General features: G+C 35.7%; 3 protein-coding genes and 1 pseudogene across 3 annotated transcripts; all 4 read left to right on the top strand.

Annotated features, from left to right (window-relative positions):
* Window positions 1-24,481: 24,481 nt before the first annotated feature.
* On the top strand, window positions 24,482-31,391 carry gprin3b (GPRIN family member 3b). The gene is made up of 2 exons (XM_019120519.2): window positions 24,482-24,660; window positions 28,071-31,391. The coding sequence occupies exon 2, from the start codon at window positions 28,157-28,159 to the stop codon at window positions 30,158-30,160; it is 2,004 nt and encodes a 667-aa protein (XP_018976064.2). The 5' UTR covers window positions 24,482-24,660; window positions 28,071-28,156; the 3' UTR covers window positions 30,161-31,391.
* Window positions 31,392-37,534: 6,143 nt separating this feature from the next.
* zgc:154142 (uncharacterized protein LOC555481 homolog) lies at window positions 37,535-57,666 on the top strand. Its single transcript, XM_042762039.1, is given in 23 exon segments — window positions 37,535-37,704; window positions 38,661-38,782; window positions 41,094-41,229; window positions 41,404-41,431; window positions 41,523-41,584; window positions 41,587-41,642; window positions 42,411-42,538; window positions 42,618-42,720; window positions 42,774-42,894; window positions 43,575-43,796; window positions 46,607-46,744; window positions 48,639-48,870; window positions 49,075-49,137; window positions 49,139-49,260; window positions 51,459-51,568; window positions 51,946-52,046; window positions 52,171-52,448; window positions 53,914-54,077; window positions 54,632-54,815; window positions 54,915-55,133; window positions 55,257-55,394; window positions 56,361-56,585; window positions 56,681-57,666. Coding segments are annotated over 23 exon segments (3,228 nt in total). The 5' UTR covers window positions 37,535-37,577; the 3' UTR covers window positions 56,830-57,666.
* Window positions 57,667-62,118: 4,452 nt separating this feature from the next.
* LOC109109251 lies at window positions 62,119-70,178 on the top strand (annotated as a pseudogene).
* Window positions 70,179-70,654: 476 nt separating this feature from the next.
* On the top strand, window positions 70,655-99,882 carry fam13a (family with sequence similarity 13 member A). The gene is given in 21 exon segments (XM_042761965.1): window positions 70,655-70,730; window positions 73,504-73,566; window positions 75,210-75,302; window positions 76,829-77,052; window positions 83,588-83,629; window positions 83,783-83,950; window positions 84,618-84,777; window positions 86,249-86,281; window positions 86,882-86,943; window positions 87,317-87,356; window positions 89,914-90,016; window positions 95,056-95,272; window positions 95,353-95,491; window positions 95,691-95,772; window positions 96,016-96,221; window positions 96,319-96,402; window positions 96,516-96,611; window positions 98,227-98,310; window positions 98,738-98,934; window positions 99,495-99,596; window positions 99,753-99,882. Coding segments are annotated over 21 exon segments (2,325 nt in total). The 5' UTR covers window positions 70,655-70,724; the 3' UTR covers window positions 99,877-99,882.
* Window positions 99,883-112,500: the final 12,618 nt, after the last annotated feature.

The following is a 112,500-nucleotide window of genomic DNA, read 5'->3' as shown; positions in this document are numbered from 1 at the left end:
TTGATTTAATTACTTTGAGAGGATGAGTGCTCAAGCACACTAACTTAAGAGCCGCGCTCACTGGCAAATGAGTGGAGAGGAGGAAACAACAGAAAAAGATGCTATGGATCTGGATTATTAATTATGTGTCCTATATCAGGGGTTTTCAGAATGGGGTCCAAAGATAATAAAACTGAAAAAAAAACTGAACAATTAACTAAAACCATAACTCAATCACCATCCCAAACACCTTTTCAAAAAACATGTCAAAAATAAATAAATATATATATAATTGTTGAATGATGGATGGACAGATGGATGGATGGATGGATAGATCGAATGAACAAACGAAATTGCAGATAGATAGAACTGCAGATAGAATATGGAAGTATGCATGACAGAATTGTGGATAGAAAGAATTATGAGTTAAATTAATAAATGAATAAACAAATGAATGGATGGATGTAAGGAAGGAACCGTAAAAAAAAAAAATAATTATATACATATACATGGATAGAAATAATAAAAAACAACATTGTAGATAAAATGGTGGATGGATTGATGAAATTGTGGATAGAAATAAGGAGGGATGGATGGAACTGTATACAGAGAGAATTATGGATGCAGTAGATAGAATAATGGACTGACTAATGAATAAATCAAAATAATAAATAAAAATGCATATAATTATAATATGGAAGTATGGATGGATAGAAAGAATTTAGAATTGTATTTAGAAAAATGAATGAATGAAATTGTAGATAGGTAAAATATGATATGGATGGATAGATAGATTATGACATTGAATTCAGGATGGATTTTATCCAAAATGACTTACAGTGCATTTTAGGCTAACATTTTTTTTTTTTTTTTACCTAACATGTGATCCCTGAATTGTAGATACAATTATTTTGCACTGCTATGCAATGCTCTAGACTGATAGAACAGGATGCATGGATAGGTGGATGGAAGGATGTTGAACAAATGAATGAATGAATGAATGGATGGAATGAATGGATGGAAGGAAGGAAGGAAGGAAGGATGGAAGGAAGGAATGGATGGATGGATGGGTAGAATGATATATACAATGGTTGGATGGAACTGTATATAGAATTATGAATGGAATATTGTAGATAAAATGGTGGATGGATGGATGGAAATATGGAAAGATAAAAGAATGGATGGATGGATGGATAGAATTTTAGAATGTATATAAAATATATATATTGAAAGAAGGGGATGGATGGATGAATAAATAGAATAATAGATGGATGAAAAAATAGAATATAAGATGACTGGATAAACAGAGTGGTCGATGGATGGAATTGTAGATAGATGTAATTATGGATGCATGGATAGGTGGACGGAAGTTGGAGATCAAAGTGTGATGGAACTGTAGAGAGACAGAATGGTGTATGGATAGATTTGAAGATATATAGGACTATGGAAGGCTACAAATGGATTAATGAAAAAATTGAAGATATATAGGACTATGGAAGGCTACAGATGGATGGATGGATACATGGATACATGGATAGATAGACAGATACTTGCATTACTGCATCATTGAACTATGTTGCAAGATTCAACAACAGCATTAAAACATCACAACAAATGAAGGCTTCAATAACGGAGCACTTTAATCTTCTGAGGCAGGAGAAACACACACACACACACACACACACACACACACACACACACACACACACACACACACACACACACACACACACACACACACACACAATGACAAACCCAGCCTGAGCTCCCTCTGTCTCTGCTCAGTAGGTTATAGACCGAACAGAGCGGCATAACAGATCCTCATAATCTCATGACAAAAGCTAAAAGGTGTCCTCCTGTTCAGTGTATGATACGCGCAGCCTCCCGCAGCTCTGGCTCTCTGTATCAGAGCTCTCAAAGACACTGGACGGGAGCGGCGGGGGACAGGGAGCTCTCAACTCTGTCTTCCTCACTTCCCTGAAAGAGCTTGAAGCTTCAGATATCGCCGAGCAACTCACGAGGGAGTCCTCGTGTCTGAGGGGCTCCAATCTGCTTTCATTTTCAGAGCCAAAGCTTATAAAACACACTTGTGGATCTATTTGTGAGTGTGTAATGTCACTGCCTTTCATGTGAAGTACGTTATTTCAGAGGGGGAAAAAAAAAAAAGACGCTTTTCGCACTCTTTTTCTGATCTAAGATGGAGATTGTGGAGATGAAAACGTTGTGGTTCATATCCCGGTGTTGTCACGGTAAATAGCTTACTGTGACACTAGTTACACTATAATATATATTTGCATATTTTACAAAATATAATATAATATAATATAATATAATATAATATAATATACTGATCACAAGCGTGTTTGTCATTATTGGCCATTTTACAACAACTTTGAGTCTGACTCATCCAATCAGAATTTAGAGACTACTTGTTTTAATAATATTACTGTTTATTTAATATATATATCAGGGTTATTATCTTTCAACTAAACAAAGTAAAACTTTAAAAATATAAATAGAATAAATAAATATTTATAAAATAATATAAAATAAAATAAAATAAAATAAAATAAAATATGTATTTTATTTCAGCTAGCTGCCAGGGCAACATTTCTCATTAAAATAAAAAATATATTAAAAAAAAAAAAAAAAAAAAAAAAGATATTAACAACATATTTAAAAAAGATTAACAAAAAATACAATAGTATATAAATCCTACTAAAATGTGTCCCTGGACCACAGAACGAGTCTTGAGCTACACGGGGATATTTGTAGCAATAGCCAAAAATACATTGTGAGTCAAAATTATAGATTTTTCTTTTAATGCTAAAATCATTACAGTATTAAGTAAAGATCATGTTCCATGAAGATATTTAGTAAATTTCCTACCGTAAATATATTAAAACTTGATTTTTGTTTATTAATATGCATTGGAAGAACTTTATTTGAACAACTTTAAAGGGTGATTTTCTCAATATTTAGATTTTTCTGCACCCTCAGATTCCAGATTTTCAAATAGTTGTATCTCAGAAAAATATTGTGCCATCCTAACAAACCAACTTTTTTATTCAGCTTTCAGATGATGTATGAATCTCAATTTTGAAAAATTTAACCTTCTGTTTGGTTTTGTGGTCCAGGGTCACAAATAATATTGTCATAGTAACATATAGAGGAGAATATAGGAAAGAGTAAATTAAAAGCTAAAGGGTCAACTCTTCAGCAGTAACTAATATTATTTTTGAAAAACTGAAGCTGACATTACAGAAAAGAAGAGAAGCTGACTTGACAGATGAGTGTCAAACTATTAACCTTTCACAAGAACCAGCACTTACACCCTATGTTATATTTGGCTTCGAGCTGATGCACACTTGGCTTTAAAAGGATAGTTCACCCAAGAATTAACACTTCTCATCATTTTCTCACCCTGGAGTTCTTTCTTCTATTGAACATATTGGTGCAGAACATTCTGGCTGAACTATTCCATACTGAAATCAACTAGGGACTGAACAAGCCTCTCAGAGAAATTTCTCTCACAAAGTTATCATACAGCACACAAGTCATATAGACTACTTCTATTATGGCACTTTATTTGAAACTTAGGAGGTTTGGTAGCACCAGTCTCCACTTACTCTCATGGGAAAGAGAATTGGCCTAATTTGTATTCTATGAAAGAAAGACAGTCATATGGTTTGGAACAACATAAGGAGGGTAGATTTATAAAACCACTAAAAATCCTGATAAAACTCACTAACGTTTGTCCAATTGGACTTCCCTTTCCACGCTCACGCGTCGACTCCAAAAAGAGCAACATTTCACATCTAATTACCCAAAGCTTCTTCTTAACATGTTCTTAATCTCTAGAGAGAGAGAATTTTATACAAACAACAATAAAAGGATCTGCGCTTCTCCGCAGACGTTGCATGACAAGCCTTTTCTCGCCCGCTAAAAAGACAAACCCTGACCAGCACCAGATGTTACTGGACCGAGCCACATTGAGCGCAGTCAAAAGCGGCCGAGAAGCGAGGGAGGAGGGAGTGAATAAATTAATCACTGGCTTTTCTCTCTCTTTGATGGAATTAAGCTCACTCGCTTCTCAGCGATCAGCCTTGCTGTGTGAATGTCCGTGCGTTTAACATTTTTTTCGCTCTCTTTTTACTGGCACCCCCTCCACACTCGCTCTCTCACTCTGTCTCCATTCCTGATGAGAAGCATGAGGCCACCCAGAGGAGATGAAGAACAGAAAGAGAGAGAGAGAGAGAGGTAATCCCTCCGTTGTGTAGGGGTGCAGGCCCCTGTCCTTTACCCCCACATTATCCTCTAAAAAATCCTCTCTTCACCCCCCCCCTCCCTCTCTCTCCTAGTGTGTCTGCATTTACATACAGCAACAATGTTAGCATCACCAAACTAAAAACTTTTATGGAAACAATTATTTCTTAAGTGTGTGTGTGTGTGTGTGTGTGTGTGTGTGTATATGTGTGTGTGTGTGTGTGTTTGTTAGCATTGGGAATCGAAAACTGGTTCTGGAACTAATGATTTCTGTGACATTCAGTTATTTTTGTAACCAAATGATTTCGATTCCCATTGACTTCCATAGTAAGGACAAAAAAGTACTATGGAAGTCAATGAGGACTGCAGCTGTTTGGTTACCATCATTCTTCAAAATATCTTCAGCCAATGAAAGAAAGTCAGTCATTCTGGTTTGGAATGACACGAGGGTGAATAAATGATAACAGAATTTTCTTTTTTGGGTAAGCTGTCCTTTATTGGTTTCTTGAGTCATTTTGAGTTGTGGGTCTGCTGAATCTACAGCAAAGCATATGCTGTGAGTCTGAAGGTGTATTCACTCTGACAGCAGTCTAGAGCAATCAGAAGTCACGTTTATGCAAATGAGCAGTAATAGCCTAAAAAAACAACAACAACAAAACAGTAGCATTGAATTTGAAGAGCAAATCACGAACGAAAGAAAATTAACTCATTAACTGCATCAGTCGGAGTGGTTCTCAACTAATTCACAGCTATTTCTTTTGTCATCTCTTACTTGAAAATGAACCAGAAATGTTACTGTAATGTGATTAATTAGTGTAGATAGTATAAATTTTGTTAAATGTACTTAAGCACTCACTTGTTAAAAGTTTGGGGTTTGAAAGATTATTATTATTTTTTTTAATCTCTTATGTTCACCAAGGCTGCATTTATTAGATAAAAAATTTAGAAAAAAAACAGTAATACTGAGAAATATTATTTCCATTTAAAATAACTGTTTTCTGTTTGAACATATTGTAAAATTTTATTTATTTCTGCGAACAAAATTACATTTTCAGCATCATTACTCCAGTCTTCAGTGTCACATGATCCTTCAGAGATCTTTCTAATATGCTGATTTGCTCAATGTTAAAAACAGTTGTTTCTCTATATATTTTTGTAAAAAACAATACACATTTTTTCCCACCCGTCCTTCATTTATTTAAATAAAGTTCAAAAGAACCACATTTAATTTGAAATAGGAATCTTTTGTAACATTATACATGTCTTTACTATTAATTTTTATTCAATTTAATGCTTAATTGCTGAACAAAAGGATTATTATTTTCTTTAAAACAAACAGTACTGTTTACAAGGTTCAGTTCCAAAAGTGCAAAAAAGAATAATTAAAGGAACTGAAATATTTAATATTAAAAAAAAGAAAAGATGTTTAAATATATTAGGTAAGTTAATGTGTGTGTGTGTGTGTGTGTGTGTGAGTGTAATTATGGGTAATGTGACACTGCACTAATTGTTGAGGTGGAGTCTAAATCTGACACACACACACACACACACACACACACACACACACACACACACTTACTTACACTTTACTTAATGAATTAATCTCATACTAAAAAGGCATCTTAAGCTAAGACCATTAACTACAGTTGACTCAGGGGTGTAGGGAATCTCCAGAGACCCATGTGGACATTTTGCTCTGCTAAATCCTATCTGGTTGTAGCAGGATGAGAACATCTCTCTGGGACTACCAATTAAATAGATTCATGTACTGTCATTTCAAATCCAATCCATTAAAAAAAGTACAAAAAATCCTTGTTTTGCTCTTAACAAACACCATTTTCTCAGTCCCATCAGGACATTCACATGTCAATCAGCATCCCATCTGAGTGGACGTCCCTCAAAACACAAAACAAACACAACAGCCACTAAAGAAAACAAGAGCGCTGAAGTTTGAAGAGCGGCGCGGTCTGTCTTTATCAGGCGGCAGGTAAGAGCGTCTGCGCCGGTTCACATGTGAATGGGCCTCTAATTAGTTGCATATCTAACACTGAGAGCTCTGTGGACTAAATGACGCTCCATTTAGGACAGAGCCTTTGGCTAAGACTTCAGTTTTTTCAGCATATCCTGAGTGTTTGTTTATCTGATACTGAGGTGGGAGGGAGAAGAAGGGAATGTGGAACAGAAGAAACACTTATGAAAGTTAGTAGAGCTATTGGAAGTAATAGTGTTGAGGAAGATATTTTGAACCTATAGTTTGCCAAGCTATTCATTATCAAGCTATAATCAGAGAAGATATAGAATATTGAAGCTATTTAGGGAGTCAACAGCTTTTAAAATACATTAAAAATAAAAATACATCTCATTTATTTTTATAATCAGAACAGTAGATTATTTATCGTTCATAAAAATAACAATGAGTACATTAGCATCCTATTAAAACTAGAAAATGTTCTAATTTATTAGTCAAAAACCATAATCAACACTGTAAATGCAGAGTCTACAGTGATTCAAATCAGTGAATCAATTTTGAATGAATGAATCATTCAAACAAAAAGATTCACAAAAACAATTAGATTTCTCAACACTACTGAAAACTTTACTGTTACTTTATATACCATGGTACTGAATGCTTACAATATTCATTTACTATGGTTTTTACATGGCTTTCCAAGATGGTTAAAAATACTGTAGTATTACCATGGTACATATCCAAAACATTATACTAATTAGACAATTTTTCTAGTTTTAGGATGCTTCTTTTTTTTTTTTGCACAAGATAAATAGGCAACTGTTCTTGTAAAAAAAATAAAAAAATAAAAAAATAAACAAACAAACAAAAAAAAAAACATTATTGAAGTAAATGTCCAAAACAACATGGGTTTACAACAATAACACGTTACAAAAACAGTGAAACCATGGTACGTTTTGTTGTAAGAATAAGAAGCAACAGTAAATTATGTCACTTATAAACTGATACAAAATATTAATTTGAACTGAAATGATTAAATAAGAAGCAAGAAACTATGGAGTAATATGTGAGGCATGAAACTACCATCAAAACATGATTTTATTGAGGTAAATGTCCAAAACAACATGGCTTCACCACAATAACGTAAAACAACAACAAAAAAAAAAACATAGTAATACCACTTTACTTCTTGTTGTAAGAATAAAAAGCAGCAGTACAAACAAAGATAAAAATTAAGGGGTTTATGTTTGAATAACGACGTACTTTATCTCACTTATATAAATGTAATATGAAATATTTAAATGAAACAAAGGAACTGTGGAGTGATAAGAGAGGCACAAAACAAGCACATTTATATAATTTCGTGTCACTTTAGAAAAACATGCCTAGACTGACCAATCAGAATTGAGTATTCCATTGAGGCGTGTAATAAATATACACATTTTATCAAGCTAATTTAGTATGTTATAGTGCCCTTCATCTCATCTCAACTCATTTGGCAGATCAGATGAACGGTAAATCAAAATCAGCATACTTCGATCACATGTGTCGGTTCAGCTTCACCTTGACTGTGACCAGAAAAAACACACATACACCCAACTAATGAATGCATGCCCCCACCCATCCCTTCAGATCAGGACCCTGAAACACACCTCCCTCCCCCTGCGCTCTGACCACCTGCCCCTGCCTTCTTTATCTCCAGATTTCCAGACAATGCCCAAGGGATCCTGATGCCTAATCCTCTCCATCCCTCATCCCTCCCCCCATCTCTTTTCCCAGCACCCCCCATTTACCCAGACTCCCCCTCGTTTTGAAGGCAATGTTTGGGCATGTGATGCCAAGGATTGACTAAAATGGGATAACAACAATAATTATGATGAAGATGCAGGAGAGGCAATGAAGTATCATAAGGCTTGAAATGTTATCACTCTGGAGTGTGAGTTTGTTATTGTTGGGAATTAATGTCTCCATTACTACTGGGATTAATGATTTATGATAATCATCTCTTAAAAATTAAAAAAAAATTATAAAAAAAAAATACAAAAAAACAGAAAAATACAAAAAACACTCTCAAAATAAACAAAAATTTTCCTAAAAACTCCAAAACTCTCATTAAAGTTAATAAGTTAGTAATTGCTGACTGATTGTTCGTATGATAATGTTTAATTAAAGATAAACAATTTGTTGTAGTAAATGATACTTTTATTAAAAAAAAGTTGGTATTCCTGTCATTATATATTTATTATATATATTTATTATATATATATATATAGATTATATATATATATATATATATATATATATATATATATATATATATATAGATATAAAAATTAGGACAGCATGGTGCTTCCACAAAAATAATAAACTCTATAAACTACTGTTCAACTACTGTTCAAAAGTTTAGGGTCAGTAAGATTTTTAAATGTAAAAAAAAAATAATTAAAGCTGAATTTATTTGATTTAAAATACAGTAAAAACAGTAATATTTTGAAATACCGATATTTTTAATTAATCGCTGTTTTTTTATAAAAAAAAAATCATATTGACAACAAACTTCTGAATATAAGTGTTTCAAATAAAATTATTTATTTTATCATCTGAACTGTATTTATCTGGCAAAAAATATATAATAATGAATATTTATAATATATAAAATTTATAATATGTATAACTTATTTAAAAACTTAATAACCACATTTAGATATTTCACAAAAAAAAAAAAAAAAAAAAAAACATAACCAAAGAGATTGAATTTGGAAGAAAACCGAATCATTCCAGAATCAGAACCAGAATCATTACAGAAACCAAAGCATACAGTTTGTTTTCAAATCTTAAGAAACACAAGAATTCTTTTTTCTATAATTCCTGCTTAAAGCATCCTTCTTTCTGTTCCTCTAGAGTTTCATAGTTAAGACCAGATCTTTTCTATGCTAATAAAGCTCAGACCAGAGAACCCACCTCCCCTTCACACCCATCCAAACTCAAACTCAAACACAGACTACAGACTAAGACTAAACTAGACCTGCAGAGGCCTGTGAGGGATTCCTCACGAGTATCCCTTTCCCAGTGCGCTCCTCCTTTCCATACCGTCGGAGGATTTGGACTTGAAACTCTTAGTATGTCTAACTCTTGAAAGATTATAGCAGTTATACCATTTGAGTTGTTTAAGAACGCCATTCTTGCATGGACCGGGTCAAAAAGACCACAGTGCTGATTACAAGCTGAAGTCCAGTGTAAAGCTTGGCAGAGAAACATTAATGAATGGTAAGCTTCTTTGGCCGTGTGCTCCCTTAAGAAGCATACACATAATACACTAAACACAGTACTCAGAGTTCAAAGCCAACAAAGCCAATGCATTTCCCGCTCACTCCCGCTCACGTAGAGGGGCTTAACTCCAGACGGACTAACAATGTGACATCATTTACATCGCAGGCCGCTCAGGGTTCAGAAAAGACTCCAAGAGCAACTAACAGAGCTTTTAGAATCAGAATCAGAATCAGAATGAGCTTTATTGCCAGGTATGTTTACACATACGAGGAATTTGTTTTCGTGACAGAAGCTCCGCAGTGCAACAGAATGACAGCGACAGAACAAAAAACACATAATAAAAGAATAAAAAATACAAAAATACAAATCAATAGGTAAGGAATGACAATATACAAATTGCCAATTGTATGGCAGATATATTACGAGCAGTTATGTATGTACAGGTATATTATGTGCAAAAAAATAATAATTTAAGTGTACACTAGGTATGTGTGTTAGATAATAAGTGTATGTGTCTGTAAATATAAAATTAGTGTAATGTGTTCCACAGTTATTATCAAGTGTTCATTAGATGGATTGCCTGAGGGAAGAAACTGTTCCTGTGTCTGGCCGTTCTGGTGCTCAGTGCTCTGTAGCGTCGACCAGATGGCAACAGTTCAAACAGGGAGTGTGCTGGATGTGAGGGGTCCAGAGTGATTTTGCCAGCCCTTTTGCTCACTCTGGATACAGTTCTTGAATAGACGGGAGGGTTGTACCAATGATTCACTCAGCAGTCCGGACTACCCTCTGTAGTCTTCTGAGGTCAGATTTAGAAGCTGAGCTGAACCAGACAGTTACTGAAGTGCAGAGGACGGATTCAATGATGGCGGAGTAGAACTGTTTCAGCAGCTCCTGTGGCATGTTAAACTTCCTCAGCTGGCGAAGGAAGTACAACATCTGCTGGGCCTTTTTTAACAATGGACTCAATGGGATTGTCCAACTTCAGGTCCTGAGAGATAGTGGTGCCCAGGAACCTGAAAAATGACCTCCACTGCAGTCACAGTGCTGTTCATGATGGTGAGTGGGGGGAGAGCAGGGGGTGTTTCTCCTGAAGTCCACGATCATCTCCACTGTTTTGAGCGTGTTAAGCTCCAGGTTGTTGAGAGTACACCAGACAGCCAGCTCTTTAACCTCCTGTCTGTAAGCAGACTCGTCACCGTCCTGAATGAGACCGATGAGTGTGGTGTCGTCTGCAAACTTCAGGAGCTTGACAGAGGGGTCCTTAGATGTGCAATCATTAGTGTACAGGGAGAAGAGCATTGGGGAGAGAACACAGCCCTGGGGAGCTCCAGTGCTGATTGTACGGGTGCTGGATGTGTATTTTCCCAGCCTCACTAGCTGCTGCCTGTCTGTCAGGAAGCTGTTGATCCACTGACAGACGGAGGTGGGCACGGACAGCTGAGTTAGTTTGGGCAGGAGGAGGTTTGGGATGATCGTGTTAAAGGCCGAGCTGAAGTCCACAAACAGGATTCTCACATAAGTCCTGGTCTGTCTAGGTGTTGCAGAACATAATGCAGTCCAATGTTTACCGCATCGTCCACAGACCTGTTTGCTCTGTAGGCAAACTGAAGAGGATCCCAGTAAAGGTCCAGTAATGTCCTTCAGGTGGGCCAGCACCAGTTTTTTTTCAAATGACTTCATGACCACAGACGTTAAAGCCACAGGCCTGTAGTCATTTAGTCCTGTAATTTTGGATTTCTTTGGGATGGGGATGATGGTGGAGCGTTTGAAGCATGAAGGGACTTCACACAGCTCCAGTGATCTGTTGAAGATCTGTGTGAAGATGGGGGCCAGCTGGTCAGCACAGGATTTCAGACAAGCTGGTGTTACACAGTCTGGGCCTGGTGCTTTTTTCCTTTTCTGCTTCCGGAAGACCTGGCGCACCGCATCCTCGCTTATCTGTATTGCAGGTGTGGGGGAGAGGGGGGATGCAGGAGGTGTGAATGGTGAGGGCCGTTGTTTGGAGAGGTGTTCAGGACAGGTTGCAAGAGTTGTGAATGGTGAGAACGGTTGTTTGGAGAGGCATTCAAGGTGGGTAGCAGGAGTTGTGAATGGTGTGAACGGTTGTTTTGGAGAGGCATTCAAGGTGGGTAGCAGGAGTTGTGAATGGTGAGAACGGTTGTTTTGGAGAGGCATTCAAGGTGGGTAGCAGGAGTTGTGAATGGTGTGAACGGTTTGTGTGGAGAGGCGTTCAGGGCAGGTGATGGGGGTTTTTCTTTCAAACCTGCAGTAAAACTCGTTCAGATCGTCTGCCAGTCGTTGATTCTCCACAGTGCTGGGGGGGGGTGTCTTGTAATTGGTGATCTCTTTCAGACTTTTCCACACTTTTAGTGTTCAATTAAAACAGCAAATACCGTCCTTGTCCTGTTTTGGAAGCTTTTCTGAAGATATGCAATATTTATGTACAAAGATCTGCTGATTTATTCCCAAACGTCTATCTGAAGTGAAAGTTTTTAACACTTTTGTTCTTAACAATATCCAGATTAAACACTGGAAACCAAATGGACATCAGATGGAAACCCAACACTGTACCAATATGTTAATCACATAAATAATTATAACGTCAAAATTTGGTTTCCAAATTTTAATGATTTTATACTCTTGGTATAGTCATTAATCGACAAACCATGCAAATTGTTATCTTAAAGGGACAGTTCACCCCCCCCCCCCCCCCAAAAAAAAAAAAAAATCTGTCATAATTTACTCACCCTCATTTCATTCTTTATAATTCGGAAAATGTCTGCACATAAACAAAACCAGTTTTTCAATTGGACTTTTCCCCCTCTCAATTCTGAGAATTTCTCAAGAGGAATTTTGTAGGATATAAACTTAGAATGTCAAGATGTAAAATTGCAGTTTTGTGAAAAAAAGTCAAAATTGCAAGATATAAACAAAAACATGCAATTTTGAGGAAACTCGCAACTGCAAGGGAAAAAAAGCTAAAATTATGATGTAAAAAGTCGCATTTAAATTTTTAAATTTGTGGTGGAAACAGAATTGTGACGTAAGCTCAGAATTAAGAAAAGTCAGTATTGCGAGTTTTAAACAATGAGTTTATATCTTGCAATTCTGAGTTTACAATTCAAAGTCCAATATAAACCTATGGAAATAAAAAAGTCATGAGAAAAATTGAGATAAAAATGTCTTCTATTATCCTGTGGCTGAAACAAGCTTCTATATTGGAATGACATGAAGGTGAGAAGACATCATTTCATTTTTGGATAGACCATACCTTTAACTAAACACAATTATATATAGTTAGTTGAACAAATATATTCTTTCCAGGCCATGTCTGAAAATGATTCATTCTGTCATTCCAGTGTGTAAAAATCACGTTCATCCAGATGACTGTCAACCGGTTAATGTAATTAATGAGCAGGGTTAATTAGCACCTATGTATCAGTATAAACATCAGTCAACTGAGTAATTACCAGCTTTGTTGTTAATGAAAGAGTCATGTTGGGACACAATCACCACACCTACTTCTACTCACGCTGACATATCCAAATCCCAGAAGAATCCACAACGTGAAGACAAGACAGGAAATAGAATAGTTAAAAATCACTAAAAGATCTAGAAGGTTTTTACTCTATCCAGAGGGTTCAAGCTATTTTTTATCCAGCATGCAGGACTTTTTGAGACACGGATACTAAAAATTATATCTCCCAAACAACTTGTTAAGGCTTTTCATGTCCCCAGCATGCACGGCAGCAAGCTATAAATTATATTTTACTGTTACTGGAATTAGCAGTTTCCATATATTCATTAAATGATGTTTTCTGATTGCTATTGAGCATGTGTGTTCTGTGTGTTCATATACAACTACACTATTAAAAATAAAGTTCTTCATTGGAATGAATGGTTCTATAAAGAACCTTGAACATCCATGGAACCTTTCAAATGCAGAAAAGGTTCTTTAAAGTCGAAAAAGGTTTTTAACATTTTTAAAATGTTCTTCAAAATGGTTCTTTTAGAAACTGTTCACTGAAAGGTTATTTTGGGAACCAAAAAAGGTTCTTAAGAGTGTATTGCGCATAATATATTTTCTTGCAAAACTTCATATCATGAGCCAAATAAAACTATATGCAAGAATAAAATGTTAACTGATCATTTTTTTGAACAAGAAACCTGTAAATAATTTAGCACTTTTTTGTGAGTGTCAAATCAGTTCAAACTAGAAAAAAGTATTAACTGGGAACAATTAGGGAAATCTAAACGCATTCTGTTGCCTTGCTTTTTCTTTTAACTTCTCGATTATTTTTGCAAAGAAAACTGTGAAAGCAACACAAACAGCTCAGTGTCTCATGCACTAACATCACCGGCCAGCCGCGAGGACGTGTCCTTTTGCCATTAATGGGACACAATAATAAAAAAAGCACTTAATCAGGGTTATTCAGTGCGCTTGATGAGGTCTTTAAAATGTGTCATTTCAAGCCAAGTCGTTAACAATCACCAATCACCAATCAACAATCAGCCAGTTAACACGTGATAACAAGGCTTGTGGATTCACACCTGTGAAAGAAGACAATAAACAAAAGAAACAGACATGGACAAGTCAAGGAAAAGACCAAACATTTGTCTGCTGGCCAAAACAAATTAACAAAATTAAGAGGACGTGTCATAGGTTTACTCAAATACACGAAAGCTGCATTTGTGCTACAGATGGAGAGAAAAAAAAGTTTAAATATTAGAATTTTTTTTAAACTGATAAAAAAATAAGATAATAAAAATAATAAATAAATAAAATTCAATAAAAGCAATTTCATACACTTTCACAGGAATGTTACAGTAAAAGTGTCTCATATTTTAATGTTAAAATATAAATAATACATGTTAAAAAGTATAAGTTAAAATGTCTAAAAATATGTAAAATATCTGCAAAAAAATGCATGAAAAGAAAGTGCCTGGCTTTTAAAAAAATAAACAAAACAAAAATCCACTTTTTAAGCACCAGGGGAAGAAAACAACTAAAAGAAAAAAATTTTTTAAGCAAAATTAGGCAAGTCGCCACCACCCTCAAGTAGGAATGTGTGTCCACCTGAAATGTGCTGTTAATTCTCTTAGAGAGACAATTATCCACCCCCTCTCCCTGCTAACAGTCCCAACACAGATAACTAATTAGCTACATTACAGTCATTTCCATTTTAATGCTTTGTTTGCTTCCATTGTTTAGGAACACAATGGGGAGAATTGCAAATGGGAGAGAACTGGTGAAACTCAGCTAATGAAACTGGCCATACACTGCCCTACCCTCAGGACAAAGACACACAGAGAGAGGGGCCTGACTTATAAATGGGACCATTGAGAGTCATTTAATTGACAGATATCTCTATTAATGAACTAGGCCTTAGAAGCGAGTATACACTGAAGTCTTCATGTTTTCACAATCAAGTTTGAAAATGTAATAATAAGCCACTAATAAGCATGTGTTAACATGAATTCATTCAGCAGATAACAAATGAGAACAACTAAGCAATCTGTCATGTGAAATAATGTAAAGGTAAACACTATGTTTAAACTGCAGATGACACCAGGATAATAACATGATACACAACAAAACACAAAAAAAAAAATAATAACATCAAAAAATGCCAACAAGAACATGTCTGGGTCATGTTTCACCAAAACTTCAGAAGAAAGAAGAAAACAAGACTCAAATTCTTTTTGCATGGTGACATTCTTTTTTATGACAATTAGGCACATTTTATATTTCAAAATCTCAATATTGTATTTCTTAAAAATAAATAAACTACAGATTGAAAAAAATTGTAGTATGTTTATAGACCACAGCATTTGTTGTACATTCTTACTGTCTTTAATTGAACAATTAATTCAATCATTGTATTATAGTTTTATGCATCATGAGGCCTCAAGATTTATCACAGATTGTAAATTCTTTACACATCACTATACATTATATAATAGAGGTGACTGGTCTTCTCTTGCGTTGGTACTTCTTGATTTACAAAGCAATTTTTTGTTTTTGCCACCTTATCTCTATTGTTTGATTCAACCAAAAATAGTTGGTAACTGTTAAAAATAAATAATACTCTTAAAAATAAAGGTGCTTCATGATGGCATAGAAGAATCTTTTTGTCTATATGGTTCCATAAAGAACCTTTAACATCTGAAGAACCTTTCTGTTTCACAAAAGGTTCTTTGTGGCCAAAGAAGGTTCTTCAGATTATACAAAGGTTAGAAAGAGATGGTTCTTTAAAGAAACTTTGCCTGAATCGTTCTTCTTGGGACCAACAAAAACCTTTTTAGCACCTTTATTTTTAAGAGTGATTTTACATATGCTGCACCTTCAGACTGGAACTCTCTACAAATGAAATTGAAGCTAAATCATTTGGTGTTTTTCAGTAATTTTAAAACACACATGCATGCAATAGAAAATTATTTAGTGATTTTTGCTTTTAATGCTGTGCTTTTATTGTTGTTTGTTATATGTGTATTCATATAATATGGGCTGCCTATATTGGCCAGGACACTCCTCAGAGATTTTTAATCTAAGTGAGGTTAAATAAAAGCTAAAAAATAGTTTTGTAAGGACTGAATTATAACAAACACATTATGTAAATTCTAATGGGGTTATACATCATGGCATTTGTTTTGCCATCTTACTGTCTTTAATCTAACAATTAATTCAATCATTGTATCATAGTTATTTTTCACTGTATTATTGTAACATATACAATTTAAATAAATTAATTAATAAAATATTTAAATTGTAATGCATTTACATTACACTTTCTTCCTTAATTAAACAATTATTTTATTTTCACTGTATTATAGTATTTTTAGTGTATTATTGTGATGATTGGAATTTGAACAATGTATGAATAAATAAATACTAATGCATTAATACATCATGACATTTGTTGCACTTTCTTATTGTCTTTAAACAATTAATTCAATATAGTAATTGTATACTGTTTTATTGTAATGAAACTAAAGAGAATCACTATCAAGAATGATCAGGATTACAATAAAAGTAAATAAATAAATAAAAGTAAAATGTCCAGATGCATTGAGGTAACGAAAAAGTTATATTTTTAAATTAATGTTAACTTTATAAAGAAATGGATTTAACTGTCATAAATTGCAAATTGCATAAATAAATACAATTATTTTTTGTATATATAGTATATTGGGCTGAAATATGATCTGGACTTTTTGAGATTCACCCATAAATCTATGAAGTGCATTGTTTTGCTTTTATATAATTGACACGTCTTATTCAGATCAGATGTTCAAAAATCATAAAATAAAAAGGTATTCAAGGTGTTGGTAAAACACAAAACATATAAAAAAAAGGGATAAATAAAAAGACAGGTATGTGAGGAATGCTGGTGACGGCACTAATCTCTAATCCCCCTCTGAGTGCCCCGGGTCACTTACTCTGACTGCCATCTATGTGTGCGTGTGTGACTGTGAAAGAGAGACAGAGAGCAAAGTGAACAGAGCTTGCCTTGGTTTACCTGCTTCCTGTATCTCTCGCTTCTGCTGACCAATCAGCTTTATGCACTCACTTTTCTCCGTTCCCACACACACTGCGTGTCTATATTTAATTTTTACATGAATGGAAACAAGGGAGTGCAGATAGACATATGATGTTCAGTGGGACGTTGTGCAATATCTAAAATTCTTAAAAACCTTCTTCGCATTTTAAATGAAATACAGCAGCTATTTTGACTAGGTCTATTGCATGCTTAAAAATAAAGCTGAGGTAACCCAGTTTACCGTAGCGCTGGTCAGTGGGGGGTTTTAATCGCAGACACACTAACAAGAGCCCTTTAATTTCTTGGTAAGTGTTGTAAGATTTGGCTTTGAGTTTTGACATGGCTTGTGGTCCCCTAAAGACTTTGAGGATTACGAGGGCCACCCAAGAGCAGCGAGGGCCGGGAGATGAACGGAATACATGAATTAGCAGAAACCACTCTGGAAAAATCTAAGATACAGATGGAGGCCGAGAATATGCCACCTAACGAGAGGTCAAAGGTCAAACGAAACATGCAGCATATGACTGCAAGAGATTGTCTCAATTAGTCTCGCGCTTTTAAACTTTAACACAGAACAGTACAGTTATGAGCTAAAGCATACGAATCAATCAATCTGTGCTAGTGCACATCAGTCTCACAATCATATGAATGAGATTTTTGTTGCTGGAGAGTGAAATCACATTATTAGCATTAGCTGACAGCTTCTGCCCCCTATTGGCACCCAAAATACATAGACTGTGAAACTTAAGTTTGAATGTCTTTACATTAGATTATGAAATAGCGCAAGAAAGTGGCACTAATTTAAAAGAAAGCAAAAATAAGTTACTCTAAAAAAAAGTCTGTATGAATCTGTAAAAATATGTTCCAATGTTTAACATAAAGGAATATTATATTGAGTTTTTTGAGTTTTTGTATTAAGTGGCAACCGGAAATTGTTATCTCAAAAGAGCTATTTTCACCTGATTTAAGCCATAAAAATTAAATTTGCTGGTATTAATGAATGCATTTAGGTTGATGTCAAATAATATTTTAGACATGAATAAAAGACGATTTATATGTTATGATTTTTAGGTTGCAATTTTTTCAGTTCTAAGTTTTAAACATATTTTGGACTGCACATAGGATTGCGTAAACTATTATTATTTAATTATTTATTATTATTTAATTACTAATTATTTTCAACAGTAGAAATACTGTTGAAAATACTATTTGGACATTTTCTAGTTAGTCGAACGGTAAAACTTTATTTTAAAGTGACCTATTAGAATCAAAATAAATTATGCATAATTACATGCAACTAACCCTAAACAGAACCCTTAACATTAACATTATTCAGTACTCATATGTATATTATTATATAATTACACTGTGACAAGGACGCCATAAAATAAAGTGTAACCCCCAAAAAATTATTTTTAGGGATTCAACTTGAGAATGGATCACTTATTCAATGCCAAAAAAAGATCAAACTTTACCAGAAAAATATAATTAAAAATGTGCAAACAAATTCACAGTAACAAAGTCAATTTACTATTAATATATGAGTAATACGTGTTCGTTTTGTGGCACATGTGCTGTGTATGCTTGCTTGCTGGCCGATTCAAGCTCATCATCAGAGTGTCTATGGTTCAGCGGGCCGATAGCCTTTATCCCCACCAATCAAATTACATCCATAAATCCATTCCTGTTACTGAGGCTTCACTCTTCAAAATCCAATACAGCCACTTCACTCTCATCTCTGTCCCTCTCTTCCTCTTTGGGTGCTGATGAATATAAACAGCTTAGATTGGAGGAGAGCAAGTGTTAGCTGTGGTTTTAGTGTTTAGTGCTCTGAGGGGTTTAAACAGTAAGTTGCACTGGCATAAAGACGAGGAGACAGATCACAGCACTAAATATGGTGGCTGTAAGAAAGAAAGAGTCTTCAATCAGACTCTCTGTTAAAAGAGTTAATTGCATTTTTGATACAGAAGAATATATATATGTATAAATTTATTGATTTGCTTGTTTTTCAGAAAATGAGATGTCAGTAAGATATCTTTGAAGAAAATAATACTTTTATTCAGCATGTGTGCAATGAATTGATTCAAAGTGTAATCAGTTTTAATAAAATGCTGTTCTTTTGAACTTTTTATTGATCAAAAAAATCCAGTTTATCTAAATTATCATGGTTTTCCCTAAAATATAAAGCAGCACAACTGTTTACAACATTGATAATAATAAGAAATGTTTCTTAAATCAGTATATTAAAATGTATATATATATAAATTATTGTTAATATGTATAATATTATTGTCCAAGATGAATCACGACATAATCTCAAAGAAAAACATTTAGAAAAAAGACAAAAGTAAAATATAAGTCAAAAATGAATTCATAAATGAATCAAATTTGTGAATGACATAAATTAATGAAAAACAAACAACTGGCTTACAGTCAAAAAAAAAGATCAATTTACGGCATTTACAACTCTTTATGAAACTAGACAGCCATTGCCGAACTTATTAAATGTTATTTATGCTTCAAGGATAACAGCTTTTCCCAATGTTACTTAAAAATTTGGCTATTAAATATGATTTTCAACTTGTTTTGGCCTAGTTTAACATCTGTTATAAATTTAGGCATATGAAAAATTAGTTTTCAAAGAGCATGACTTACTAGATAAGTCTATTCTAGCAAATTACAATTCATAATGGCACATAAAGGACCTAAAGTAAAACTCATGTTGCAAAAGTAGCGGCAGGTGCAACCCAAACCAGGTTTCAGTTCAGAGGCGAGCAGTGCACGAGCGCTTCTAATTAAAAAGTGTTAATGGTTTAAGTCACGAGTAGAAATGCAATCTGTGGAGCGGAGGGGAGGAGCCGGAGTTAATCCGGGGCCCGGGGCCTCTCTCTCTCTCGCAGATCCTTGGACTCAAGAGGTGTATTGATCCTTGGGGTGAGATACAGAGAGAGGCCTGGGTCAGACCATCCCCACAAAGCCAGAGGGCCACACACACCTGTGAGCCAGTGTGTGTGTGTGTGTGTGTGTGTGTGTGTGTGTGCAGCAGCGCTAAGCCTAGATTAAGCTAAAGTTACCCATCTCTCTCCCCTCTTGCCATGTCATTCAAACCCTCGATAGTTCTGCAGCCACACGGCACAAACAAAGCCCCTTTCTGGGCCGTCCTCAGCAGCGCCATCAGCTCTCAAACATCAAACACAGGGGATTATGGGATTGCGAGAAGTCCCAAGGGCGGAAAAAGAGACAAAATGGAGTTTTCCGAGGGAACCCCCTTGGCCCGAGCATCTTCTCTCAGGAGATTACTCTACAATTTGTTTCCTTTTATTCCGCCATTTTGTCAGACCTTAACTGCGCTAGCGCGGCCGTACTGTAATCCCTGCGCTATGACAGATTACACACAGCTTTGTCAACATGTCTAATAGCAGACTGTGAGGGAATTGTGAGGTCTTAAAGCACTTAACTCTTTAAGAAGGTTCACCAACACCTGATGCATGAGCACAATCATGCAGCCAGATCCATGAAGTGAATCACGTTTGCATTGTGATTAAATACTAATGAATCAGCAGAGAGCCCAGATGGAATACGTTGACTTTTTGGGCATTTTCTGGGGTAAATTTATAATGGTTAACATGGTTAAATTTAGTAAGTGGAGGAAACCTTTTTCAGAAATCTTCCTGCTTTCTGCACAAGATTGATTCAAACGGGCCTCGTCATATGCAAATACTATTCATTTATGGATCATGGAATGAGCTGATGTCGTTGCATGTTTGTCCTTGGGACAGTCTGACCTCTGTGTGAAAGTGCCTCCTGAGAAGAACATGACATGAGACATTCACTTAATTGTCCTTGATGTCAAATAAAGAGGAGAGCAATGACAGATCTGTTGGAAGGATAACCACTAAAGAAGCACAGCCTTACATAAAAAAACAAAACAAACAAACAAACAAACAAAAACATTCCTGGCTCATATTTTAGCACTAAGATCAAAAGAAAGAAACATGAATGCCACACTATTATTTAAATTGTTAAGTATTTAAATGATATGATGATTTGTTTTACTGCCTTTAATACTGATTTAACATTTTTTTTTAGTAATGTTTACTGTATCAGAGTAAATGACAGAATGAGAATAACCATGGAGATGAATAAAAACTACAAATGTAAAATGTAAGAAGGGAAAATTGGGGAAAATAAATAACTGTAAATAAATAATTGTTAAAACTGTGATAATGAAATTAAATAAATAACCCTTATTTTCTTTATGTAAAATATTACTTCTTATTTACATTATTATTTACTATTTTATTAATTTTAAATGTACAGAAAATAAAAAATAAAAAATGTCAGAATGTATTACAGTAATGAGAACTTTATGTAGAAATGTGATTAACTGTCATTAAAAAATGTGGAAAGAAAGAAAGAAAGAAAGAAAGAAAGAAAGAAAGAAAGAAAGAAAGAAAGAAAGATCTTTTGAAAAAAAAAAAAAAAAAAGAATTTGGGGTGAGATGTAACCAGTATGTATGACTGTAGAGTAATATTATGGCAGTTCAAGATAAAGATTGTCATCAAAAGTTTTGTAAAACCGACATTAACTAAAATAAATCATACGTTTTAGCATATCAGAGTCTACCATAACAAAAGAGCGTATGCTATCATTTACTGAATCTCATCCAACGGAGGGATGACCTTAGTTTGAATAAAGTCAGAGCGGATTAAGAGGAGGATGTGGGGAGGGGGTGTCTCCATGGCAACAGCAGGTCCAGTCTGGGAGGAAGGTTCAAAGAGTAACAGATGCTGTCTTTGTGGGACATGCGTGGAGGGTGGAGACCTTCTCCACTTTAGGGGCCAATGATCATGTGTATGCTTGAAGAAAGTGTAACATATCGTCTCATCAGAAAGCCAGAGAAAACTAGGCCCCTAAGCATCATTTTGAGAGCTCAAATATGATCAATAAACATAAACTTACTGTTGTATTCATCCTATAGCAGGTTTTCTAATTACAAAATATTCTTAAAACACAAGTCACTGTAGACTCAAACACTAGAGTGCTTAGGCCAAATAACATGTTTGATCAGAACTAGAGGACATAGTTTTTTTTTATTGGCTAATAGGGAATCCAATGGCAATATATATCTACACACACACACACACACACACACACAACCCACCTATATATATATATACACACACACAACATCCTATACATAACACAAACTGACTGCATTATGCAGCCTATGCCCCATATGGTTTTTTGTCTTACATTTATATAATATGATATAGAAAAAAAACACAACAAAAAAAACATTTCAACCCCAAACCAAATCATGACAGCAAAAAAACAAATAAAAAAAAATAATAAAATATAAAAAATGTTTCAGTTTTAGACACAGTCTTGTCAGTATTGTCTGTTTTGCTCAATTTCGCAAAAGAAAATAACGTCTACGCAACTCAGCAGTGTTTCATTACTGAATGAATCGGTTTTTAAAGAATTGAGTGGGCCGGTGACTTAATGATCTTGCTTCAATTTGGACTGAACCAGCCATTTGAACGAATCAGTTGTATGAACAGCTGAATTACTCATTCACTAGTAATGAGAACCTACATCAAAATGACAGTTTTGATGATTTAAATTGCTGAGCAGAGGCACATCTGTGTGTTTTCAATACTTTCAATGGTAAAGGAAAAAGTACTGAAAAAATATGAAAGCATTTTAGTTATGTGAGGCACAACACAAAAATCAAAACAGAATATAATATAAAGAAATAAAATAAAACACTAACAAAATAACAAAATAAAAAAATCCGTTTACAAAACAACGACTGGACTAAATCATAATAGTGACGCCTAGCGGTGAACATGCGATATGACATTAAGCAAAATAAACTGACATAACGCAAACAGAATGAAGTTGTGTGTCTAATATGCCATTAATGCAGACGGATTTTGCATGAGTCTGTCCATACCTCAGAACAGTACAAACTGTGGGAGTGGAGTCCTTCGTGATGGTCTTGAGGAAGATGGCGTTGGCACAGCAAGTCATTTTATTTATCAACGAACTACTAATGATTAAGTTTCAGTAGATGATTTTGACATAAGCCGATGCCTTTAATTTGCACGACGGACTTAAAGTTTACTTCACAGCTTACCGTCGGTTCAAAAAGTTTATCAAATTCAAAGGACTGGTGAAGGTTTCACACACGGGAATATAGATGATAATCGCAGTAAATGCTTAAAAAAAACTAAGAAATACTTCAAATCACAAAAAGGACTGACTTAAATCAAAAAAAAAAAAAAATAAATAAAATAAAATAAACTTCATAAAAAATACACAAAGATTTCAACACGTGTTAATTATATATGTGACCCTGGACTACAAAATGAGTCACAAGGGTCGATTTTAATAATGAATAAATAAGCTTTCCATTGATAAAAATAATAATAATAATAAAATAAAAAATCCAAAATATTGAGAAAATCGCCTTTAAAGTTGTCCAAATGAAGCAAAAAAAAAAAAAAAAAAAGTTGTCCAAATGAAGTTCTTAGGAATGCATATTACTAATCAAAAATTAAGTTTTGATATATTTATAGTAGGAAATTTACAAAATATCTTCATGGAACAAGAAAAATCGATCATTTTGACGATAATATTTTTGGCTATTGCTACAAATATACCGTGCTACTTAGGACTGGTTTTGTGGTCCAGGGTCATATATATACATGGCTATATATACATATATATATATATACTATATATAATAGAAGTTAATTCCATATATATACATGAGAAAATATGCTCTTGTCAAGCTAGGGCACGTTGTTAGTTATAACTCATTTATTTGCACAATAAAAATTAAGTTAGACATAGCTAGAGTAAGTGAAGCTTGAGAATGAGAGTTGAAGTTAATTTCTGAACTAATTTTATTTTTAATTAATTTCTGAACTTATGCTTGTATTGTTATTTTTCGTCATCAAAATTGTCACGAAGGACTTTACACAAAAATTATTAAACCTACCAATTACAACAATATTCCCAAACGTGTGTGTGTTGTCTGAAATAGTTTGTTCATTAACAAAACAAAGAAAAAACACCTAGAATATTAACTAATGAATTTTTTATTATTTAAATAAATAAAAAAATCATTACGTAATATTCCAAGTGTTTCTACTTTTAAAACCAAACCAAAGTAGTGAAGAATTTTTTTTTTTATTAAAAAAAATAACAAAAAATTATTTCTAATCTTGAGGAAAAAAAATAACTCAATTTTTTGTGATGTTGTGGAAAGAAAATAACTCAATATGATTTCCATTCTTAAGAGAGAGAAAAAAGCGAGCTTTAGGACATAAATGAATTTCCTTCGCAGAGATCAAGTATTTTTCTTATTTTCACTCGAGTATTTAAGGAGCATTGGCGTCATCTAGCGGTGCTAGAGAGAAGCGCACGCCTCCTGCTGCCACCCGCCACAGAAAGATTGAATCTGAGATTCGGATGCGCTTGGAAGGCGTGGTTTTATCTCACTGACACGCGCCTAACATTCTTTCATTGATAATCCGTCGAGTGCGCCAGCTAGTGCACGAGCAGCGCATCAATAGAGCACTAATCACACGGAAAATGATATGAGACGGACGCGCACGTACCAGGTAGGTTTTTTATGCTCGTGCATTCATATCTGCAGCTCCTACATCAAGCCAAGGAATTGCATATAAATGGGTGGGTTCAGCATTTTTGGAAAAAAAATTAAAAGCAAGGATTTTTAGGCTGTATGAATGGGTGGGTTCAGCATTTTTTTGGGGGGGTTAAAACGTTTTTCAAATATTTTTTCTTTGTGCAAAGCATTCTCTTTTTTTAAATGGTTTTCTTCAAAAAGATTGGTATAATTCTCTATATAATACTCACATTTAAGAGATTTAAACCAATTAATATAAGCTTAATTAATTGATCATACTAATGCATGGTGCTATTTGGACTTTGTCTGGCTTTTGTCCTACTGCGTGTGTGTGTAGGTCAGGTTCTGCCTGTATTACGGGGATCAAATGCACCCACCAAGATATCAAAACCTGAAATCAGCTATGTTGTGACCAGTGAAACGAAATATTATTATTATTATTATTTTTACATTATACATTAAAATGTAGAATGCAAAAGGTAGGGAACTGAATATCATTAGTACACTTTGTGTGTGTGTGTGTGTGTGTGTGTGTGTGTGCACGCACTTGTAACCCAATTTAAAGATGAATCAACAAGCATGACTTCATCCTGTTAAAACGTCTCTTTGTAAATTACTGCATGCTTTGCAATCTGTTGTCGTATTTACAGCCACAATCAATATGCATGACTTCATCCTGTTAAAATTGATTATTTTAGGGTCATTTGTGTAGTCTTTTGTTAATCAGCTCCTTGCAGAGATACTTTTGAAGATGCATTTCCATGCCTGAAGTCTGGATGCATTTATGTTCTTGTGAAATATCTGCTGGATATAGAAATGAACAACTAAAAATTTAATACAGAACTCAACACCCCAAACCTCCTTCACAAACCACATCCCACTACATCAGACATTGTCCTCCGAATGGCTCTCATCAATGACAGGTCACCATTTGAGACTTGGCGTAATTGACTTTCATGCTTTTGTCAGGCAATCAGAGTGAATGTTTCTGCAGTGGCCAGTGAATCGCACTGGCTCAGTGTTTTATTTTTTATTTATTTTGTGTGAGTGCGTGTGTGTGTGTGTGTGTGTGTGTTATGGCGCACAGAAAGGAAGGAAAGAAAATAAGTGTAAAATACCATACCCACCATACCATAATTATACAAACTACACCAAAAGCACTTTCTTCAGCTGACAGAACTGCTTTGTTCATATGCATATTAGTCTAGATATGGTAAAATATTAGTATTTGCATGGAAAAACATAGTGAGTTTGTCATTGGCTAATGGCTGTACACTGTAAAAAAAACTAAAAATGTTTTTTGTAGTTTAAATGAAACAGATCATTGGAGTATGTTTTACAAGAAAATACAATTTCAGTTCTACACTGAAAAAGAAATTGGTGATAAAACAACTTTCACAGAAATTGCTAGTACATTATACAAATAATTACAAAGAAACAGTGAGTAACATGTTGAATTAAACATGAAATATTGAAATAGAAAATAATTTTCTGTAAAACATACTCCGGTGATCTTAAATTAAAACTTTGAAAAAGCAGTGATTTCAAACTTTCATCTAAAATTCCATGTTTTACTGTTTCTTCGTAATTATTAGGGCAATTTGTGAAATTTACTAGAATTTTCTAAGTCTATCCTATTTTCTAAGTAAATCCTACACCATTTATTTATGTGTTTATTTAGTGTACCAGAAGCAGGGTGTCCAATGGTCAAAATAATTGCCGATATGTACATAAAAGTAGGGGTGCACGATAAATATCGGCCAATAATTAATGCGCATCACATCAGTAAAGCCGCTTCTCTAATCAGCGGTAAATTCCATCAGGTGCGTGATGGAATTTATCGCTGATTAGAGAACCGCCTTTACTGACGTGATGCTTATTAATTATCGGCCGATATTTATCGTGCACCCCTACATAAAAGGTGTTGATTGATTTTGTAACTGTTATGCACACTAAATATTCGTTTTGTTAATCAGCCAAGTAGACATAATTACTAGCTGATATTGATAATCTCAAAATGGCATAATATTTGCAGATTAATCTATCTTTTGGTCTTATATTTGTCTATAAACAAAGCATTCTTAGTGATATAGTATGATAATGATGATTGTTGTGATAGTAAAAAGTAGCTGTTGTTTTATGATGCTTAATGATACTTCTGCATGCTCCGAATACTATAAAATGTGTTTGTATTGTATGCTTTTGCATTGAGTCTATGGCTTCATTGGTGAAACTAACATTGTTCAGTGTTTCTTAGGGTGATCTTTACCGTGAATCAGCTGTGGTTTGAGTTTGACTGTCAGATTTACATTTTTAAGGCTCCTCTGGGCTATTTGATTTGAATAATTACTCACCAGCTCCTCAGAACAGAGAATGATACAGAATATGTAGTGAAAAATCAAAAACTCACAAAAAAAATACTAGTGAAATTATCATAAAATATATTGCCAATTATCACGGTATATTGCTTTGATAGTGTAATTGCTTAATTTCTTAAATAAAATAAACTTGATAATAGCTTTCATGTCTTAGTATACTGAGAAAATGTGTTGTTGTTATCAGTTATGCTGACTGCAGTGTGTCCAATATATTTAATAATAAATTAATACAACAAACTAGAAACAAAAACCAACCAAAATAACATTTATATTTTGAATATTCCCAATGTTCTGAATTTTAAATTAATTCAGCAGACTAGATACATAATCTGTCCTCCTGAATATTTAATATTTACTGCATATATGTCATAAAACTGTCTATTTTATATTATAATGTTCAAATATTTTTTTTTTTACCAATCTTATTTACAGTTAATTAAATTGTATATAATTTATTAGGATAAACTATAATATATATATATCTATTATCATTTGTGTTGGTAGGTTTTTTTACATTATATGTAAAATTAACAAACAAAAAAAAAAACATATAACCCAATAATTTACAAACCAACTTAATGTGCATGTGACAGACAAAAAATTAAGCATTTTTCTGAATAATTTATAAGCCTGTGTTGAGTAACTGATGTCACAAAAACTGTTTTTCTATTGATGTAATGCTTGACTGAACAAGTAAAATATGACACTGCTACGAGTAATGGCTTATAATGGATTAGTTGTACTTTTTGTTTCATTTTAGTGGGACTTCCTATTGAGCTGTTCCATACAGTTATAAATAACCTCAAACGTTTACACTAAAATCACTGCAATACTTTACCATTTTTCATTCCTATTATATATTTTCTTGTGTTCCCTCATAACTCTGTATATGATTTGCAGATGAATGGCAGATCCCAACACAGTTTGTTCATAATGATCATAAGAAGACAGCAGTAGGTGTATCTCCTCTTGCGTATCTAAAACTATTTTTATCTATCTGCTCTAGGGAAGCCTTGGAGGGGACAATATCAGGCTTTCAGGAGGGAACCAAATATTTTGACTTTGAATTTTCATCACAAAAAGGGATTCAATATGGAAAATGTACCAAACCCCAAAAGGACTGTCACTGTCCAGATGATGCCGCAGCTCACTAATATAGATGTGCTGGGAAATAAAGAGTTAAATGCTAACTGGGACATTGAGCCAAAGTTAACCTTAAATCAGGATTGCTCCTCTGGCAAAAAAACTAAACCAGATCAGGATAATATGCACCTCAAGTCCTCCATCAAAGATTCCCACACCACTCTTCTTGGAGGGACTGTCCTTGAAGACAAAAACATCTCATCCAATGGCAGTGAAGATCACAGGCAACCTCAAAATAGTCACACAAACATGAAGACGTCAGGTCAGTGTGCCAGGAATGCTGAAGGTAGAAGAACTGAACGTGACACGAATTTGAATTTGAAAACTGTCCTTTCAACATCCAGCCCATCATCTACAGCTACAAATAACAAGGAGAAAAATGTCAATAGCACAACAAAGTCACTTGAAAATGAACAACATAAGCCCAAAACACAGAGCAAAGCATCAGTAGCTGAAGAAGCTAGTGCAATCAAAGAGACCCGTCACAATCAAATGCCAAGCCAGGCTCAGGCTTCCCTTCAGAAGGATTCATCTGACAGCGCCAACAACACAATTAAAGACATGCCACTTTTATCCCAAACAAAAGATGCAGGTTGCACCACCAGCAGTAGCCCGTCTGAACTGGTATCCACCACCAATGCTCCTAAAACAAATCACTCTCAAGTTGCAACAACCGAAACATCTCAACCAGCACCTGGGACAAGTATTAAGACCCCACAACTACACGAGATCCATCATACACCCACTAAAGAGGACAAATGTATCAGTGATTTCAAGGATTTTAAACCAACAGGAACCTCTCAAGACATTTCTTCCAAACACCAAAAGCATCCACCAACCAACACAACAATCCAAATCCAAACAAAAGATAAAGATGAACAAACCCAAACACCATCCCCTGAAGAGCAGAAGCCGGTCCACTGCAAACTATATCGAGAGGCATCTACCATGACTTCAGCCGTCGAGTTAGGCAACCAACCCAGCATGCAAAGGCATGACGCGGAGGTGCAGGCGGTGGCTACAGTCTGCAGTCAATCTACAGCCACTAGCCCTAGTCTTCTATCTCTACAACCCCTTCAGAGATCAGTTGGCCTGCTACCTGAGGAGACTGACAGTATAGCAGTGGTCGTTGAGGTGAAAACCACCTCAGAGATTTATTGCAACACACCATCTGTTGTTTCATCCAGTACAAAACCCCCACAGTCTGGCACAGTGATGGTGCATGTAGATGCTGACCTTCAGGAAGAGTCCAAGCTTGGGGCCAAGCCTAAAGGTCCTCTACACAACAGCCAAAAAGGATTTTCACCTCTTCAACCGGTTTATCAGATCAATGTCGAGACCTGCAGCCAAACCAAACAATCAAACGAGACTACCTGTCACCTTCAGAGCCAAGGTTCACCTGCATCTGGTCCTCATAATGTGGCCTGTGTGCAGGAACCCATCGCTGCATCTAATCAGGCCTGCAAGGATCTGCAAGAAAAATCGGCCAAACCTCCTGCATCTAAATCCGAGATGCCTAAGGAGGCAGGATCTGCAAAACCTCCAAAGGACATCACAACGGCTACTCCTCCAACATTAAGCTCCACACCTCAGAGCAAAAAGACAGACCGGCAACAACAGGGAGCATCCAAGCTGGAGCCTGAGAAAGACGACCAAGAAGCCAAGCAATCAAAGAACAGCGTGCATGACGTCGTGTGGGACGAGCAAGGTATGACATGGGAGGTATATGGAGCATCGGTAGATCTTGAGTCGCTGGGGTTTGCCATTCAAAGTCACCTGCAGTGCAAAATCAAGGAGCACGAGAAGATCTTCACCCAGACATCTCTCAGAAAAACCTTGACTTCGCCTCCCGGCAAGAAGAACAAAAGAAGGCAGGTTAACATCAACTTCAGGTCCATGTTTCAAAATGTTCGCCGACCCAACTGTTGCTCACGGCAATCAGTGCTAGAATGAAAGACGTTTGGTTGTCATTGATGTGATCTTCCATGAGACTGCGCAAAGCATGTTGGGAGATTTCTCTCATTTGATTTTTTGAGGAGTCTGTTAAAAATAGAAACTAATGGTGATTTGAGTGTTAAGTGGAGAACAGTAATCTTAAAAAAAATATTTTTAGAAAAAGATGAAATTATTTATGGTGATAGTAAAGCTATAATGATGTTTAGAGTGCAATGGCAATAATTATAATTAATATAATAACGGTAATTATAATATGTAGTAATCTGCATGTGTATTAGTTCACAATGGCAGTCTTTTAACTACCCAAGATTATGCACTGTACTGACGAGCAGATGTATGCATATAACCTTTTTAAACAGACTTTGTTTAGTTGAATATCTTTGTAAACTTTCCAAGTAGTAGATATTTCTTTTGCATAATTTTATTTGTAACGTAATGTTGATTTGTTGTGAATGTTTCAACTTTTTTATTTAATTAAGAAAAATAGGCAAGAGTTTCCCGATGCTTGTTGCCATAATTGATGTAAGCAGCCCATTTCTGTTCAAGAATCCAACATTGATGTTACCATGATTTTATATTAAAATAAAAAAAAAAAAAACAGTTACTGTTTACAGCAATCAGTGCGGTTCATGAGTGTTGGTTAGCTAGCATTTCACAACAGTGTCTTATTCCATCAAAATTAGCATACTGTATATTATATCGCTCACATTAATGTGGAAATAATGATGCTAATGAGACACTTAAAGATACATCAGGGATTATTTGGGGGGTTTAAACATCTGTTACATGAGTTAGATCTCATGTGTATGTCAGTTGTAAATGTTGTATAATAAAAACAGATCTACATCATTCCAATTTACATAATTTAAGAAATGGCCTTCACTTGGCTATGCACAACATTACAACACAAATATACAGATAAATATAAAGAAATGCACAAACCTTCGCTTTTATTCATACCATAATTAAGACTGCTAATAGATTCCCTCTGGTTCTCAGATTTGAACTCGGTGTCACCCTGCTGGAGTTCTGGCTGGTTATTAGTGCATTGCTGTATGGTTGCTATATGGTTTTTATGGGTGGTTGCTTGCTAGGCCAAATCAAAACATACCACACCGGTTCTCTGTGGTCTTCTGGTTTCCAGATATGATTTGGTTCTTTCTTTTAAAGTGGATATATGGTATTATGTTCACTGGTTTTATCATCTGCAAGATTAAAATCCAAAACTTGCTTTCTTAAAATCCCAAAATTCAAACAAATTAAACCTAATTATAAAATGCAAAAACAAATTATAAAAATTATTAACTAAACACAAAAAACTAGTAATTAATATATAACCCCTTAGTATGAGAAACAGTATTGATTATGTGCTCATATTAAGAGTTAAATTTGGAATTATGTATTTTGTGCTGATGTTCAAAAGAATCTTTAACAAAATAAAAATACAAATTTTTTGTAATCATTGTCCTGTGCATGACTGAATGTTTTGTATTAACATGATGTGTGTACAAAATATATGTATAAAATCATTCAAAACCATACATTCATTAGGTCATCTGGAATCAACATGATTTCAGGTTGTACTGTCTGCAACCAAACGCAATGCCTCATTTACTGCAGTTCCGGTAACTGCAAAGCCAGCAAGTTCTCATGCATTTACAGTACATATTGTAGTCTATTCCCTGCATCACTGTATAAAGCTCTCTTCGGGGCCAGCAGCAGCAGCAGGAGATTACATCAGAGCTTCTCCCCAGTTGTCTGATCAGTTTTTTATCAGCTGCCGTCTCCATCACAGCTCCCTTTTGTTTACCTGCTGCTGCTGCTGCATTAAATAATTGGAAGAGCTCCAGTGCTTCCTCTCATGGCGGTGCTCCCCGTGGAATATTTGCCCTACATATGTTCGTGCAACACAAACACACACACACGCACACATTCACTCACACACACACGCACACACTCACTCACACACACACACACACACACACACACACACACACACACACACACACACACACACACACACACACACACACACACACACACAGGTTTACCCTTACTGTCCTTCTACTGTACCTCTCTCTCTCGTTTGGTCTATACTGAATGTATACAGCACTTTGCATGAACACAGTACAACTTGATGTCACATACTTTTATTATAAAGTATCATAGGCACAGCACAGAAGCCATGTTTTTGTCTAACATAAAATTAACATAGCATGAACAATAGCTAATTACATAAAATGTCTGAAACCCTTGGAGCTTATTTTCATAATTGCACAAAACAAAAGTTCTGTAAGCTTCATTAAGAATGTTAATAATATATGAAAACAATAATATTGTATATATATATATATATAATTTATATATTCTATATATAATACTACTTATTGGGATATTCAAAAGTCTGGGACTACTAGAAATTGTGTGTGTGTGTGTTATATACAATAAATATCTATTACTGAATTTATTACTTAAATAATAGTTATATACAATAAATATCTATTACTGAATTTATTACTGAAATAATTAATTTTTATTATTTATTTATTATATATATATACTATAAATAGACGTGGGATAATAACAATTTATTGCATGGATGTTTTCAATGTGAGAGTAAATCTGTCAAATTTTTGAGATTTGACGTTAAATGTCACTAATCTTTACAGCATTCTTGATTAACCTCATCTCATGCGATGATCCTGCCTGTTATTTACTAAACCACAATATTAAAAACAAGCTGCATTAAAAATATTACTGAAATATTGAAGTCCAGATAAAGAAGTTACAGTCTTTATTTGAGATACATGGGCATTCTGGTTATTTGGTGACAGCCCTGTCACTTCCTATTAGCCACAATTTGTCACAATTACTTAGAGAAAATTCAGACAACATACAATCTCATAATAAACTCATAAAAAATGTTAAATAAAAAAACTCAAATAGCTGCAGGGTGACAGACCAACAACCACTACACTAAACTCACCTGATCTCACGCTAAGATGAGACTCATCCTCACCCTCACCCTCGTCCTAATCTTAATTAAAACATGACAATATGGCGCTCTTCACTCACAGCTTCGGCTCCCAGCTAACAGTGACGTACAAATCAGGTGTCAGTAACTCTACACTGTACCCCACACATGTCTCTTTGGCAGGTGATATTGACTTAATATTACATATAATACATAAGTGATCAGCCACAATATTAAAACCACTGAATAATGATTATATTGTTACAATGGCACCTATCAAAGGGTGGGATATATTATGCAGCAAGTGAACAGTCAGTTCTTGGATTTCGTGTGTTGGAACCAGGAAAAATGGTTAGATGACTGAAAGCATCACCAAAATGGCAAGTCCATTTCCCAGTTTGCAGTGGTTATATCTACCAAAATTGGTGCAAGGAAGGACAACCAGTGAACCAGCGTCAAGGTTATGGGGCCCAAGGTCACATAGAAGAGCTACTGTAGTTCAAATTGCTAAAAAATGTACAAAGCAAGAAGGTAGAACAGTGTCAGAACACACAGTGCATTGCAGTTTGCCAGAGCTGTGTAGCTGCAGACCTACAATGGGCATGTGAGCGTCAGAACTAGACCACAGAGCAAAGCAAGAAGGTTGCCTTTGTTTACCCAGGCAATTTTCTTTTAGATCAGGTGGATGGAAGGGTGCATGTGCATTGTTTACCCGGGGAAGTGATCGCAGCAGGATGCACTATGCATGTGAAGAAGGCAGTCCGGCTGAAGCAGTGTTTTGCTCTGGGCAATGTTCTGCTGAAAACCCTTGGGTTTTAGAATTCATATGGATGTTACTTTGACACATACCACCTACCTAAAGATTATTGCAGACCATGTACTCCTACGGTGGTCCATTAGTGCACAACACAACAAAATATCCACAACACAATGGAAACAAGCAGCAACACAACAAAATTAGCACAAAACAAAGGAAACAAGCTGCAACATAATGAAATTAGCAAAGCACAACATAAACAAGTCGCAACACAATGGAAACAAGCCAAAACAAGCCACAACACAACAAAATTAGCACAACAGAACAGAAACAAGTCGCAACACAGTGGAAACAAGTTGCAACACAGCAGAAACTAGCCAAAACAAGCCACAAGACAACAAAATTAGCATAACAGAACAGAATCAAGTCGTAACAAAATGGAAACAAGCAACAACACAATGAAATTAGCACAACAAAACAGAAACAAGCCGCAACAAAATGGAAACAAGTTGCAACACAACGAAATTAGCACAACATAACAGAAACAAGCCATAACAGCAAAATTAGCACAACACAACTGAAACAAGTCGCAACACAACGAAATTAGCACAACACAACAGAAACAAGTCGCAACACAGCACAGAAACAAGCAAAAAAACACACAAAACAAAAAAACAACAAAAACAAAACAAAAAAAAACACAAACAAATTAGCACAGAGCCACAACACAACAAAATTAGCACAACCCAACTGAAACAAGTCGCAACACAACGAAATCGAGTTGCAACAGAATGAAATTATAACAACACAACAGAAACAAGCCGCAACACAACAAAATTAGCACAACACAACAGAAACAAGCCGCAACACAAAATTAGCACAACACAACAGAAACAAGCCGCAACAAAGAAATTAGCACAACACAACGGAAACAAGTCGCAATACAACGAAATTGGCACAACACAACAGAAACAAGCCATGACAGCAAAATTACCACAACACAACAGAAACAATCCGCAACACAACAAAATTATCACAACACAACAGAAACAAGCCATGACAGCAAAATTAGCACAACACAACAGAAACAAGCCATGACAGCAAAATTAGCATAACACAACAGAAACATGCCATGACAGCAAAATTAGCACAACACAACAGAAACAAGCCACAACACAACAAAATTAGCACAACACAACAGAAACATAATTAGCACAACACAACGGAAACTAGCCACAACACAACAAAATTAGCACAACACAACGGAAACAAAACAAAACAAAAATAAAACAACAAAATTAGCACAACACAATGGAAACAGGCCACGAAATTAGCACAACACGCAAAGCACAACACAACGGAAAACAAGCCACAACAGCAAAATTAGAACACAACAGAAACAAACCCCAGCACAACAAAATTAGCACAACAGAACAGAAACAAGCCGCGACACAATGGAAACAAATCACAACACAACGAAATTAGCACAACACAAAGGAAACAACACAAAACAAAAAAGAAACAAAACACAAAGGAAACAAGCCACAACACAGCAACAGAAACAGCCAAACAGCAAAATTAGCACAACACAACGGAAACAAGCCACAAACAAAATTAGCACAACACAACAGAAACAAGCCATGACAGCAAAATTAGCACAACAAACAGAAACAAGCCGCAACACAATGGAAACAAGTTGCAACACAACAAAATTATAACACAACGGAAACAAGCCGCAACACAAAGAAATTAACACAACAGAAACAAGCCGCAACACAAAGAAATTAGCACAACACAACAGAAACAAGCCATGACAGCAAAATTAGCACAACACAACAGAAACAAGCCACAACACAATGGAAACAAGTTGCAACACAACAAAATGATAACACAACGGAAACAAGTCGCAATACAACGAAATTGGCACAACACAACAGAAACAAGCCGCAACAAAGAAATTAGCACAACACAACAGAAACAAGCCACAACAGCAAAATGAGCACAACACAATGTGAGTAAATAATGAGAGAATTTTTGAGTGGCGCAATGTCCCTTTAAGAGGACAATTTTCATTATCACAACTAAGTCACCGTATACACCTCTTTATGGCCGCGGTGTTCCCTGATGGCAGTGTTCTCCTTCAGCAGGAAAATGCACCTTGCCACACTTCAAATATTGTTCAGGAAGGGTTTGAGGAACGTGACGAAGAGTTAAAGGTGTTTCCTTGGCCTCCAAATTCCCCAAAACTCAATCCGATTGAGCATCTATGCCAGTGTTTCCCAGTCCTGGTCCTGGAGAACCCCAACACTGCATGTTTTTGATACTTCTCTTATCTGACACACGCATTTGAGGTTTTAGAGTATTTATAACAGTATTTATATTGAATCAGTATCTTTGATTAGGGAGATATCTAAAGTCTGCTGTGTTTAGGTCTCTCCAGGACCAGGATTGGGAAACACTGATCTATGGGATGTGCTGAACCAGCAAAATGGACACTTGGAGAAAAATCAAAAATTATCAATCAAAAATAGCTCAGAGAGATAAAATCTCTCCCATGATGAGAACGTTACAGTGTTATCATTTGGATAACAGGTAATTCCTGCTATTTATGAGAGCAACACACAGTTCCTCATTATCTTCACGAGATAATGAATTGCCACTAAGTGCAGAACTTATTTTCTCTCCAGATTTCCAGAAAGAACCTCAACGACACTCTTCGAAGAGCAAGCCTGCTTTCCAAACGCTCCTTCAGAACAAACCTCTGGTTGAGCGACTGAGCATATATGGGCCGCTTCAATGAAAGGGGCTCTTTAAAAAGACCCTCTTTCATTCGCCCCATTCAATACCTGAGCATACAGGCCTTGACAGTATGTGCGGCACAGCAAACTGTTCTTTTTCATTCTCTGTTGATTTTTTCTTCCCAAACACAAAGTGTTCAGTCAATTGCTGGCCCTTAGAATGTATATTTTTAGACCCAACAGATCCAGGTTTTTGTATGAACTCAGAAGCATTGTGTCCAGACATGTGGGAAAGCCTTAAAGGGATAGTTTTAGTCAAAAATGAACATTCGGTCATCATTTACTCACCTTCATGTCATTCCAAAATGATGCACAAAAGAAGCTATTTTGAAGAACTACTTAATACAGTGACAGTCAACTGAGTCCAAAACAACACTGGACCACATAGTTGAATGGACAAAACAACATTGAGAAATTTCATTTTTGGATGAAATATCTCATTAAATGACTTAGTATAAAGTGAGAGTGCTAATACATTAAAGATTAAGTATATAACTAATTATTTAATCTTCAATAGTATTACTAGACAAAGTCTACAAGTGGTTTACAAGCAAGATACTTCTTATGTAGCTAATCATTTGAGACTGTAATCGTTGCTTTAACTTAACAGATAAGACTTCCTAGATAAAACCAGTATGATTTCCTAAATTTACAACCTGACCTGTCACACATGCAGTAAAATGCATTAAGGAGATACTTGCAGAAATTGCTTTTGTGGAGATATACAGCAAACCCAGAGTAAAGAGTAAAGTACAGCCCTACAAAGGTCAACACTAACGTTATAAATATTAGACCATCTGCGAGGAGAACGTTACTCAGTCAGCTTCGGCTGAAGTCCTCATTTATCTGTTTCTCGCTGAAGAACATTGAGGAACATCAGAACAGATGACGCCCAAGAAATGTCTGACAACATTAGAGAAGAGCTTGATCTTCCTATTTGTAGCCCTGACTGCAGTCACTATTGGAATAGTTGTTGTGTTTGTCATTGAGAGGAACAACTCAAGTCCAAAAGGTGAGTTATTGTTGCTCCAAATCCAGATATAATTCAAGATAATTAGTTTTGCACACTTACTCAGCTCTGACTTCCACTCAGATATAAATGTAGATAAAGCATGTCAGTGGTACTAAATAAAACAAAAGAAAATGTGCAATTATTTATGATTCTATGGCCCTATAATGTCAAATCAATAGACTTGATCAATGCCACAAAGTTGTTTACTTGGCAAACAACTAGTCTAAAATGAATCTCTGCAAAACCCAAATAACTAAAAAAATATCTTCTTAAACTCTACATATTAAAACCAAAAACCAAAAAATTAACTTTAAACAATCTAGAACTTTAAATTACTGCTCATTGCAAAAATAAAATATAAAGATTAATTAACGTAACTGAAATAATACTACTATAAATTAAAATGCATTCAAAGAATAAAATGAAAAAACATTATGTTGAATCAGCTTCACTGGAACAACACTATTGTGAAATCTGTGTCATACAGTGCATACAATGCAGCACTTTTTCTCTTCAGAAAGCACTGGAAAGCAGCATATACATATAAATTACGTAGTTATGCTGTATAATACTCTCAAAAATAGCTCTTAGAAACTTCCTGTAATCACTTTCTACTTCCAGAATTAACAATACACAAAAATCCACAAAAAAGAAAAATTACACAAACGAGTAAAATAACACCCAAACTTTCACTTTAAACTACACATAATCGTTAAGCTTCAGAATATTTTTGAGTCTCAAATGATGAATGCGGTGCATTATATATACACACACATTTTGGTACACCCTCATTATATTTTCCTTTCAAATTCAGTTACCAGACTAAAACTACATTATGCTCCACGAGGCTGAATCCATGAAATAGCTTCACCTGCAGGGTGCTGCTGAGGAAATGTAATCAATCTGTTTACACAGGCGATGTCAAATTCTATTCCTCGCTCTGTCTCTGTCCGCAGAGGATGAGATCGATACGGGATGTGGGAGTCTGCAGGAGCTGACAGCTTCCTCAGGGGAATTCTCCAGTGGGAATTACCCCAGCAGCTATGACAATGGCATGAGCTGCAGCTGGCACATCACAGTACTGTAGAACCCAATAAGGTACCGGATGACACTTATCTCAGCTCATTAGCTGTTAGCTGCTCATTAGGGTTTATAAACTTTTAAATCACAAACCACCTTCCACAAAAACACCTTCAAAAAATAACTCAAAAAATAAAAAATCAAACACTTTAAAACAATATCATATTATTCTTTTTTCAAGTGTTAGTACATGGTGCTTAACTGGCAGGAAATGTTATATGTGCTGTCTGATTTTGCATTAGATTTTCAAGGTATGAGAAACCTTATTAAAAGTTTTAATTGTGCCTTTAATCCATTACAAAGTAATGTAACACCATTCGTACCTTATTTGTGGAAAGTGGCAAACAGCAAAATGAGTTCTCTTGGTTACTACTTGTGAGTCTTGTGCAGTGGCTGGTCGTCATTTTGGCAAAACCATCGTGTGAGGCAGACTTCGTGTGAGGCACTATTCTGAGTCTTGTGATGTGGCTAGTCATCATTTGGCTGGTCATCATTTTGGCAAAACCATTTCTCTTCCCTGCAGAGAGTCAGGGGAAAAAATCAATCCGAAAGTGTGAGAGCGCAGACTTTGCATCTTCAGGGTGCATGAGCAATTAACTTCTTACAGGCAGAAGCCTTGTGATGTGGCTGGTCATCATTTTGGCAAAACCATTTCTCTTCCCTGCAGAGAGTCAGGGGAAAAAATCACTGTAAGTTAATTATCATGAGCGCAGAAGCGATCTGCCTGCATTTATTCTTGAGGGCATGAGGCAATTAACTTCTTACAGACTGACTGAATGTTACCGGTCACCATTTTTTGGCTGTTGAGCCATTGCTTATGCAGAGCATGTCCTGACAAATTTTCAGTTTGAATGAGTATATGTATATGTTGATTGGATTGCAAGTACAGTCAAACTGTAGCATGTCAATTTCATATTGATCCATGAAAATGAGAAAATATAAGAAAAACTTTTTTGTTGATTTAATGCAATCAAAACAGAAAAATACAAAAAAATAAACTAATGCAATCAAATCAAATACAACAAAAAAAAACATATGAGAAAATATAATAAAAACACCAAAATATAAACTATACAACCTATATTAATTTCTTATGAGAAAAAGAACAAAGTATAAGAAAAACTTTATTGTATATGGTCATATTACATTTTTATATGTCATATTTATGAAAAAATCATTTACAAAGGTTTTATGCTGTTTAATTACAAATCAAGGAGCAAATCAGTTATCAATGTCAAATTTGGAACACAACGACTTCTTTAGACTTAAGGCTTTTCATTTGACATGAAACAACACATATTTTATTTTAATTTTTTTAAATAAAATATAAATAAATGGCAATTTAATTTTTTTATTACATGGACCTATAACTTTTTTTGTTTTAAATTTTATTTTCAGTTTCACATGAACAGAAACTTCCAAGTGTGTTTTTAAAAACGAGCCCAAAATTAGGTTCATACTCCAAACCGTTCCAGAATTATGGAATCTGGGACACCCAAAAAAAATAAAAAAAAAAAAAAAAAACTTTTTTTTTAATGCAAAAGCCTTTTTTAAACAAAAATAGATTCAAAATAGAAACATATGAGAAAATATAAGAAAAACTTTTTTGTTGATGGCAAAGGCTGTGTTTAATCAAAATCAGTTTTTCAAATTCAGTCACTTGATAAAAGCTGAAGGCAACATGGACAGGAATTTTTCAGTTGAGAATCTGTCATTTTTATGGTTTATGGTGTAATATTAATAAATTACAATTACACAGTGTTTGATTTTAAGAACATTTAGGTTACACTTTATTTTATAGAGTTCTTGTCATGGTATAATTCTACATTTAAGTACTGAGTAATATTAATTATCCTGTACTTGGTTTAGGGTTATTGCATGTAATTATGCATAATTGACTGTTATTACTGGTAAGCATGCAACAAGGACACTGTAAAATAAAGTGTTACTAACATTTGTTTGTTATATATATATATATATATATCGATATATATATATATATATATATATATATAATATATATATGTATATATATAGATAGATAGATAGACAGATAGATAGATAGACAGACAGACAGACAGAAAGCTAGATAGATAGATAGATAGATAGATAGATAGATAGATAGATACTTTATATCATATATATACTTTAATATTGTAATTATTATTTTTATTCTGATTACGGTGAGGACATTTTTGTGGGAATATATAAATTTCATTACAAAATGTATAAATAAATGTCAAAATAATGCAAAATAATCATAGTGGTCCTACAATAAGCATCACATTTGATTCTTCTGTATTGTGAAGTATTGTGGCTATTCTGTGCCCAAACCAGTAGTGTCCTTAGGAAACAGCATTTTTGTGTATTTTGACACCAAAGACAGGTACACAGAGAAGGGATTCAAAGCCCTATACCACGCTGTGGCCCCTGAGACAACGTCAGGTAAAGACAATGAGAAATACATAATGAATTAATTACATAACAGTATAATTAACACAGTGAAAGAACATTTGAGATTTAACAAAACACGTCTGCTGCGCCTTTCATATCATCATTTGGTGACTGTATTTTTACTCTGCCAGATACTGAGAGGCTGTTATATGTGTCTCGCTGCAGCTGACCTAGAAAGAGACACAGCACGTCAGTGTGTGTGTGTGTGTGTGTGTGTGCATAGCTGGGGTGTATTAGGAGGGGGGGGGGCTGTCAGAATACCCTTTTGCTGTCTCTCTTTGCAGCCAAATCTCTCTCATTCCCATGCTTCTAGAAATAGTTAGGGCTGGTGGCGTTCTTCAAGGTGACCCCTGTTGACCCTTGGCTTTCCCTCACAAAACTATGAGAACGGCGCGCTCTACCAGGTGCTTCAAATGATCAATATGACCTCTACACCTGCTCTTGATTTATCACAATCTGTTATTTTCCAGTTTGTTCTCTGGAGTCTGTGTCTTTGTCTGTTTCCACCTACGATCCAATCTCTCTGAACACTGTGTTCAATATCTGCTGCCTTACTCATGCATAACCTTCACCATCAAAATGGATAACATGAAGATATTTGACTCTTGCATAAAAGGAAATCCCTTCATTTTTAAAACACTAATTACAAGCATCAGTATTAAGATTGCTGATACTTACAGTTAGTGATCATTTGTGCTGCGGACATGAAAGCTTAAAAAATATATAGTTCCATCATATTTTTCGACAAATTGTTTATGACTTCAAGAATGACTCCAGTGACACTCAGACTGCACATACACAGGAAACTGTGGAGTTTGTGAGGAGGATTTGATGATCAGTTTTGACATGAGGGGCTTTGATTGTGAAAGTCAGATTGCTGGAAGCTTCCTCACAGCGTGGCTCCATCTGGCAAGATATTTACCCACATCAGCTAATCTACAGCCAGGCTTCCAGCCATGACTTGAAACTAACTAAAGATGCATGAGAAAGCACAATTTCAATCACCAGCCCTGTCAGGATACCAAAATTGCATTTGGATCAGTCTATGCATTGTGCATGTGCAAAATCAAAATGCTAAAAATAGCAATTTAAATGCAACAAATTCCAGATAATCAAAAGTTACGACTAACAATAAAATAAATAAAACTTTTCAAATTGCATGGGTCACCTAGTGGATTATACATGTACCTGATGGGGAAAAGGTCCAGTTAACATTCACAGCATTTAACCTTGTCCCAGAATCATGTGGTGATTTTTTGGATGTTTATGATGGTGCTTCAGATGGTGCCGCCCAACTGAATGATTGAATCCAAAAGCTTGCCTTTGATCCAAGCCAAACATCTGTGCACTCATTTTTATCTGCCAAAAAATATAAATCTCAATTTCTGTGGAAACAGTCTTCCGGCTCCGGTGTTGTCTAGTGGCAGTAGTATGGTGGTTAGTTTCAAGTCTAATTCGAGCAGGACTGCCAAAGGCTTCAGTGCCACTACACTGTGCCCCACCAGTTACAACCACTCCAAGCAGGACTGCCAAAGGCTTCAGTGCCACTACACTGTGCCCCACCAGTTACAACCACTCCAACAAGCACCACTAAGACCACGACCACTGGACCAACAATTGCCACACCAGTTCAGACCCAAACACCTGCTCCAGAAGGTAAGTACAGTCACACTGAATAAATGCACCACATACCTGGTCATATTAAAGTACAAGGCTATTGTTCACTGAACCTCCTGAAATCTAATGATTACCCACTGAGAGGAATAAAAAATATTTTAAACACATAAATATGCAAATATAACCACAAAACCAAAACTCATTAAAAAAACTAAAGAAAAATTTAAAAAAATATGGACAAATATAAAAAGAAAAATCCGAGCACAAATAAAAACCTCATACATCTAATTAAATACTTTTATATACTGGCAAATGTGAGCACAGTTTGAGACATTGTTAAGGATCTACTGGGGTATTTTTCCCCAGGAGAAATATTTGCGAAGCTGGAGACTTAAGCATAAGTCTCTATTTACTCATAATTGAATTAAATTTTTGTCTAGGAGAAGCAATTGAGGGATTTAAAGAACTCTTTTGTGTGTTTTTTCTTTTCTGTGTGAATTGGGGTGTTGAAGGAAATTCCGTGGAGAATATAATTTAGTGCAACACTTGAATAAAATCAATTAAATCTACTTTGTTAACAAGCACATTCTGCAGTGCCATCATTGTGGATGACATACTTTCTACCCTAAGTGAAGCCAGATGATATTTAAGCACTGCAAGGTCTGATGAATTTCTTTTGTGCATTATTGTTTCGACAATAACGCTCACTCTCTGTTCAGACTCTGGCTGTGGGTCCCCTGGGAAGCAGTCCGGACGTAAAGGTCAAATAAACTCCAAAAACTATCCTCAGGCTTATCCTGCAAGCTTGATGTGCTCTTGGGACATCACAGTGGATGAGGGCTTTCTTGTCAAACTGCACATCACAGATCTGGCCATCGTGGGTGAAGCAGTCCAATGAGGCAAAGAGAAACTCACCGTCACTGATAGTCAGCAGTCACTGGGTAAGACATGACTCTGAAAGACAAAGGTACAGAGGTTACTATGAGATTACCGCAAAATACTATTTCAATCTTTCTACTTCAATTTAGTAATTTTACTTGCCATTTTTGGTGAAATTCTGAGTTAAAATGGTTTCAAAGTAAACTTTTATTCATTGTATTTCTTTATGTATAATAAATGGTGCTTGCAAACTTGCAAACACAAGGCCCAAGCCTCAAATCAGCAAGTTTTCAAGGGTATTTCTCTCAGAAAATGTAATCTAGTCTGTAATCTATAGTATGTAATCTATAGTCTGTTCTAAACTTTGTTGTGTTTAAATCCAAAAATCATCTCATTTTGCAATTGACCGAAACTGAATCATTAAAACTGGGCTTAAAACTTTGACTTGTTCTATTTATATGTGACACATCTTCCAGTAATTTAATTAGATGAAATGTGTCAAGCCAGCATAGCACTGTGTCAGAACGTGGCCTATCAGAGACGACCTTCGACTCGGTTTTGGGGCCCATAACTAACACTAAATGGCACCGCTGGCGCAAGAGTAGCTGGCGTTTTCATCGCTCTCTCTTATCCCTCACACAAAGGGGCTGTAAAAACTGATTATCATCAGTCTAGGAGAGGCATGAGCCAGCAGGCGAGCGTACTATAAATTACGGCTCCTTATTACTGAACATCAAACGGTGCTGTGAGCAGTAGATACGCTTATCTGCAGCAGCTTTTCAAGGACTGCACGACAGATACTGTCAATAAGTCCCAGTGCAGGTTGAGGAAGAATGGTAGAAAAACAGTTTGGGATGTTTGAACTACAAGGAAGGACAAAAAGGACAAGTGTTTCGCTGGCTGTTTGCAGAGCACTGAACATGTAGAGGAATAGTGCTCTCAAACAAAGTCACCTCATGTCATTTCAAAGTCATCTGACTTACATTCTTCCATGGGACAAAAAAGGTTAATCACTCTTGTCCTTGTAATTTCAATGAAATGTTAAAAGAAACTAAAAAATAAAAAAGTATAATCAAACTATATTTAGAGTCATCTGAAGTTATAAAACCAGGTTTATGCCGAAAAACAGATGGGAATTTAAGACATAAATGCATGAAAAAGTACATTCTTTAAAAAAAATTCCATGCAAGAGAAGTCAATGGATCAACATTTCCATGAAACCACTGAAATGCAATATACAGGTAACGGCACACAAGGGCTTTGAAATTAATTTAATTAATAAAAACAAATTTAGTTTTGGTCCATGCAGTCATGGATTTTACGGCTCATTCGTCTCGACACTGTGCCCTCACTTGCCTTACAAGTGTGCATGTGTGTGAGTTCTTCACATCACTTTCTTTATCCTGGCTGTCAAGACGAAGCAGTGTGTTAGTGTTAGTTCTGCTGACAGTCTGTGTTACCCTGAAGAGAGGAATAGTACAAACTGTTGGAACTGAAATGCATAAAACAATGTTAACCTCAGCTATACAGTGAATTCACATCTTAATATTACTAATATTACATCTTTAAGTATGAAAAGCCCTCTAGAAGTGTTTATTTGAAGTACAAAAGTAATTTGTCAGTTTCAGGTGTTTAACTTAATAATAAACACATTTTTCTTCGCAGACAAAATGATGTGATGCATTTCCATTGTGTGAGTGAATCATTTAAACTGAATCATGAACCGATTCGAACAGTTTGGTTAACTGACCCAGTGAAAATAACTGACTCAGAATAGTCATTTATTTAAAGCCAAAAGAAAACTCAAGACACATGACATAATGCAGAAATATTCACAGATTGTTTTTCTTTTTTTTCACGTTGGTAAATAATTTCTAGTCAGACAAGGATTTAACAGAATTTTTTTTTACTGGAGTTGGACATGATCGTTCTAAATTGATATTGTCTTGTCTTACAAGAGATGACATAAAATGTCATAATTATGACATGAAAAGTCAAAATTATGAGATACCAAGTCATCATTATTTCTAACATCGGAATTATAGGGTAAAAAGTCATAATAATGAAATTAAAAAGTTATATTCATGATATTAAAAGTATTATGAGATATAAAATCATAGTTATAGGATAAAAAGACAAAAGGTTGAATTATGAGATTTTAAAAAAGTCATAATTGTGACTAAAAAAGTCAATTATGACATGACGAATTTGTCATAATTACTTGTCTAAATTATGACTTTTTTTATAATTTCGACTTGTGTCATAATTTTGATTTTTAATGATTTATGTCATAATAAGGGCATAAAATCAGTTATATTTATGACATTGAAAGTATTATGACAAAAAAAAACAATTATGAATTAAAAAGACAAAAGGTTGACAAAGAAAATTGTGACAAAAAAATCTATTATAACATGACAAAATTGTCATAACTGCCTGTCTAAAAGACTTTTTCTAATTTCAACTTGTGTCATAATTTAGACTTTTTAATCTCATAAAAATGATGTATGTCATCATTTTGACTTTTTTAGTCATAATTATTGCTTAGTATCTCATAATTTCCACCTGTTATCTCTAAATTATAATTTACAAAAGCATCTTTTTCTTATGTTTTACAAATGGACTTCCATAAAAGACCCTTTTAATGTACAGGACCACATTTTCTATTTCTAAGTGCTAGGAGGGGAGTGTCTCTTGTAAAACTAAATTACAACTATTGATGTCTTGTTGATGCAAGAAACAAACTTTTTTTGACTAATATTGTACTGTAGGTGGCCTTGAGTACAAATGATGCAAAACCAGCAATGTTCTGACTCTGGGCCAGGAGATGGAGAGTGGTGCAGAAACTTTCTCTTTTATCTCTTTCTCTCAGGCACACACTGCAGGTTTGTTCTTCCCCTGGTACTTATCGTCAGCAACAACATGTCACTAAGTTTCCAGTCAGACGCTCGGCTAGCCGACCGCAGCTTCTCTGCCACATGGGAAGCTGTGTATCCAGAGGACCTTTCTGGTAAAACACCATATATCTACTCACACCTACACACACATACAGTACACACACCTCGGATGAATCCTGCTGATTCGGCTGTGAGCCAACAGCCATCAGCAACCATGTGTGTCATGCGAGATTTTCAATGCATGTGTCCCCTATGGATATTTTGAAGTCGATATAATGAGGGTAGAATAGCAATGCAAAATAACATTAGGAAACGCACAGTCAACATCATTTTACCATCCCATTTTAACAGTATTTCAATAATATTTTAGAAATTTAATTCTAAATCTGTTGCACATCCAAAAGCTGGAATAGTGCCACATCACTCAAATAAATGTCCTGGCTGACACAGTGGTAGTTGAAAGAGCTTTATTTTACAGTAAATATACAGATTCTTGGATTTATGAAAACTTTTCCCTCTTCACCAGATGATACACCCCTAAAAAAGGAGAGGAAACCATCTGTAGTCATGCTGATTGACGCCTGCATTAACATGCATTGCAAGCGCTCACAGTTAAAGCTCGTCTCTGTGACATATTCTCCTTAGACTCACAGTACATTCTGCCTGCAGTTTCCTTCTGCCTGTGCAGCCAACCAAAAATGAACAAAAAAAGAAGGCCTTAAAGAACATTTTATACCATATTTCTTTGCATTTGAATAACCTTTCATGCTTGTTCTATAATACAAAAATGCTAATAAGCCACAAAAATATGATGAACAAAATAAATCCTCACATTTTCTGTGATTGTCTAATCTTGCACATGATTTTAGACTATGATTACTGTGCATTATGTATAAAAGATTTGTTCATACAGCCAAAGATATCAGTCTATAGTGCATATTTACATAAAACATTATTGCTTCCTATTGAAAAAACTACGGAAGCCCATAAAAATGAATAAAAAGCCTTTAATAATTTTAAATAATTACAAATAATTTTAATTTCATTTATTTTCTATAATAAAAATGCTATTTTTTTCTCTAAGAATTTTATATAATTACAAATAATATTATTTTCATATTTTTGTCCACATTAAAATTGTATTCTTTCTCTAATAATTTTAAATAATTACAAATAATTTTAATTTAATTTATTTTCTATAATAAAAATGCTATTCTTTCTCTAAGAATTTTAAATAATTACAAATAATTAAATTTTCATATGTTTGTCCACATTAAAATTGTATTATTTCTCTAATAATTTTAAATAATTACAAATAATTTTAATTTAATTTATTTTCTATAATAAAAATGCTATTCTTTCTCTAAGAATTTTAAATAATTACAAATAATTTTATTTTCATATTTTTTCCCACATTAAAATGTTATTCTTTCTCTATTAATTTTAAATAATTACAAATAATTTTATTTTCATAAAACAAAAACACGAGGGAAAAAAATTAATCTTAACATTGCTTGTGATTAGTGATCTTCCGATATTGATATTGTGATATTGATTTTGCAAGCAGGCCAATGACATGTATAAAATACTGTAGAAAGAATGGCACTAATTGTCTCTACAGTCTTTTTAAGTTGCAGACACATTTGCCACATATACACATAGACAAAATGATGATGGTTTTGGAAAAAGCAGTGCGCTCGCTGTTTGTCAGAAATATGCAAGGAAAAACATCTACATTGCAATTACAACAAAAATATAGCGTATATTACTATTAAAACATCTGCCATTGGCAAGTATACCAAAAAGTTAATTTTGGACCCTGGTGACATGTTGCTTGCCCAGGCCCTGGGGCTAAAACCTGAGATGCCATGTACCGGCTGACTTCTGCTATAATGGTAAGACACAATTTTGTGACATTTTGCTTGGTTGGAACAATTATACCTTTAACTGTCACATTCTATAGTCGTTACTCTGTCCAAAGGCACCAAACCTTATGATGTCCTGCAGATATCCAGGGATGTGGAGGTTTCTCACAGAAGGAGACAGGCATCATCAAATCTCAAAACTGGCCCACGAACTATCCAGCTAACAGCATGTGTCTGTGGACCATACACATTCCCAAGGGGAAGACCATTAAATTGATGTTCACTCATTTTGACGTGGAAGAGGCCGGCATCCTTTTCGGCCAGTGCAATGACAACGTGGTAGTCTACGACGGAACACAACCTGGAGCAAAAAACACGGTGAGCAAAGATGTTATTGAATGCGTTTACAAGGGCGTCTGTTTATGATGCCCTTTAAATCAGATAAAACTGTGACATATTTATAACCTTCATTCATTCAAACCAGACATATGTTTATAATATACTGTCCACTAAAATGGTAAGACTTCCATGCTTTTAAGGTCTATAGAAGGCAATACAATCAAATAAATTTACTTTCTCACAGGCCCCTTTTGCAGCTCCAAAATACCAGCTGTCATCGAAAGCACAACAAATGAACTTCTTTTTCTATGCCGAAATTTTAATTGAGGCCAAAGGTTTTCATGCACACTGGACTACTGATTCCACCTTACCGACCCCCACTGAGCCTCCGGTGCCACCCAACCCTTGGGATGACATCAAGATAGGTATGAACGAATACATTCAATGTCATTTCACATTTAACATCAGTTACAGCTAATTTATATAAATCAAGCGCTAATAATCCTAACCAGACATTACAGAGTCATCAAATTCTACCAAACTGTTCACTAAGCTTACAATTAAATGTCATATTTGAAATCACCAATTAAATCTGACAACAAATGTGTAATAAATGTTGTTTCTGTTGTTCAGATAGCGTTATATAAAGCTTATTTTTCAAGCTAGATCAGCCAGTGCGCATGCGCAGTCCTAAACGCACATCTCAGAATGCTGAATGTTTCTATAGCAACCGGGACTTCTAACAGCAGCTTCAGTGATGCGCTGACTTTACCGATTAGCAATTGGCTCTTTCATTTAGAAGGTCGGGGCTTCCTGCGATATAGCAGCCATATTAAGAGTTGCATATTTCCCCATTCAAAACTGACACATCTGAGTGACTCGTCTTGGGTATTCTATAGTCTTTGATACAGATAAAGTTGAATAAAATATATAGACAACTATATATATTGAGCTGTGCAAGCAAGGATACATTTTAAATTTTGTGACGCATCATGTGTTTGCAATTTGCTGTACAATATATATTGCTTTGCCCTGTTGAAAAAAAACGCATATGCTGGTTATGTATGTTTTGACGCTGGGATGCTGGTTCATGCTGGTCCTTTGCTGGTATAAGCTGGTCATTTGCCAGCACATGACCAGCATAAACCAGCAAAGGACCAGCATAAACCAGCAAAGGACCAGCTCAAACCAGCAAAGGACCAGCATAAACCAGCAAAGGACCAGCATAAACCAGCAAAGGACCAGCATAAACCAGCAAAAAACAGCAAAGGACCAGTATAAACCAGCAAAGGACCAGCATAAACCAGCAAAGGACCAGCATAAACCAGCAAAGGACCGGCATAAACCAACAAAGGACCAGCATAAACCAGCAAAGGACCAGCATAAATCAACAAAGGACCTGCATAAACCAACAAAGGACCAGCATAAACCAGCAAAGGACCAGCTCAAACCAGCAAAGGACCAGCTCAAAACCAGCAAAGGACCAGCTCAAAACCAGCAAAGGACCAGCATAAACCAGCAAAGGACCAGCTCAAATCAGCAAAGGACCAGCATAAACCAGCAAAGGACCAGCATAAACCAACAAAGGACCAGCATAAACCAGCAAAGGACCAGCATAAACCAGCAAAGGACCAGCATAAACCAGCAAAGGACCAGCATAAACCAGCAAAGGACCAGCATAAACCAGCAAACGGTTTTTTTCAACATGGAAAAGGACCAGCATAAACCAGCAAAGGACCAGCATAAACCAGCAAAAGGACCAGCATAAACCAGCAAAGGAACAGCTCAAACAGCAAACAGCAGCATTACCAGCACATGACCAGCATAAACCAGCAAAGGACCAGCTCAAACCAGCAAAGGACCTACCAGCAAAGGTCCAGCATAAACCAGCAAAGGACCAGCATAAACCAGCAAAGGACCAGCATAAACCAGCATCCCAGCGTCAAAACATACCTAACCAGCATATGCTGTTTTTTTTTCAGCAGGGTCCAATTTTAAAAATTATGTTTTTTTTTTTTTTCATTGATGGACCATTTCTGGTTCCCCAAAGAATCTTTCAGTGATCTGTGAACCATTTTTGTTCTTAGTGTGAAGAACATCTGAATGATTTATAGAACCTTAGTCCACTTCAAAGAACCTTTCGTGGAATGGAATGATTCCATGGATAGATCATCATGGAACCACAGATGTCACTAAAGAACCTTAATCTTAACTGTTTATATACTATGTATACTGTACGTATGCAGGTAAAATATGGAGCTGTGCAGTAATAATTTTACAAAGTGTGTTGTATTGTCACGTTGTTGAACATGTCACATATCAGAACAACTTAGTACTCACTACAACTGCATAGCAATACTCAAAACCTCCCAGGACACCCTAGCAACAACCTGAAAACCACCTACAAAGGTTGCTAGGAGCAAAAACCCTGGCATCATGGTCATAATTTTGCAAGCACCGCTCACATTTTCCAGTGCAGTACCAAAATATCCTTTGAAAACTAGTCTATTTTTTTTCTGGTTCATTTAGAGCGAGGGTAATTCACAGCTGAAATCATTCAGCATTTTAGAGGTCTCTGCAGATAAAAGCCTTCACCTGAATGCTGAGCCCTCTCCTTTCACAGACTGGCCTGAGAGCTGCTGGAAGCCCACGATCCCTCCGGATGTCAACACTCTCATAGTGAACAGAGAACCTGCCAAAGCTCACTCCTGGCCGTGGCAAGTATCCATGCAGGTACAGTTAAGCCTTCATCTAATCTCATACTTTCCCCAAAGAGATTTCAGCTCTTCTCATATTACAGGAAAGTTAATGATAGTCATTTTATCTTATTAAAGATACAATTATATTTGTCCAAAGCTAATGATATGTGAAAATAAAAACTATATAACAACAGTAAGATTACTATAGGTCATTTATAAGGGAACCATAAATATAATATAATATATATATAAAAAAAGTGAATAAAACAAACAACCAACAGGACTAGGGATTTGAACAAACCTCTAACCCTAACTATTAAATGTTATATATATATATATAATGCATAACTCATGTTGCATTAAAAAAATGCAGAAATATAGGCCTAATTTTTATTCTCATTTTTGTTAAAGGTTTGGCGTGATTCAGAGCCTTCACCCAAATTCGGTCATACATGTGGAGGAACTCTCATCCATAAAAACTGGGTCCTGACAGCTGCGCACTGCTTCATCAGGTTAATATACATACGCCTTAATTTATCTCTAATGGAGTATTTTTGTGTCTGGGTCTCGAACATCCTGGGATCACACTGTGTACTTGTGTACGTGTGCGTGTGTGTGTGTGTGAACTTTTATCAGGTATGCTGATGAGCTGCATCGCTGGAAGATGTGTCTGGGGAAACACAACCTGACCTTCTCTGAGCTGACTGAGCAGTGTTTTAACGTGCTTGGCATCTATCGTCACGAGGGCTTCCAGTACCCAACTGTGCCAACTGTGGAGTTCGACATCACCCTGGTGCGACTGGATGGAGAGGTGACACCCAACGACTACATTGATTTCGCCTGTCTGCCTTCATCTGAGGAGGTCCTGCCCGAAGGAAAAAAATGCTATGCCACCGGCTGGGGAGATGAAACAGGTTAGATTACGGTTCGGTGTTGTCCAGCCACTGAATTATAGTGATAGAAATTATAACAGTTTTGCAATACTGCTGTAAGTATGCAGTAAACATATATAAATAGATGAAAGAAACTGCGAAAACTTGTTAGCCAATCAAAAAACATGCAGGCTCTTTTGCCAGTCATGTTAATTTCTGGAAGGACTTCCTCTTTATGGGTAGCTGACATCAGGAGGTCACGAAAAAAAAAAAAAAAAATCTTTTGATGGTCATTAAAAGTAGCTGTCTGTTAAAAAGTCTTTATGATATATAAAAAACTATATTTTTAGATAATAATAATAAACCTAAAAGTATCAAAATTGTTTTTGTTAATTGAAATAAAGCTGAAATCTGTGTATTTTTGGTTTGTTTATATACTATTATACAATTTATTAGTATTTTGAATGCATTTTTATTTTAATTTTAAAATTTTAATAACTGTGCTATGTGCTTTTTATAAGCTCTGTTAGTTTTTGTTTTTATTTAATGCATTTTTGTCTTGTTTATTTAATTCAAAGAAAAGTAGTAAAAATGTCAAACACATAACAAAATTACTAAAACTAAAATAAAAAAGGAACTGAAAATATCAAAATAAAAGCTAATGAAAATATTAGTGCTGTCAAACGATTAATCGCATCCAAAATAAAAGTTTTTGTTTACATTTATATATGTATAACTGTGCATATTTATTATGTTTATATAAACACACACACACATAGTATATATTTTGAAAATATTTACGTTTATACATTTATATATTCATAATCTTATATTTTATATTATATATAAATATATTTAATATATAAACATTACATATTTTTCTTAAATGTATGAATGCATGTGTTTGTATTTATTTATACATAATAAATATAGACAGTATACATATATTATGTAAACAAAAACTTTTATTTTGGATGCGATTAATCGTTTGACAGCACTAAAAAACATTTATAAACACTATAATAGCATATACTAAATTGCAAAATGTTAATAGCTAATATTTCATTGCATTATATTATAAATAAATGTTTTGTCAGTGATGGATTTGTGGTGGTATCTTAACAGTGTGTCTCTTTGCTGCAATTTTTTTTTAGGCACTTTTACTACTCAGACAAGTGGCTCAAAAATCATGCTTTTACTTTTTCAGCAGCCCCATCTGATTTAATTTATAAACATGTCTGCCCTGATGTATAAAACCAGGCACTGAAAATATACATATCCTATATATATACAATATTTACTCACTGACCCACATACTTGACAGTTCTGATGGTCCCCAAAGACTCTGGAGCGATTGCGCCCTCTGCTGTGCAGTTATGATAATGCATTCTGAAATGAACAATCATACTAGGTTAGATTAGAATCCATATTTACCTTTCAGCTGCCTTTACCTCTGAGAGACAATATTCAAAATAACTACTAATACATGAAGTCATCTTGCCCACAGGTAACTCCACTGCTCCCAAAGTCGCTGAGGCATTGAACCAGGTGGCTCTGCCGGTAGTGGCGTATGACACCTGTAAACGCATGGACTATTGGTGGTTCCAGGTCAAGACCTCCATGATCTGCTGTGGCTACACTTTACCTGATGAGCTCAAGTCTGTATGCCAGGTATGGAGTGATTCTGAGATACTACTGTATTCAGTATGATTTGCATATGCACTTGGATGCCTGAAAAAATGCCTGGATTTTTTGTTTTTTGCAGCAACTTTAGGGTGTTTGCAGATGTAATTTCAGCAGATTGCCTTACGTACAAATCAGCTCTTTCCCCACCGGGTTAGGAATGGATTCAGAACAATGATCAAAACATAGATTGAGTAGATTGCTTCCATCAACACCCACAAAGATTGCACAGTCCTATGCCACTTCCTGGATCGACATTTTATTTGGTAGCGTTAGGCAGTTTTGATCTATATGCTGTTTAATGATTGCATTATTTTATATACGCATCTGCTTATGCAGTCGCTTGTTTCTGCCTCCTCTTTGCCTGTAATTTCCCAGGGATTCAATACTCTTTTAGAAGATGTGCAATAGCGCCTCTTACTGTATAACAGTGCACACACAGAAAGCCAGAAAATTCCATCAATGGCAGGGAAAGAGTTCAGGCAAAGCACTCTCTACTGTACAAAAATGTTTGTTGCTCATAGCATTCATTTCATGTATAGGGTGACTCAGGTGGACCCCTGGTATGCCAAGACGGCCCCTCGGCTGCCTGGGAGGTTCACGGCATCACTAGTTTTGGTCCAATCGGCTGTGTCTTTGATAAGAAGCCCAGCGTCTTCACACGTTCCTCTGCTTACCTGCCTTGGATTGAAAACATCATTCGCAAAGACATCTATGACTTCACCAGTACGTCCGCTCAGCATTGCTGGACTGGAGAATATTTTTCTTTCGGAAACAACTAAAGATTTTAGAGTGGAGTATAAAAAGTGTTCTCTTTTTCTCAGGGTTCTGGTTGTGGTGGACTAAAGGATCTGGTTGGAACGGAAGGCATGCTGGAATCTATGGATCATCCAGAGAGTTACAGTAACAGAGCTTCCTGCAAGTGGAATATCCGTGTGCCCACTGGGAAAAACGTCTACCTTCACTTTAGCAACTTCTCCCTGGAGGAGACCACGCTGTGCCTTAATGACAAAGTCACTCTCAGCGATAGCATCGGCACTCTGGGTATATAGACATATCCCATGTGGCTTGTCCATATATACTAATGTGCTCTCAGGTGTGCCGCCGTGGTGTTTAGGGAATGTGGATGAGATATAATACACTGTGTACTCTGCCTCTTTTTCTCAGGTACCTACTGCACATCTCCTCCGAGAGATCTAGTCGCGGCTGGAGACACACTGACTGTCAGTTTCTCCTCCAATGACAAAATCGTGGACACCGGGTTCAGTGCCATTTGGAAAGCAGCGAATCCTGCTGACATAGAGGGTGAGTGAAAAAACTAGGGCCTTATGATTTCCGGACATGGATGGAATCACAGTATAATGCAGAATGCCATGTAATTTATCAAATTTGGGATGAATAAATGAAAAGTAGGTCAGTTCACCTACATCAAAACGTGAAATAGACTAGTGTCAGTGAATATTAAGCCCCAAAAACACTATTTAAATATGAATCCTGCATTTTCTGTGTGTCTCTTTGTGAGTGAATGGCGCAGATGCGCAGTTTTGTTTACTACACACACTGAAGGTCGAGTGACGCTCATGTTGTTTTATGCCTCTGCCACCTCAATATGAGTACATGAACATTTATTTTGAATAAAACTATTGTCATATCATATACAAACAGAAGGTCTTCACAGCATCCCGTCAAAATAAAAGTTCGGTTTAACTTGAAGAAACGGTGACAGGAATAGTTCTTAATGTAATGATAGTACTACTACTACTAATACAATTTTTATAAAACATTATTTTTAAAGAAATATTTACCAGAATTTTTTTAGCAAAAAAAAAAAAAAATGAGAAAAAAAAAAGATTGAAATACACAAAACTAAATAATAAATAAATAAAAATAATAATAATAAATTAGTATTTTCCCCCTTGCTTTTGATGATTTTGATTATAATATTATAATATTACAATTTAGATGAATAGATCAATTTCGATGACTAAAATTGCAACCATTAAAATAGAGCCTACCTTAAAAAAATGAAAATGAAAAAAAATAAAACGGATTTTTAGGGCCCTAAAAAACCACCAGTGCCATTTGCTAAGGCAAGCATTATAACAACTATTATGGCCAGTGCCATTTGCTAAGGCAAGCATTATAACAACTATTTATCATGCTTTAATTTTATTTGGACAAACCCAAACACTATAAGGATATAACCAACTAACATCACATCTTTTCTTTTTCATACTTTGGACTACTTTTTTCTTTTCTTTTCCTCTCCAGCTGCTGTTGGTTGCGGTGGGCACTTTACTAGTCAGCAGGGGGAGCTCCGATCACCCAGCTGGCCCAATGAGTACCCGAGCCAAACAGTGTGCACCTGGACTATCTCCGTTCCCTCAGCCACTGGAATTTATATCACCTTCACTCACTTTGAACTGCAGGCTGTTAATTTGCTGGGGCAGTGCGTGGATTACGTGGAGATCTTTGATGCTGCTGGGTCATCAAAAGGTTTGATTATGCTCCATAGCATAGTTAATGATGAAAAATGTAATTGGTTTCAGCCGCATTTTCCCATTGTCATACTGTATTTTCCCTTTATTTAGGAAAATTCTGTGGCTCTAACTCACCATCTTTAACTGTCAATGGGGACAAGGCCACCATCCGCTTCCTCAGTAATGATGCTAACCAGAAAAAGGGTTTCCAAGGACACTGGACCACCGATCCTGGTGTTTTCCCAGAAGAACACTTCTAATCAGAAAGAGCTTGTGTGCGATTGACTGTACAAATAGATTCAACAAGAAATCAGAGCTATCTTTTTATAGACTGTCAAAAGCTACCAAATCAAATAGACTGCTGTAAATCCATAGAAAAAAACTGGAATCCAGACACCAAAATGTGGATTTGCCATTGACATTTTGTCACGTTTGTTGAATTTTGGGGTAAATCAATATCGTAGGTTGTATATTGGATTGACAACTCACCAATTAAATCTTTACCATTTAATATCCTGTGTACCTTTAAACTATTTGTCAGTGTTTTTAGCAGCACCCTGGAGACTACACCTGCATAGTAATGACCTACAGTGACAACCACTCAGAAGCCATAGCATCAGCATAGCAACACTCTGGCAGCCTCCCAGAACATCCCATTAACCATCAATCTCCCTGCTGCGATTGGCCAATGTGGTTACCATGACACCCGAGATCAGTCGGGTTTGCCTTCCCAAACCCTTGTCTATCATGCCTGCCGGAGATGTCTGTTATGTAACAGGCTGGGCAGTGAGAGAGGTCAGACGAACAAAGACCTGTTCATCTGAGTTGATTGATTTAGTTAAGCACCTTTTGTCATTTGTTCCAGTTGCTATTCATTAATTAGTAAGTATCAGCAGATATTAATGGTGTGTTTATTGCAACGATAGAATGTAAGGCCTGAGGCCATTCTAACAGAATGCAAGAATGTTAGAAGAGAATGTAAGGCCATACTGTGCAACAGACCTTAAAGAAAACCCATTTGAAATTTCAAGCAGTACATGGACAAGTTGACACTCAAGCACATGCATGAAAACAATAAACGGCCTAATCAAGCTATAGTATGACCCAGCTATTTGAAATGCCCTTCAAGTGTGCTAACGCTTAACTGGAAATGTCATTTAAATATATTGCACTTACGTCCTTCTAGTGCCTTCAGCTCCTTATTTCACACTCGAAACAATCTCTTCTTTCACCACCTCATTCACCATTATACCCACCCTCATTGACTGCTTGTGTGTAAGCCATGAGGAAGGGAATCATGGGAGGTTCATGGTGTAGTGAGTTTTGGTCCCATGAGAAGAGAACCTTATTGTTTTAATATGTTTATATGTAGAAGAAGACAACAGCAAGTAAGAAACTATTATGGGAGAGAAAAATGACAAAAAGTAACTTTTTGTAAACGAATGCACCCGTAGTCAAGGTTTGTTGTTTATATATTTTAATATAGGCTACTATAGTGGCTGCCATGTAGCTTCTAAATCTCATTCATTTATGAAATATATTTTATGGATACAACTTGTTAGGATTTCAGAATCCTCTGTAATAATGAAGCCCAGGCCACATTTTGAAGTGATAATAATACAAAAAAAATTACTCAATCTTAACCTAAAAATAATAAAACCTAAATTCATATAACTAAATCAATAAAAGACAGTTGGACTGAATTTGTTTCTAAAAATCTTTTAATCTAAAGGCATATACATAAATTATTGAAATTAGTGTTGTAGACAAATAGGAATTTATTCACAAAACCTCTTGTTAAACATTTTTTTTTCCTCCCTGAAAATGAAATAGATGAGAATTAGACTGGTTAGTGAAAGAAAAACAGCCAAAAAGTGTCCAGCATACATGTAAACTCCTGTAGTTTGAAAGCACCTCATGAAGTTGCTTAAGAGAATAACAAGGTTCTAAACTGAAATCTAGACAAATGGTAAAGACTATTTAGAAGCTCAAATATAAGATTTCCTTTGATATATTTATTAATGCAAGTTTAGATTTGTTTAACAATTTTTGGCCACTGCAAAATTCCAACATGTCTGTTAGTGAAGCTTTGGAGAACTAGTGCTCTTTGTACTTGTTGTGAACAACAACGTTTTATTCAGTACAAAAGCCTGTGCATACAAATTAACATGCAGCTTAAGTTGGTCTTGATTTTCTCAATCAAGTTGCAAAGGAGATTCTAAAATATCAAATCATAAAAACATAAAAAAAAAAAAAATGCCGGAAAAGTTTAATTTTCTTCTTCAAGTTGATTCTTTAAAATGTATAAAGAGCAACAAAGGCCCCTTACATCAACTCTGAAAAGTTGTGAATTGGTAATTGATGTAACTTCCTCTCATTTGCCCCATGTGGAGAGACTCTCAAAGGCTTGGGCCAGCTGGTCATGTGACTTACAACACCAGCCAATTAGAGTGCAGGGCTCAGATTTCATTTGGTGAGGAGTCACTAAGCTCCACTGAGCTTTAGGAAAGGGAGACTGACTCCTCTGCTTAGCCTCTGAAGTTTTCGGATACGTTTAGCCCATCCAAAGATGGACTAAACAACACATTATGACCCGGTGACTTTGTTATGGGACGTTAAGGAGGCCACACTAAGAAAGGAGAAGGAATTTGGGGAATTCATCACTCTACAGTCTCTTCAAGAAAAAAGATATGGGCGCTGGAGCAATCAATAAAAATATGTGTAAAAAAAAAAAACACTCTCCAACCACCTACAAATAAGGCAAACAAATCAAGCCCGTTTGAGTTTACACATGATTATTGTGGAGTTTCTGCATGCATCCATGTGCAAGAGTGCTGGCTGGGATCCTGGAAAAAAACTTAAAAAAAGCCACAATAATGACATCACTTCTCACCATCTTACAACAACTCCTATTTTATTACACCGCCTGGAACTGACACTCTCGTGTCAGCTTCACTTACTGAAACATTATAAATAAATAAACATTCTTTTTTTAATAGGACAGTAACCTCAAATGGACAACTTTGTGTCTTATTTACCCTTAAAAGGTTCATATTTTAAGTATACACACTACTCTAGGGTACTACTGATACTGTATGCAGCTTTTAGGGTTAAATAAGTTATAAAGTTGTCCCTTATCAGAACTGCCCCATGCAGTGACAAACTGTTGTATCCCTAAAGATACAATTTTGGCAAAATTTTCATAGTGTTAGTGTTGTAAACTATGTGCTTGTGTTTGTATAATAGCAGAGATGATCTGCAGCTGTTGCTAGCATGTGCTGCTATACAACAAGTTGCTGTCAGGACCACACACAGCATGTGTGTGCCCACGCATGCGTGAGATATGAATGAACATGCAGAGACTTGCTTTTCACCCAACGGAGATGGAGTTTGTGAAATTGAACAAAGAACAAAAACCTGCATTTATATATCCTAGCTTTTGTAGCCAAGTTTGGGGCTGTTATGATATTGGTCAATGTTTTAAAGTCTCTTATACTCATCAAGACGGCATTTATTTATTCAAGCACAACTGTTTTCTATGTGAATATATTGTCAAATGTTATTTATTCCTGTGATGCAAAGCTGCATTTTCAGCATCATTACTCCAGTCTTCAGTGTCACATGAGCCTTCAGAAATCACTCTAATATGTTATTTTGCTGCTCAAGAAACATTTATTTTTGTCATCAATGTTGAAAACAGCATTTTTTTGGAAACTGATACAATTTTTCAAGATTCTTTGATTAATAGAAGGTTCAAAAGAACGGCATTTCTTTGACATCACATCACTTTTGATCAATTTAAAAATTCATTTTCTGAACCTGTAATGGAAACTTGCAGCACAAAGTTTTCTATTACTCTCATTGACTGTGAATGGCATGACCGTATGCTAACACTTGGCTCTTCACATATGAAGTGTTGTGAGGACCCTGTGTGGGGTTGGGGTGATTTCATAGACATCTGTTGCTGTTGGTCTCTCATGAGTAGCTCAGACAGGCTTATGTTCTTAATAACTACTTGAGGAGCAAAATGCTAGAGAGTTTAGCAAGAATATTCAGATATAAAGCTTCTATGCTAATAATTAGTTATCATTATTATTTGAAAGAAATTGATACTTTTAATCAGCAAAAACTGTTTTTAACATTGATAATCAGAAATGTTTCTTGAGCAGTAAATCATCAAATCAGAATGATTTCTGAAGGATCATGTGACACAAAATATAACAATAGAAAACATAAATAAAATAAATTTAAAAATAAATTAAAATAAAAATAAAAAAAAAATATTCAAATTGGAAACACTTATTTTCAAATTGTAATAATATTTCACAATATAACTGTTTTTAACAGTATTTTTAATTAAATAAATGCAGCGTTGGTGGCCATTTCTGTTAAAACATTTTAAAAAATCACTGATTATGAAGCAAATTAGGCCTAAGTTTGTGTTTGTAAAGTGACACTGAAGCAGATCGCCACTGATTCATCTCACATTATGCTGTCATGCCTTCAAAAATAAATGCACTTATACTGTATGGTACTCCTACTATTGGTATTTGAGCTGATTATGCATAGGCTGTAGGGTAAACGTGTTTACTATGTGGCTTGGGTCATGCACTGCTGAAAAAGGACATTTTGTACAGAACACCCAATTAAAAGATGCTCACATAATAGACTGTAGAGAACAGAATGAGCAGGCAATCTCCTCATTTACTGAAGAACAGCCTCTGAATATAATTCATCCTTGTGTTCTTTCCTTCATTTAGAAAGATGCTCTGTGTATCTCTGTGTTTGTGACAACACAAAGAATTAATTTTGATGGATGTTACTTAAGATCTTCAATGAAAAAAAAAATGCTTTTTTTGTTAAATTGGTGTCTGCATAAACTCTTTTCCACGATTCAACTGAATACGTTTATTGCATTTTAAAAATTACTGCAAGATATTTTATGTACATGCAGCCTTGCTCAAAAATCTAAAATGGTTTGCTGCTCTTAGCTAATTTAAGATGATCTCCAGTCTTAGGCTGATTTAAGAGTTTTAAAATATTATATAAATATTAAAAAATATTAAATAACCCTTTAACAATTTACAATGGTAAACATACTCTCTGCTAAATTAAAGCTTACTATTGTCCATCATATTGCTTATCAATCTCTTTTAATAACTATTAAAATATGTAATTTTTTATTGTATTTTAAAATGACAAATAAATATCAGTTTAATTTAGTTTTTCCCATCATTTTTAGCATGCAAACGGTTAACCAGATAACTGTGTTTAAAAAAAAAAATCATGTTTTTTATTTCTCTGAATATAAATATTAGCATATATAATATAATATGAACAAACTATAAACTAAAACTTAATAAGATCTATGTATACATTAAAAAACATGTAACCTAATAAATACAAATCAATTCAAAATATTAACAAAAACTACAATCATATATTAACAATACTAAAATAACACTGGCTTATATTTTGGGGGTCTATTACATAAAAAAACTTCTTTCCAGATTAACTTCAAAACACCCTAAATTCAAAACAAAGAAAATATTAACATATTGTAAATATTTGTTCACCATATCAGTATAACTTCCTGAATGCATAACATTCAAAGCTTTCTTCCTCTGATCCATAACAAGCCCTGTTCTCTAGGCACAGCTGAGCTTGACATACTGTCAGCTTGAGTGTGTTTCCTCTCACCTGGTTACAGGTGCATGGCAACCTCTCCTGACGTAGACACACACACACACACACACACACACACACACACACACACACACACACACACACACACACACACACACACACACACACACACACATGCTAGACTCCCTCCCTTCTGTTTCCTGCCACTGACAGATCCACCTACACAGGCAGTGGGAAAAGTCTCAGATATAAATGCTGATATATGGACTAGGGGTCTTCAAGATGCAGACGGTCAGAACGGTGGATGTGGTTGACTGCTCATTTCTCTTCTGCTTTTCCAAGCACAACAAGGCAGCTGTTCAGATAAAGGAGGACATGAAGAGGATGGTGCAGCTGCCCATGATCAAACCCTCTCCGGCCACCGCCACGGCAGGGAAGAAGGTCTTCGGCGTGTCCCTGCTGGAGTTGAGAGATCTGGGACTTGTCAAGGACGGGGTTCCTGTGGTGGTCCGGAGTATGGTGGAATATCTGGAAAAGCATGGTAAGTATTGCTTTCAGCTCAAGTGTTAGACTTGATCACTGTTGGTGTGAGAAATCTGATCTGGGGACAATGATAAAGAATTAAAAGTAACCAGAGTATGTTTCTTTGGCAAACCATTATAATGCTTTAAGCAACTAACAGCACATCACATCCTGGCCTTCTGCATTTTTTACAAAGAAGAAATCATCAGGTAACTGATACAGGCCTAAGAGTTACTTGGCAATTTATGATTTATGATTGTTTTCTGAGGTGCGGCCAATGCCATAGTGGCAAATAGCAGAATACTTTTTTTAGCCCTTTTGAACTTTATAGGGAAAAAAATATATATTATTTTACATTATATTATAATCCTCTTTTTCTGTTTTGTTTTGTTTTCTATTTTTATTTTAACATGACATTTTAATCATCAAAATGTATTACATTAAAGGATCATTTAAATTTAAATTCCATTTATAAATCTATAACTTATATTTCTGTATTTTAGGTGCTGTGACTAGTCAACATTTATTTTTTATATATATAATTTTAATTGTCTTTAATTGTAAGTAATCCTGTTGTGTGACTTGCATTTTTAAAATACAATTTTTTTGTAGTCATGAAAAAAATAGAAAAGTATTTTAGTTTATCTAAAACATTTTCCTATTTAAATTCTTATACATGCATTTTCTTATACATGAATTTCAAAATCAATTACATTTTCTCTTTGTGTGTGTGTGTGCTCCTTTTGAAGAATACTGTGGGTTCACTCTGACCATGTTGGCTGAAGTGAATGAACTGGCAAGCAGTGTGTTTTTCTACCTGTCAATAGTACATGTTGTCTAAGAACAAAAAGTCATAGCTTTTACTATTTTAGTGATGGCTCCCATCCTTTAGCCAACAAAGACCAAGCTGTGACTATTACAATTAGGTGACTGCATACTGGATCAAGATCAAACCAAATAAAAAAGGAAAGATGTGTGCACTCAAGTAGCAGCATGATTTCTAATCGTATTTCTGCAAAACATTCAGTTATATTTATTTATTTATGGTAAAAATACTAAGTTTACCATTATACAGTCAGTAAAAAAATAAAATAATAATAATAAAAATGTAGTTTAGGAAGCATTTTGTATAATTTATTTGAAAACACAAAAGATAATAGAAAGCAGTATAAATGTACAAAAAATGCTTTTCTTCCTACACAATCCCACCTCTGTCCTCTAAAACTCATTTGTTAGTAAAGAACTGTGATTGACAACAACATGACAAAACTGCAAGGATGAAATGGAAAACAATATTATTTTATATAACAAAACTGTTCAAAATATATTATATTAAATTCACTTCCTGTTGACAAATAACATCACTTGTGTTAGAATGTTTTCATTAAATCAACTTTTTAATACTTAAAAAGACTAGAATTCACTAAACATTATTGTTTATTACTATATTTGTCCCAAACTGTAGTAGTACATCCTGTACTCTGTAAACCTGAAGCCCAGAAGCTGCAGTCATGCTTGTTTTCCTCTGGATGGTGCTATAACCCTTTAGAGATGAATCACTTTCCTGAGCCTTTGACATGTCAGCACAAAACTGTGCAAGTATTTTACTTGAGCTTGATTGAGCTTGATTTTTCTGTAGATTTTATGGCATTGATGAAAAATCTTTTCATATTTTTTTTAAAGATTAGTTTCGCAACTGAGCTAAGAGTGGTATAACTACATGTTGAAACCTTGAAATGTTGTTAGTTTTAACTACAGATTGACTTACAGAGCTTCATGTCTGTCTCATGGTGCCACGATCTGCCAGGTCTTCGTCTGGAGGGTCTGTTCAGAGTAAACGGCAGCGTCCGGACTGTGGATAACCTGCGGCAGAGGTTTGATGGTGGAGAAGAGGTGGATCTTCATCAGGATGCAGACACCTGTGCTGTAGCCAGTTTACTGAAACATCCCTCCATCCACAATCCTCTCATTCAGCTGTACCAGGGTGAGTCAGCTTGTAGTCTTCATTCATGGGTGGTGTGGAGTAGTGCTTAAACATCTGAACTGGCAACTGAAACACTGTGTCCTCATCAGGGCTGGTAACTGAAAGATTGTAGAACACAAGATCCAGGGGGCGTGGTTGGAACCAGATCCAACCCCTCCCACCTTACATATACCTAATCGTACCTGTCTCCACCCCGATCCCTAAACCCACACTTCTCCACCCCTAAACCTACCCATCTCCATCCCTTAACCTACCAGTCTCCACCCCCTGGATCTTGTGTTCTGCAGTGAGGGGCTACTGCCTTATGGGGCATGGTGAGAGAAAAGATATGACATGGGAGTAAAAATGTAATTATACTTGAGAAGTAATCATTATGACTTTCATTTGTATGCCTAATTATGTAGAAAACGCCAACGTTAAATGTTTTTTGTTTCGTCAAACTCAGTTAAGAAATGATACCATGTTTTCAATTCAAAACGACCATATTTGAGAAAAAAAGTCGAGTAGTTTGTATCACTGGATTTCTTACTGTCATAAGTTTAAAATTTAAAGTAAAAATGTTGTCGAATATTAAACGTTTCGCTACTACCATCCTACCTCCCTCTCTTTCAGCGTTAACTGACTGACTGATGCGTCTGGCGCTGAACTGATTTTGTGAACACTAAACCCCGCCTACTTCGAGTTGATTGGCCATATCAATTAATTGTTAGACTGCCAAACCTAAATTAAAAATGCAAATTAGAAAAGAAAATCTTAAAATAATAATAAAATTAAAGTTGCTGTATGTAGGATTGACACCGAGTGGTTGAACTAGGTATTGCAGTTCAAATTCAAAATATTGGAGAGGGTTTTTTCACCCGGCCCCTGCACACGCAGGTTGCCAGATTGACAACACCAACAGGAACAAGCACACTTGAAGATAAATGAAATGAAAAATGCTGTGTTTTCTGCCAATTGGCAACCCGGGGTGCCAAAATAAAATTGGGTAAATTATTGGGCAGTAGGCAGGTTTCACAAACCAAAACAGAGACAGACATTCTGGCCCAGAATGCACATTTTCAAAGGAGAATAACTGACTGTAGCATTGTTTTTCAGATAAACAAGTATGTTTACTTAGCGTGTTTCTTAAATATCTGCAAACATATTATGGTGTTTTTATGCTTTAGTAGAGTCAAAACCTTGGATACAGCACCTATAAAGGGATATGGTAATGCAAATATAAGCTGAAATGGGAAAAAGATATTTAATTGCTCGCAAAACGTTTTTTTTTTTTTTTAATAAGTGGAAAGCAGTCGTTTTACAAGATAAGGCGAATGTTTTGCATTCAAACGCAAAACTTTTAAAATTTTCCCTTTCATAATTTTCCATCACCGTGTCCGCTTATCCTTATGCACGTTTTATATATATATATTTAATATATATTGTATAATTAACAATATTTGCATACATTAACATTATAACATGTTTAATTCATAATAGCAAAGTAGGTCAGCAGTATAGTGCCAGTCAAACCTGTTAAGCTGTTGATCAATTGAAATTATTTGTGTAAAGATTAATATCCATCATAATCACATAACACAAACTCACTTCTGCAGTAGAGCAGTGCGGCCTTAGTAGACTTTAGTGTAGACTATATCATAGTAAGTGCTTTAAATCATTATCTGTGTTTTCTTACTACCTAAAGAGCCCTAGGCAAGATTTTGGCTTTCAGAATGGTGTAAAAGATTTGATAGTACTTTAATAAATTACATTATTTTGCTGGCTTACGTCCATTGGGTCCATTCAAATTGGAAAAAAATATTGAATTTGCAACTGTATCATCACTTACTGACCTCTGCGACATACAGAGAGGAAACTTTGCTTGATTAACCCAAAAAAAAATCCAAATAACAGAGTAACAACAGTAAACACCTCAGTTTAATATTAAGGCTTCCCAAAAAAGAATTCCTGAAGGAATTACGTAAGCTGCTTTCTCCACAGACTTGTTTGCTGTAGTTTTTTTTTTTCTTGTTCTCCCTCACTGTCGGTGTCCCAATCTCCCTCTCTTTGTGGCATGTGTGACACAGTAAATATCCTGCGCAGATGGTGCATCTCAGATGCCAGAAAACAAGGATCTATCTATCTATCTATCTATCTATCTATCTATCTATCTATCTATCTATCTATCTATCTATCTATCTATCTATCTATCTATCTATCTATCTATCTATCTGTCTATCTGTCTATCTGTCTGTCTGTGTCTGTCTATCTTTATAGCAACACTTTAGCTGATCTAGTTGACTCACAGTGATTTAATTTAAAGTGGCATTTTCTGTTTCTTTGACCACATTTCTTTTGTATTTAAAAAATATGAATTTCTTCCAATTTAACATATCAAATCCTTTATTATATTTCTGTTGTTCTGTCAGAATCCAGTGAGGGTGACTTCTGTAAGGACCTGCGTGAGCTCCTACTCCAGCTGCCAGATATCCACTACAGTCTCCTGCATTACTTATGTCACTTCCTGTCCCAGGTGGAACAGGAACAATAACATAACCGCATGAACCAAACCAACCACACCACTCTGTCCCAACCCCAACCACTAACACAAAGTCACACACACACAGCTCGACAAAAGCAAACCAATCAAATATTTTTTACATCCATTAATTATATCAGCTGATACCCATCATGTCTTTTAGTAACTTCTTTACTTTGCATTTAAGTTCACTCGTAGAAAGGTAATTGCAGAGAGCTCTAAATGTTTCACCTTGAGTTGTGCATGTATCTGCAAGCTATTTGAATGATGTTTCGTCCGCTCATTGCCAAAAGCTGCATGTTATGTGGTCTGGGTGTCATGTTCTCAGTCTTGCTTCTCATTGGCTGTATTTCAGACACATTTCAGACACACTTAACACAATCCTTGACCAACTCTATAGAGCATAGTTTCAGTGCCTGCACAGTGATGAATTATTCTGTTTGTCACGAGTGTACTGTAACTTCAAAATTCACACTATTATGTTTATTTATTTATGTATACTGTTTATTATTATTATTATTATTATTATTTAATTTTTTACAGGGTATTTGACATGACTTTTTGTTAGTTGATTATTTGATGCAATTTTTATGACTTCATATTAATTGAGACACTATATATAATATTAATTTGTCATATCACAGGACTGTTTAAATTTTGAAAAAGCATATTGTCCAGTAACACTTTATTTAAAGGACCAATTCTCATTATTAATTAATTGTTTATTAGCATGCAAATTGGCTGTTTATTAGTACATTTTAGCACATATTATTGCCTTATTTGACCATATTTTCCCTTAATCCTATCCCATACCTTAACAAGGTATTTTAAGTAAATTAGGAGTGTATTAAGACAAAAGTTGTAATTAATAATTAGTTAATAGTGAGAATTGGTCCACAAATTAAAGTGTGACCTTATGTTATGGAAATAAATAATTCATACAATTTTGTCTAGTAATTTTACTTTTTTTTTTCTTTAAACAACAAGTAATAATTGTGACATGTCAAAAAGACCATAAAAAGTCAAAATTGACTTACAGTTGTATTTCCCTTATTTTGACTTTTTATCTTATAATTATGACTTTTTAAAATCTCATTAATTTCAGCATTTGTGTCATAATTATGATTTTCCAAAGCATGATTTTCTTTTTTTATTGATATAATCCTATAAATTACAACTTAAAATCTTGATGATTTAAATTGTCATTGCATCATTAAAAATAATGCTTTGAAATACATGTCGGGTGCAAGTTTTGGCTGCCTTATGTCTAGCTATCCTGGCTTTGGACTCCAATAGAGGGGGCCAAAGTCCAGATGGAATTCTTCACTCCATGTCAGCGCTAACACAAATATCACTTACATACTCTCTATGCTCATAAATTACTAGGTTGCTATTTTCAGGCACAGAAACACTCAGGCTGATTATTCACAAGTGAATAGCTCTGAGAAAAAAACTCAAAAAGCATACAGATGTGACCCTCCATACATAACTAACTATATATCCAGATTTAAGCCAACACCCTTCAATATTTCCAATGTAGTTTATGTCTTACAGAGGCTGGACATGAAGTAATGTGATTTTACAAAATATAAGTTAATTGTTGCATCAGTTCATTTTAAATATTATTTTATTTGTTCCCTGTTATAGTGACTTGTAAGCAAGTTGCCAGCTGTTGCAATATGAACGCAACCTCTAATAATACATCAGCCGCTCAGTTTCAGGGAATCCCTGTGACCACAACATGTGCATTTGACACCTCAGCCTCTGTGTGTAACCTCAGATCAGTGAGGTGGAAGTGACAAAACTGTTGCCTGTTTTAGGCACATACCTTTCTAATTCTCTGTACAGCTTGTTCTCTTTGTGGTAAATAATTAAATCATAAATACAGCTGTCAGACGAGCACTCTGTGACCCCATACAGTAGCATTTACTGTACATTTTATTACCCTCTGTCGTGGGACAGTATCTCAGTGTGGCCTCACACAAAGAGAGAATAATAATTTAGTTTGCAAAAAAGTTAGCTTTTTTAAAACATTTTACCATAGTGACAGCAAATTGAATTTTAAAACGGATAGTTCCGGTCCTTGATTCTGACTGGTTGAGCCAAGTTTGAAGCTGTTGTAAATAACTCTACAAACACACACCTTTTGTTTACATTCGTGTGTTGCTCTGCAACCACTTTGTTTGAACCACAACCATTTCTGAGGAACTACCTGTACATTGTTTGGTGGAAAAATAATGTTTTTATTAATATCATTACACTTTATTTGCTCTGTTTTATTTTGTGAAACCTTACTAAGTATATATGTAATAACCTTCTTGGGGCTTATTGCCTTTTGACTTTACAATGTTACCTTGATCCCATAATGATGTTTTTTTTTTTCTTCACATTTTTATGAAAAAAGTTGTTTTATTCTTGATTTATTTTTGCATTTTCATTTTGTTATATATTAATTTATTTTTTATTTGCTCGATTAATTTTATTTAATGTAATAATATATTTTAACAAGATAAAGAAAGCATCACAAAATTGTACCCAAACTCTGTACTAACTAGTTAAAGCAGCACAATATATCAGCGCACTGCCCACAAGACTATCAGGGCCAACTTCTATTCACTGTTATTGGATTATTTATATTGCTCAATTGATTGTGATATGTCATTGCTTATGATTTATTACTAAAAAGGGCTTTAAAAAAGGAGGTAAATGTTGTTCCGGGTTTTATCATTTAATGTGGCAGCACTCAATCTGTGTTTTCACAGCATGTATGTGTGTGTGTGTGTGTTTTCTGCAGTGTGTCATCTGGTTTTGATGGTATACGGGAGCAGAATATCTGTAACAACATTATGGCCAAGCTGATCCAGAACTACAGCGCCATCTTTGAGCCTGTGGTGGAGAGAAGGCTAATCGAAGGAAAACCTTCAAACCTCATCATATAACCTGCCACTTCACTTGCCTTCGGTTGGCAGTCAATGCACTGCCACTTCATTTCACAAAATTTGTTAGATTTGAACATCTGAAGTACATCAAATGCCTTCAAAACTGCAGAGCAACTGAGAAAATCAAACCCATGTATTGAAACGCATCCTTCACAACCCAAAACATGCCACTTTCTCCTTCTTCAGCCTAGTAGTCACATGCATAGACACTGTGTCTGCCTGACCTTGCTTTGTTGCTGTTTGCACCGACTCGCCAAAACTGCAAGACGTCATCGTGCTATCTTTCCTATGCCACCATCAACACAACAAAGTCTGCTTTTCTGCATTTGCACTTTAGTTTCAGTTGTCACATGAAAAATTGTTGTCTTCTGAATGCATCAGTCATGTGCACTGATGCTTTGTTGCTGTAGTCAGTGGGTTCAGGTGATCTCACGTGAGTCCCTTCTAGGAGGCCAACACAAACACTAAAACAACACAAACACTGAAAGCAAAGATACGCCACCTTTCACTCCTGTTGCTAAGGCACGTGCTCCACATGTCAAGAAGATGAAGGTACGGGTGATAGTATACAGTGTGTGTGTGTGTATTTGTAGATGTGTGTATGCCTGTATTATCAACCTGCTACGGCACACAGAGTAAGTGTGGGTTTGTTTCCACAGCCCATGTCAAATTCCAATGACATAGCACTTCAAAACCACCAGCAATCCAATAACACTATTCGCCCTGAGGTGAAAGGCACAATCACAAGACTCAGCTTTGAGTTTAATCCAAATGATGCAGATCTTAAGTCAGTCAAAAGCTATTTTTTAAAGGAATAGTTGAGCCAAAAATGAAAATTTGTTGAAAATGTATTCACCCTCAGGCCGTCCAAAATGTAGATGAGTTATTTTCTCTTCATCAGAATAGATTTGGCAAAATTTAGCATTGCCTGACTTGCTATAGCAGTGAATGGGTGCCGTCAGAATGAGAGCCCAAACAGCTGATAGAACATCATAATAATCCACAAGTGATCCACACTACTCCAGTCCACCAATTAACATCAAAGCTGCATGTTTGTAAGGAACAAATCCATCATTAAAACATTTTTAACTTCAAAATGTCACTTCTGGCTAAAATATGAATCCATAATAATGCTTCCTCCAATAAAAAAAGTCCATCCTCTGTTGTCCTCTCACATGAAAATCCACCAGCATATTTGTCTAAAGCTGTTTTAGGCTGTTTTCGCTGGTAAACCGTGCTTAATCTGAGCATATTTCTCTCCTGATTCAGACCAGATGACTTTTTCACCGGATAGAGGACTTGTATTTTAGCCAGAAACAATGGTCTGAAGAGGAAAACATCTTAAAGGGGTCATATGATGCTGCTAAAAAGAACATTATTTTGTGTATTTGGTGTAATAAAATGTGTTTATGCGGTTTGAGGTTAAAAAATAAATTATTGTTTCTCCTCTATGCCCCGCCTTCTGAAACACGTCGTTTTTCATAAGTCTCAAGCAAGCTGTGCTGTGATTGGCCAGCTATCCAGCGCATTGTGATTGGCCGAATGCCTCAAACGTGAGACGGAAATGTTATGCCTCTTAACATAATGTGATGCCTTGTCCGGCCGGAGCGACGAGACACCTCGTCCGCGGTGAAAGGCGATTCAGTGATTCACAGTGCAAAGCTGATGTATTTCCTCAGCGACCAGCACAGATCAGCTCCAGGCATGACGAAGGGGATATCGTCCTCTTTTGGAAGGCCAAACAAAGTAGTTTCGCTTTCACAGTGAAACACACAGCGTCTGTACGTCATGGCGGCGGCAACAGCAATACTACAACGAGAATAAAAGGTACGCCTTCTTTCTTTGCGTGAACATCAGGTCGGTGGTATTCAAATCTTCCCACATACTGACGTAGCGATGTTGTGGCGTGTTAGAACGAGCCGTTTCAGGGGGGCGTGGACGAGTCTTAACTTTGATAAAGAATATCTCTTTGGATTTGAGACTTTAGTCTTTGCAACTTCACAGATCTTCTTTATTCACCAAGAGCTTGTAACACTCCAAAGAGAAAGGAAAATTTGAGATCGCATCATATGACCCCTTTAATAATAAATTCTTCTTTCTTAGAAACATTAAGTTTTTCACTTCACCAGACATTAATTGATGGACTGGAGTGGTGTGGATTATTGTGAAGTTTTTATCAGCTGTTTAGACTCTCATTCTTTAGATCATGCTGACTTTGGATTCTTGTGACCTTAATTCCCATTAAAAGGCCCGGCTAGTGATGTATTTGTCTTTCCGATGGGTATTAAAGTTACACCCCGAGGTGTTTTTGTGGACTGCAGGATGTGTTTGCTCATGCAATGAGGAACAACATTGAGTGAAAGATGAAGAACAGATCTACAGTAGCTCATGCCAAGTACACCTCTTGATAAACACTAAGTCAATAAATATATAAAGTCACTTAGTCATGTCTGTATTTGCCGCTTGATAAATTCCTCGAGCAGGCAGATTGTAATTGAGTTTTACTCTTACACGCCGGATGTTAAATGCACAAAGAATGAGAGCTCTGTTTTCTGTCAATTCAATTGAATTAACATTCCCTCTCAACTGGATGAGGTCAGTTGCATATGACGGTGGTCATGCGTACGTGCTCAGAACCGCACGGTGTCGTGTTTACGTGCCTGCTGGAGACGGGCTGGGTCTCATGTTTGTGTATGTTCTCTCTATGAAGCAGTGTGAACCATGACCCTCTTAAATGACTGGCATGATGTTTTGATAACAATAATATTGTTTCTGTAGATTGAAAAACATTGTATGAAGGTACTACTTGCCCTCTGGGCGCAAGTTTTTCCAAGTTCTGTTCAAAGGTTTGGGGTCGGTAAGATTTTTAAATATTTTTTAAAAGAAGTCTCTAATGCTCAACAATGGCACATAAATGTAAAGCTGAATTTTCAGCATCGTTACTCCAGTCTTTAGTGTCACACGATTCTTCAGAAATCATGCTGATTTGCTGCTCAATAAGCATTTCTTATTATTCTTATTATCAATTATGAAAACTCCTTAATATGTTTGTGGAAATAACAGCGTTCTTTTTTTTTTTTCAATCTAAATTTTTTGTAACACTATCCTTATTGTCACTTTTGACCAAATCAATGCATTCTTGCTAAATATAAGGTATTATTTCTTAAAAAAAAAAATCATATTGGCCCCTAACTTTTTAACATTGATGTACTTCTCCAACTGTCTTATGTTTTATACAATTTTTGAGATGCCCATGTTTCTATAAACTTTAAATGTAATAGATTGTATGTTGAAATCATTTGATCAATCACTATCATTTTGTTAGGTCACACAATGCACTCCAGTTGAAAATTCAGATTACCCTTTACCGATACCAAGAAAAAAGAAGGTAAGAATCGCCAACATTAGCTATATAGTCTTTGTGTTTTAGACAAATAGACATTTGTAGTAAGAACCTGACTTAACTTCTACAAAATATGATGGTTAAGATGAGTCTGGCTACTTCATGCAATAAATAAAACATCACACTTCCTGCTTCTAGAACTGTTGTAAATTACAAACCCCATTCACAAATTACAAATCAATAAAATGGATTACAGTATCAATAGTTACGTGCAATTATAGTCATTTCATGGTATAATCAAGTGCTTCTTGTTTGAATTCTCTACGGGCCTGATTTATTTATCATCCAGCTTTGTTCTATTAACCAGAAGTAAGTTGAGTTTAGATCCTCATTGTGGCTTACTGGAAGGAAGAGTCTTCACATTCATAAATCCGAAAAAAAGATTTCCCATCTTCCACCTTCCAGAAATATCTCAACCAAAGAAGGTCTTAACACACAACAGCTTATGCTGTGTTTTTGTGTTATCTTTGAAATCCAAAGCTATTGAAAGTCCTCTGTTTACATAGACATGTGGTGCTGATCAAACCGAGTTTGACCAGATAAGGCCTGTGGGAGAACCGTCTAATCGGCAAGCTGATGTCGTAAACAGGCTGAGAATTGCTGATGGAAAAAATACATGATGTGACTTTAATGAAAAATAAGACCACTTCCTACAGCGGAGACGTTTCCAATTACATAAGGGGTCAGTGAAATCTTTCAGCTTAACACGTAGCGCTCACTCGGATTACCTCATTTTGTTTTGGGAAAACCAACTTATAAACAAACAGAACTTTATACACGGGACATCTGTTGACATCTACGCTGATTATGTTGGAGTGATAGTTTAACAAGTTCGAAAGAAGTTACCTTGACTGTTTTAGCAGATAAAGGAGATGGACATTTCTCTTATTTATTGACTTATTCCGTAGCACGAATCAAATACTTGTTGTCATCTCTTGAAACTGAAATATTTCCATGTTTTGGAAGATTACATTGTACTTGTCATGAAGTTTTATGATTTGTTTTTTCTGTTGTTTTGACCAACATGGGTCAAAGGTTACAGAGATCTTTTTGTCCTACGTTTACTTGAACTTTGTTTTGGGATGGTCTTGGAGATTCAAATAGTTTACAAAAATATACAGCATTTTTGGTTGCATATACACTAACCATTGATATTTGATGATATCAGCTGTAGCTACAATCTCTATTTATGCTTACATAATTTGATTTGAGTGTTTTGTTAACTGTTCAGTCGAGGTGACTGATTATCAACAAGGAGGTGAATCTGGGAGGTGTGTTGTAAGTCTCTGTTGAAATGTAACTAGGGAGTCAGGTTTGTTATGAGAGGTGAGGACAGAGAAACATCTAGATCTGGAGTCTTGAAAAAAAAAAAAAAAACTCTGATACCTCAAATCATGCGGTTTCTTGTTTCTAAATTTAGTGGGTGTTAAAGTTGGCTAACAGATCCAGTAGAAAAGCGCCACTCACATGTTACACGGAAAGAAAACGTCTAGTAAAAATCTGGTTCTGTTATTCTGGAAGTTGGTTTTAAAATCACGTTTTACAGTTTACTGTAAACGCAGAATGCATTGTTTGTTAATACTGGAATTTTAAGGTTTGTAGACTGATTTCTCTTGTGTTTTTGTCAGGTCACTCAATGCACTCCAGTTGACAATACAGACCCATCTAGAGAAAGCGAGTCCAGTCCAGACAATCCTATACCAACACAGAGAAAAAAGAAGGTAAGAAATGATGCAAGGTTTCAGCAAAGAGCAGGGAAATGTTTTATTTTGTGTTCTTATAATTTAAGCCATCATGTCGTTCAAACACTGCAATACTTTCTGTCTTCTGTTTAACACAAAAAGTGAATTTTTATAGAATATGGCCATCCTCTTCAATATAATTTTAAGAAATTAATACAATTATTTAACAAGAACACATTAAAATGTTAAAAGACTTTATATGTTACCAAAGATTTTTATTTATTTCAAATAAATGCTGTTCTTTTAAACCTTCTTTTGATTAATCCTAGTTTCCACAAAAAATTTAAACAGCACAACTGTTTTCTGCATTGATAATAATAAGGAAAAATTTTGAGCAGTAAATCTACATATTAGAATGATTTCTGAAGGATCATGTGTCACTGAAAGCTGGAGTAATGATTCTGCAAATTAAGCTTTACATCACAGAAATAAATTATATTTTAAATATATATTCAAATAGAAAACAGCTATTTTGAATTGTAATAATATTTCACAATATTACACTTTTTACTGTATTTTTAATTAATAAATGCAGCCATGGTGAGAATCAGAGGCTAAATTACTTACATTGTAAGTGAATGAGTTCTGGGGCCAAAATTGACATAAAAAAAGGTTATATTATCTGTGCACTATATTCCAAAACTTCTAAAGCCATATGATAGGTTTGTGGGACGAACTGACTGAAATGTAACTTCTAAATAATGTCTAACATCTTGAAAGATCACACCACAATGTCCTGTGCTTTTGCGTGACGTTAGACATCATAAACTCAAACAAACAACCGAAAGCGTTTAACGCACAACTCAGTAAAACAATGATTTTCCGGTGCTGTTTGCATCATTAACACATTAGTGTATCGATGTCCAGATCTCTCTTAGTTACTGTGCCTTAAATGGCTCCCTCGTGGGCTGCGATCAATAGCGTCCTCTTTACCGTAGTCAAAGCCATTACCTACTGAGCGTCTGTGCCTTCAGGACTAAGTACGCTGAAGATCAATCTAATCCTTTTGTAGTCTTCGTGTTACGTGACTTTATCTCATTTGCTTTGTGAGTTGAATTTGGTCATCTCTTTCACTTTGCTGTGCGAGATTGGCCTGTTATTCACAAATCAATGCTCAAAAGTTTGGATTTCAGATTCCCTTCTGGCCAAACACAGTTGTGGTCTTAGGATAATGGTGGCGTTGTTTGCTGCAGTCTTGCATTAAACCTTATAGTTTAAGGTCTGCTTGTCATTTGCATCATTAAGTGGCAATGGATCGATCTGAATTTGACTGGGCTCATGTGCGTGTGAGATTTTTTAGCTATTACACTTATTCAACAGGTTTCCGGCATGTACAGCCTTTATCAGTTAGAAAGGTAAGACAAATGTGAGCTAAGTTGTTATTGTGCTGTATAACTGTCTTCATGTTGGAGTTTCCTGGGGTCATCAAACTAATGGATGTTCTCGTAATGAATCCACATTTCTGTCCCTCAGTCTTCATCTCTCTTTCGATTTCTGTCTTTCAGGTTAAAAAGAAAAAGACAGAGCCTGTGCCGAGATCTTTTCCTCAACCGGCTCCCTCTGGTGATCCCATCTCCAGACCTTTGACCCATCTTCCAGACAGAAGCCCGGGTGCTAGAGCTCCGTTTCCTCCACACTCTCCAGACCGGAGCATCAGGTCCAGCGCTGACGGCATGAACCTGAGCCCTCGGACCGCAAGCCCTGCCAGATCCACAGAGACCTTCAACAGGTCAGTGTGCTTTGCATGGACATTTACTGCTGCGTGAAAGTTTTTATTTTATTTTATTTTATTTTATTTTATTTTATTTTATTTTATTTTATTTTATTTTATTCTTAACAAAGCACCAAGGCTACATTTTGGATCAAAAAATACAATAAAGACAGTAATAATTTTGAAATATTATTACAATTTAAAATAACTGTTTTCTATTTGAATATATTTTAAAATGTTATTTATTCCTGTGATGCAAAGCTGAATTTTCAGCATCATTACTACAGTCTTCAATGTCACACAATCCTTCAGAAAAAATCCTAAAATGCTGATTTGCTGTGAAAGAAACATTACTATTAACTTTTAATTGTTATTAATGCAGAAAACATTTGTGGTGCTATTTTTTTGTGGAAATGATACATTTTTTCAGGTTTCTTGATTAGAAAGTTCAAAAGAACAGCATTTTTTTTTTTTTATTAGAAATCCTTTGTAACATTATAAATGTCTTTAATGTCACTTCTGATAAATGAAATGTGCCGTTGGTGAAAACAAAACAACCTTTTATAAAAAAAATTCTTACTGACCTCAAACTTTTGAACTGTTCTGTATATACCATGTATTGTGTTTAAAAATGTAGAGCGGCAAAGCAGTACATAACAATACAAATATAATCATGTGAAATATATCTTATCCATTTGTTAAACTATACCTATGTATGCAGGTTAATTATCTGCTTTAGGTTGTGTTCTTTATCTTTACTGCAGGGCTACAGAAATGCCAAAGAAAGTTAAAAGATTCAAACCAGACAATAATCCAGTGAAATCTCGAAAAGACGAGATCAGGTGCCCACAGTTTCACAACATTAAAAGCTCTTAAATTCTTATCTAAGCTGCCACAGCCCACTTGTGTCTGGGATATTTTTGCATTTAATTATTATTTTTAATTTTCACTGTACTTACCAATATTTCCCTCATCCTGATCATAAGACAATGATAAATGGAGAACTGTTCTGAACTGTTCTGAAAAAAGCATTGATTGAAATTTAACATTTTAGTATCCTTTTTCCCCTTTCATCCATGTCCTCTTATGGCTCTGGAATATGTTGTAAACTGAGAGGAAATGTGATGATAGTGACTCATCATGAGTTTTTACCATTCAGCTGAAGTTAGATGACTCTTGCATGCCAGGTGTTAAACTACTTTTGTATAGTCAGGTTATGGGGTTTTAAGCTGACTCATAAACATAAGACACGAGAAATGTTAATTCTAATTCAAAATCAAGTTAAGTAGTTGTCTTTTTACTACATTAAATGTTTTGTAGGGAAAGTGTTTGTATAGGAACATATTACAATTTTCTTTTTTGGGTGAACTTTGCATTTTCTCAGATACTGGATCTTCATACAGGTTCAGCATGTTCGAAAATTTAGCCACTTGTCCGAAATAGATGTTTGTTCTTACACAGATGCCTCAAGCATGTCAATAAGAACAATTGATGTGAGCGTGCTTGTATACCTGACACACTTAGGTAACACAGTCTGGGGTAAATGTCATCTCAAAGACTCCAGCAAACAAGCTAAGAAATATTAAATGGTGTTCAGTTCATCAGTTTACATTATTCCAATGAAAATTTGTTCCAATTCTGGAATGACTTTTTCCTCTTCAGGGCTGATGTTATCAAAGCCAACACCTGGCTCCACTGTACCCTTTAAGACTAACATTACCTTCAATTGAGGAATTTTAGTAGCAGTTACTGCATGAGGATTAGAAAACTGCAATTCTAATATTTAATCCAATAGAGGATCCTTCCAATAATTAAACCTGGATTTTAGTAAACCGTACAGTATTTCAGTTGATCTAGCTGTCTTGTCAGCTTGCTGTCAATTTCTGAATGTATATGTGGACCTTGCATCTTCCTGTGAGCCCTTGAAAGGAACAGAAATCCCACAATCTCGCCTTTGTGCCAAATATCGTCTTACAGCATACTTCTGTGCCTGCTGTAGAGTTACCAGCGTATACATCCCAAGAATGGATTTAGTTGAAAGTTCGTGTGATGTTTGAACCTGTAGATTAATGCGTTGATTAAACTTTGATCATTAAAATTCTCCTTGATGTAGCGAAGTGGTACTTTTTTTTCCATCATTTCCCGCAGAACAAAAGCTTTGTTGTTCACTCGGGGAGGTGGTGGCTAAGCAGGATTTCCGTTTTGTAATTCATGACGGCAGTTATTATTTTAATACCCTTGTCAGACTGTGTAACACTGCTTAAGGGCTTCAGTGAAGTGGAAAAATATTTCCCTTCTACTCCAATCTTGCGAAATGTCTTTTTAGGTACGTGCGGTACCCTAATTCTTAGCAGGCTTTACTTTGAAATTTATGCATTTTACATTTTACAACAAGAGGGAAGCACCCTGCACACACACACACACAGACACACACACACACACAAATGCACATGAATTTTGTTCGGAAATCATGTGATTCTTAAGATTTTTGGAGCCAAATGTGCTTGAATTTCTTTTTTGTTTCACTTCTGTGTGAATAGGACTTAAATTCTTTGTATTGGATGGTTGTGATTCAGTGCAGCCAACACTCGGATTATTTACTTTCCTTTTGACTCACATACACATCTTACAACAGCGTTCATAGCAATGTTGCACGTACTTCTGAATGCTGCGTGCCAAATCCCTCAATGAATGGACCTTTTAATCATCTCCACATTTCTAGAACTCTTTTTTTTTTTTTTTTTTTTTTTTTAACCCAATCCAATCATAGTAATTAAATGGATTATAGCAAGAATTTGAACATCCATCATTGACAATGTTATACCAATGCCCCTTGCATTTGTTTATGAAATATTTTGGCTGATTTACTTAAATTTTCAGCTACATATAAAAAAGGGTCTTGTTTTCCATTTAAAAACCCACACATCTTAAAAAATTAAGATAATAAAAAAAAAAAAAAACCATTTAATTAAGTTTTTCTCAACTATTTGTGACCAACATGACCATGGTTCGATTCCCTGGGAATGCATGATCTGATAAAATGTATTGAATACGATGTGAGCTGCTTTGGATAAAAGCCTTTGACGAATACATCAAAAAATGGGAAATGTTGATATTTAATATATTTTATTTATCAATTTAGATTCTCTAGTAATTACATTTTATTTGATCATATTTGTATTATCTGTATCTGTGTTTGTATTATCATATTTTGTCTCATTTATCTTTATTTGGTCTTTGATGAAAATTGTGTTAGTTTGAAGGCTGTTTAGACATTTTTTTCCTACAAATAATGAATAATATTGATTCAGATGTAAATTTTTCATGTATTGCTTATCATTGTTTGTAAAAACAGAATAATCTGATTTGTTTTAAAATCCGTATCCTTCAAACTAAATTAATTATTTTACATTCAAAAGTAAATAAAGTTAAATTGATAATGTTTTTACTACAAAAAGGGAAAAAAGGTTTCAAATTAAATTTATTACTTATTAATACCTGATGATTGTTCATCATCGTTTCGTAAAGAAATTTAAATAATACATATTTTCGTCTCAGATGAACGTGTATTTAGTTTAAAGAATGTTTAGATATTTTTCGCTTATGATTGCTCATCAACATTTTATAAAACCTGAAGAATATTATTTATCTTAATTTTTTTCTTGGATGAACATGTATTTAGTTTGAAGGGTGTTTAGATATTTTTACTACAAAAATGGAATACGGGTAAAAATTTAAATGTTCATGAACCTGATGATTACTTGTTTTGTTAATTTAAAGTTAATTTATTTATTTTTGTAGTGTAGTGTTTCCATTTAACACATTTTACCATTTTTAATTCCATTACACAGATAATTCTCTTAAAAAGCCAAGAAAATCCACCTATGATTACTATATTGGCTGTTATTTACTGGCATTAAAGCAGTCCCTCTGGTTTCCTGGAGATGTGGATTGTTTTGTTCTTAGTAATGATATTAATCTGAATCTGTGGAACATCCACTCCTGAGCTCAATGTGTTTTGTTGGCTGAGCTCCAGCATGTGGAGTGGATACGGTTCTTTCCAGCTGTAGTAATTACTGGAGACAAGTCAAACAAAAGCTCTCTAAAGCGGCACTACATGCACATTGTTCACCAAACAATAGGCACCCTGAGACCCTCGGACCATGTGCTCCAAAAAACTCAGTTTTGTTTACTCTGGCAAATGCCACATATGTTTAGATTGAGCTGTTCAGTGAGCCTGACCTCTGTTTTCGTTTTTCCTCTTTTCCAGCCTACAAGAAGATGAAAGACCAATATCTCCTTTCTATATTAGGTAGGACCACTCACAGTTTTTCTCACTCTTTCTTTCTTTTTTTTACCTCTTTTGCTCAAAAACATGTCGTTACAATACATCTTTACAATGAAAATGATCTAGACATTTTATTGTGCAAACAAGGTCTAAATATACGCCCTCAGATTTTTCACAACAACTTTGTGTTCTTGTACATTCAGCATCAATAGGTGAATTCATGTAGCACAGCAAATGTTAAAGTGTTATTTGAACAAATCATTAGAATAGTACGCACAAATGATCCCTCAAACAACTGAAATCCTCTTAGCGTCACGTCAGGGACACATGCTAATAGTTTCTGGTTGAATTCAGTCTGAGCGTGATGGATCTGGTAGCGAACAGGTCAAAACAAACCTCTCCTGTGCTTGTTTTCATGGTTCCTTCATGTGTTGACTCATTGCATCAGCTCCGGAAAATTACCCAGAAAAACGTAAGGAAATATATATTATGGAAGCCCGTTTCCGCCACTAAATAAAAAATAAAACAAGGTAACTGCGACTTTTTATCTCAGAATTGTGATATAAACTTGCAATTCTGACTTATTTTCTCAGAATTGTGATATAAACTTGCAATTCTGACTTTTTTTTTTTTCTCAGAATTGTGATATAAACTCGCAATTCTGACTTTTTTTTTTTCTAAAAATTGGGAGTTCATGTCTCAAATTCTCTTTATAACTAGCAATTGTGAGTTATAAAGTCAAAATTGTGAGTTATAAAGTCAGAAATGCAAGATATGAACACAATTCTAAGAAAAAAATTAGAATTGTGAGATAAAAAGTCGCAATTACCTTGTTTTATTTTTTTATTCAGTGGCGGAAACGGGCTTCCATTATATATAGCAATTAGCAAATATATTTTTGATTCTGTCCTTTTTAATCACAGCTAGTTTGATTCCCTGTTTCGCCGACTGCTGTGAGTGTAAACTAGATTTGAAAGATGACTGTTTGAAAGGACTAGGTTAACAGACCAATGGTGTTTGTGCCAGTTTGTACTCAGTCCAGCATTCAGTTCTCGTCATCTTCACACTTGGAGTGCACCGTATGACCGATGCGTTACGTAAGACTGACGAACCTCATCAAATCATCTTTAGTTCTCCGTCTCGATGCATAACTGTTCTCACTGGCCTTTTCTTGGTAGCCTTTGATACCATCTATGCTTAAATCTACTGAATATTTCTTTTGATACCCCTCGATACCAAGAAAATAGTTTGCTCATGGTGTTTGTGGTTAACTGGCTCTGACCCTGAAAGCGCTGCTGGTAAGGACACAACTGTTGTGTCTGGACCCTCATCCTATTTCCGGATTCACAAGATAATGGCGGTATTTTTACTGTGGAGTCATTTTCTGGAACTATCTTTCCGATCTATGAGTATTTAACTTTGTTTTTCTTTTTTTTCTTTTAGTGGTAAATCGTATTTTTTTTCTCTGATTTCGCTGGTTGTTGAGGTCACTACACCAAAGATTTTTTGGTAGTGATAGTGATTTCAGAGCAGAACATAATGATATTTTACATCAAAAGTAAAACAACATTAGCACAAAAATATATTGAAGTAGCTCCCTAGAGACACAGACTCAAATGCAATACTCACTTTAGGGGTCCAAAATCAATTGTAGACTAGAAGGAAAAAGATTCAGACAATTTCTTTGTAATATTTATGCTATATTTGGACCCAGGGCAACTTTTTTAGTGCAAAGTCGTGTTATTTGTGATACTAAGGCAATCCTAAAACAATTAGCAAGTCTTTTGATGTCACTGTCCTTTCACAACAAATTAAAACACACTGAGTTGACTAACAGATTGAACCATAATGGATGAAAATATATGGTAACGCTTTATTTTAAGGTCCAATTCTCACTATTAATTGCTTATTAACATGCATATTACTAGCATATTTGCCATTTATTAGTATTTGCAAAGCACATATTAATGCCTTTTTCTCTATAACCATATTTTAGATCCCTTAATCCACCCCATACCTAAATTTAACAATTACCTTAATATTAATTAGCAGCACATTAGGAGTTTATTGAAGTTGTAGTTAATAGTTAGTTAATAGTGAGAATTGGTCCCTAAACTTAAGTGTGACCATATATATACATAACATCATATTACTTTCCTTCATAATATTAAAAAATCTGCTTATGTGTTTCTCATTGGATACAATCAGATGAAATAGATGCTACACTTTTCTCTCTTCTTGATTGTTATTTCTCTCATTCTTTAGATCACAGATCTCTCCCGGACACTCCAGACCTGAATTAACAAAGTAAGCAATTATACAGAGCCTTATATGACAATTAAATTATTTTAAAAAATGATTAGTCAGTCTCTGAATAGCCAGAAGAGTTCCATTGTTCATGTAATTAAAGCAATCATCGTTTGACCGTTAACATGTCTTTCTCTCTCTCTCTCTGTCCAGTTTTCTGGAGAAGACCATTCGCTCAGCGGTCGAGCAACACCTGTTCAACTTGCAGATGCATACAGGTCAGAGTTCAGAGGGCTTGGATCCGACTGCCCACTCTTCATCTCCTGTGTCGACAGCCCGAGAGAGGAGGAGACATCTGCGGGAACAAGAGGAGAACTTCAGGTAAGGAGCAGGTTTCTCCAGAAATTCAGCTATTCTCTGAGCATCTTTATTCTGTTGCAACTGCAGAGAAATGGAAAACATAGCTTGTCTGTGCAACCAGTTAACCAGGTCATTACAGAATGTCCAGTGAACTACTTCTAGTCAATGTTTCATGTTTCTCGGTTGCTCAAGATGTTTTTCCAATCATCAAAAACAGTTTCATCTACTTACGTTGGCAGTCTAGCTAATATAGTGAATAATTAACCTAACTGTAATTTAGAAAAGTATTTACATAAACCCAAAAAAAAAAAGTGATTTAAAAAGTATTTACTTAAACCCATATTACTACAGTGATTTGAAAAAAATATGGATAGATAAAAGGCAAAATTAGCTTGGGTCATTGCTGGCTGGATCTCAGAGTGATCTAACTAATCCTGTTGACAGGAACTATCCACAGAGACACTGAAAACATTAGATTAGTGGCTCAACAGTTGTGATGTGTAACACATACTGATCCAACTCCAGAGACAGATGTAAATAAACAGTCAGATGAGGTATCACAGCGACAGCTTCATTTCTGCTCCGCTCTTAAGAGTTGATCCCTTGAGTAAAGGGCAAGCACAGAAAGTCCTCGCATCGTCACGTGCTCATTCTGTGTTGTCTGAAAGCAAAACTGTGTCTCTGTCAGGGTCGAGGGTGATAAAGAGAACGTCCCGTCTCCAGGTGTGAGGGTTACAGAGGAGGGTGACAGGCGTCTGCTGCTGCTGCCACACGAGGTTCAGAGAAACAGGAAGCCCAAACACATTCCCACACTGACTGAGCACTCAGACAACCAGGACGCCCCCACCGTAAGTCTGCTTTTTAGGCTTATCTCCATGGCCTTCTCTTTTTCTTCCTGCAAGCATCACTATTACTATTGCTCATACTAAGTGGGAGAGATTTCAACAAAGCCAGGTTCAACTCGTCCAGCAGTGTTTATGTTACAGAAATGAAGCAATATGCATACAATTTTCGTATGGTGGACCAAAAAATTAGTTCTTTTGATTTGGGCCAGAAAGCAACCACTTAGCAACAGCCCAACAACAACTTTGTTCGATTGTATCCAAATAGTGTTTTAAATACCAATTTCTTGGGTAATGTTTTATAACTTTTATACAACTTGAAATATTAAAAATGTATTGGTATATGTAATTAACCAATAATTATAAATTGTTTACACTTTATTTTAAGGTGTCATTGTTACAGTGTAATTATACATTTAAGTACTGAGTAATATTAATTAACTAAATGTGCTTACTATATGGTTAGGGTTTGGCTTAGGGTCACTTGCATGTAATTATGCATAATTTATTGTTATTATAATATTAAGAACATGTAACTTGTAACAAGGACACTGTAAAATAAAGTGTTACCAATAAATTCTAGTTCACGGTACCTAATACATGAACTAATGTTAAAACACATAAATGCATTAACTTCTGACCCTAAAAATAAATATATTCATTGGGTAACACTGTGTATAATAAGGTAAATTGTTATCATTAGTCAATGCATTCAGAACAGTATCATGAACTTTTCATTTGTTAATGTAGGTTCATGTTAATTTACCGTATTATCATGTTTGTTAATGTACCATTAAACATAATTTATAAAAATGTATTTGTTTATATAACTAACCAATATTAATGAGTTCTAGCTCACAATGCATTAACTAATGATAAAACATTTTAGAAATGTATTGACTATGATCCTAAAATAATTAACTTTTTTTTTTCTTGGGTAACACTTTATAAGGTCAATTTTTATTATTATTCAATGCATTTGGTACAGCATTTGTAAATGTTTGTTCATTTTCAATGTTATTACAATTACAATGCTATTTATTTATTTATTTTTGGGACCGAACAATGCAAGTCAATGGGTCCAGTGTTGTTTTGGCCCCCATTGGCTGTTATTATATGGACAAAAACAGTTCTTCAAAATACTTTCTTGTGTGACTCACAAAAGAGGATAAGTCATACAGGTTTGGAATGACATTTATTTTTCTTGAATTATCATTTTTGGGTGAACTATTCCTTTTATACTCTCATTGTCAATGGAAACAGAATATCATCAAGAACAATAAAATCCCCATGTATTATACATGGTAGTAAACAGTGACAGGAACAGCTAATTATCTTAAAATCCTTCTTGTCCTTGTTTATGGGAGACAACACATAATGCATCTCTGTGGAAAATCACAGGTAAATTGCAGGGCTTGCTTTTATCAGAACAGTGTTTTGACGAGGACCTCTCGCTGACTCATGTTTATGCTGTTAGGTGCGTGTTTGGATTCTGGATTCACCTCAGCAGGTCAGACCACAGTGTTCAAAGCAATTGTTGGTACGCCACAGTGACGTGCATTAGACACCATTACAGATGTTTTGGTAATGTCTCGGTTTTACTAAAACATCTCTTGGTCAACTTGTGGTCGACCGATAGGGGTTTTTAATGGCAGATGACAAATATAATTAGATATATAGTTTGTAATGTAAACAAAAATCTGACACCACTTTTTTTTATGTAACTTAAACCTAAAATTAAAGCAAACATGTTCAATTTTAAATGCTAAGAAAATCAGAAGTTACATTTGTTTTTAAATCTACATTTCACTGAAACTGTTTTTCTCCTCGATTTTATAATGAAAACATTGGACCCTACTGTATATTGTTGAATTTAAGCTAACGTTATATTAACTTAAAATTCACTTTATTGACTATAGGCCACTGCCTAGACTACTGGCTGGTTAAATTGTATATCACTTTGATTGCTGTAAACTTGTACATGCAACCTAGGTAATAGTATAGGACATTCACACTCTTTTTCACCTTGCTGTTCTGAAAAACTTTTATTTCTTTATCCTTCTATTAACATATTAAGAAGATACATGTGTTGTTTTTCTTTTAAATCTAGGCAATGGAATGCCAAGGACCTGATAGAAATTGCATGGAAAATATGGTGTCAGCTGATTACAGGTATTTAGACCCTCTAAATTCATTATCTGCAATTCTGTGTATGTTGGGAAGTAGAAAATAGAGCACTGACATCAGAAATTTGAAAACATTACAATATGATTGCCCACATTTACTGTGCAATGACGCTTATTTAGTCGTACTAAATTATGGAGGAAGTAGAACAGATACTGTTGTCCCTAAACACCAGAAGAATGAATGTAAGAGTAGATGCTCTGCACATTCTTCTCAAACTACTCCAGCATAAGATTATCAAATAAATCCATCAAAATAGTATTCTTAATAACAAGGTAAACATAGTTTGAGCTGTGCATTGTTAGCATGAATAGTTTTGTGATTTTATTATAATATCACTAATAGATTATCTTGTTTTCAGGAGGTACCATCAAAAGGACAATGGCTTGCATTCTATTCAGGTAAGTTTAGTTCAATTTCTTTTTCCTGCATCACATTTCCTGCCCTCATCTTAATTTTCTGTCCTGCTTTGTATATCTTGTGTTCTGTTCTTACATTTGTGCACTGTTCACAGTGACAGATTTACTGTGATAAGTTCTTGTTATCAAAGCCTTGTTTTTTTTTAAATGTAAAAAAATGTAGATGAACAACATAGTTGAGTCTGGATGAGAGGACACCTGCAAGAAGGACACCAAATAGACAGTTATGAGTCGAAATAATCTAGAGATCAAACAATTCACTCCAAATACTCTTCATAATATAAACATGAAAACAAAGATCATGCTAAAAACATACAGACTTATGAATATTGGTTTTGTTAAGCCCAGCTTGATCCACACTCATTGTGATGTCACATACAGTACATGTTGAATCAGTATGTCACTGCAAGTCATGCGTGAGATCTCACTCCTTCAGAACATGTTGTACCCAGCTGTGACACGTATGCAGTGCATTGTGGTATAAGAGCTCCACACGTATTTGATAGTGGCAGATGATTAGAGTCTTCTTTTCCGTGAACGTGTTGAAAAGCACAGTCCATTACTAATATGCAGAGCTTTAGTTAAGATTTTTTTTAGTACCTTTTATTTAATTGTAGTGTCCTTTAAGTATGTGATTTGATTAGATTTTTTCATGCACAACTTTAAAACGCATTATTTCCCCTCCAACTTGCTTTCAACAAAAATGTTGTTTCTCGGCTTTACATAGCCCTCAGTTTGAGTTTCTAGACCAGATTACTGTTGTTTTGGCATCTATGGATATGATGAGATTCCTAGATTGAAATATTTATATCCATAATAACTCAAATCTCATCAGTAATCAGCAATATAATCTCATCAGTTGTCACCTTGTTAATCACGACGTGAACAGGGGATGACAAGAAGATTATCTGATGAATTGTTTCCTGTTGATTGCCCTTGATTGGAGAGATTTTAGGCAATGTTTTTCTGGGCCAAACATCTTGTGAAAGCTGCAAATCTGCCGAAAGCCTGTTGATCAACTGACTTCCACCATTTAATGTCGTTAACGTCATAGTTTCAGCAAAAGCATGCAGACGTTGTATATACTGTACATTAAGTTTCCGTTCCTGTTGTAAACACGCCCTTGTTTTAAGAGAGCAGTTGGACTGCGTGTGAACTGGTGTTTAGTTTTGATAAATGTGTTTTTGTGCAGTGAGGCACATTTGTGACCCTGGACCACAAAACCAGTCTTAAGTTGCACATGGTATATTTTGTAGCAATAGCCAACAATACAGTATGGGTCAAAATTATTGATTTTTCTTTTATGCCAAAAATCATTGGGATATTAAGTAAAGATCATGTTCCATGAAGATATTTTGTAAATTTCCTACCCTAAATATATCAAAACCTAATTTTTGATTAGTAATATGCATTGCTAAGAACTTCATTTGGACAACTTTAAAGACTATTTTCTCAATATTAAAATTTTTCTTTTTTTTTCCATATTTCCAAATAATATTACATATATCAAAAAATTTCCAACCCTAACAAACAATACACTATCCTAACACACCATACAGTATATCAGTGAAATATAATTTAAAAAAAAAACAGATTATAACAAATAACGTACCTGGTTCAGGGTCACATTTGTGTGTGAAGTCAAACAGATAATCACAGTTAAACAGATCTTGACATACAGGAAGGGACTGTATGTTTCCCATGCCGTTCCTTATCTCTTCTAATGGTACTAAACATCACATCTCTTGGCAGGCTGGCAGGGGCATTTTACACAGCCATGTGCACAAATGTAAACAGCACAAAGTCCTGTTCCCATATTTGGATTGACACAGTATCAGCAGTGTTGCAATTATGGACCATGATGAGCACGTTATGAAAATCACAACGCCACAAATAGCACGTCTGCAATGGCACAAGTGCGTTTCAAATCCGGTTGCATTAGCATGAGTAAGCCCCATCTGCCGTAATATATTGGTAAACAGGACTTTCAGTCATGCTGCCACTAATGCGGGTATGTAGTGAGGAAAAGGCCCCCCTCTGCTCCAAAAATAGACCCTGTCCCACGCCCCCCAGATCCGGAAGTGTGTGTTTGTTGCACATTTATCTGGATTACATCTGTCTGCACCCATACGACCCCTCCTGTGTGATTGTTCAATATTAAAAGAGAGGGAAGAGTTTCGGAAATGCTGAAGTGAGAAATAGGGGAAAGCATTTCTGCCTGCAATCTGCCTGCGTGCTTTGCGTGCTCTGCACGTTCCCTCTCTCTCTCTGGAACACACAGAGAAAGGGAGGGGTGGATAGAGATAGAAAAGAACATAAAATTAGCCACACCTACCCTGAAAGGAAGGTGGGTGGGGTTTGAGCAGGGCAGGCAGCCAATCAGCAGGTAGGGGTTTGTCCCCGCAGCGCCGCCCCCTGCCTCCTCCCAGCCTGTAAGTAGATGGGGGCAGGCGCAGGCAAGGGTATTGCTCAACTTAAGAAGCGCACTGCCCCCACTCTGGTGTAGTTGGTGTTTATGCTTCGCTCTTTTCTGTGCTAGACGCCTGCCATGAAGATCCAGGAGGCTCTTAGTGGCGCAGAGCCGTGTGACGATGTCCCTCGACTGGACCTGTCTACTCTGACAGACGACAATAACTGGGCAGGTCAGTGGGTTTTTTTTTGTCTCTCTCTCTTTCTTTCTGCACATGGGCGGCAGCTGCAAGTCTGCCTTGCCCACATTGTGTCCTCATGCAGTGGATCTTATTAAGTCATTGAACAGAGGAAGAAGATCTTCAAGCTATTTTCCTCCTCGTGTTCTGCATATGTTGTTATGTTTAGTCTAGACAGCTTATTTTGCAATGCTAGCGATGCATTTTTCTCTGCATGTTTGTTGTAAATATTGAGGTTGGAGCCACAGCTTGGTGCTTCTTCAAAGCCCTGCGATGTCCATTGAGAATATTAACTCAGATGCCTCTGTGATTTATTGAGTTTGCATTGGATTCATCTGCGGTTCTTGCAGTTGCATGTTTTTTTCCCCCTCCCCACACTTCCCCTTTAGCCATAATCCTGTGTTTGTAAACACTAGACAGGATATTGATTGCATATTTGTGCTTTTTTGTTTATTCATCATAGTCTTTAAGATAAAAGTGATTTGATTTTAATGCATATCTTATTTTATAAATATAGATTATAGCACATTATTATGAGATAAAATTAAAAAATAAAATAAAAATTTTATATACATATATATTTTAGTGTATAGATAGATAAATAAATATATATTATAGTAATAATGAATACATTTTTTGTTTAGAATATTCATTTAATTTAAATGCCTGAGTGTGTGTGTGTGTGTGTGTGTATATATATATATATATATATATATACATATATATATATATATATTCATCATATTTTTTAAGATATATATATATATATATATATATATACAGAGCGAGCGAGCGAGAGAGAGATTTTACTGCGTAGATAAATGATTATAGATTGTGGCACTTGTTTGTTTATTCATCATATTTTTTAAGATAAAATAAAAGTTAAAAGTTATTTTAATGTGTTAAATATTTTTATGTAGATTCTAGCATATTATTATTTATTTATTATTCATGTCATCTGGGATTTAATTTAATTTCAGTGTATAGATTAATAAATATAGATTACAGCACTTTTTGTTTTCATTTTGCTTGTCTTTTTTTTGAACAATAATTTATATATAGAATTTAAATACATTTTAGTGTATAGATTAATACATATAGATTACAGCACTTTTTTAAACTAATTTTGCTTATCTTTTTTTAACATTAATATCATTAATATTAATATCGGTGTATAATACCATGTTTTATGTATTTTAACAGCTCTTGCATTTTAGTCAAGTTTAGGATTCATAGCATTTGTCATCTTCAGTGTTGGGACTAGAAACAAGCAGACGTTTAGCTTTACAAGTGGAGGGCCTTATAATGAGAAGTGAAACAGGAGGAGGTTTAAATCCAGGAGACTTGGAGCTGTTGCTATGTGCACGTCACGTCTCAGCCTTTAAAACCTGCCATGGCTATGTACAATAGTCTCCCTTCCTGTTTCCTCTTCAGTTCGTGCAGCATGTGCCAGTTGTAGACTTGCACAAACATGCGCAAGCACACCCCTTTTCGCCATGACCTTGGAATATTTGTAGTGTACGGTCTCAGTGTTTGAGGTCTGGCACGGAGACAACCAAGACAATGAATCGCGCATAGCATATGGATCTTCCCTGCTGAGAGGGTTGCCATGTTGAGTCACAATTACCCTTTACTACAATATAGTGCTTAATATTGTGGTCACAGCCTTGGCAGAGTCGCTATACTGTAGCATGGACTTGCTCTGTGGCACCCTCTACTGAGAGCTTTACACAGCTGCGTACATAATGACATAAATCGCCCTACACCTACACAAAGATAAATAAAACATAACACTTTCTAATTGCATTTTCCCCATTGCATTTTAGTTTGGAATACGCGTAGTTATACACAGATCTTTGCAATAAAGTTTTTGTTTTTGTTTTAAGGGAAACCCCACTTTTTAGAGGTTGTATTGTGCAAGTGCTATACTAGTTTTTAAAATAGAATTCTGAATTTTGACGGCAATTTAGGTAGTGTTTTTTGAATTACGTGAAAAGAAGTATAGTCAAAAGTGCTATACTAGTACTTCTTTTAAACTAAACTAGAATTCTGATTTTTTTATGTACTTCTCAATCATGGGCTTTATGTACTCCATCAGAAATATGTGCATTTAAGTATAGTTGGACTTATACTTACAAAAAGTCTAAATTGCAATGAACTTTGGTATGCTACTTAATAAAATAAACAGATAACATTTAAATAAAATTCCTCAACAAATAAATAAACTTCCCAATTTTTATGCTCAATTTCCCAGCCATTTTGTCAGTTACAAATAAATAAGCTGCTTCATTTTGGGCTGCATTTTTCCAGTTTTTATGCTGCATATCCCAGCGATTTAGTTTGTTATGCTAAATGGAACAACTTAAGACGAACATGATGAAAAAGGAACAATATTTATTTTGAAAAGAGCAACACAAAACAGTAATTTGAATATTTTTGCGCAAATCCTAGCAATTATGTTTGTTATGCTTAGTAGAAAAACTTAATTACAGATAACACAATGAAAAAGATAGCTTTGGGACAATATTTATTGTGAAAAGCGCTTTTGAATAAATAAATTAACTTATTTTGGGGTTAGTCAAAGTGCCGTAGTGCATTTTGGCCTAGCTATATTGCCACAAATCACATGAATTTAGTTAGTTAAGCTTAGAAAAACAAAAGATAATTTTAGAACAGCATTTTGAAGATAATTAGTAATTTGATTATTTTTCTGCACGTAACCTAGTTATATTCGACAAATCCTAGCAATTATGTTTGTTATGCTGCTTAATCATGCTTAATCACAGATATCATGATGAAATATATCAGCTTTATGTGTGGTAGAATGCTTTATACAAATAAAGGCTTTAAAGCAAAGGCTTTGTGCATGTTACTGTACATAGTTCTCCAAATTGCAAAATTTAAGCATATAATTCTAAATTGAAAAAAATAACAAAATAAAAGATAAAAAGCTTAAAAAAACATCATAACATCTCTGGAAGCATATGGTTGCTTAAAAGGAGCTCACGCAACTGTAAAATACAGTTGCACTAAAAGCAAACTGTTGCTCCAGCTCATGGGAGAGGTCAAATGAGCATTCAGGACAGTATGTAATGTTCAGCTTCCAGACCTTTGTCCCACTAAAGCCTGTGCCAAAGCACATTGTGGTGACCCACTCCGGTGCCAAGAGACAGCGGTTTGCCCAAATGCCTGTCAGCTGTGATTTCCACAATCTTATATATAACTCCATGCATTTCTGCCTGTCTCGCTCTCTTGAGTAAAACCTTTTCCTTGGGTTGTTATCTCAGTTGCCTCTCTTTCCTTTTGTCTTTCAGATTCTAACTTCTTTAGCAGCCCCTTTCCTTGACTTTAAAAGCCTTTTAAAATCAAGTCACAATGAGGGTAAGGTCTGAGATCTGCTTTTGTTAACAAAGTGATATCCCTGATCCACATCTCTCACCAGTGACCTTTAAATGCTGCATGGAAATCCAATAAAACACCCCAAACTGGCATGTACCCACCTAGCATCTAACAACCTGCAGCCTTTGAGGACAGGCACAGTAATATGTGCCTTTGTTTATGTTCGCAATGGCCTACTGAGACTTTTTGTGAGTCTTTTAGTGAAAGGCCATCTTGTACCACATGCTTGGATGTATTATGCCGGATCAACAAAATGGCTCCAAATGCGCCATTAGGGAGAGGTCCACCTGACCCATTAGCTTCTCAAGCATGACTGTAACAAGCACATGACACGGTACAAAAAGTGCAAAGAAGCTGTGGGAATTCAGGCTCCACCAGATTGTTTGCACAGCATTTTGAAAAGCATGTGGAGCTGTTGTGTTTGAGTGAGTATGCATGCACTAAAATGAAGTCCTTTGACTGCAAAGTCATGCATCATGCATAAAACATTGATAAAGATAATGCCTGGATAGCAATGTACCAGAAAACACCCTGTTGAAACGACACATTAACACCTTAGCAATCACCGACAACACATTAGCAACTATATAGAAACTGGCAACTGTTCACATTATCTTTGCAAATGTATTATATACTTTAGCAACATGGGTGGGGGTGGGGGGCTTAGAAATGCCCTGGCAAACACCCCAACATTGTGGTAGCATGTTTTTCCACAGAGGAGCGCCATTCGTTTCTTCAGAAAAAGTCTCATAAACTGTTGACGTGCAGTTTAATGTTCTTTTAGAGCTCAGACAATAAAAAAGGTACCAAACACAGGCACATTGTTTTACTGTTTGTCCTAATCAATGGTGCCTTGTGCAAACACTCTGAAGGTTTTACTTACATTTATGCATTTAGCAGATGCTTTTATCAAAAGCAACTTACAATGCATTCAGGCTAACATTTTTTACCTAACGTGTTCCCTGGGAATCAAACCCACAAGCTTTTGTGCTGCTAACACAATGCTCTACCACTGAGCCACAGTATGTTTAATGCAGTAAATATAGCAATATCAACTCTAAAACAACAGATAAGATCAAGTTTGATCCTTCATGCATGCCAGTACCACCGGTCACTTTGCAGTCAGGCATTTATCGTGACATTCTTCTAAAAAAAAAACAAAACTGATCAAACATTAATAAACTGTAACGTACAAAACCAAATCAACAAAACAAAACTTTCAGGTATTACAGCATGTGCTTGTAATGTTTGAGTTATAAACTGCAGTGCACGAAACTTATGAAAACTTTGTCACAGTTTAATTTAATTGTCAACAATGCAAAGTACACATGTACTGTGTAAAAACAACCTCGCTCAAGGATGCCAGAAATAGCATCAAGGTCAATAGAGTATCACATTAGACAACAGGATGCCAGAAATAGCATCAAGGTCAAAAAGAGTATCAGCCTAGTTAAAATTTAATGTGAACCCAAACTTTGGCAATGACTGTGTATCAACAAACACTAAATCTACCTTGTGGATGTCCTGTTCCTTCTCTGTTTGGCTTGCTACTTACTTGATGAATTGTTAAAATCTAGACATGCTGCTTTATTATTTCCCTCCATATTAACACATGCATGTTTGTCTGTTGACAGAACCAGTCCCAGCCTACTCGTCTTGGCAAAAGGAGAGTATGGAGCGCGAGGAGGCTCACCTGTCACCCCACGCCGGTGGCAAGCTGATTCGCCAGCTCCTGGAGGAGGACAGTGACCCAATGGTCTCGCCACGGTTCTACGCTTATGGAGATGGCCAACAGTATCTGGATGACACTGAGGTTCCTCCATCTCCACCCAATGCCCACTCCTTTATCAGGTAAAACAACAAACGGTCTGGAAGATTAAATAATGTATGTTTTTTGGAGGGTGAAATTAACCATGTTCTCCATTTAGTAGGCGAAGAAGCTCATCGTTAGGCTCCTGCGACGACGACCGGGAAGAGCTCACTTCAGCTCAGCTTTCAAAGCGGATCCACGTACTCAAGAAGAAGATCAGGAGGTTTGAAGAGAAGTTTGAAGAGGAGCGCAAATACAGGGTGAGTGCATCAAATCTTTTGCAAGGACTAAACAAGCTACAATTACTACACTGATAAACCCATTACAATCCATGAAGCTGTCAACTCTGGGGAAAAAAAATTCTCAGAACACTATACATGCACCATTTCCGTGATGAAAAGATAAATGCAAAATGTATTTAGCTGGATACAGATACTGAGTTTAGCATTTTCTCTACAGCCTTCACACGGCGACAAAGCCGCCAATCCAGAGGTTCTGCGGTGGATGAATGAACTGGCCAAGATGCGCAAAGACTTAAAAGGTATGAATGAAATTCATCTTGCAAGAGCGACGGTTACCATTATGAAAGTGATTTGAATCACATAAGCCACGCTAATCCAACCTTCATAATATTTTGTTCGAACAAAATGTCTCTGGTGTCATTTCTCACTAACCTTTGTGGGTTGGGCCTACCAAGAAAACAACCCCTGATCTAATCTGCTCTGCTCATGGCTTGCAAAGTTCTTATAAACAAGTGCCTCCATGTTCTGGCTTCACTTCACAGATCACAAGTTGCTTAAGTCAGAAGAGGATTTGACGCCCATCCCCCGCCAACGCAGCAACACTCTTCCCAAGAGCTTTGGATCTCAGCTGGAGAAGAAACCCACTGAGACCAAAGCCCCTAAACCCCCTGTGGAGAGCACGCTAGAGGCAGTTATGAACAAACTACAGGAGAAACGCAATGAGGCTGGCCGACCTGAAGACATCAAGGTGCGATTTCAAAGATTTTTGTTCCCCATTTGAGCCTTTTTATTTATCATAAAAAAATGCATGAATCTTTAAAATTTCAACCTTTGTTCTTCTTTAGGACATGACCCGTGAGCAGATAGGAACAGAAAAAGTGGCCCTTCAGAAAGCTCTATTATATTACGAGAGCATCCACGGGAGACCAGTGAGTATGCAATTCTTCAAAAAAGTGCAATAAGTTCACCTTCTTACGGTTGAGAACTTATTGTCTACATAGGCTGAAGTTGATTTCAATGTCTATTTTGTCACATTTCCTAGATTACCAAGAACGAGAGGCAGGTCATGAAGCCTCTATACGACCGGTACAGACTCATCAAACAGATCCTCCTCAAATCAACCCCCATCCCACACATCATAATCTCAATTTCCTTTTTTTTACATTTTTCTTGCTTTCCCTATCCATTGTATCCTTGTGTCCCATTTAAGTTTCTCCATTTACTGGAGAAATAGGAGTTCAGTTACAGCAGGAGTGTCCAATCCTGTTTCTGGAGGGCCACTATCCTTCAGTTCAGCTCCAGTCCTAATAAAACACACCTGAACCAGCCAGGTCTTCGGGATTACTAGAAAACTTCCAGGCAGTTGTTTTGGGATAGTATGGAGTGAAATTCTGCAGGACCTCAAGGAGCAGGACTGAACACCCCTGGTTTACAGTTCCAATTATTGTGTTCCAAAACCTTGTGAGCTCCTAATGTTGAAGGCTGTTGCAAAAGATAGGCAACTTTATTATTCTGCCTTCAAAGTTACATCACTTTGGCCATATTTAAGCCAGCATGATTCCTTCACAGATAAGGTTATTCTAGAATGCAATGCAGCAAGATGGCTGACTACTCAAGTATTATAAAGTATAAATAAAAAATAAATTGGTTATTTTACCTAATACTTGTGCGTACTATGTATATGCATTCTTATTCGGTTGTGGGTAATCTTAGCAAAACGCTAACATCGTAGCCTGTTGAAACCATTACAAGTCTCTTGCATTGTGTGCCATATATGAGTTTGCTGCCTACGTAGAGTATTTCAAATCAGTCACTTGAGAGTTTCCATGACAGAGTTGCTGCCCATGCAGGCAGCTGGCAGTGAGGCAGCTCTCTAAGTTTTGGAAAAAAGCTAATACTTCTCGGATGCATAATCTAGTGTTATTGTATTAAAGGCTAGCTAGCTGCCATTTCTACTTTATTTTTGAACTAAACCGTATGGATAAATCTCCATGGTATTAGTAGAGGAAAAAGCATTAGCTGTGGCACAATATAAGCATTTAGCTGCAGTATTGATGCAGTGGCAGTGCCAGGGCTTGTTAGCATCACTAAGCCCGTCTTTAGCAAAAGCTCAAGAGTAGCTCACTGAGGTCATATCCTGTAGCTGGATAACATAAACACACACCCCAAAAACAACTAATCCCCCTACACAATATAGTATGATATGTATGTCAAGCATTAAACAGCCACCCTGGACATATTCCCACACCTCTGATACAATATTTCCCCCTGCTCAATACAGTATTATATGCATGTGAAATACAACAACAACAAAGCCATCCAAGCACTCGTAAATTGTCTTTTAGCTGTAGCTCCTCCATTTTTTTAGTTAATGATATGCTTCTACAGTGAAATATTTGGTTAGCATCAGTTTTCAACCACGGGTTTTCCATTTAGCAGAGCCATATGCCCTAAAACAGTGGTTCCCAATCCCGGAAGTCCCTCAACACTGCACATATTAGACGTTTTCTAATCAAACACGCCTGATTCAACTCATCAGCTCATTAGTAAAGACTCCAAGACCTCAAATGTGTGTTTCAGATAAGAGAGACATCAAAAACTTGCAATATTGGAGGTTCTTCAGGACCAGGATTGGGAACTGCTTCCCTTAAAACATAGGTCCCTGGTCCCTTATAGTCCATTAGTGAGCCCTGCCCTGAGTGGGCTGATGTGTAGTTTACCGGGTTGTAATGTCACTATTAACACCACCACAGGGCTCGCCTTCCAGCAAGCGCAGAGGCCCCCTGCTGCAGCCCATTATCGAGGGTGTACCAGCCCTATCACTCAGCTAAACAAATGTTAATACCCAACAAACCACAAACAACCATTACCCACCTCCTTCCCCTCACTACTCCCCCTCACTAGTTTCCTTATTAACCTAATCATGAATCAGTAACTGCATGGGAGTGCTGTGAGATTCGACTCCTGCTGATTCCACTGCCTTTTGATCACACCCCTATTGGGTTTTGTATTAAAGAAAAACTCGAATCGGTAACTCATGTAAGTCAGTGCACCAAATGCTCCAGTTGGAATGAATATAATTTACAGCACTGCTGGAGCACTGATTCTTTTCATTTGTACTAACACTCATCACGAAAGAAGCTTGATGCCAATGAGACTTGCCTTCTAAATTAATGTTACGCTTGATACTGCTCAATCATGCTAGTGTAAACTCTCGAAGTTAAGCTGCAGTTGAGCTAACCAGCACCATCTGCTCTTTTCCAGGAGGAGGAGGACGGCTCGGATGATGACAACGACACCAAGACACAGTTCACAGTCACGGTTAAGCCGGAACTGAGCATGCTGGGACTTCTTGACCAGCTGGATGAGGACACAGATGGTTTCATCTCACCTGTTGATGAACTATCGCCCTCCAAGAACACCACAGACATGAGATTGTCCAATTTGCATGCTGCTACCATGTAAGTATAAGGTTTAGAATAGAAACCTGTCTTAGGGTGCTGACACACAAGATAATGCTTGAACTGAGTGCTTTGAGATCCATTTTGAAGATCGATAGAAATCAGCCATAACCTGGGCTGTTTCCCACAAGCATTGTAAACCCAAGTAGATTGTAGAGACCATTGGATCCAATGGTTTCTACAATCTAATTGCGCTTAAGATGATTTTTTGGAAACACAGCCCTGGTAAACTAATGTTTTGCATTTGGTTGTGCGATGTAGCATCACTTTTCTTACCCTTTAAAAAAATCAATGAATTTGCGATGATCTTGTACCTACATATCTAGTGTGTAAGCACCCTTATAGATCTTTCACTTTTCTTGTATTCATATAATCCATGATTTGTGGAGCTACAAGGCCATATATATAGTAAAAAAAAAATAATAAATAATAAAAAAAAAAAAAAGAAACCTAAAACTATCAACCACTACCATACCAAACTAAAACACTGGAACTTTTGCAGCAACTCCAGGAAAGAAAGAATCCTAAAACTTTCCACTTCTTCCTTACCAAACAAACAGGCAGGAACTTGTGGAGCAACTCCAGGAAGCCCGTGAAGAAAAGAAAAGAATCCGCAAAAACCTCCGTGATTTTGAAGATCAATTCTTCAAACAGAACAGCAGGTAACGAAAACTTCCACAGAATGAATTTTAGAAGGTGTACATGCTTGTTCTTAGAATTGTACATTTTCATAAGCTTGTCATTTTCATTTTCATAATCTGTCTCTACAGAAAGAAACAATCTTATTACTTAATGCTCTACTTTCGCTGTTCCCATAGAAACGTGCAAAAGGAAGATCGATCACCCTTGGCTGGAGAATACAATGAATACAAGCACATTAAAGCCAAGCTAAGGCTGTTGGAAGTGCTCATCAGTAAAAGAGACTCCTCTTAGTTCATCTAGTGCTCAGATGGGATTTACTCTACTAGCCAAACAAGGACCAGCAACTGCTATCCAAAGCAATTTAGTGTGTACAAAGACATGTTCCTCTTTGTTATTGACTCATTACAGGCACATTTGGCTTTGAAAGACACCTAGACATGCCTGCTTCACCTTCAGCAGATGTACAGTGCTGTTTGTTCCACTGTACAGCAAAAAGGACTTGTGTTCTGCTTTGGACTGCTTTTTTTTGCATCTGCTATGAGACTGGATTTCAGAAAACAGATTACTTGTGAATCTCTGATCTTAATTCCCATTGAAGTCCAGAAGAACTTTCATATAAAAACAAATCATTCTACACATCCATACAAAATCTTTTTTCTATATTAATATTGCTGTCATATAGAAACAACTGTGTTTTCGCAATCAGACATAAGCTTTGAAGAACATTTAGATAATGCGTCTTAAATCATTGGCTGTATATACTTAGAGATGAGGAGAGTTTATCATTATAGGAACTTTTCATATTTGATGAATTGAAGAATGTAACCAATTTGTGGAAGGAAGGCTCTCTGTATATTAGTTTTCATTATTTACTGGTGCCATAATTGTTTATTTTGAACATTATTGCTTCTGAGAAAATCCCCCCCACACCACTAAGACCATTGACTAAGCTAGAATTGGTTTCAGTTATGTTCTTTACGAAAGAAAAAAATGTGCAAATGAACGACCATAAGAAATCTGCCATTCTCTAATGTTGAAACGCACAAACAAAGGTACTTTAATCCTGCTTTCATTGTTATTTGTACTCTAGTGTCTAACTGGTCATCAAATGAAACTCACTGTTTAATAGTGATGTGGGTGGATTGAATCCCCTCAAAACCATCTCTATTGTTTGATAGCAATAGAAGGCAAAACAGTGGGCCTCACTGAGCATTTGCGTCTCGTAAATGCAGATACAAACAGAGTGAGCACATCCCCACCTTCTCTTATTCTCCAGATTGGAAAATTGTAGTGTGACCTTTGTTTTTACAGAATGTGACAAGGCTGATGAGTAAAGATGAATACTGTGTGTACATTTTAGTACATGATTGTATTTGTATTTTGTATATAAAACTATTTTTTCTGAGTATACTGGTGTTGGGTTTTCATTTCGATGCCATTTAGTGCAATAAAAGCCATGACGTTTGATAATACTTAATCTGAGGTGAAAATTGTATTATTCTGGAGAAAAAAAAATAGATAAAACAATATATTTCATTTGAAAGCTACAATAACAATGCATCAGTAGCCACTAAGAAGCCCTTGTTTGCATACACTGACAGAAAGGAATAAGTTGGATAGAAACACTTCTTTATATGACCTTCCATCAAGTACAAACGAATACATCTCATACAGCTAGATGCAAAACACCACAGGCCACAGCAAACAACTCACCATGGTCCCTGACAGTCCTCTATCGTCCACCATATCTGAAAACCACAAAGGTAAGTCACTCTGATCCAATTTTAATAACAACCCAACATTTATGCTCCACTCAGAAAGAAAATACGAGTAGAAAGCAAATCCCCTTTACAGCATATGACCTTCCTGTGAAACAACAGGAGGGATTAAATTGAGAGCGGCAATGGATTGACCGGAAGAAGAACACAGCTGTTAGAATATTCACATTTGTTGGATTAAAACATAATTAAAATCCCATAACTAGTACACGTTCATCAACCAGTAGTTATTGCTGGATTTGTTCCTCAATGAAATCTCAACCAATGTCACTTTAAGTGAAATATCAAATTTTTTCCCATAGTTAATTAAAATATTTCAAAAAAGCAGCTTCAGCGTTCAACCTGGGCATGGCATGCTCATGCATGCCTATCATTAATAAGAGACATTTTTATGCTAATGGCTTGTTACTGTACATTAAAGAAAACCAGTGGAATGGATTCAGGAAGCGTGAAAATGCATAACATCTGATCTGAGCACAGACTGAACTGGAAAGCTCAGAAACAAAAGAGATTATTCATCAAGTTAAATCCCTTTAATGTATTGCAGGGATGTCCAATCTTGTTGCTGGAGGGCCACTGTGCTGCAGAGTTTATAACCAACCCTAGTTTAATAAAAACCTGAATCAAGGTAATCAAGGTCTTCGGGATTACTAGAATCTTCCAGCCAGGTATGCCGGGACAAGTTGGAGCTAAACTCTGCAGGACATTAGCCCTCCAGGACCAGGATTGGACATCCCAAATGTATTGGGCCTGAAACTGTCTGTCTGGTATACCGTGCTAATGGGGCTGTGTTACTTCTACTATCTTGATCCCGGACGAGCCCCCGATTTGTAGGGTTTCGATGGCTCTTTCTGAATGCGATCAAACACTCAGCTTCAGTCAATAATGAGTGATTAATTGGTGTTTCATATGCTCCAACTATATTTTTTCCCCAAATTTGTTTACTTCCTTCCAGAAGCAGATAGCTAAATAACAGGGGTGTCCTATCTTGCTCCTGGAGAAAAGTTGAGTTTTGTTCCAACCAGTTCCAACACACACTTGCATGAAAGTTTCTAGTTAATCTGAAGACCTAAATTAGCTGGTTCAGGTGTGTTTAATTAGGGCTGGAGCTAAACTCTGCTAGACAGTGGCCCTCCAGGAACAGGTTTGGACACGCCTAACAAAATAATGTGGTATAGACAAGAGCAATCCATCGGTTTTAAAATCTGATTCAAAAACAATAACATTTAAAAAATATATAAAGAAAGTCAAATGAATTTATTTTTTGCCAACTCAATCCTAATCTTATTATTTACTTTTGTCATTTAAAAAATATACATTTTTGTAACTAAAAAGGAAGCAAAAAGAAAAAACCTGCACATATCAAGATTCAACTAAATAAGCAAGTCAGAGTCCATCTGTAAAAATAAGAAAATAAAATATTTACTCATACGAGACTCAGGATGTGCTCGTCTGTGGTAAAATAAACGCGAGAGCAGCATTCGTTTCCATTTCTCCACAGGTTTAAAGTGCAGTGTCAGCATACAGAAAGCAAACTCTGTAGATCTCGCTCAGACCAGACTGAAGCCCTCGTACTGCTCCACAGCTTGCGTGAGCCGGTGCCGCAGGGTCTCTTTGGTCTGGTAGCAGGGTATGTCCAGCATGTTATAGCAGGTGTGGGCCACAGGAAGGTAGTGCTCTTCCGCAGCAGTGGATTGGATGACGATGCGTAGACTGGCCATGCCGTGGATGGGGATGCGGTCACTGCCTGTCAAAAACACTGCGGGAAGACAATAACACTTATTTGGTCTGCGTTGTAAAGGTGCAGTTGCATTGGCGCAAAGAATGTCCATAGTCCAATAGTGTAATAATGAGCAAAGCACCACCCACACAGAATTCACAGAATATCAGTGTTGCCAAGTCTGAACTGGGCCACTTTTACACTGTTGCAGCAGGTTAAAGCGATCCCCACCCCTGGAACGTGATTTTGACAAAGGGAATCCCAGACACAGGGGAAAAAAAAAAAAAAAAAAAAATGTGTGATCGTGATTTATACAGCAGTTGAGCTAGTTTTGTTTCGCAGACCTGGCAACCCTGCAGTACATCAAAGCAAGCAGCATTCTGTGAAAAACTTGGTGTTGGTGCAAAATCTGCATTGGGGAATGTTTCTCCCTTATGAGAAATTCCCGATTGTGCGGATTCCTTTTAAAATGACTGGATTTTCGCCGTTAGCAATGGTGAATGTGACCACACATTAAGTTATGTATTTATCAGTTTACCTTAACATAGCCCTTTTATTTTTTGATTGCCCTATAAAAATTGTCAACAAATACAAATGCCTCAACAAATACTTTTTTTTTTCTTCATATGGTGACCAAACCAAGGTTATCGTTAACTGAAACAAAAACTATTAATAACATAAAATTATATATATTTTTTTATAAATATATATAACAAAAAACAAAAACAAATTAGAAATGTTAACTGAAATAAATTTAAGTTGAAGCACTAAAATGACTGGAAATTAATACAATTTTTTATAAAACTAAAATGAAATAATAATAAAAATAGATATATTAAAAGAATAGCACAAATGACAAAAGCACATAAAATTGCTAGAAAAATTAAAACTAAAATATAACGATAAAATTCTAAATTTTAATAAAACTGTAACAGCATATAAATAATACTAAAATAACACTGGCTAAAACCTTACTGACCAATAAATTAAGCTCTAGGGTCCCAAGCCTCATAGTCCAGAGCAACAGCTGATGCTAATGAATCAAAATCTATTTTGACAGCCAACACCAAATGAGCAATCTTGTTTAGAAGAGCTATAGTAAACTCTTCTGTATGTCTGCTACTAATGGAATCAATGCAGAGCTAAGTTGTTTTATGGTTGTTTCCAAACTTTAAGTAGTGTTTGGATTTCTTCATACTCCCCTCTGCAGTTTATAAAGAATGGCAGACCAGAGGTGCAAGATATATAGTTCTGGTGTACATTTCGATGTCATTCAGCACAATAAATAAATAAATTGTGTTTTGCTTTATTTTTTTGTTTCACTTCTGGTTTGATCAGGTCTTTGCTCTAGCTTTATATTCAGTTTTATTCATACATATATATATATGATAGGTAAAATTGATAGCCTGAATGCACTGTAAGTCGCTTTGGATAAAAGCGTCTGCTAAATGCATAAATTTAATTTAATTTTAATTTAATATATATACATATTCAATAGTACCAACTATTATACTGTTGTCTCTCACTTACATAAAAACTGTTTCTTTTTCTCCAAGGGAAATTCATGAAACACCTCCCAAAACATCTTAACTGTTGGGTGGGATGCAGAGAAACACAACTCATAAAAATCATTAACAAAAAAAAATAAAAAAAAGAAATATAAAAAAAGTGCAACAATCTCATAATAAACCCATCCCAAATTCTAAATAACCTCCAACAGCACAGCTGTATGAAATGTGTCCCACCTTCTCCATCTCCTCCCAGTTGTAGTTGTTGTTGCCCACCACCATGGCCATGAGCTCAGAGGGCTGGAAGAGAGAGAGAATCTCCCCACCACAGACCTTCAGGAAACCGCAAAATAATTCCTAATACACAAACACAAAAAAGACACATTAAAGTGCTATATACAGTATACTGTATGCATCTAGCTTCTTATGACAATTAATTACATACATTTTTATTAACTCCTTCTCCTTCTCTCTCTCTCTCTCTCTCTCTCTCTCTCTCTCTCTCTCTCTCTCTCTCTCTCCCTCTAACTCTAAATCAAATTTATGCATTTAGCAGACGCTTTTATCCAAAGTGACTTAAATTTTAAATTAAATTCATGCATTTAGCAGACGCTTTTATCCAAAGTGACTTACAGTGCATTCAGGCTATCAATGTGTTCCCGGGGAATCGAACCCCCAACCTTGCACTTCGTAACGCAATGCTCTACCACTTGAGCTACAGGAGCATATATATATATGCTCCTGTAGCTCAAGTGGTAGAGCAAATCAAAATCAACCTATAAATACTAAAATTTATTTATTTATTTTTTTTAAATCATGGTATTACAGTAAAAATACAAAAAAAATAATAGTAAGAATCTGAATGCATTGCTGAATTGACTAAAAAAAAAATAGTAAAAAATACTGTACAAATTATAAGAAATGTAATCACAGAGAGTAATGAGAACAGAAAAAAAATAGATTTTCTTTAGATTTTGTTGTGACGTAAGAAACAGGCCATGTCCGTTACCATTCTTGGTGTATCTGGTTATGACATGGTGTTAGTTTCCCAGAAGAGTTTACCTATTATTAGTTAATATTATCAATGATTGTACTGTTCTGTACATGCCACTGAAAGGGAATGTTGAACTGTTAGCTAGTCAACAGTTTGTAAAATCTCCCTGAAGGATCAATAAAGCACATCAGATGAATGTAATCCAGTGCACATATTCACATGCACTCACACACCAGACCGAGTGAATTAAGACTGATAATCTGAGCTGGGCTAAATACCTGTAATCTCTTCAGGAGGTCATATATCAGTGTCAGGTCTGCTGTGTGTGTGTGTGTGTGTTTGTGTTTGTGGGAACGAGCCTTGATCTGAGCTCAAGACGACTGGCCTTCCGCCTAATCTTACCGTCAGACAGCAGGACACACACACACAAAAACAAATATAACACACATGCACGTTCCTAATAAATACTTTTGCCATTTTCTTAAACTATTTTCCTTTTCATACAATCTCGACTTAATGTTTTTCATGTAATATAACTGTGAACACAGCAACAAATCTTCACACATCACAAATGTGTGTGCATCTATATTCCCACCTTTTCCTTCATCTTCATAAACCTTCCGGATTGTTTGGATTTGTGTGCTGTCCCATCTGTTCCTGCAGCTTCTGAAACCTTGCAATTTTGTCCCCACTGACAACACACACACACACACACACACACACACACACACACAAACACACTCTCACTCACTCACTCACTCACTCACTCTCACAGACACTGAAATATGGATCACAGGCAGGAACAACATGACCTCTTTAAGACCTTTATTTAAAGAGACACACACCACAGACTCTGTGAACAATCACACCTGTTTGTCTTGTCCACAGCGATGGTCTTCCCGCCCTGTACCAGCTCTTTTACTTCTGTGATCCCATAATACTCTCTCGTAATCTGTGGACACAGTTGTTACATTTTGTCACCGAGCATTTTGCCTTGATCAATACAAGTGACGCTTCATCCTAGTAAATATGTCAATGAGACATCTGTTAAAGTGCTCATGTTCATAGAAAAAAAAAAAAATAACATCACTATTTTTTTTTTTTTACACTATTCCCATTGTTCCAAACCTGTATGAATTTCTTTCTTCAGTTAAAAGCCAAGATAATATTTGGAAGCATGTAGGTAACCAAACAGCTGCTGGTAGCCATTGACTTCCATAGTATGGAAAAAGTCAATGGCTACCAGCAACTCTTTGAATAACAACATCTTTCCAAATATCTTAATTTGTGTTCAGCGGAAGAAAGAAATTCATACAGGTTTGGAACATAATGAAATATTCATTTTTGGGTGAACTGTCTCTTTAAATAAAGCAACATTGTGAATATCACAGCAATATTAGAGTACTATTTTGAACAGTTAAGTTTCACTAAAACAATGTTCACTCATCTGTATGACTTATATGAGAGTATGAGAGTGTTAAGATGGATATATTTTAATAGGTTCTTGTTTAAAACTAATAGAATTAGTGATACACTTTGAGAGTGCTGTTTTAGTATTTTTACATGCTATTATATTATTCATTAATATTTTGAATTTGCTTTTATTTTTATATGATCAATTTTCACTTCAATTTAAGTTTAAATTTTAGTCATTCTGTTTCGGTCAAAATGTGTTTATTTAGCTTTAATTTATTTGAATTTCAATTCATTTTAGTACTTCAACATAAAATTATTTTAGTTTACCAAAGGCAACATGTCTAATTTTCATTCATTTCTATTTTTTAAATGTAAGTTGTATATTTATTAATATTTGTAATTTTATTAATTCATTTCAATTACCAAAAGCAATTTTTCACAGTTTTAGTTTTAGTTAAAAATAAAACACTGATTTGGAAAGTCCTATTAGATACAAATCAGTTCTAGTTTATATTATGAAATAAAATGTTATTACTAAATATAACATATTTGATTAAATATACATGTTGCGTTGTTATATTGTTACATATGATTAAATATCTGTAAATATTCATTTAGTGAAAAGTCTAACTTTTTAAAGTACTTACATTAATTTTGGTTTTAATATAAAATTCTGAAAAAAATAGCAACTTTATTAGCTAGTTCACTGCTAATAATGTTAAAAACTTGGAAAATACTGAGATATAAATGTTTTATTTTTATCGCCCTTGCCTAAAGTACGTCAACATCATAAACCAAAAAACATCTGCTGAATGTCGTTCCATCATCCAACAGGAAACACTGACAAAACACATTCAAAATCAAAAAAAAAACCTCACACACCAAATAAAAAACCTCGCACAACAAATAACAAACCAAGCTAAATGTTCATAATAACAAGGACAGGTTCAGTTGAATTTATTTACTAAAGCACTGACTTGGGAGTTTCTTCATAATATGATTTATAGTGATCAGTGATATTCTTCTAATTGGACAAAAGCAAACCAATTACATACCTCATATTTACTTTAGCCACAAGCAACTTACTGCAAAGTTCAGACAGAAGTTCTCGTCAAAAATGACACTACTTTTAACAAATGACAGTTTTCTGAATATATGACTCTATAAACCACATATAAATCATGATGTTTGCAGGGATTTTTACATAAGCGGTCATTCAGAAGAAAGATTCACACATTTAAAAGTAACTTCAATGCCTTCTTGCATACTGAGGTTCATTTCTGCCATTTTTATTTAAATTTTTGAATAATTTTGGAAATATTAAATAAAATCTGAAGAAAATTGGTATTGTTGATCACACTAGTCTACTCTAATGTTTCACCAGGAATTTTTTTTTGAAAACTTTTGTTTTGTAAAAAAATATGGCACATAGTCACACTTGTGGTGTTCCCAGTCAAAACATGACCGGCCTATAAAAAAATAGCTTATAAATCACTCATTTTACCATATTTTCACCCAATCTTGGATTCAATATTTTTGTCAACTTGTTCTCTTTCAATTAGGACTGTTTTTATATTTCAGTTTGCATCTGATTAATCGTGGGCCTCATTTGTCTGAGAGTAGGCATCTCATTTTTTGAGTAAAAAAATAATAATTTATAAATAAATTTGGAAATATGAAAAAAAAAAAATGAAAAAAATGGCTACTGTTGATCACACTATTCTACTGTAATGTTTCACCAGGAATTTTGTTTTGAAACTTTTGTTTTGTAAAAAATATGGCACATAGTCACACTTGTGGTCTTCCCGCAAAAATGACCGGCTATAAAATGAATGAATGAAGACCAGGACAAAGTTCCATCTTTTGACCAGAATGAAACGGCAACCTCAGCTGGGCCCTCATCACTGGAAGACAGCTCCTCATCAGTTGTTTCAAGCTCCGTAGCTGATTCAGTGGTGCCTTCCTCTTCAGAAACATCTTCACTGCAAGATGCATCATGCATTTGCTCCTCCTCACTAGTTTCTGAGTCAAAAATCTGATGAATAACATCATGTGCAGAGAGCTGCTTTGCCATTGTGCTGCCACAAATGAATGACAAGCAAGTTGCTGTGAGGCATTTATATATGCCTGTGCTATCGCATGATGTATATTTGTAAATATTGTCTAGTTCGGTGTGAGAACCTCACAGTTCCAAAACAAAATGTCATAATATTTTGTCTGGAAGCTGTTGATGAAGAACATGAAAGAAAGATTCTTTTCAAGCCGGGTCACTGCAGTCACGGCCAGTTTGTGTTTGTGTGTGTGTGTGTGTGTGTGTGGTAATGTCAGATGGATAAATGTATATTAGATGCAGGTTAGGGTAGGATCAAATTTCTCTCTGAAAAGAATGTGGTATTACAAAAAAGTTTGTGGGTGTTTTAACGTGTGTGTCAGTGTGTACGGCACAGTCCAAGGGCTCGATGTTTGAAAGCACATATGCTCATATGTGTACATTAATAACATGCTCCTGAAAACTAAATTGTTCTGTTATTTTCAGTCTCTCCCATTCACTTTCAATGGTCAGCCATTGTGACCATTTTTGACCATGCCTACTCTCAGATAAATGAGGCCCACGATTAAATCAGAAGCAAACAGAAATATAAAACCAGTCCTAATTGAAAGAGAACAAGTTGACAAAAAAGATTGAATCCAAGGGGTGAAAATTGGTATAATGAGTGATTTAAAGCAATATAGGTACCGGGAACACCACAGTGACTATTGTGCCATATTTTTTACAAAACAAAAGTTTTAAAAAACAAAATTCCTGGTGAAACATTTAGTAGACTAGCAACAGTAGCCATTTTTTTCATATTTTTTTTTCATATTTCCAAATTTACTCATAAATTATTTGTTTTTTACTCAAAAAATGAGGGTTTTTGACCGGGGACACCACAAGTGTAACAAGGTAACAAAACCCCCACAAAAAAGTAAGAAAATTTCCAAAAAAAAATTGAGATTTAGTTATACCCTTTGGGAACAAAGTCACTAAGATTGACCCGAAAACCACAACATTAACAAGCAACAAATGGAAAAAGAAAATCTTCTCCTGGTCAAATTGACCCAAACACCACATGAGGGATATATATATATATATATATATAATTAAAGGGATTGAAAAATCAGAACATATATAAATAAATATAAAAACTAAGTTCATTCGAAATAACAACAACCCTGGACTGTATTTGAGTATTTGACACAGGGTGCTTATCTTAAAGTCAAGTAAAGTAGAAGCTGAGTATCCTTTTAAATGTGATGTGCTGTAAATCTTTGCAATTGTTCCTGAGCTGTTGATTAGATTAAATCCATCCAAGAATGAATCCAACAACGTGTCAAACACATCTAACTGAGTGGAAACCAATTAACCCTTGATCCTTTTAAACGCATTAGCAGCACACAATCAAATCATCCACCATGGGTGGCTGTGCAATATTTGCTGATGCCGGTCTTAAAGTTACAATTGCCAGGTCAAGATCTGCTGAAGGCTGCTTTCATAAGATGACAGGACTCAAAAACTATATGGGGAACAGCCTTGAAGCCACAAACCACAAAGCACGATTACAGACTTGAACCGGCCATCAACTCTGGGCTGGCTTGTCTGCTTCTGCAAACAATTAGTGGTCTAATGGTGACTCAAGCAGTTCAAAAAGCTTTTTGGGTGGATTTTAATTAACGTTATATAAAAAACAACCTGTTTATGTAACGCAAATGGCAAAGGACACCGAGCGTAGGGCGAAGAATTAGACAAAACAGTTCCTCTTCACTGGTCTGTGCAGTCCGTTTAGGACTTCGATTTCTCAGTAAAGCCTCGGGGGGTCACAGGAAGTCCATTGATTTGGTCTAACGAGGGCTGTGGGAGGCCGAGCTGATTTGATCAGCGACTCATGACTTTTATCCCAAAAACAACAAAAACTCCCACCTCAAATGCAAAGCTACACAACATTAAAAAAATATATTGCTTAATTATAACATAAATTATCCTATTTTTTAAAATGATCTACCATCTCATATGGAGAGCGAAAAGGGTTGTTTTTTTAGGTAAATTCTAGTTTAAACTCTGTTTGGCCTACTTTTATGTAATTTTGAACAACACTTTTGGATGCACAATGCAAAGTCATGAAAAGCATCATGCTGCATACCTTCCCTCTGTAGGCGAAAGCTCTTTCAGGTCATCCAGTGTGGGCAAAACATTCAGAAGCTTCTTGTAGAGCACCAGAGGAAAGTGCAAGTCCACCACAGTGGAGTTATAGATGGCCAAACCACAGATGATCCCAATCAGGTGGAACCAATTGTGCTCCACAAAACACTGCAATGTAAACAAACAGGCACTTTTACATACTGATGTCACTAAGATTCCTTTATCTAACAGCCATCTTTCCATTACAACCTTTTAATTATTCAAAAATGTTTGTCTACAAATAGATTAACAGTTATTAAAACTCATTAAATCACGTGCAGTCTTGTTTTGTACACAGCTGAGGTGTTCTGGATGTCATCACGCCATATAGAAATCCAGCAGGATCAACATGTTTGCATAAAAACAGCTGAGCTGGCCCAGATATTTCAATATCAGCAGGCCGATAAGATTATCTGTTGATGTTGTCATTCACGGGGCACTTGTCTTGAAAAAGTTGCTAACAAGTGACTAAATAGGTCTATTAGGGCCCTATGATTTAAAAATCAAATAAAAAAAAAATGTCACAAAATTTGCCAAATTTTGGATGGATACATCAAAAGTAGATCAATACACCTAAATCACAATGTGATATGGACTAGAGTCTGCGAATATTAAGCTGCAAAAACACAATTTAAACATGAATCCTGATTGTTCTGCGTGAATGAATGGCGCAGACGTGTGGTTTCAGCCTCTGCTGCCTCTGGTTTCGGGTGTTTTCTGCCTCTGCATTCTCAATAAATAAGTATATGAACACATGAACATAATCTCTAGAATTGCTCTGAGAGTCACTTCATGAGCATTTTACCATTTCTTGTGAGTAAAACTATCATCAAATCACATACAAACAGAAACCTAAAAGGTCTTCACAGCAACCCGTCAAAATAAAAGTTTGGTTTAACTTGAAGAAACAGTGACAGAAATAGTACTTAATGTAATAATAGTACTACTACTATTAATAAAATTAATATTAAAACATTACTTTCAAAGGAATATTTACCAGAATTTATTTAGCAGAAAAATGGTAATACACAACACGGCAAATTCTGAAAAAAAAAAGAGAGAAATAAATAAAATAATATTATTTTTAATAAAATCAATTAATTAGAGATTTTCTAAGAATTAGTCACTTAGCAGACGCTTTTATCCAAAGCGACTTACAAATGAGGACAATGGAAGCAATCAAAATCAACAAAAGAGCAATGATATGCAAGTGCTATGACAAGTCTCAGTTAGCTTAGCACAGTACACGTAGCAAGGTTTTTTTTTCAATTATATAATAAAAAAAAGATCGA

The sequence above is a fragment of the Cyprinus carpio genome, chromosome A1 (genome assembly GCF_018340385.1).
Source record: "Cyprinus carpio isolate SPL01 chromosome A1, ASM1834038v1, whole genome shotgun sequence".
Lineage (NCBI taxonomy): Eukaryota > Metazoa > Chordata > Actinopteri > Cypriniformes > Cyprinidae > Cyprinus > Cyprinus carpio.
Note: the sequence above shows the minus strand (reverse complement) of the source record. Positions and strands in the feature narration are given on the sequence as shown.

Excerpts from the sequence above, each read along its gene's own strand:
- gprin3b (XM_019120519.2), top strand. The coding sequence starts at position 28,157 with ATGGAAAATGTACCAAACCCCAAAAGGACTGTCACTGTCCAGATGATG.